The 142,230-nt window shown below is 42.1% G+C and overlaps 4 protein-coding genes across 5 annotated transcripts; 3 read left to right on the top strand and 1 right to left on the bottom strand.

Moving 5' to 3' along the window:
* The first annotated feature begins 6,543 nt into the window (after window positions 1-6,543).
* On the top strand, window positions 6,544-13,706 carry LOC115798902 (stonustoxin subunit beta-like). Of its 2 annotated transcripts, none has more exons than XM_030755910.1 (4): window positions 6,544-6,614; window positions 9,130-9,229; window positions 10,277-11,740; window positions 11,962-13,706. In XM_030755910.1, the coding sequence occupies exons 2-4, from the start codon at window positions 9,139-9,141 to the stop codon at window positions 12,504-12,506; spliced, it is 2,100 nt and encodes a 699-aa protein (XP_030611770.1). In that variant the 5' UTR covers window positions 6,544-6,614; window positions 9,130-9,138; the 3' UTR covers window positions 12,507-13,706. The 2 variants fall into 2 exon arrangements, with proteins under 2 accessions (XP_030611770.1, XP_030611771.1); XM_030755911.1 differs by having other exon boundaries at window positions 6,552-6,614; window positions 9,127-9,229.
* A 40,996-nt stretch (window positions 13,707-54,702) lies between these two features.
* On the top strand, window positions 54,703-90,861 carry LOC115798914 (uncharacterized). Its single transcript, XM_030755928.1, has 8 exons — window positions 54,703-54,828; window positions 54,923-55,049; window positions 57,593-57,810; window positions 61,788-61,874; window positions 61,953-62,097; window positions 75,106-75,255; window positions 90,404-90,458; window positions 90,722-90,861. Exons 3-7 carry the CDS (start codon window positions 57,607-57,609, stop codon window positions 90,442-90,444), a joined length of 627 nt encoding a protein of 208 aa, XP_030611788.1. The 5' UTR covers window positions 54,703-54,828; window positions 54,923-55,049; window positions 57,593-57,606; the 3' UTR covers window positions 90,445-90,458; window positions 90,722-90,861.
* Window positions 90,862-92,895: 2,034 nt separating this feature from the next.
* On the top strand, window positions 92,896-111,359 carry LOC115798466 (transcription elongation regulator 1-like protein). The gene is made up of 11 exons (XM_030755312.1): window positions 92,896-92,934; window positions 93,527-93,595; window positions 93,676-93,751; window positions 98,938-99,020; window positions 101,237-101,364; window positions 106,565-106,716; window positions 106,953-107,040; window positions 107,171-107,273; window positions 109,045-109,134; window positions 109,227-109,345; window positions 110,280-111,359. The coding sequence occupies exons 1-11, from the start codon at window positions 92,896-92,898 to the stop codon at window positions 110,434-110,436; spliced, it is 1,104 nt and encodes a 367-aa protein (XP_030611172.1). The 3' UTR covers window positions 110,437-111,359.
* Window positions 111,360-130,552: 19,193 nt separating this feature from the next.
* On the bottom strand, window positions 130,553-134,678 carry LOC115798467 (uncharacterized). The gene is made up of 10 exons (XM_030755313.1): window positions 134,546-134,678; window positions 133,078-133,180; window positions 132,827-132,967; window positions 132,541-132,716; window positions 132,269-132,405; window positions 131,925-132,018; window positions 131,497-131,832; window positions 131,235-131,391; window positions 131,025-131,152; window positions 130,553-130,873 (listed from the first exon to the last, which is right to left on the bottom strand). Exons 2-10 carry the CDS (start codon window positions 133,172-133,174, stop codon window positions 130,553-130,555), a joined length of 1,587 nt encoding a protein of 528 aa, XP_030611173.1. The 5' UTR covers window positions 133,175-133,180; window positions 134,546-134,678.
* Window positions 134,679-142,230: the final 7,552 nt, after the last annotated feature.

A 142,230-nucleotide genomic window follows, 5' to 3' on the forward strand; every position in this document is an offset into this window, starting at 1 on the left:
TGGTTGGCAAACACTGCAGCAACTGTGAAACAGGCCCAGAAGCGGCTGCATTTCATCAGACTGCTCAGGAGGACTGCAAGATCAGTTTATGAAAGGACTCAGACTCAAGTACAAACATGTACACAAGCACTGTGTACAACTGGCAGATTGTCAGAGGTTGAGGTTGCCACACATGGACAAAAAAAAAATTAAATAAAAAACTGAACCAAAATTCCACATAGCACAGCTGACAATGCATACATCACAAACATGAACTACTGAAGCATGTGGGAGAGGCAGACAGCAGTAGAGAGGTGGAGAGTGAGAAGAGCACAAGAGGGAGAAATAATAATGGCTGATTTCATTGTGGGGACACAGGATGGTGGTTTAAAAATGATCCTGGAAAGTGGAAACAGAGGCTGACTGACTTCGGGCGGAGGTTGAGAAGGAGAAGGGTCTTAAATAAGACACACACATACAAACAGAATGCATTTATCTGCCTAGTAACATACACACACACACGCACGTGCACACACACACACACACCCACTAGCACGCAACAGCTTACACTCATAAACATGGCCATATATAAGTGCGAGTGGGGGTGAACGCAGCTGCGTATTTTGGGGGGTGGATTGATGAGCAAGGTGCAGAGAAATAAGTGTGAATCTGTGGAGGTATGCATGTATTTATTTATTTATTTTAATTCTGTTTTTTAAAAACACTAGATAGAGACTGCTGACACAAATTCATTGTCTCATTGCTGCACAATGACAATAAAGGATACTCTGATTCTGATATCTGTGATTACTGTTAAAACTGAAAAACCTAAGAGACACACTTATTACCAAATGCTTAGTTTATCCACTGCTCTCAGACAGGCTGACTTTTTAGTCAACTCTGATTCGACTGAATCAGTAATCAGTCAATAAACTTAGTGCTTGATATATTAAAACAGTAAGATGCTTTCTGATGACTGAACAAAACAAGAGAGTTACAATCAAAAGAAACTGAATGGATCTTTTAAACATGTATTTCTGTTTATTGTTAAGTGCAGATTTTAAACTAGTTGATTATGTCAGGGAATAAATGAATAAATGATTAAATATAAGTCAGATTCACTGTTGTATGCATGTGAGTGGAGACTCCAACAGATCTTTGCATTTCCAGTTTGTGATGAACCGATGAAGCCCAACAACACACACATCTGATCACATGAAAGAAGACTTACTAAAAGTGCATGTTTTTGAGGGAGCTGATGAGCAGTTAGAGAAAGGTAGAAACTGGATAGATAGTGTATATTGGACAGGAGACAAATGTGCAGCTTTAAGGATTCTCATTAATGAACAAAAGTTGTTGGCTTTTTTTGTTTTGTTTTTTTAACAGTGTGCATAAGAGCATTCCACATGTTTTGCTTTCAAAAGCTGAACAACATGAGCAAGATGATGTTTAATAGTTCACTGAAAGAAAACCTGTCAATTGTCACAGATGATAGGTTCAGATCATTTTATAAAACATGGAACAAAGCACGCAACTCTTATTTTTGCAACATCACTCACTTCACATGATTAAATCACGTATGTGTGTGTGTGTGTGTGTCCATCAAGATAAAAGGGACAACAATATAACATAGAAAACAAATGATCAACTTATAGAAACAGAAGCTATGATAATTCATAGCAACCAAAATAAAGTTACATACAACAATTCCAACAACAGATGTGATGGTGATTTAATGATCTGTTCTCCTTCTAAGCTGGCCTGCAAGACCGACACAAAAGCGCTGTTGAAATATTTCGTTGACAGCGGTCACAAGGTGTGCATCTCCAAATTACAATAGGCTTTGGAGAAAGTAATCTTTCTGGGACATTTGATCATGTCAGGCGGTAAGTCCTTCTCTCCAAAAAGGGTTGCAGAGATTCAGTCCATTCAGAAATCACAAACAAAGAAACAAATGATAAAATTTCTTGGCATGATGTCATATTGCTGTCAGTGGATACCCAACTATGCTGTGCGAGTGACTCCACTGACAGCAGTGATTCGTGTGAGGGGACCGACTGCATATAACAGACTACAGTGAACTGATGACACCGACAAAGCTGTTTCTGACTTAAAACTGACACTGCAGAAAACTCCAACTCTAGGATTACAAAATTCTTTGAAACAGGTGAGCGACTACCTTGGGACAGACATCAGACATTACTGCACTTATCATCAAGCTAGTGCCGGGGCAGTAGAAGGAGAGAATGCTTCTATAAGGAGCACACTAAGCAAATGTGCAGAAACAGGATTCAGCCGGCTAATGTGTTAATGCACATGACAATCAGAGTTGAACATGGTCTTTGTCTTTTTGAAGTTTTGTTTGGACGTCTCTCAGATATGGGGTTCAGGCTCCCAGAACACTGTGAGGATGAAATGTTACACTACTATTTAAATCGCTCATCTGATCTGCCCTCTCTCCATAAGCAGGATGGTACACATTAGAGTTGAAGTCTGAAACAGCACTTTTGGTGAGCCTCATAAATCTGGAAAATAATCAGGTGACTCAGGAGGGGGAAGCAGCTTCCTGTCGACACTATATATGTGGAGATGGGACTCTGCTGACCTAAGGACATTGTTGGGCAGTGGAAGCAGAGGTGGCCAAAGTACTGACATTCTGTACTTAAGTAGAAATAGAAGTACTTGTGTTAAAAATGACTCTGGTAAAAGTTGAAGTACTGGTTCAACTTCTGTACTCAAAAAAGTACAGGCTCTGAAATCTATTCAAAGTAAGAAAGTAAAAATAGCTCTTTGGAGGACGTTTCCAACTCTTTCTTACATCTTTTTCCATCTGAGTGAAGATATCGCTCATTCTTTGCTCTCCCTGGAAATACTGCAGCTGTTCTTTTAGCTAGCAGACACACTGTGTGACAAACTGCAGACCCTTTTTGTCCTTTACGTTTTCTGTCACTCATTTTCCTCACCATTCCAGCATGTAGCCTCTATGTAAAGTGTAACTTCTTCTAGCTCTTTCCGGTCTCCGAGCGAGCTTTGCAGGAGCTTCTCCCTCTACCATGTGGGGTACTTCCCACCTCTGAGTGGAAGGAATAATTTGGACCACCTCAATCTTACTGACACACCTTCTGTAGTGTAAGCAGAGTCTAGAAGACGAAGGGGATGAGTCGCCCATCACTGGGGTCAATGATCTAGTCCAAAAACTCCTTGGTGGCAGGGCCCCTGGGGTGGATGAGATTCCTCCTGAGTTTCTCAAGGCCTTGGATGCTGTAGGGCTGTTGTGGCTGACACACCTTTGTAACATTGCATGGAAGGGACAGTGAAAGGACAGTGACTCTGGATTGGAAGACTCAGGTGGCAGTTCCCCTTTTCTAAAAGGAGGACTGAAGAATGTGTTCCAGCTTCACGGAGCAACAACTTCCATCTTGCACTGGGGTGGTTTGTGGCTGTGTGCTAAAGTCCAAGGCCTTGGTTCTCAGTCAGAAAAGGGTGGAGTGCTCACTATGGGTCAGAAGCACATTACTGCCCCAGGTGGATTAGTTCCTAAGTGGAGTAAGTACCTTCGGGTCATGTTCATGCTTGAAGGGAGAGTGGAGTAGGGAAATCCACAGGAGTGATGCAATGTCATCATTGATGAGGACTCTGTGCCATTGTGCTGTGATGAAGAGATTGACTTAGTAGTTGGTCTGTGTCCCCACCTTCACCTATGGTCATAAGCTCTAGGTAGTGACTCAAAGAATGAAATTGCAGACACAAGCAGCTGGAATGAGCAGCCTTACAGAGGAGCTTGGGCATTCAGGAGGGGCTTGTAGAGCCGCTACTCCTCCACATCAACAGCAGAGGTGGGAAGTAATGAAGTGCAAATACTTCGTTACTGTACTTAAGTAAAATTTTCAGGTATTTATTTTTCTGACAACTTTTTACTTTTACTCCCTATATTTTTACACAGATATTTGTATTTTCTACTCCTTTCATTTTCAAAACAAGTCGTTACTTTAGGTTTAACGTGTCTAACAGAAGTTTTTATTTCCGTTCACTGCGCCTTCAAGCATCTCACTGATCTGAGCCTAAGGAACAATAACACACAAGGGACAGTCATACTAGCATATCCATCTCCAGGACTTATCACATACAAAGACTTGAAAGAGTCAAATTTATTTAGTTTAATTTATGTATCTTGTACATCATCACGCTGTGTTCAGGGGTTAAAATGGGCCAGAACGATTGTAACGACATTTTGGTCCATTTGGTACTTCAGCATCTAGCTAGCGCAACAGAAGCGGAGCAAAAATAAAGGGAGCAATGTGTTGCAGGTAATTTCAAATGCAATGTTTCTAAATGCTCAACAAATATCAGCAAACACACAAAGTGTCTGCAGTTTGTCACACAGTGTGTCTGCTAGCTAAAGGAACAGCTGCTGTATTTCAGGGAGAGAAAAGAGAGAAGTTCAGTCAGAGATGAAGAAAGATGTAAGAAAGAGGACAGGAGAGGAAACAGAGAGGTTAGATTTAAATGTAAGGACTGCTCAGTGACATCTGATAAACTCAAGATGTAAAGCTTACGTTTTTAAATCCGATCTTGGATCTGTATATGATGTGAAGTTATGGCTTTTCATATTGTGAAACATCCTTCAAAACAAACTGAGGTATACTAACGTTGTGTTACTTAGAGGTTGCATGAAAATACTGCAGTTTAGTGCAGGATAAACAGGTTAGTTTGCTGTACCGTGGTGATTTTATAGTGAAGCTCTGTGTTTGAGTGGTGCACAGCAGCTGTGGTGTTCATAGTCAGAGTTACAGGTTACATCAAGTTTAGCACAGATGAGTTTGAATTTAAGTTGATGATGCTCAGATTTATTCACTGAACTCCACCTCTATACCAACTGCATACCGTCAGTATTTACTTTAAGAGAATTTCCGAGCCTGTACTCTTTCACTTTTATTTGAGTAAAGAAATTGAATCAGTACTTCAACTTTTACCGAGTATTTTTTCACCACATATCTGTACTTCTACTTAAGTACAGAATGTACTTTTGCCACGTCTGATGAACAGGAGCCAGTTGAAGTGGTTCTGGCATCTGCTCAGGGTGCCTCCTGGGTGCCTCCTAGGTGAGCTGGTTCAGGCATGTTTGATGAGGAGGAGGCCACGGGCAAACCTAGGACATGATTATATCTCTCAGCTGGCTTGGGAAATGCATCTTGGATGAGCTGGAGGAGGAATGTGGGAGAGGGAGGTCTAGGCTGCTGTCTACGCGACCCAGACCTGGATTAGCAGCAGAAACTAGATGGATGGGTCAAATATCAAACAGTTTTCATGCCAGAGTTTTTAAAATGGGACCATACCCAAAACATACAGCTTTAAACTTTTAATAACAGATGTCTCTCCTAATTGCAATGGATCAATATCCCAGAGGTTTGACTTGATGCTATACTCTGACTAAAAAGTGTTCTGTTAATCTTTTTGAGCAGTTTATATTGATGTGTATTTTGCAAAGTACTGTGAGTCTTCTATTAGCAGGGGAAATGAAAGCCTTAATACTAAATAACTTGGTTGTGGGCTGTCCTTTTACTGTGTAGCTAGATGATTGTGATCACTCACTGCAAACTACATTTTGTCTCTATAAAGATCACAGGATGACAGCGTCATAGTGTTATGTGGTGGAAGTAATTTTAATGTTCTGTGTGTTTTTATAGTTGCATGGTTTTATTTTGTATATTTCTTACTTCCTACCACATAATGAAGGGCGTGAACACTACCTGTTTCGTCACCTTGTGTCAGAGATGGGGGACACACAGTGGAGAGGAGACCCAGCAGAGCGGACACACAGAAAAAGCAACAATGGCCTTTGCAAATTGGTGTGAAGGGAACCTAGAATGAGCTATGGGGTTGTGGCTGTAGAACTGTGGTTGAATGTAGAGGAGTTGGACCCAGTATAAGGTGGCTCCCAGTGGGACACACTTAAAAAACCTAGTGCATTTGTGTAAGACTGAAAAAAAATGGCAAATTTAGCTTTGTTTTTGTCTTTTGCCCTGGGGTCTTTTTTATTTTGAATAAATGACATGTTCTTGACTGCTACACCAGGTCTGGCATACTCCTTGGTTGCTACCCTTGTTTTATTTGTTTGGTTTTTTAATGCTGCTCTCCACCTGATTTAAAAGGATCTCCTCCCCTCCATATAACAGTAATTATATGTAGTAGGAATGCTAGAATACAAATAATTTTACAAATATAACCTTTTAATTCAAACTGAGAAATGTTTCTAACCAGAGAAATTCATGCAGTTACAAATGCCTACATATAAGAGACAGAAATAAGGGGCTGAGTCCTAAATAAAAAAAAATTGGTGGCTTTCTTTTAACTTGCTAGTATTAGAAAATGATGACTGAGTAAACAAAGCAGTATTATTAAATGTCAAATGAACTCTCCAGAAACTGAGTTTTCCATCTCAGGGTTAAACTCAGAGTTTGAGTGTTCCTAGAACAAGCCCCAGGACAAGTGTCAAATTATTGCAGTATTTGTATTCTAGGAGGAGTCTGTGGACGAGGGTATCTGACACAGATATAAGTAACAGCAGGCATCAGCAGACTAACAGCTGCACCTGGAAGTCAAGAAGACACACAACTTAAGTTCAAGTTCCCAAGGTGAGAACAAACTTTTCTTCAACTGTTTAATCACAGTTAGACTACTGTATACATGGAAATTCTGAATTGTTTTCTCTTTAGGTATTTACACCTCAATTTGTTAACTATTATAAATGTTATTTTAACTGTAAAAATCAAACTGAAAACCAAATATTAAAAGAAAAAAATATTAAATATTTCACATTTTCATCACAATCTCAAAACTGGAAGTGCTACAGAAAGCTGAAATCTGAAAATATTGTATTAATTCAAAAAAGAGAGAAAAGACAAGAAGCAGCAACAGAACAGCCGGTGCAAACTTAGAACAGCAGCAGTAAACATTTCTAAGAGTAAATGAAGATAATTCAAGAAGTTGGAAATGTATTCAAACTTCTGAGTTTGGACGCCTTTAAAAATATAAAATGCAAAATGAGGCTGAGCTGGAGTCAGAAATGCAAAAACACTGAGACAAAAGGGAAAACCCAGAATGAGGGCAAACACAACAAAGGACAAAGGGAAACTGAGGCAATAAATATGCATGCAGGATAACGACAGGATGGGAAGCAGGTGGGAAAACACACACGGTCAGGTAGATAAGACCAGGGAAGCAAAACCAAACTCAATGAACATGAGAGTGGCTGTCAAAATAAAACAGGAAGTAACTAAAACACCAAAAACTGATAGATACTCAAAAGATATAGGGAAGGCAGGATATCCAGAACTCAAGGACCAAAATAACCTATAGAGAATATTTGTATATAATTATACATTAAAATGCAGACAATGCCTGAGGCAGTTTTTATGTACAACTACTTACAGAACAATCAGGTGCCACACAAATTATTTGTGCCACTCCTTGTCCACCACAGAGGGAGGAGGATTTTATTATTATTATTTTTTTTTTTTTTTTAACTCAGAAGCACTTCCTGTCAGTGAACATTCTGTTTGGGCAGTTTCTTCCTGCACGAAACTTGCATCAAATATGAGGACAAAATACAGGGAAAAGCATGGCATAAGTTACTGATCATAACTCAGAATTTACTATGAACACAATTTAAAAAGTGGTCCATAGCAGGGTTATAATAGTTTTGGAATTTACAATATAGTTTACTTTTAGTTTGTTTTTACTTTTTTCCCCCTCTAATTCAGTTAGTTAGTTTTCAGAGTGGTTTTGCTCATTTTTATTTTTGGTTTAATGTTTAGTTTTTGTTAGTTTTAGTATTTTCATACTTCAAGGCACAATAGTGACTATTGTGTAATAAAATCTCAACAAAAAAATACTGTTTAAAGAATTGTATTCGACTACCAACTCTACGCAAGACACCAGCACTACGCGCTCAATGTGTGTAATATTAAGGGCACACATGAACATCAACAGGGAGAAACAAAGAAAAATATGAACTCCAAAACTCAATAAATTTCACAATAAACTTTAGCGTCAGTAGATTAACAACACCTACATGTGGTGTGTGACAAAAACAAACTCTTTGAAGGAATCAAAGCTCAAATCCAGCTGCATCCTGATGTTGAAGCTGCTTCTGTTTTGGAGCTAGCTTGGTTAGATGCCTGATAATTAGACTTGCAGGGTCTTTGCGACCTCTGTACACAACATACGAAAGTGGCTGACCTCATGTCGCATTTATGCTTGTGTAGCTGGACTGTGTGTGTTAATTACCTTGTGGTTGTGTGTTGGTGTTTTATATGCGGTGCTGGCTGGGATTTTTTTTTTTTTTTTTTCGGTCCTCGCTCTTTGTGCTCAGTTTTTTGGCTGCAAACATATTTGTACCTGTTTTTTCACTTTCTTCATTCCCTCACATCCTTCTGATAGTTTCAGCAGTCTCCCTCCAGGAATTTGCTGACATTTGTGATGTTTTGATTATTATTCCTGATTGTTATTCTCTAACTGATAAAGTAGCTGGCAAAAAATAGCTGGAAAAACACAAGGACTGAACAGGTTAATCACAACGTTGTGGGCTACGTGACAAGTAGTCACATTTCTCTAGAGGTGCATGTCAGATTACGTCGTCAGATCATAGCGGTTTCTGTAGCCGCCTTGTGTGCTTGGTCTGGCCTGCTGTAACCCCTGATTATAGCTCTATAAATGATACATAAATTATATGGGTTTGCGTATTGGTCACGATAAGCCGCGGTGATGGAGGATATGCCAGTACAATTGTGTCTTATATGTTATTATTCCTCCGTTTAGGCTCAGATCATTTGATGTTTGATGGAAATGCAAACTTTTCTCATATGTGTTAAACCTAAAGTAACAAGTCTGTTTGGAAAATGTAAGAAGTAGAAAGTACAGATACTTGTGTAAAAATGTAAGGAGTAAAAGTAAAAAGTAGTTATAAAAAATAAATAAGTAAAGTACAGATACCTGAAAAATGTACTTAAGTAAAATGTACTTCCCACCTCTGCGAGAGGGTTAAAATGTCAATCGAAAATAAAGTTACATAGAGTGGTCAAAAGGTTAAAAACATCAAGCACTAAATTAAATTGAAATGAAATTAACTGATTGGTTGTTTCTCAGCAGGTTGGAAACATGTCCTCAAATGTAACGGCAGTGGCTGGTCTGGGTCGACCTTTCACTCTCGGGATGCTCTACAATGCTCGCAAAGACGAACTGATTCCAGGTAAGTCTTTATTTATTGTTGAGAAGAAATATCTCTCAAGAGTTATGGCAACTTTAGAAACACCAGTTAAACTAACATGCAGGTATTTGTACCCAGAGAGAACTTGCAAACTCAGAGATAATTGATTTTATTTAAAAAAAAAAAAAATTTTAGGCTTTCATTAGTAACTTAATTTCACCATTTTCCTCACTATGAGATATCTGAAAAAAAGATCTAAATATGTGTAATTTATAGCTTTGCTTACAGAAAAGCTATGGTTTCGCTCTAACCCTACCCTTTACCCCTAACCTTTTACCCCTAACCCGTTGAGATCATGTCAATGACCTTACACTGTTTAAAACTCAACTGCTTAAAACTTAACAAATGATGAACTACTACTTGTATAATAAAGTGCCAATTTATAAACATTTATAACCTCGCCCACCGATCGGTGGAGAGGTGACATTTTTGGTAGTGGTTATCTGTTTGTCAGTTAGCAGGATAACTTTTATGAACAGATCTCGATGCAAATTTCTCGAGTTACTTGGGGTGGTACAAGGAACAATTGATTAAATTTTGGTGGTGAGCCAGTCAAAGGTCAAAAGAGCATCAATAATTTTCAAAGATTTAAACAATCCCTGTTTCAAGAAGTTGGAAACCGAAGTTCAGGAAACTTTCTGGAAATATTCCTTAGGAGCCCAATTTTCAAGGTCAAAAGTCAAGTTCACCAAAAAATTTCTTACATGTTAAAAAATCTCTATCTCATCATTGCAGAAATTTTAAAATTCATATCTCATTGAATTTTGCAAAGCAACTTGGTACTCAGGTATAAACAGTTACTGTTGAGAATTAATTTTCATTTTCTATTTTAAATAAAAATACAGTAATGCAAATTCCAGTGTAGTACTGGCACATGGTAAACTTGGGGTGGGTGGGGTATATGCTCTACTGAGTGCCCTTCTAGTTAGAAATTTTGATCAATACATGATAAATTGCATAAATGAAATTTATGTATATATGATACACATCTTGCTGAAAGTCACAGCTGAAATTTTTCCATTTGTGTAGGTTTCGCCTTATGGGACGATAAAACTTTACAGGGGCACACAGTTGAGAACTCTCACAAGAGCAGTGCATTTGAAGTTTCTGCCTCTGACTCCACTGAAGCCAAGTGTTCTCTCCTGGATATTGAAGCTTCTCTGAAGGCCAGTTTTCTGGGTGGACTGGTAGAAGTTGGAGGATCTGCCAAATATCTGAATGATCAAAAGAAATTCAAGAATCAGAGCAGAGTGACCTTTCAGTACAAAGCTACCACCAGCTTCAAAGAGATGCCATTGACCAACCTTGGTACCTTAAATGAACAACAGAGAGTTGTTTTAGAGAAAAGCTTGGCTACACATGTAGTCACCGGCATCCTCTACGGGGCAAATGCCTTCTTTGTGTTTGACAGTGAGAAGTTAGATGCCAGCAGTGTTCAGGACATCCAGGGCAGCATGCAGGCTGTGATCAAGAAGATCCCAGCATTTGATGTTAAGGGTGAAGCTAAAATTAATCTGAGTGATAACGAAAAAGACCTGGTAAGTAAATTCTCCTGTAAGTTCTATGGAGACTTCATTCTTGAAAGAAATCCTGCGACATTTGAAGAGGCAGTGAAGACCTATGTAGAACTGCCGAAGATACTGAGAGAAATAGATAAAAATACTGTTCCTCTGAAGGTCTGGCTGATGCCACTGGTGAACTTTGATTCTAATAATGCTCAGCTGATGAGTGAGATCAGCATTGGCCTGGTGAGGGAGATTGAAGATGCTCTAGAAGATCTGAAGGACATGAAAGAGAGATGCAATGATTCTCAGGCTGATGTGGTAGGAAAGAATTTCCCCCAGATTCGAGAACAACTGAACCGTTTCCAGAAGTTGTGTAATTATTACACATCTAAACTCAAACAGACTGTAGCAGAGAAACTTCCCTCCATCCGTGGAGGTAAAGAGGATGAGAGCTCATTGAAGCAACTCTTTGTAGACAGAGACAAGTCACCATTCAGTCATGAGAAACTGAGCGAGTGGCTCGACTATAAAGAGAGAGAAATCAACATCATCAGGTCCTGTTTAGAGATAATGGGAGGTGTAAAGATCGTCCCAAATCAGTCTGAACTGGACAGAGAAGTTCTTGCCGCAGGTGTAGTTCAATCTCTCTGCTTTGTTTTCACCTCTTTGGGAAGTGCTGATCCGTGCCTTGATGCAATGTGTGGCTGGTTGGATTCACTTAAATTAGGAACTGCCGGTGAAGAGCCATGGTTCTTCTCAGATCAGGTGTTGGCCAAAATGAGAGAAGATGCAAAAACTTTCAACGAGCTTTACAAAACGTTGAAGAACAGCAGCCAATTCCGTTTCCTGGTAGCACCTTTACAGAATAAGAACTACAAAGGAGCCACCATCTACCATTACAAGGAGGGACAACCGACCAGTCAAAATTTTTCAAAACCGATTATTTCTAATGTCACGACTGCAAGTGATCGAAGGGATTTTCTTTGGTGTAAGTATTTGATTTTCTCTGTCAGCTAAAAATAACATCAGACCTGTTCAAACTGCTTCTTTTTAAAATCATCAAAAATACATTTAAAATTACAATAATTTTTATAATACAACCATATCCAAAGTATCCATCTTTACACTTTTAATAATTGAAGTTACTGATAACTGCAGTGGATAGTTATGTAGATGACTGCTGAAAGATTGTTTTGGCCTGTCCTTCAGATTACTGTGATCTCACACTGGACCCATACAATGCAAGCAGCTGGCTCATTCTGTCTCAGGGAAGCAAGAAGGCAACATGTGGAAGCTGGCAAGCGTATCCTGATAACCCAGACAGGTTTGATCCACGTCCTCAGGTTCTGTGCAAAGAGGGGCTGTCCGGCCGACATTACTGGGAGGTAGAGTGGAGTACTGGTTATCAGAATGAGGTTGGCGTAGGTGTTACGTACAGGAGAATTGGAAGGAAGAAAGACAAACAAGACTCAGGGCTTGGTTCTAATGAAATATCCTGGTATTTTGGTGAGAAAAGTGGGCTCGAGGCGTGGCATAATGGTAAAATTTGGAATGGCTCCACTCCTTCTACTGGATGCAGCAGAGTTGGGGTGTATCTGGATTGGATTGCAGGCACTTTGTCTTTCTATAATGTCTCCTCTAGTGGAAACACACTGAGTCACCTTTACACCTTCCATGACAGATTCACAGAACCTCTTTACCCAGGATTTTATGTCTATCACACAGACAACTATGCGGCCTTGTGTCCACCTTAGTCAGATGATAAAGCACCAGGTTGCACAGCAACAACATTACACTCAGTTTTAGGCACACTGTGAACAAATTTCCAGTTTAAAAAATTTTTTTTAAAGTGATGACATAGGAACATTTTAAAGTGATTTTGAAAAATTAATACAGCAGAATTGTGCATTTAGAGCTTTAGTATTATAAGTTAAAACAGACCATCTGGTAATTGCTTGATTAGCTACTCACTGAAACACCAAAACAGGTAGCAGAAAATTTGAGTTAGCTCTGCCAATCAGGAAACTTTGTGAAGGTAGATCAGTTCCTTGTTACTTGGAGTCAGAAAGTGGAAGGCAACAGCTGTCCAACAGTTCGACATGAACAAATTGATTCCAGTTACCTTTCAGTGGAAAGCATCCCAGGCTGAACAACCTGAAGCCAATTTGATCACATTTGCTGTACACTGGTAGCTCACTGATGCTGTCACTACCTGATTGTGAGTGTGCATGCATCTGTGCCATCTGCTTCTGGGTAATAAGTAAATAATGTCTGTTATAGAGCTTTATGATTGGCAGAGTTAATTTGAAATTTCAAATTATTAACCCAAAATCTTGACTTATTTACCTGATATTTCAAGCTATGGATGACTTTTTTTTTTCCAGTGGCAGAAACAAGCTTCTATACCTTTGTCTTAGCATCTGTTTATCTTCCCCAGTGTGTGCATTCCTGTTTTTGTTTATGCATTATAGACTTCATAATTATGGACAATTCAGCCTAACTAAAGGTTTGTCTTTTGATAATTTCATTGTTTTATGTTCTGCATTTGGGTCTACTTTTGAACTGGAACATGATATATAGCCTGTTTTTTGTTTGGTTTTTGTTGTTGATTTAATAATTTTTTATAATAAATCTGTGATGTTATGGTGAGATTTAAAGTTCCTTCCTTTAACTTGGTATCTATTGCTTTGTATCTTTTTTTAAATATTATTTTTCAAACATATTTTTTTTATTTTATTATGTCTTTTCTCAGAAACATACTGTATGTTGTCCCTAATAAAAACATTCAGGTTTTGGTGTCTTTAAAAACACATTAAGACATTATCTGTGTAAAATATGCAATTGGTCATCGTAGTGGTTGCCTCTTTAAGTTCACTTTTTGTATATAACCTAACTTTTCATATAACTGTGTCAAAAAAAAAAAAAAATCACAATAAACTGCAATGTTTCATCAACTTGTGCAATGGATTGATCTTTTTTTTTTTTTTTTACTGGTGAGGCATAATACACCAGAAGCACAAAGCTGTAAATATCTGTAGTCATCAAATGTTAAGCATTGTTTAAGACTGATAACAGTTCACCAATAAAATGGTAACTACTGAGGTCTCTCCTGTAGGAATGACATGTTTCCTGGGACATAAACTTAAATGACTGAAGGCAGTTTGTAGTGTAGTAAAAATCAGACAATTGTAGCATGATAGATGTTTACTTTAATTACACTAACATGTAGTAGGTAATGAATAATAAGTATTGATTTGTAACGTTGTTTTTGGCAACCATTTTTGGTTTAGTCTTAGACTTTTGGACGAAAATGCTTCTTAGGTTTAGTCAGTTTTAGTCAACAAAAAATTAAAGAGGTTTTAGTCAAGTTTTAGTCAGCTTTAGTGGGAAAAAAAAGAAGAAAGTATTAGTCTTTACAAATTAATTTGAATAATTAGTGGTAACAGTGAAATCAATTACTCCAAAAATGCAATAAACAAAGACATTCTCCCTTTGACAATTGGGGCTTTATTTCTCAGAATCTGCTAAAGTGCAATGAACATAAATAAAATGTTATGGCCACCTCCTGCGTTTGGTGGGCATACAGGAGGGCGGGCCCATGTCTCCTCTTCGGGCTGTGCCCTGCTGGGCACCACAGGCTAATGCCTGGCTGCCAGGCGCTCTCCCTCGAGCTCCCTACCCAGGCCTGGCTCCAGGGTGGGGCCCCGGTAACCCTATCCTGGGCAGGGGTAGGGTTCCCTTAAAAAGTAATAAAAAAGAAAACACAAAACCGTGAATTAGGTTGGGCCCTAAGGCTGAACTTGCTGCTTTGTTTCAGTTCATATCACAGATAAAAAGGATGCAAAGTGCATATTTGGAGCTTGAAAAAAGGCGATTCGACTTCTTTTTGTTTCTTGAAGACGTTTCACCTCTCATCCGAAAAGCTTCTTCAGTTCTCAAACCAGAAGGTGGAGAGACCCAGGTATTTAAACCCCAGTGGGCGTAGTCCTCTGGAGGTGGTTATGACCCTCTGTTGTTCATGTGCATAATCACATATGCCAAGGTGTGAAAGGGGGCGTGGTTCATTACAATCAGCGGTTTCAGATGAAACCAATTTAGGACTTCGCTCCATTGTTTCATGTGACCTATTGAGGTCACTGGAATAAAGTTGTGAATGGGGGTTTAGACATCTGGGAAGTGACAGCATTGTAAGCGGGGGAAAGTTGGTGACGTTATCCATCTCCTCTGTTTAATGATAGTTGTTCACAGTGGACAGAAAGTGACTACAGGAAGACGGCTCCTTACAAAACAGAACACTTTTTCTCAATAGTTTGTGATTAACTATCACTGTAAGACTGTAGTATACACTTGTTGTTGGCTCTCACTGTGGTATAGTATCACTTCCTGTTCCTCTTTCAGAACACATGTTTTTGTGTAGCTGATTAGTTATAAATCTGTAGGTAACGAGCGCTGAATTATCTATAAATTATATTCACACTGTTCACTTAGTGTGTTTTTTTTTTTTTTTGGGATTCACTAGCTCAGTGTAGCTATCAGCATTAGCATTAGCATTAGCTCTTAGCCAATTTGCTATCAGCACCCCCCCCCCCCCCCCCCCCCGCACTTTCCTGCTCTGTGTGCCAGATATTTAGTTACTCCTCAGCCTCAATTAGCAGTAACAATACTTGTAATAAATGTAGCATGTTTGTAGCCTTGGGGACCAGGCTCATTGAATTGGAGACTGTAACCTGCAAAATCCTATAGCTAGCCAGGCCCCTGTAGTCGGTGCGGACCAAGGTAAGTTAGCCACCATTAGCTCTCCCCCAGCAGATCCCCAGCAGCTGGGAAATGAAATTAGGCCGGCTCGGTAACAATTCAAGTCAGCAGTAATGACACCTGTCTACATCAATTGGATGACGCACACCAGTTAATTAAACTGCAGGAATGTTTTAAAGACATAAAAACCTTGATGACCTCTAATTTCCTACTTCTAAATTCAGATAAAACTAAAGTTCTTGTACTCAGCCCTCCAAACTCTTAGAAACATGGTATCTAACAGATACTTGCTCTGGATGGTATTACCTTGGCCTCGAATAACACTATGAGGACTCTTGGAGTCATTTATGACCAGGATATGCTCTTCAATGCACATATTAAACAAATTTGTAAGACGTTTTACATTTGCACAATATTTCTAAAATTAGAAACATCCTGTTTTCTAGGCTGGACTATTGTAATCCATTACTATCAGGCTCCCTGAAAAAGCTTCAGCTGATCTAATATGTTGCAGCTTGAGTACTGAGAGGGACTCAAGGCTTCTCTTCATTGGCTTCCTGTTAAATCCAGAATATAATATAAAATCCTTGTTCTTACATTCAAGGCCTTGAAAAACCAGGCCCCATCTTATTTGAAAAACCTCATAGTACCATATCACCCCAATAGTGTATTTCGCTTTCAGTCTGCTGGCTTACTTATGGTTCCTAGGGTGTTTAAAAGTAGAATGGGAGGCAGAGCCTTCAGCTTTCAGGCCCCTCTTCCGTGGAACCAGCTCCCAGTTTGGATTTAGGAGACAGACACCCTCTTTATTTTTAAGATTAGGCTTAAAACTTTTCTTTTTAATCAAGTTTATAGTTAGGGCTGGATCAGGTGACCCTGACTCATCCATTAGTTATGCTGCATTAGTTAGACCTTGGTTTCTGGGGGGGTTCCCATGATGCCCTTAGTGTTTTTTTTTTTTTTTTCATTCACCTCTTTTTATTCTGTTTATATTCCACTTTGTATTTAATCCTTAACTATTCTTAATGTGGCGCAACCATGATTGGAAGGTTGTCAGTGGTGTATGAGGTGGGAGAATGAGAAGAAATAATTATTAATAACAGATTACCAGACAATGCCACCCTGGGAATTTCACCCAGGGAATTTAAGTTTTACCAAAAGGAAAAACACACAAAAGCTAAAAACAAACAGAAAATCATAACCAGCAGCTGAGGCTCTATGGGGTACAGGGACCAGTGCGAGGGAGGACAGAATCCCCCAAAAAACCAACACGAAAAAACAAAGATAACTAAATCACCCAGGCATGTGACCACCACACCCTAGAGTGAAGACCACAATCCAAGGAAAGCACAGCAAACATAAAAGACAAGGGGCAGGGGACACCACCCACCAGCACTGCCACCACCATGGCCTCCGGCAACTGAAATTAAAACAATCAGTCAAAAAAAGCACAAAATACCACTCAGAAACAAACAAATTGACATGAAATTGAGATGAACGACCTGACATCGCTCTGTGGCAGTATTCAGTTTTCCTCTGCTTCTCATAGTGTGAGACAGCGGTTGGCAGTGGGAACATTTGGTGGAGTTGCTTTCTCTGGAATTGAGAAATGTCAAAATATCAATCTTGTCCAAACATGCAGGATTATCTGCTTCATCTAGTACTTCATACATACAGCCTCTTTGTTGGAGAGTTCAGGATTTCAACATCACATCAAAACATCAAACTAAAAGGAGTAACATTTTCCTTACAAACAGTTTTTCATCTGCGCTGCTCTTGCCCAAATTTATGAAGACTGGCCATCAGTAGTGCCATCATGTCATGTTGCTTTTTGTAAAGTTTAATGGAAATATGAATAATTGATAACTTTTAATACAAAACAGAATAGTCTTTCAGTAAAAAGACTCATTACAAAGAATCAACGGGTGCAAAAAGAAGGAATATTGGTGCTACATGTCTGGATAAAACCGATACTGGAATATTTCCAGGTTTCAAAGTTACACTTTTAAAGTCATTAACAGGTGTGAAATTTACTATCTTTATTTATGTAAAGTCAGAATTTTTATGTCAGTCACTAACAGTAACATCACAGAAGAACCAGTTTTACAACAATATAATTGTCATGACCCAGGGAAGGAGAGGACAAACAGGCGGTAGCTGATGTGAACAAAAGTGCAAGTTTATTTACAGTGCAATCGTGAGATATGCGAGGGCAGGAATGTCCAGGGAAACAGGGATGGAACGACAGGTGGGAGTGGGTGGAGAGGATCGCGGTGCTGGAGGGAATCCGGGGAGATGAGGGGAGGCAAAGCAGGTGAATGAGCGAACAGGTGAGTCCAAATGCCAGCTGCGGGCATGGTAAGCAGAAAACAGGATCAGCAAGATTTCCAGAGTGAGCAAGCAGGCACTGACACGAGGATCTGAGAGAGACAAAAACGGAGAGCAGGTAAGTCACGGAAATCACATGAGAGAGTTCACAGGGTAGGAACCGACACTAACTGATAAGTAGTCAATGATCCAGCGAAGACTGGTGGTCTGTTGGCAGCTTAAGAAGGCCTTCCTGATGAACCGATCTGCAACAGGTGTGGTGAAGCAATGCCCAGCATATCCGCCCTGGAGGGGCGGAGACACAGAAACCCATCACCGTGATCCAAAGGACAAACAAAGACGCACAAACACACAGACATACACAAACACCTCCCTGGGTTATGACAATAATGCAGTACGATTGAAAGAAACAAACATCATTGATTGTGTTTATTTGAAAAAAATGAAGAATGCTTTTGCTTTGTAATTTATTTGTTATTTTAGTTTGATGTGTAGATATATTTTGGTCCTGCTCCAAGAAGCTGGATATATCCATAAAGTGCTAACAGAAAAGGACTGCTAACAGTGAGAGGCCGCCCATCATTAGGTCATACTAAACCCAAAATTTTGTAAACCCAAAATGCTGCTGCAAGACTTTTATGCACTGGCTTCCTCTCAGGTAGAGATTTCAGGTTAAAATCTTTGTTCTTACTTTTATGGCCTTACGAGGTGAGGCCCCCCAACTATATTGTAGATCTACTCCACAAATTCTCCAAACCGGGTTCATAAGCCCACAGCACGTCTGAAAACTAAGGGACTCTGCATTCTTAACTTTGGCTTAACACCCTCTCTTCACACCCTTACTCTGTGGCATCCTTTAAAAAAATAATTTAAAAAAAGCTTAAAACTCAACTGTTCACACAGGCGTTTTGTGTTTTGTATTGTCTCGTTGGTTCATGTCTGTTCGAGTTCTGTTGCTGACTAAAATGCCCAGCAGGGAATAACCAGATCTGCAGAGAAGATAAACACACACCTGCCTGCCCTGAGCACTATCTTTACATCCCACTGCCTTCAGAAAGCAACAAACATCATTAAGGACCAGGGTTATTATAGTTAACGAAAACAAACGAAATAACGAAAACTGAAATTGAAAAAACATTGTCATTAACTGAAATAAATAAAAACTAAAATTAAGAAGAAAAAAGATAACTAAATAAAACTGTATTGTGAGTTTAAAAAACTAACTAAAACTAACTAAAATTATAGATAAAATGACCTTCCTTTTCTTGTTTGTCATTTTTTTTTCTTCTTTATTTTATAGCCTGTCATGTCTGGCAGTTTTCGCAATCAGAATATGATCCGAATACGCTGGTGTACCAAACATATTTGCTTTTCCAAGAATAGCTCTGTAAGTTTTACAATAGGCTACTCTTGTTAGTATGTATTTAGTTTGTATTTTAATTTTATTTAATTTATTTATACCAGGCGTGACAGGCAGAAAGGAAAGGGTAGGAAAAGGAGTGAGAAAAAAAAAGGAAAAAAAAGAAAAGAGAAAAAACAAAAAAACAAAACAAAGGTGAGAAAAGAATAATCAAAGAATGATATCCACACCAGGGTTATAATAGTTTTGGATTTTACATTATAGTTTAGTTTTAGTTAGTTTTTACTTTTTTTTCTCTAATTCAGTTAGTTTTAATTAGTTTTCAGAGTGGTTTTTCTCATTTTTATTAGTTTTTTTTTTTTTGGTTTCATGCATAGTTTTAGTTAGTTTCAGTTAGTTTCAGTATTAGTTTTAGTATTAGTTTTAGTATTTTCATACCTAATCAGGTGCAAGATTCAAGGCGCAAAAGTGACTATTGTGTAATGACAAAAGGATACCATTTAAAGAAATATATTCAACAACCAACTGTTCACAAGATCAGCAGGGAGAAACAAAGAAAAACATGAACTCCCAAACTCAATAAATTCTACAATAAACTCCACAATAAAGTTCAGCATCAGTGCAGCAGATTAATAACACCTACATGTGGTGTTTGACAAAAACAAACTCTTTGAAGGAGTCAAAGCTCAAATCCAGCTGCATCCTGATGTTCTCACCACCTGAAGCTGCTTCTGTTTTGGAGCTAGCTTGGTTAGATGCTGCTAATTAAACTTGCAGGGTCTTTGCGGCCTCTGTACACAACCTACGGAAGATGTCGACCTCATGTCCACATTTATGCTTGTGTAGCTGGATTGTGTGTGTTAATTACCTTATGGTCGTGTGCAGGTGTATCTACTCAAAGAACCTCCATACGGGACTCTGCCGCTTTCTCTGCAGACCGCAGCCATTACTTTGCGAATGCGGCCCCAGGGCCCCAGGCGCCCTAGAACCGCCCGACACCCAGCAGAGCCCCCCCCACGCCAAAGAGGCCCGAGCCACCCCCAGGCCACAACCGCCAAGGGCGCGGGCCAAGAGCCACGCCAAGACATCCGGCCATGAACCCCGGGACCCACGGGCACCCGACACTCCAGGGGCAGCAGTGGCAATCAGCAGGAAGCAGCAGGAAGCGATAGGGAGTGATAGGGAGGGGTGACTCCCACCCTCCGCAACCATGTCCCACAGGTGCCAAGGCTCAGCAAGCCACAGGCCCAAGCCCTGCTGTCCACGCACTCACACACACACACATGCACGCACACGCACACACACGCGCACGCACACACACACGCGTGCACACACACACATGCACACACATGCACACACATGCACCACACACACACACATGCACACACATGCACCACACACACACACACACACACACACATACACAAATCATATATTCATACTCACACATATGACTGTCACACATTCATGCGCACACACACAGAACTTACATGGACACCAAGTGTGGGTGAGAGGATACCAGCACAGAGCCAGTGACACCCCGGCGAAGCAGCCAACCCGGCCCCAAACCACTAGCCAGTCCCTACCCCAGGCAGGGTGCATGAAACTGGGTGTGGAAGACCCGCCCTCCCCCTCCTTCCACTCAACGTGTTTGGAGTGATATGTTGGGTGTATGTGAGTGTATGGAGTGGGAAGAATATGTATGTGTGTGTGAAAGCTACAGTGCTATTAAAATTGGAGGGACAGATGTAATGAGCACTGAGCAACAGCGCCCATCCACACCACCCCCAAAGGCCCTCAGTGTCTAAGATGTAAATAAAATTGAGGAGCAGGCAGCAGTGAAGAGAAGTGGGGCCACCTCAGCAGTTCCACACACTGACCACTGTGTGACACACCTGCCCCCCAAAGCCCTATGTGTACTGTGACGTGTTGTGAGCTGTATAATGTAATTAAAAAGGGAGAGTGGGACATCACGCAACATAGTGAGCAGAGCCAAAGAAGTGGCTCTACTCACCGCAGCACAAGCCCCCCTCACCCAAGACCCTACATGTGTGTGATGTAATGTTTGACTGAGTGGGAGGAGGAGGAGAAGGGCCAGGATATGTAAGACCGGGAGGTAGAGAACTACCCCCGGAAGAAGAGAGCCAGCAAACTGCTGGCTCACTAAGCACCCCAGTTCCCTACACCCAACCACAGTGCAGGGAAGGCAGGTCCAGGGCCTGAAGTGGCCACACCCCCAGGGCACCACCGTGCCCAAGGCCAGCACCCACAGTCCACACCACAGACAAGCACAACACAAAAACACCCCCCCCACACATACACATACAAAAGACAACATATCACACACACACACACCCACCACACATACAAATATCTCTCACACACACCCACACACACACACACACACACACAAATGTCTCTCACACAGACACCGATACACACAGACACACACACACACGCACTGGTCCTGTGTCTGGGACCAACGGCCCCCTGTGGGAAACTACTGCTCCCTCGCCTGCGTGCCCCACCACCCCAAAGGATGCGCGCCCAGATAGCATACGGAAGTGGCCCACTTCAGGCAATAATCTGGCACTGTAGGCATTCTTCCGGCCCGCACAAAATAGATGTGAGCCTGAAGTGGCCCACATATGAAAAAACGCACATGGCCCACCTTTGCCAAAACACATTTGGGCCACTTTTGGCCCAAATGTATTTACAACAGCCAAAGGTCAACTTGATACAATGGATATGAAATTAGTTGGGAAATTGAAACTTTTTTGGGGGCGATTTACAAAGTCCCAAACGCACTTTTTGGTGACATTGACCCAAGTAACGTGTTGCAGGTAATTTCAAATACCAGCAAACACAAAAACTGTTTGTGTGCAGTTTGTCACACAGTGTGTCTGCTAGCTTAAAGAACAGCTGCTGTGTTTCCAGGGAGAGAAAAGAGAGAGAGAAGTTCACTCAGAGATGGAGAAAGATGGAAGAAGGAGGAGGAGAGAGGATGAAGAGAGGTTAAAGGTTAAAACATTTGTTAACTGTACTCTCATACCCTGAAAGGGGTCATTTTAGACTTAATAAAACTGATTGATTGATTGATCTGGATGGCATTACTTTGGCCTCCAGTGACACTGTGAGAAATCTTGGAGTCATTTTTGTCCTTCAGTGCACATATTAAACAAATATGTAGGACCGCTTTTTTTGCATTTGCGCAATATTTTAAAAATTAGAAACATCCAAACAGAAGCTTACTCGGTGAGTCAAACACAGTTCTCAGTGGTTCCCGCACATTTACACTCTTTTTGTGTTTGGAGTTATGAGGATGTTTCATAACTCCAAACTTGAATTTAAGACAGTCTGACTGGTTTCCTTAGTTTGGTTCATGTAAATAATGAGTTTGAGCTTAATTGCCTAAAACTGATGTCTGAATGTCTTCAACTGTTGCTGAAGTTCAAATGCTTAAGGTGAAGCTTTTGCCACAGTTTATGACCATTTCCTTTATGAAGTCATTGTTCAGTGAACATCACACTGATGGGCTGCAACAAGCTCCTTTAAATGTTGTGTGTAGTCAGTGCTGCTGTCAGTAACTCAGCTGTCAGTGAGCCGGTGAGAAGATGTTACTCTGGAGGAGGCTGGAAAACTTTGGAAAAGGAGTTCAATACAAGTGAGTGAAGCTCTCCTGAGCAGTGCCAGTGATACTGAGGTGAGCTGCTGAGGACATCCTGACCTCTCTGTCAGTGAGCCCTGGTGTTTCTGCTGCTGTTAGCGGTGAAGAAGATCCATCATCACTGACCTGCGACACTTGGAGAATAAACTCATACGAACGAGGCAGTTGGTACTGAAGGAAAAAGGGGGGGTTGTGCCTTTAATTAGTGCTTCCAGGGGTAAATATACAATCAACTGCACGTAGAAAGAGTTTTACGAGTGGGATCAGGCCAGTGGTGTGAGGCGGGTGCACACCTCACTCCATGTGAGCGGCATAATCCTGGGCATGAATATTTGAAGGTTTCAAGTTTTATGTCTTACAGACGTTTTTGTCCCATATGGAGTTTCTTTGAGTCTGATAATACAGATAGAAGAGTGTTTGTTTTGAATGATGAAAAATGTATTGAACACGTCTCAGTGAGGAAAAAACACCAACATCAAAGTCCACCTGAGAAGCGCACACAAGGCAGCTACGGAAACCGCTCTGAACCGACGTAATCTGGCGTTCGCCTCCAGAGAAATGTGACTACTACTCGCTGCCACGCAGCTGCAATGTTGTGATGAACCTGTTCCGTCCTTGTGCGTTTCCGGCCACTTTATCAGTGAGAGAATAACAATCAGGAACAATCAATATAAGGACTCACAAATGTCAGCAAATTCCTGGAGGGAGGCTGCTAAAACTGTCGGGATGGATGCGAGGGAATGAAGAAAGTGAAAAAACAGGAACAAATATGTTTGCAGCCAAAAAACTGAGCACAAAGAGCGAGGACCAAAAGAAGTCCCTGTCAGCACTGCATATAAAACACTAGCACACGACCGTAAGGTAATGAACACACACAATCCAGCTACACAAGCAGAAATGCGACATGAGGTCAGCAGCATATCGAGCATCTAACCAAGCTAGCTCCAAAACAGAAGCTGTTGTTAATCTGCTGCACTGACGCTGAACTTTATTGGGAGTTTAGTATTGTAGAAGCTATTGAGTTTAGGAGTTCATGTTTTTCTTTTTTTCTCCCTTTTGATGTTTATGTGGCTGTCTTGTGAACAGTTGGTTGTTGAATAAACTCCTTTAAAGAGGATCTTTTGTTGAATTTTATTTACTCAAGAGTTACTCTTGTGCCTTGGATCTTGCACCTGATTAAGTATGAAAAACTAAAACTAATACTGAAACTAACGAAACTAAACTAAAACTAAGCAATAAACGAAAAATAAAAACGAGCAAAACCACTCTGAAAACTAATTAAAACTAACTGAATTAAAGAAAAAAAAAAGGAAAAACTAACTAAAACTAAATGATAATGCAAAATCCAAAACTACTATAACCCCGTTAAGGACTCGTCACACCTTCTCCACCATCTTTTTGATCTTCCACCTTTGGGTACAGGACATTAACAACATGTGCTCAGGAACCAAAACTAAAAGCGAAGTACAAGGAACACTAACTCTCAAAGTAAAAGAGGAAGTTTGATAACAAAATAGGAAAAACAACATAAGAATGGAATTAAAACAGGAGACTTGACACAAGAGGAAGGAACACGGAAGAAGGAATTAAACTCTAAAGCAACTGGGAACTAGGAACAAAACTAAATACATGAAAGGTAAAAGCAAGTAAACACAAAACAAACCAGGAACAGATAATTCAAATAACCAAAACTTCAATGTCCAAAAGTGGAGAGCACTTTAATTTAAATACACCCACGTTCCAGCAAATATCCAAAGCTTTCAAGCAATACAAATATTTTGGTGATGAATTATAGGCACATACACACCAAGCAAGCTACTTTTAAGTCTATATTTAAATATCTTAATCACTGTAAACTACATTTTGCCTCAATGAAGATAACAAGATGACAGTTTGTGATAGCATCAGGAAGACTAGAATATTGTTAATTTTACAAATCAGACCTAGACCCAGTTGAGGTCCTGTGGGACTTTCAGATACAGATAGACAAACTTGTAATGGCTTACCAATCAGACATAGTAGGGGTGGAAACAGTGTTTGGAGTATAATGTGCGGTGTTCGTAATTCATGATTCACGGTGCTGCACAGTTAAACAACTTTTAACACTAGAACTCCCAAGGTGGTCATTTTGACCTTTTTTAAATTTTACAGTGTAATATCTTTGTTGCTATAAACCCCATATAACTGCAGGACTCTGACTTTTCCTAAACATGTCTATATTGTATTCTAACTTTGTCATTTCATTAAAATTACAAGACACAAGAGAGCTGTGAGTGTTTCTACCTAGAACTCCCATAGGTGGTCATTCTGACCACAATACATTATTTACATAAATTTATAATAAATAAATATGATATGTATAAATATAATTTATAATCAATAAAAGATTAAAGAATACATGGATCTGTAATGTTACCAGTCAACTAAAGATGGTCATGGCCATGGCCATAGCCGTCATATTGACCACGTGCATATACATCGTAATTTGGTGAAACTGGATACTTTTTGTTCCCTGATGTGTCTCTGCTTCAACACACCTGAGTCAAATATAGAAGTCATTAGTAGGACTCTGGAGAGCTTGACTGCATACTGAGAAGGTCATTCAGCCATTTGATTCAGGTGTGTTGGATCAGAGACACATCTAAAACCTGCAGGCCACTGGCCTTCAAGGCCTGGATTTGAGGATCCCTGCTCTAAGACAAAAACTGGTCTCAAGTACAAAATAAGCTTAACAAAATAGTGTATGCTATGCAGTGCAGTGAGGAGTGCTTGGATCTCTACATTGGAGAAACTAAACAGCTACTCCACAAAGGCATTGCATAATATAGAAGATCCACTTCAGCGCAAGAAGACTCAGCTATACTTCTGCACCCAAAGGATGAAGGACACTCTTCGAGGATGCCAGTGTTGACATTTTGGACTGGAAAGGTGGGACAGTTTGAAGTAAAAGTAAAGTAAGTATAGAACTGTTATGAATACTTAACATTGAAATGCTGAAATTTTTTTGATTACAGTGTCATATATTTGTACCTGAAAATTGCAAGTGGAATAGAGACCGTTTGAAGAAAGAGCCTTCGACTGGGCGACCTCAAAGGGCTCAACTTATTCACCTACGACATCAGACATGGCACAGACGCAAGTCAGGACAGATCTCACGGTAAGTATGTGCCACATGTGTTGATATTAGGGTTTGCTAGAGAGCAACACAGCAAATGTATTTTCATATTTATTGCATTGCCAGATAGTTTCTTAACACTTAAACATCATTTCATCTAGTGCAACGTGTTTCTGGGCCCGCACATAATCGTGGACACATCCATGATCTTATTAATCCTCCTGGTCTATTTCTAAATTCCTTGAATGTGTCTGAATTGTGGCGCCATTGAAATCCACATTAGTCTGACTTGTGAATCCTTCCCTTTGTGTTGATGACTTGGAATTGGGTCTCAAAACCAAACCGATAACCGCACCAATAATGTAAAAATTGATTAACGTACTATTAAGGTACTATTAGCATTGGAAAAAATAATGCTGTTTAACCAAGAGTATGAGATGAGCAAATGCATGCCTTAAATTGTCAGTTCCTGATGTCTGTCGGCACCAGTTCTGTTCTAGATAGGGGCGGCATCAAACAGAGTCTTCTTGATTTGCAAAGTATGAACCTCTTAATTTCTGCATGGATGCTCACGTGTCTTCAAAATTCCTGGTTGTGAAAATTTTTTACTACAAACATTACAGCCAAATGCTTCTGTCCTGTGTGGACATGATTGTGTCTCTTTAGATCGCCTAGTTGCAAAAATCTTTTATTACAAAAATCACAGCCAAATGGTTTCTCTCCAGTGTGAATGTAAATTTGTGTCTTATGGTTATACTGATGTCAAAATTTTCTTTCACAGATGTTGCAATTAAATGGTTTCTGAACTTTCACGTGCCCCTTAAGATTCATGTTGAGTTTAAATCTTTGTCCACAAAAATGACAGACAAATGGCTTCACTTGTGTTTGAACTGCCACCTGAGCGTCTACATTTTGCTTCTGTCCAGAATATTTATTAGTGACCAAACAGCTTGAAGGTCATTTCCCTGACTGAAGTCTGATGTGTCTCTGAAGTGACCAGATATGGAGAAACTGTTTACCACATTCAGAGCAGATAATTTTTTTATTTTTTATTCTTTTTGCCATCACTCTTTATACCTGACTCTTCACTATCTTCAGTTTCAAGTTCAGGTTCTGACAAGGGTTCCTGCCATTCATCAGTTTCATGAGAGTCTGAAATTTTACATCAATATTTAGTTGCAAATTATTTTTTGGATTAGGGGTTGTGGCTAGTTTTTGTCCTCTGCAGTCCACTCTATCAGTTTCTGCTTGGATGAGCTGCTTGTTGGAGGCTCTGACTCTCTTTTGTCTTCAGTTGACCTTTGATGAAGATGTGAGAACTGAGGTTTCTCTTCATCGTCTTCACTCTTAACAGGAACAGCAGCGACTAGGAAAGTGGTGATATCAGCCTCTTCCAGAACATTATGCTGTTGTCCCTCCTGACTGGTCAAGAGTTCCTCCTGTTGTATAAGCGCTTTGAGTGCTCTGATTGAGTAGAAAAGCGCTATATAAGAACTAGTCCATTTACCATTTACCATCTCCACTATTCTACACTCCAGTGGCAGCATGCTTTACACCACTGCATCTGATGCTTTACATTGCACTTGGTGATGTAAGGCTTGGATGCAGCTGCTCGGCCATGAAAACTTATTCCATGAAGCTCTCTACGCCCTGTTCTTGAGCTAATCTGAAGGCCACATGAAGTTTGGAGGTTTGTAGAGATTGACTCTCCAGAAAATTGGTGACCTCTGCGCACTATGACCCTCAGCATCTGCTGACCCCACTCTGTCATTCTTACATGGCCTACCACCTCATGGCTGAGTTGCTGCACCAATCATGGTACCACACTGGAATTCACTGAGCTCCTGAGAGTGACCCATTCTTTCACTAATGTTTGTAGAAGCAGTCTGCATGCCTAGGTACTTGGTTTATATACCTGTGGCCCTGAAAGTGATTGGAACACCTGAATTCAATGATTTGAATGAATAGAATAGAATAGAATAGAATAGAATAGAATAGAATAGAATAGAATGGATGGGTGAGTGAATACTTTTGGCAAGACAGTGTACACTGTCACTGTCTTCAGTGTCAGGTCTAAGTCTGATAAAGGGTGCTTCGATTCCTCTTCATCATCATCACCATCAATGCTGACTTCAGTCTCATAAGAGTATGAAGGAATTCCACAAGCATGTGGCTTTGAATTACTAATTGGATGTGAATTCCCGGTTGATTTTGTGCTGCACAGTCTTCTCTTTCATTATCTCTTGGCAATGCTTTATAATACAACCCACTGGCTGGCCATAAGAATGCCATACAACTGTGACTAATACTGGTTGTACCGTGAATAAGGCCATACAACCATGAATAAGGCTGGTTGTACTGTGAATAAGGCCATACAACCATGAATAAGGCTGGTTGTACTGTGAATAAGGATGTAGAACCGTGACCAAGGCAGGGTGTACAGTGAATAAGGCCGTACAACAGTGAATAAGGCAGTACAATGGTGACCAAGGCTGGTTGTACTGTGAATAAAACCGTACAACAGTGAATAAGGCTGGTTGTACCATGAATAGGGCTGTACAACTGTGAATAAGACTGCTTGTACTGTGAATAAGGCCATACAACAGTGACCAAGGCTGGTGCTACCATGAATAAGGCTGATTCTATCTTGAATAAGGGTCTCTGGAGCTTGAAAAAGGCGACTGGACTTCTTTTTGTTTCTTGAAGACGTTTCACCTCTCATCCGAAAGGCTTCTTCAGTTCTCAACCAAATGGTGGAGAGACCCAGGTATTTAAACCCCTGTGGGCGTAGTCCCCTGGAGGTGGTTATGACCCTCTATTGATCATGTGCCTGAACACATGTGCCCAGGTGTGAAGGGGGCGTGGGTCATATTTAATCAGTGGTTTCAGTTGAAACCAATTTAGGACTCCGCTCCATTGTTTCCTGTGGCCTATTGAGGTCACTGGAACAAAGGTGTGAATGGGGGTTGAGACGTCTGGGAAGGGAGCTCAGGACAGCACTGTAAGCGGGGGAAAGTTGGTGACGTAATCCACCTCCTCTGTTCAATGATGGTTGTTCACAGTGGACATAGATGGCTTCTTTCACTCCTCTTTCAAACCATCTGTTTTCCCTGTCCAAAATGTGAACATTGGCATCCTCAAAAGAGTGCCCTTTTTCCTTCAGATGCAGATGTACTGCTGAATCTTGTCCTGTCGAGGTGGCTCTTCTATGTTGTGCCATTCGTTTGTGAAGAGGCTGTTTGGTTTCACCAATGTAGAGGTCCGAGCACTCTTCACTGCACTGAACAGCATACACTACATCGCTGATGTAGTGTTTGGCGGGTTTGTCCTTGGGATGAACCAAGGACAAACTGTACAACTGTACAACTGTGACCAAGGCTGGTTGTACCATGAATAAGGCTGTACAACAGTGACCAAGCCTGGTACTACCGTGAATAAGGCTGATTCTATCTTGAATAAGGCTGTACAACGGTGACCAAGGCTGGTTGTACTGTGAATACGGCTGTACAACCACGAATAAGGCTGTACTATTTTGACTGAGGCTGTACTACTTTGACTAGGGCTGTTAGTAGTACTAAGGCTGTATTACTTGACCAAGGCCATAAATATAGTTATATTTAAAACCCTAACCCTACCACCTAACAATTTAGGTTTTGGTTACGGTTTGGGTTTACAGAACCCTAATCCTAACTTATATATATATATATATATATATAGGTCAGGGTTAGGGTTCTCTGAACCCTAACCCTGAACCTTAAGCTATATAGAGGTTAGGGATACTGTCAACACAAGATAGGGTTAGGGTACTTTAGACCCGAACCCTATCTAGCGAAGCTAAAGGGACTGGGGCTGAAGCTGAGGGGACTGGGGGAATTGAAGAGACCAAAGCTGAAGCTGTGGCTGACGGCACTGAAGCACTAGCTGAAATTGAGGAGCCTGAGGGGACCACAGGGACCAAAACTACTGAGGGAAGCGAAGCTGAGGGAACTGGGGCGCTGAGGGGGTCAAAGCTGAGGGAACTGAAGCTGGGGGCGCTGAAGCTGAGGGAGCCAAAGGGCAGACTGAGGGAGCTGGAGGTGAGGGGACAGTAGCTGAGGCTAGGAAGGGAGCTGAGGAGACTGAAACTACTAACTCTGATGTGGATAAGGGGACTGAAGGGGCTAAAGGGACCAAAGCTACAGGGCGAGCTCCGGCACCCGTTTTGAAAACAAAACGGGTGCCGGAGAAAGCCTGTCCTTGGCTACTCTCACCCATGGTGCAGGAATGGGTGCACAGGTGGGCCTGTCCATGGCCACCTCCACCCGTGAAAACAAAACAGGGGCTGGGCGCTTCACAGGAGCATAGCTGTCAGTCTTTACAGAGTCCATATAAAATTTCAGTCCTAATGTTGGTAGATTTATTTTCAGTCTCTAAAACCACAGTCTTAGAACTAATGATATTTCCATGAGTCTCAGCAGAAGAAGGCCATGATCCAGCGAGGATTATTTTCATAACAAAATCCCAAATTAAGCCAGGTAAAAAATCCAAAAGTCCAGGGTGAGCTGACAACAATTTGTGTTCTACTGTTTCCCGGCTTCTCGATCCTTCTCATCAGGCATCTCAAGCCATTGTTCACAAAGCACAGTTATGGCATCAATGAACTCCTGTTTCACATCCTTTAGTGTACAAACAGTCTTACAAGATGGACTCATGGTCTTATGATCTCCCACTGGCTCAGAAAACACAATCTTTTCCAACTCAGTCTTATAATTATTACATGTCATAGGAGTCTCACAGAGAAAAAACATATTCACAGATTGTTCATAATCGTCACACTCAGGGGTGAAGGCTGTGATGATGTGTTATATTATGGAGCCATGTGACTACCAGGGGAACCCCAAGAGTGTGTGTGTGTGTGTGTGTGTGTGTGTGTGCATGCGGGAGAGAGAATGAGTGTGTGACTGTAAGCACACACTGATATTTTAGGGGTTAAAAAAGATGACCTTTGAAGGATGTGTTTCATGTGTCTTTGAGAAGAGGTGTTTGAGTAAAATTATGGCCTCCTGCCTTTGATGTAACCAAAAACAACAAAAGCAAATGTTAGTATGTTTATGCACCTGGCTGCGTTCACAGCCAAAGATAAACACGCAGCTTGGCAGAGGGGTCATTTCATTAGTAACCACAGAAGGAGAAAGATCTGGAGGGAAAATGAAGCGACATTTTAGTACAGAGGATGCATTAGAAATGGTCATGCAGCCTTTATGAACTGCAGGACTCATCTAAAGAAGATGAGGAAGAAGGTGGCTCTGGTAGGGACCATCAGATCAAATAAGCCTGAGCTTCCCCCAGAATTAAAGCAGACCTCCACAGCAGTGAGCTACATCCCACGGCGGAGAAGAAATGTACGGTATTTTTCACCTGACTGTAAGTCGCTCCGGAGTATAGGTCGCACCCCCGGCCAAACTATGAAAAAAAGTGTGACTTATAGTCCAGAAAATACGGTACTCCTTCTGAGTACCAGACATGGGGAGCCAGCTGTAGATCAGGATGAGAAGCAGAAACCACAGATTATCATTGACTACAATCGCTGCAAAGGTGGCGTGGACAACCTTGATAAGGTATGTGATTATATGCTTTTATTACTTCATGAATTGATTCTGTTTTCATCTGATTAGCTGCTCTGTTCCTCTGTTGTCTTCAGATGACCTTTGATGAAGCTGTGAGAGCTGTAGTTTCTTTTCATCACATTCAGTTTTCACAGGGACAGCAATGATCAGGACTTTGGTGATATTGGCCTTTTCCTGCCCATTAAATTGCACTCCCTTCTGACTGATCAAAAGTTCTCCTGTATGTAGAGCTACTTTGAGTCTTGCTGGTCCAGAGTGGGACTTGAGGAAACCTGTTCTTTAATCAACAGCATTTGCTGGACACCTATAGGGCAACAGAAGGACAGTATGGACAGCTGAGTTTGTGTATTCACACTGATTCTGGATAGTTTTTATCCTTCAAATATTACAAAAACAGTTACTGTCCATTTACTCCTCTCCATAATCATGAGTTCTTATTCACTTTTTTTTTCTAGTGGGACTATTCATCAGGCTCATAACTGAAGGTAGTGCTTTAAAGCATAATGTTCTTCTGTCTGTGTCAACATATGACAAGACTTTATGTCTGTGTTGATAACAAATAAATGCAAATTTCATAGACTGTAAGATGTTCACTGGGGAGTGAGGCACATTTTCCCTCTGGCATGAGGTCCTACTTTTCCATTTATAGTTTTTGGTGTATAGTTGTGGCGACAACAGCCGTTCAACTGTCTGCCATGTCTTAATTACAATAGTGCTAAATGGCGCGTGCCTTTTGGTTCTGAAAGTGCCAAAGAAAACATATTTAAAAAAAATCTGAAATAAGGTATTAAAGTAATTTCCATTAATCATGACTCAGTTTATCAAAGGAAAAAGCAACAAACTCCTTAGCTTTCAGGATTTGCTTTTGGCTTTTTTTTTTTAATTAAATAAATAAATTAGGGGTGGGACTTTAACGCGTTAATTTCGATTAATTAATTACGGGGAAATTAACGCGTTAAAAAATTTAACGCATTTTAATCGCACTTTGCACCGTGGAACGTTTCTCAGTGCGCGAGTTCCCGGCATACAGATTATATCGACGCACAATGTCCAAATTAGGGGCCGCATCCTGCGAAGGACCCGGCCCACGTCTTTCGCAGCCCACAAAGGCCGGAAGTGAGCGGCTAGCCTTCATATCAGCTGCCGTCACCTCTGCGTAGCTCATGTCGCCTAGCAACCGTGAGTGCGAATCACAGCTGTGTAAAAGCAGCTGTTAAACGGAGAACGAACTTTTTCTCCTTTTTGTGGTTTAATTTTAAGTCTTTGATTCAAAATAAGCTGTTAAAACAAGCATAACACATTTCAACATCAAGGAATACAGCTGAGCGAATGATTAATTTTCAACTATATTAAGTGAGACATTAATGTTGAATAAAACTATCCAGTTATGATGCTTAACTTTAATTTCAGGAGTTTGCTTATCACAGGAGCACTTCCACCCTTCGTTGGTCTGTGTAGTAGACTGGTGGGAAAATAAACAAAATTTTGAAGTTTAAGCTTGTGTATATTGATTCATTCATCAACTAAACTTAAATTAATATTTCTCATGTCAAATATTGAAATGCGATTAAAATGCGATTAATTTCGATTAATTAATTACAAAGCTTGTAATTAATTCGATTAATTTTTTTAATCGAGTCCCACCCCTAAAATAAATAATAAAATTGTGTTGTATTTGGGAATGTGCTTTATTTCACTCTTTTTTCACCCACTTTAGTGTTACTCCCCCTCATCCACTAGTCCCTTTAAGGCAATGTAACAGCTTCGGTGTATTATCTTTAAATTATTTTGCAGATTTCCTTTAACACTATACTAAATAAATGTGCTATCTAAACTATATAAAATTGTTATACCACCTTAATAGCTTCAACCTGAACGTGATAAACACATTCATTAATCAGTAATTATAATCATGTATGCAATAAACTGAAAAATGCCACACCTTTTAAAGCTCTCCTAGCCATAAATGAGAAACATTTACATCAGACTGACCAACACTGGGGAGGACATCAGGAACTTGAATTCAGGCAAACAAGTTGCAGCAACTCTTGGTATTTTGTTGAGTCCTCTCCTTCTTAACAATGCCCCCTTAGTCCTAAGAATAAACTTTGGTCTTACACTGCCATCTACTGACCCTTAAGTGTTTCAAGTAGTACACCTGTGTTAAATAACTAATTATTATTGACATCAGTAAGTTAATTATGTGTTTATCCCAGGAAACATTCTTACAGCAGGGATTCATTAATCATCACAGGATGATGAAACAGTGCAGTTTATTGTGATTATTTTTGATAGAAGACAGCCATTTTAAAAATAATTCAGAAATAATACAAAGCGTGGGCCGACATCCTATTAAACCCTTTGGATTAAGAATGGGATGTCATTCAAGTACATATGTGTGTAAAGATAGACGAGCAAATACTTTTGACAATATAGTGTACATGTTTTTGTTTGTTTTTAAGCCTGTCATGTCTGGCAGTTTTCACAATCAGAATAATGATCCGAATGCACTGTTGTGCCAAACACATTTGCTTTTACAAGAAGAGCTCTATAAATTTTTTATATGCTCCTCTCTCACAAACTGGTGACCAAACTGACAGACCTGGAACTGTGTCAGCACTGGTTCCCCACAGGGCTATGTGGTGAGCCACCTACTCATCACCCACTATACCCACACCTGCACCCCCACCCACTCCAGCAACAGCAGCATCAAATTTGCGGATGACACCACCGTAGTGGGGTTTATCTGAGGGAGTGATGAGTCTGCCTATCAGGATGAGACAGAGGCGCTGTTGTCACGGTCCTGGGCCTTTTGCCCAGTGTTTTAGGTTTTCAGGTTCTGAAGGCCTGTTATTATGCATTTCCTCATTTGTCTTTCTCAGTGTGAGTTTGACTTTGCTTCATTATGGCTTTGCAGTTTGCATTTTGAGGCCTTACTTTAGTTATTAGAAGTAATGTTCTTGAGTATGGTTTATTTATATTAGATACTCTGCTTTCCTGTGTTCCCTCTGCCTTGATCCAGCTCTGTGTCCCTTTGCGCTTTGTCTCTGTGTCCTGTTCCCATGTTTTACCCCCTATCCCCCCCATCTGTTAAGTCTGAGTTTGCATTCCTGTTTACTGTTTTCCTGCTTTATTTTCCCAGTCACCTGTTCCCGAAGTGTGTGTGTGTGTGTGTGTGTGTGTGTGTGTGTGTGTGTGTGTGTGTGTGTGTGTGTGTGTGTGTGTGTGTGTGTGTGTGTGTGTGTGTGTGTGTGTGAGAACACAGAGATGTGTTCTCTGGAGTGATGAAACACACTTCTCCGTCTTGCAATCTGATGGACAAGTCTGGGTTGGCAGTTGCCAGGAGAATGGTACAAAGTGCAAAGTTTGGTGTGTCTGTGTTTTTTGTTTTTGTTTTTTTTGTGTGTGTGTGTGTGTGTGTGTGTGGGGGGGGGGGGGGGGGGGGGGGGGGGGGGGGGGTCATGATGTGGGGTTGTTTTTCAGGAGTTGGGCTCTGAGACTGTGAGCCAGGACTTCTGATCTAACATCAGTGTCTGACCTCACAAATGCGCGTCTGGAAGAATTACCAAACATTTCCATAGACACTCCTAAACCTTGTGGAAAGCCTTCCCAGAAGAGCTGAAGCTGTTATAGCTGCAAAGGTTGGGCCTAAGAATGGGATGCCACTCAAGTTCATTTGTGTTCGTCAGTTAGATTCAGTTCACCTGTCCTCGCCATTCTCCCTGATTACCTCATGTGTATGCATTGCCTGTGTCTGTTATTTGTTGTATCCTTGTGTTTGGCTCCCCTCACGCTGTGTGGTTCCTAGCTCAGTGGTTTCCCCATATTGTTTCCTAGTTAGTTTATTTCTGAGTCTTGTCCAGCCCAACAAATATTTAAGTATATTTACCCTGTGTGATCTAGCAATAAAGCTGAACTTACGTTTATTCCTGTATTCAAAGTCCTGAATTGGGTTCCTATTCCTGCCTGCCACACAGCCGAACTTGACAGTTTGTGCAATGGCTCTGATTGATTTTCCATCTTTTCTCAACTTCACACTTACTTGTTTTTCACCCATAGACAGCTCTCTGGTTTTCATGTTGGTTACTCCTCTGACAATAAATGCACAGTCTTCACAAGCAACACCCAAATCTGAAACTAAGCATAGACATTCAGCAGTATTTATTGTTTGAATAATCAGTGTAACAAGACACACTGGGGCAACAAAACACACCTGTCTGTCACATGTTCCAATAATTTTGCTTTCAAGAAAAATGAGTGAAGTGACTTTAGACAAAGTTGCTATCTTCTGAACTATGTATCAGATCCATATGTATTCATTTTTCAATATCAAACTCTCAAACATCAAAAATAAATGGATTGGCTACACAGTTCTAATAGTTTTGGAAGGGAGAGTGTGTGTGCGTGTGTATATATGTACACTTTTTTTTCTTTCTTTGAGTGGGTCACAGGTATGTAGCGAAGCTACTATAAGCAAATGGGTTGATATCTCCCTCAGAAGCCTTGGACTACGCACTTTAACAAAAACAAACTAAGCCAAAAATTTAACCCTCTAACAGTAACTGCGGCTGCCCTTCCATCCATACCTCACTTTATGATTCTAAAGTGTTTGCGGTCACCAGCAGAATGTTAAGCAGGCCACCATTATGCTATTTCTACCTTTGTACACTAGAAGGTGCTCTGAGTATGTTACAAAAGCTTTGAAACTTTTACTGAAAATCTTTTTATGGATCACATTTCATTGTGACATTATAATTTTTTGCTTTGTTTTGTTTTGTTTGTTTTGACAGAAGCTAAGTTCTTAGACCACAGGGTCATGTCAGTTTTCAGAAGAAAAACTTGCAAGACTTGGTCTCAAAAGTCAAACCACTTTTTTATTCTGTTTTATTATTATTTAATTTTACCATCACACCTTTTCCAGTAATCAATATACAAACTGTCTTCAAATCACAAAAACAATGTTAAAACAGTAAATCAATTAAACAGGAACTCAGGCAAGCGTGATTTACAGTATGGATTCTTGATGTCACATTTACTTGAAATTCATTTTAAAGCTCTAGTCCTGTCAAAGTGCTTTACATGGTGGTATATTTGGTGAAATATGACTCAAACATTTTCAAAATGTAAACAAATACTGCACTGGTACAACATTTCTCACAGCATGGATCAGACTGTTCAGGTCACTGTGCCAAAGTATGAGGTGAATGTGTGTGCAGAAAAAAGCTGAGGAACTCTGGATATCAAAATTAGACATCCAGAGGTCTAAACAAGAAATGGGTGGATCATCACATAGATCACTGCTAAACTTTCATAAAATGAAGCAAATAAAATGAAATCACTACCAATGAGGAGAAAGAGAATTAGTCAATTGTGATTGCAATTGGATTTTGAAACATTACTTCAGCGTGTTAAAACCTGGAGCATGGAGGGGGTTACGTATGTGGAGCCTGGTATCCAGCGAGGAAAGGCTGGTAGTTGATTTGTGTTTCAAAGTTTGTCTGCAGCCGTGTTTGTGTTGTACTGTCGCTCTCTGACACACACAAAACATACTCTCCGTACAGACAGTTTGTGTGTTTTGATTTGAAGCTGCCAATGTGATGAAAATGTGTCTGCTTTAGGTTCTGTGTCTGTTTTCAGATGATAAGGCAGCTCTGAAGTCACTTCCTCCTCTGAGACAAAACAGCACTGATTGGCTGCACAGATCCAAATGACCCACACACACACACACACACACACACACACACACACACACACACAAAATGGGCAATCCTTTCTGCATTTATTTTTTCTACTGCTGGATGTGTGGTGTAACCATGGTGACAAGGAGTTGCCATGGGGATGCTGCATCCCTCATGTTTTTAGTCTATGACATCACTAACCTTAAGTCCCACCCACCAGCTACAATAATAAATCAGTGGCCACCTGTGTGTGTGTGTGTGTGTGTGTGTGTGTGTGTGTGTGTGTGTGTGTGTGTGTGTGTGTGTGTGTGTCACACTCTGTATGTCACCCGGTATGTGTGTTACAGTTTAATGTTACTGTGTGTGTGTGTGTGTGTGTGTGTGTGTGTGTGTGTGTGTGTGTGTGTGGGTGTGAGTGTGAGAGAGAGAGACATACTTTGTGTGTGTTGCCTGAGCTCTCACTGGGACACTCTGTTTTACCGTCTCTAATTATAACAGAGCCTTTGGTTACGTCCTGTCTGTTAAACTGTGATCATCACACAGCCGTGCAGCACTCCAAGTTTCAGGCAGTGAAAGTGAAGACGGGAAGTCTGGAAGTTTTAAAAATAAAATAGATTTCATATATTTCTGGCTGAATTAATTATAAACAAGTGTTTTGTTCAGGAGCTGTTTGTCACGGTGTGGCTGTGTGGTAGGCAGGATGGGAATCCAAACACAGGACTCAAGAGACAAGAAGTAAACTCGAAATCCAGCTTTAATGCTGATCATTCACAGGAGTAAGAAAAAGAGCAAAACTGCTGCTGGAGCGCAGGTATCTACACAGGATATACAGGAGACACACAGCTGTGAGGGAGGAGGGAGGATGCGTCAAAGAACTAAGACAGAGGGAATAAACACACAAGGTGATAAGGGCAAGCAGGAGAACAGCTGAACCCAACTGAGAAAACATGACAGGGGATGTCACAAGTCAAGTCACATTTATTTATATAGCACATTTAAAAACAACAAAGGTTGACCAAAGAGATAAACAGGGTAAAAAGGCAATAATAAATGAATAAATTAATTAAAACATCACAGTCAGAAGTCAGCAATCATCTAATAGGATGTTACATTGCAGCCAAATGCTAAGAAAAACAGATGTGTCTTTAATAAGGACATACTGTCTGGGCTGAGCGAATATGGAAAGGAAGATTATTCCAAAGGCTTGGTGCTGCTGCTGCAAACGCTCGACCACCTCTCAGTTTCAGCCTAGTTTTTGGTCTTTGTAAGAGTAGTTGATTAGATGACCTAAGAGCCCTTAGAGGCGTGTGTTCATGGAGTAGCTCGGACAGATACGAAGGTGCTCGTCCATTTAGAGCTTTGAAAGTGAGCAATAAAATCTTAAACCTAAGAACAAACTAAGTAGATGATACAAATGTGAAAATCTAAACTGCAAGCATACAAAAAAAACAAACTGAATGACCAAAAACACAGAAGACCCAGGAAGCAATTTTTTCTCCTCTCCTTCATCCATCGCTTTTGTGCTTCTACAGCAGATCTTTGACAGCACATCTGGAAACAGCAGCATGCTATAAAAAGTCTGCTGACCCTGCCGAGGGAGGATGACCTCTTGTCATTGCTGCATTTATTGATGAAAGCTTTTCAGATCACACAGTCACTCCTTCAGTCATCTCCACTTAGACTCCCTCTGATTTTTATTTACCTGCCCGCCTGCTGCGTTTCCACTTAATGACTTCACTTTAAGAGAAAAAGTGGTTCATAAGCACCGATTTGGTATGGTTTGTTCACATTTATTCCCTTTTTATCCTTAATTTGGAACATTTTTAAAATTGAATGTTTGGAACCTCATTACCATCTCACTCTCAGTGGGACAATTAACTGTTTCCATGATATAAGATGTTCACTGCAAAAAAAAGAAGAAGAAGAAAAAAAAGCTTAAAGTCAAACATAATGAGCCCATTTTTTGTGATGAAAGAGTTTCACACACACCTTAACCTTTCAGCTCTAATCTGAAGCTGCTCTGGGGACGATTATTTCACCTCACTGCCTGATTTCTTTCTGGCTTGATGGAAAATGATTCTTCAGGGCTGAATTACTCATTAAGATCTTTTTTTGTTTCAAAACAAAAGATATTTTACTGAAGTGCAGTTTCAAATGGAGGTTTTCTGCTCATTGTTGATTGGTTAATGAGGGTCTGAAAGCTTAACGAAGCATCATGCTCATTAATGACCGAGATTCGGAGCCGAAAAATAATCTTTGTTCCTCTCTCTGTGGCTGGGATCTGCTCATTCTTATTTCATAAGCTTAGCCACATCTCTGGAGACTAAAATCTCTTGTTCAGGAGAAAACTGCTCTAAAAGCACATTAAAAAATTATAAATTCAAACACAATAAACTAACATGCAGAGAAAAGTAAAGAACATTAAAATTCAATTACTAAAGACACAAAATAACAACATTTAAGTTTAAGAAAATGAATGGCACTTTTCAACCCCACATTTCTGTATTAGCTTTGGGATATTTTTACAGTTTTTTTTTTTTTACAATCTCGGACCCCTCTGAAGTGACTGAAACAGAGACCACCTCAAAGCTCAGTTTGTTTAAAATTAACCCATTTTCACTGTTACACACTTGATTCAGGAAAAAAAGGAATATAGGTCATGTCTTCATGATTTTAAACAAAGGACAGCTGATTAGTAATGAATATAAAAAAGAAGTGAAATGATTTAGACTTAAAAAAAGCACATTGAATCAAAAATGAAACCAAACTTTTTTACAAATGAGAACAAGTTACGCTGAGGGAGACCTTCAGGAGTTACTGGGATTTAAATGGCATCATTAAATAACCAAAGTTCAGTTAAACCTTGCTTTAACAAATATTACTGCATTGTTTTCTCTTTATCTGTTAGATATCTAATAATTGATAGTTCCCACAGTGCAATGCAGCCATGATTTGGGGAGTCAATCCACTGCAACTGTTTATGACTCAAATATTGATTCACAGAGTTCAGTGTGAACAGAAACACGCCTGTTTCACTGTAATGAGAAACATGCTGAGAACAATAATCAGATCAACTGCATCTGATGTGACACAAAGTGGCAACTTAAAGCAGGAATTAAAAATAAAATGACTTCATTAATAATGTAATAAAGGAAAACTATAGGTGCTGGTCATAAAATTAGAATATCATGAAAAAGTTGATTTATTTCAGTAATTCCATTAAAAAAGTGAAACTTGTATATTATATTCATTCATTACACACAGACTGATATATTTCAAATGTTTGTTTCTTTTAATTTTGATGATTATAACTTGACAATGAATGTAAACCCCAAATTTAGTATCTCAGAAAATTAGAATATTGTGAAAAGGTTCAATATTGAAGACACCTGGTGCCACACTCTAATCAGCTAATTAACTCAAAACACCTGCAAAGGCCTTTAAATGGTCTCTCAGTTCTGTAGGCTACACAATCATGGGGAATACTGCTGACTTGACAGTTGTCCAAAAGATGACCTTTGACACTTTGCACAAGGAGGGCAAGACACAAAAGGTCATTGCTAAAGAGACTGGCTGTTCACAGAGCTCTGTGTCCAAGCACATTAATAGAGGAAGGAAAAGATGTGGTAGAAAAAGTGTACAAGCAATAGTGATAACTGCACCCTGGAGAGGATTGTGAAACAAAAGCCATTCAAAAATGTGGGGAGATTCACAAAGAGTGGACTGCAGCTGGAGTCAGTGCTTCAAGAACCACCAGCACAGACGTATGCAGACATGGGTTTCAGCTGTCACAGTCCTTGTGTCGAGCCACTCTTGAACAAGAGACGGCGTCAGAAGTGTCTCGCCTGGGCTAAAGACAGAAAGGACTGGACTGCTGCTGAGTGCTCCAAAGTTATGTTCTCTGATCAAAGTCAATTTTTTCCTTTGGAAATCAAGGTCCCAGAGTCTGGAGGAAGAGAGGAGAGGCACAGAATCCATGTTCCTTGAGGTCCAGTGTAAAGTTTCCACAGTCAGTGATGGTTTGGGGTGCCATGTCATCTACTGGTGTTGGTCCACTGTGTTTCCTGAGGTCCAAGGTCAACGCAGCCGTCTACCAGGAAGTTTTAGAGCACTTCATGCTTCCTGCTGCTGACCAACTTTATGGAGATGCAGATTTCATTTTCCAACAGGACTTGGCAACTGCACACAGTGCCAAAGCTACCAGTACCTGGTTTAAGGACCATGGTATCCCTGTTCTTAATTGGCCAGCAAACTCACCTGACCTTAACCCCATAGAAAATCTATGAGGTATTATGAAGAGGAAGATGTGATACGCCAGACCCTACAATTCAGAAGAGCTAAAGGCCACTATCAGAGCAACCTGGGCTCTCATAACACCTGAGCAGTGCCACAGACTGATAGACTCCATGCCACGCCGCATTGCTGCAGTAATCCAGGCAAAAGGAGCCGCAACTAAGTACTGAGTGCTGTACATGTTCATACTTTTCATGTTCATACTTTTCAGTTAGCCAACATTTCTAAAAATCCTTTTTTTGTATTGGTCTTAAGTAATATTCTAATTTTCTGAGATAGTGAATTTGGGGTTTTCATTAGTTGTCAGTTATAATCATCGAAATGAACGTTTGAAATATATCAGTCTGTGTGTAATGAATGAATATAATATACAAGGTTCACTTTTTGAATGGAATTACTGAAATAATTCAACTTTTCATGATATTCTAATTTTATGACCAGCACCTGTATAACCTTCAGCATTTCACCCAGAGGTTTGTGGAATAATTTGGTCAACGTTTGCTTGGTGATCTGTACGTCACGCCACTCAGGAGCCATCTTGCTAAGGACAGCAGATGCCGATCTAAGTGAATGGAGGAGAGCCTTAACATTAACTTCAGAGGTCACTGGGACATAAAAACCTGAATCATCAAACAAATCTTATTTCTGACTTTTCTGACTTTTGAACATTTACTGAATTTTTCCCCAAACTAACATCTAGAAAAGTTTTTTTAACACACATTTTTCTTCTAAGCATTAAAAATACTTGATGTCTTCCATCAGGAAGCCGTTACCTTCACTTCTGTAAGTGGGGCATGGTTGGTTTGATGTTTCCTGGCTTGGATGGGCCCTTCCACTAAATTTCTGTTCAGGACAGTTTGAGGGGTTTGTGTCTCACCTCTGGTGTCTGTCTGTGGTCTCTGGCTTTAATTCTGAGCTCAAAGTTTATGTTTAACTGACCAAATCAGCAAGTGGCTTTCTGGCCTGAATAAATCCACCTGGACACAGCTCTCCACCCATAAACATCAGTCTTGTTCATATATTAGGAAGATGTATTGCTATGGTAACCACTGGTGATGCTACAGCATGGAGTTTCCATGGAGACAATAAAGGAGAGCAGGAAAAGGAGATAATTGTGTTTTAGGAAACACTTTAACCAATCAGCTCTAGCTGACAGTTGGGGGTAATGGGTGTGTTTTGCGTTGTCATGCCAACTGCAGCTATTTAAACAGCTTTCATCATCACAACACGACACCCGAGCGAGCAAAGGACAGACGGACAGATGAGAGACAGAGGATAATAGAGGAAAATAAGAGGTTTGAAAATGTTTCAGTGTAATAGCTGAGCCTCTCTCATCCCCCCCCCCCCCTCTATATTATTCTTTAGTCTCAGTCTCCAGACTGAAACAACTCAATTTCACCCCTCACTAACACTGCGTGTGCGGGTTATAGTGTGTGTTTCAGTGTGTACAACCAGCAGTCATTTAAAACAATGAAAAACTGCCAAACTCAGAGAGGAGAAGGAACAAAGAAAATGATTTTTGCACATTTCAGAGTTTCTGTTTCTGTGTAAAATATTATCATGAAACACCTTTGAAGGCTGCTCATTTTCATGGGCTGGAGGTTGAAGAACTCAGACTGTTGTCAGTGAAAAGGTAAACAAAGGTATCATTAACTATGAGCTCATTATCCACTGAGTTCTGAAACGACTTCCCTAAACAGCTGCAATGCAAAACACATCCGGAATGATTCTGACAACTCCTAGAGGATCCTGAAATTAGCTGGTCCAGCAGTTGAACGCAAGATGATCTGATTTCTCTCTAAAATAACAGTTTTTAAGGTCAAGCACTTATCATTCCCCTCTGAGAGCTCCTTTATTTCCTCGTGGCTGCCCAGGAGAGGAAAAAAATCTGCTTTCTCTTCTTTTGTAAAAATCCTAAAGGAGTTAAAGGAGGTTCCTAATGGTCTCCATAATGAATGGAGGAAAAGGGCCTCCTAAGGTTCCACAAGGCAAAATGTCTTATTGAGTATCAGAAAAGCAGAGAAATTATGTCACATCTCTTTTTATGACTCCAACAACAAACTCTTTGGATCTTCTAAGGAGGAGTAAACCATCTGTGACCAAACCAGGATGGGAGAGGAAAAGAGGAAGCTCTCAAACTCCATCCAACCACAGTTATTTGATCCAATAAGAGATCAAGCCTGTCAGATCCACAGACGCTCGACAAACCATAAGTCTGAGTCTGATTATTGATTCGCCGCAGATGGTGGAAATCACTGTGGATGGTCCAGTGTTCAGAGCCCATCTGGTGTTATCAGGAAACCATTTTATTTAATTTTTTTTACTCACTGAATTCTGCTTGTCTATCTGAAATTTGCCATTTTCATTAAAGTTCAATATAAATCTCCTCTGCCTTTAGGCCATATGACAGTGTGGTTGCTCTTTGCCACCAACTCACCTGAGGGCACTGTATAATTCTGTGCAGCACTATGACTGTAGATATCACATGTGTGAACACAAACTGCTCATGAATCAGCAAACATTATTATCTGCACTATTTGATGTCAGCTGATGTAGCTCTCACTTAGCCATCTGAAAACATGAATTGTTATTACCTCTCCTTCATGGGAATAAATGCAGCAGAGAAAGTGTTAGGCTAATTTTTACTTATCATCTCAGCTCTTGATGTTTGTTATTTTCAAGGCCAAACCAAACTCGGCCAAAAGTCAAACCTTGGAGCCATTTATTGGAGAATTCATGAGCAGGTTGGTGGTCACAACTTGATTATGTCATTTCTTACCTTCCACACAGGTAACAGGTAGGGGTTAGCTAACTCTTGTTAGCAGATGTCTGGCAAAGATTCTGCCACAATCCTGAAAGAGGTGAAGGAGAAGCCAAAGGTAACAGAAGAGCAGTTGGATAACAGCTGTTTTCATGTGTCTACTATAAGAAAATGAATAGTGTTAATGGAAAGATACCACAAAGAAAAGCACTGCTCTCCAATCAAGCAAACAAAACACTCTGGATACCAACACTTAATCCAGCTGTGAAGCATGGTGGAGGCAGCATCATTTGAGTAATTTGAGTTTGAGTTAGAATGTATAAAATCATATCTTCCATACTTACATCAGGGTGAACAAAAAAGGTGCAGGACAAAGAAAATCTCATGAACGTATCCTTTGTACAAGTGAATAGTTTACAATAAGGTAGCAGCATACCTCTGTGTGTACATGCAAATGTACCTATAAGCATCAACATGCAAGTACATAAACATACAGATAACTGAATATTTCATACATTCGTTTGCTGAAAAACAAAAACAGAATGAGAACTTTGAACTGGTCATTTTCTACAAATCACAAAAGATACAGCTCATCTCACACAAATTGTGCAAATATTTTCTTTGCATATGTGAATTTAAATTCATGTTCATGATGCAATGTAAAGCTTTCTCTTGATTATTCCATAGTTCCACTTCATAATTATAAATACACCTTTGTATTAAACTAATCTGACAAAGTTAACTTTAACATAAAGTTTTCTTCTGTGCTCAATAGAACTGTCTCTTATAGCAAATAACTTCTTTAGATGAGCAGGTAATCCTCCAGGTACCGCTTTGAACATGATTCATGAAATCTTCAAGTCAACCAGATTGTGAAGTTTTATTACCTGAGATTTCAGAAACATTGCTGCTGTGTTCTCTTGAACCTACCTTGTGTATTATCCTAACTGAAGTATGGCAGGATTAAAGAAAAATACAATAATTTAAGGCTGTTGTTGTCACGGTTCACGAGTGAGGACTTAAACACTGGACATAAAATCTTTACAGAGTTTATTCCAAAAAAATGTAATAAAAAAAAAAACCAAAGCTGCAGAGAGTCAATGGTCGCTCAAGGCTGCGGGGTCTCCGTGGGCGTCTCGCACACACATTAAAAGCGCCAGCTCCAAATGGGATTTCCCAGTGCAAAAGTCTAGATAGAAAGAATTAATCCAAGAACATTGAGGTAGCAAATCCAAAAAAGAGCCAACTTTGATACCTGGCTGATGCAATGATCTGGCGATGACTGAAAGTTTCCATCAGCTTTTAATTCAACTCCATCAGTGCACATGAAAAGCAGGTGAGTGATGGAAGATCAGCCACAGGTGAGCACTGGATCCACAGGTGGAGTCCCCGAGACATGAGACACCACCCACAGACAAATACACAGGCAGAACAAGATCACAAAACCAAAAAAGATACAACCAAAAGGCAGGCCAGCCAGAGCCCCCAGGGGACCATCAGTTTTTGTTAGTTTTAGCATTAGTTTAAGTTTTTCATACTTTATTTGTCAGGTGCAAGATTTAAGGTGCAAGAGTAACTACTGTGTAAGAAATTGAATTCAACAAACAACTGTTCACAAGATAGCAGCATTATGTGCTAAATGTGTCTAATATTAAGGACACACATGAACATCGTGAGACATCAACGGGGAGCAACATAAAGAAAAATCCAATAAACTTAAACTCCTAATAAACTTTTATCTAAAAAAAAATCTCAAAAATTGAAATATATGAATAAAAATATTTATCTAAAGAATAAATAATGAATAAATTGGACTGCCCAGCACTAGATGCAGGTACAGCTTCAGTGGAGTAGATTAACATTAGCTCACATGTGGGGTATAACATCAGAACACAGGAAAACATTATAAACACTCTCTGAGCATTTGAAGGAGTCAAAGCTCAAATACAGCTTTTTAAGACTGTGTGTTTGTATTTGTGTGTCACAGTGGTGTGGACATCCCATCCTCAATAAAAACATTTATCAGTGCATCCTCCCGCTGTGTGTTCCTGTGTATTAAGCAGCCAACAGTTATTTTTTCGCTGAAAATGGTACATTATGGTTGTCACCTTGCTGCATATCTCTGTCGGTGCTGCTCAGAGAGCTAGCTTGGTTAGATACTCACCAATTAGACTTCTGTGCTAGGTCTTTGCGTGGCCTAGGTACGTAACCAACCAACTCTTGTGTGAGCTGCATTATGTGTGTTAATTATCTTGTGGTTGTGTGCCTGTATTTTATTTGCTGACAGAAACAAAAAAATGCTGGGACTTTTTTCCCCTCCTGGGTCCTCGCTCTTTGTGGACCCGATGTATAGTTATATTACTCGAGACGTGCAGGTCAGGTTATGCCGTAGGTGCCATAATCCTGGGTCCATTGACCCAGCGTTTTTGTTTATACTTAGTTTTTGAATTGTGTTTACCTTTTCTGTGCTTCTTTTGTTGTGTTATTGGTTATGATTTGATTTCTGCTTTCCCAGTGTTTCCGGGTGTGTAGTGTCTAGTCAGAGTCTTTGTCTTTCTGTCTTCCTTCCTGCTTTATTTTGGCAGTCTTCTGCTCTGTGTTGTGTTGTGTGTTACTTCCTTTTTTCATTAGTATTATTGTGTTCACCTGTGTTCCCAGCTGTGTCCACTCCCCTCATCAGCCCTCTTGTATTTAAGCCCTGAGTTTTCTCTGCTTGTTTGTGTCTTCTGCTGTGTGTGCTTCATATTCATGGTTCAAGTTTGTGTTATGCTTTGTAAAGCCAAGTTTTGCTATTAAAGCTTAAATTTTAAATTAAGCTCCTCACCTTGTGTCCTGTATTGGGGTCTTCTGCCTTACTGGCCACAGCACCACCTCTAACAGTAGGTTACTGCGTAGGTTCAGAGGGGTTTTCATGGCTGCCTTGTGCGCTTCTCAGGTGGACTTTGAGGTTGGTGCGTTTTCTCCTTGAGCAAGACACTTGCTTCTATCTGTCTCACTATTGTACTCAGTGAAATCCTGTATGAGATTCTGCCACTTTACCCAACTCTGCCATTATTTTGCAGACCGCTGCAGTGAGCAGACACACACAGTGAGGTGCTGTATGGTGCTCCCAGCTAAAACTGCTAGAGCAGAAAAAAGTGATTTCATATCAATCCACAAGGCTTTTAAATGAACTGACAAACACAAAAACAAAGATCATTTTATCTATAATTTGTTCATTTTAGTTAGTTTTGTAAACCCACAATACAGTTTGTTTTTTCCTTTTAATTATTGTTTTTATTTATTTCAGTAAACAAAAATGTTTTTTCAAATTCATTATTTCATTTGTTTTTGTTAACAATAATAACCTTGGAGCCAATGAAGAGAAGTGTCCAGAAATTAGCAGATCATCTTTTTTTGAATATTGTTCTAATTCACCCACTCTCTGTTCAAACACTCCCCCTCACTGCAGCCACTGCTCCTCCTTCCTTCAAAACACCTCCCTCCAGATAACACAGCACACCTGCCCTCCCCTTCCTCCTCCCCCGCTACAACACAGACGACTCCGAGCATTACTGCAGTCCAGGTCAGGGTTCAACTGAGGAAGCTTCATCCCAGCAAAGCAGCTGGCCCAGACAATGTGTGCCCCTGACAGCTAAAGACCTGCACTACTGAACTGGGTGAACCACTCCAACACATCTTCAACCTCAGTCTGCAACTGGGGAGAGTACCCACCCTCTGGAAGACATCTTGCATCGTTCCAGTCCCGAAGAAGAACCGGCTTAGTGACCTGAATGACTTCCAACCAGTGGCACTCACTTCACATCTAATGAAGATGTCTTCTCAGACCCCAGGTGCAACACGCCCAGGACCATCTGCAGTTTGCATACAGGGCATGTGTCTGTGTGGAGGACGCCATCCTCTACCTACTACACCGAGCACAATCTCATGTAGAGAAAGGAAATGGTTTGGTGAGGATCCTCTTCCAGGATTTCTCAAGTGCCTTTAACACCATCCAGCCACTTATGCTTCAGGATAAACTTAATGTGATGAGAGTGGACCCCTGCCTGGTCACTTGAATCTCGAGCTCCCTCACTGACAGGCTGCAGTATGTCACGCTGAAGAACACCATGTCTGACACTGATCAGCAACACTGGAGCACCACAGGGGGCGGTGCTGGCCCCTCTTCTCTTCACCCTGTATACTGCAGACTTCTGCTACAACTCTAAGCTTTGTCCAGGGGCGGGCTGGGGTTGAAATTTGGAGAGGCCTTTTATCCAACCATACAACGGACAAACCATAATTTTAAAACATGAGAACTTTATTTGCAGTATAGAAACACTATGTTTTTTCAGCAGCATTAAAATTGCGTGTGTATGTAATGACAAAGCAAAACATAAAAATCAGTCAACAAAAGTGCCATTTTAAGCTGCAGCAGGATGCAGAGTGGAGCCACTGAGAGTGAAAGCTGAGCAGCAAAGGGAGGGAAACAAAAGACCCCCCCCCCCAAGATGTTGTCTCGCTCTTCACCTCTCCTATGGTGTGCTGGCTGTGTTGTTGTTTTTGTAGCCCCTCCTGATGAAAAACGGCTCTCAGTGAAGAGTTAGCTCCCGTCATTCACTTCAAAGAGCCAGCTCTTAGAGCCGAAACGTTCGCGACCAACCATCACTGTCTGCACCTGTGGCTGCGAGAGCTCTGATCACCGGCCGATTCAGCCTGGAAAACGACTGGCCTTTCGAGAAACTGCTCTGTGGTCGGCGTGAAACTGGACTCTTTGGTGATGGTGGGAGAAAACAGGACTGTGAACAAACTACTGGACATTATGGATGATGCCAGTCACCCTCTGCACACTGTCATCAGCAACCAGAGGAGCCTGTTCAGTGACAGACTGCTCCATCCCAAGTGTAGGACTAGTAAACTGAAAAACTCCTTTGTCCCTCATGCCATCAGACTGTACAACCCCTTTTTTTTGGGGGGGGGCAGCCTGAGGCTGACTACAAACACAAGGTAGCATAAAGCAGTACTGGACAATGGACAATATCAAGGTGCAATAATTCATCATCTGTCAGACATTTTAAATCTTCTTTGTCTTGGTTGGATCTTTGTTTATTATTTATCTATTTATTCTTTTGCTTGTATATTTCTTGTATATTTCTGACTGATTACATTTCTGACTATATTTCTACTTGTGTGCTACTGGAACTTTTATTTCCCTCACAGAACCAGAAATACTGATGAGGCGAAATCACTTTAAGGAGGAAGGCCACAAAATTCCTCCTCATTGATGCTCGTGACCAGCTATAAGAAATGTTGGTCCAAACTGACTGAAAGAGTTTACTCAGAGTGATTAATAAACACATGAAGTTTAAGTATGAAGTTCTTCTCTGCATGTCCTCCTTCACAATGAGACGTTTCCCAGGACAATATCTTTATTTATCCTCCTCTACACTGATCCGCCCTAGTTCCTATAAATATTTTTTCAGTGAATGTTTCACTGCCTTATGTGAAGTTTATTTTAATACTCATGCCTTCAGCTGGAGTGAGCTTTTTTATGAATGCAAAGCCTCAGTCTCATTTACACCTCCACTAGGGATTAGCAGTTTTACATGAAACGGGTTAAATGTTCTCTGATATCCTCGGCTAATTTGAATTAATTGAATCAGTGGTGAAGCTCCACTCTGCTGCCAGCCGGGGAAAATCATTTATTCATTTCTGAAGTCTGCCAGTCATTAAGCTTCAGGGTGAGTTTCAGTTTGTGGAGATTTGTCTCAGAAAATCAGATCATGTACTGAAAACAGGTCTCTGTAAATGCCCTCCTTTTTATCCACAGACAGAGATCAGTGTGTCTTTTAAAATAATCAAGAGTTCATATTTTTAATTTTGTTTTTATCAGAGAAAAAGGGAGCAAAACAAAAACAGGTGTCACTGCCACAATCCAGCGTCTGATTCCTGAGCAGAAGGTTTTCACCATAAAATCTTTATGTAGACACTCAAGGTTTTCAAAATGATCTTTTTCTCTTAAACGCACCTCATTCATACCTGTGATGGATCGATTAACCCTCTGTTTGAGATTTAATGTGTGGCATCACTATAAAATACTGCAGTGTTACTACATCAACAATGTGCATGTGTGTGTATGTGTGTGTGTGTTGATCACAGCCAAACATCCATTAGTAAGATAATGACAGCCATATATTCTGTGTGTGTGTGCTGAGTAATCAGCTCACACACACACACACACACACTTCAATCAGCCATATTCCAGCGATGGGTGTGTGTGTGTGTGTGTGTGTGTGCTCGCGTGCACGTGTGTGTGAGTGCGTGTATGTGTTTGTGTGTGTATATTTTACCTGATATCAGTAATTGTCTCTGAGCTGAGCGGCTCTGCTGTAATCTCTGCAAACACACACTAATATTGACAGACGGATTAACTGTCGACCTTTCAGAGGAGACGCTCGTCACTATGATCTGCTTTATCATACGACGCCCTTTCAGGCTCTCTGAGACACAGGAAGCAAAGAGCTTAGAATCCATGAATGTTGGCAGATTAGCTTTAAAAAGTGTGTTAGATCCTGTTTTCTGTGTCTTAAAGCCTTATTTTTTAAATATCTTCACACATGAAACACACCCATGAATCAGTGCAGGAAGAAGTCATTCATAGATACCTGAAAAATAACCCAGGTATATGCAGACATTTTTTTCCTTTAGTTTTGAAAGTTAGGAAAAGTTAGAAAAAATAACTATTAAAAAAAAACTAACCCAACCCTGAATGGGATAAGTGAAAGAAACTGGGTGCAAGTTCAGTCGCACTGGCCCTTCTCCTCTCAGGGCCCTGAACTATGAAGTGAGTTCAGCATACTCAGGGTATCACACAATTATATGAATTCACTTACTCAGCATCAGAAATCAGGATCAGCAGTCACACAAAGCTGGTTATCAGCGTGCTGTGTTAGGTAGGGTTTCCCTGCATGTTCACATGAAGCAGGTGCGGCTGGCCTCATCTGACCAATCACAGTTTAAGATAAGTGTACTGGCTGCTGATTGGCTGATTTCACAGAGAAAGATGAAACTATAGTATTAGAAAAATATGAGGAGGTTAAACACACAATACACACTGAAAGTAACAGCTGCTACAGACAGAGCCAGAGCATGAGCCTATGCAGAAACTCTTAATGAATGTGTGTGTGCTTCAAATGTTTTGGTCAGTAAGACTGGAAAAGAGCTGCTATATTAATAAACTTTAGCCTATTTGAAGGCAGGAAGAAAAGCCGCCAAAAATGCTGACAACAGACTGATCAATATCACAGCTCTATCATTCAGACACAGGAGAATCTGATGGGTTATAAATGAGTATTTCATTAAATTCATGTTTAATATTAAATTAATATCTAAAGTTTTATTTTAAATTCTTTCAGGTGCAGCTTCAGTGGAGTTTATCGCTCTGAGAGGAAATAATTAAAAACTGAATTCAAACGTAGACTACAGGTGTTCTGTTCTGGGATCCGATGTTAATGTTTATAGAACAATGAAACAGTTTGCAGCCAACAGGGAAAAAAAGTCAGGAATAAAGTTAAAACTAAGAACCTATATTTCATACTGACACTCATCAGGGAAACACAAAGACTTCACACAATACAGAAAAATACTAACAGCCTCCTGGCAGAAGAATCTTTAGATGGTGTGAATCCCCTGAAAGCGCACGTTCTACAACACATGATTACCTGGTCTCAGTAGATCTTAATAGGGTGCATATGAGCCTTAGTCACTTGCAAATAGCCACGTAAGAAGCAGTAATAAGAAATGCTAAAATCATAATGAATGTAAACCACTGAGAATGCTGTCACTGTATGTGACTGGCATTATTATGGTAAGAACTAAGTCGTCTGAGATGTTTAGTAGATGCATCTAAAGTATGAATTTGAGGATCCTAGGTGACATCATTCTCAAGTTACTCTGTTCACAAGATTTTCAGTAAACCTGACCTCCGACCTTTACTTTGAGGTCAAGGTCGCTGAGATTCAAACTTGTCTGAAATTGAATTTGAATATCCTAGGTCAAACCGCCGGCACACCCGCCCGACACGGTAATTACAATACCCCATCAGCCTTTCTAGGTGGAGGCAAAAAACTTTAGACCCTCCTTCTTTCCACACCCTGAGCTCTGAGGGATCTTCCAGGAATGGTGACGCTGTTTTCCAGTGAACTGATAGTGATTTCATACAGCTGACCTCTCGTTAAACTCCACCAAGGCTGCAGCTGAAAGAATTAAAACTAAAACTTTAATCATTAATTTAATAAAATACCTCAATTATGATCCCTCAGACTATCGTGCCTGAATAATAGAGCTGTGATAGTTGCTTCAAACAGGCGAATCTTTATTCTCTTTTCCAGTCTTACAGAATAAAGTGTTTAAAGTGCTCACACATTCATTCAGAGCTTTTATTTGGAAGCCGAGCTTTTCCACTCACTCACTCACTCACTCTGTGTACTGTTAAACCTCTTCATATTTTTTCCTGGTTTTATCTTTGTGGCTTCATAGTGTAGTGGTTCACACATTTGCTTACCAACCAAAAAGTTACTGGTTCAGTTCCAGCCACAAATTCCTTCAGGGTTGCATCAAGAAGGGCATCCAGTGTAAAAACTCAGCCAATTCAAACATGCTGAGCTGCCTGCTGTACTGGGAGCAGCTGAAAGTAGTTTATTACAGTTTTATCTGTCTCTGTGAAATCAGCCACTCTGCTGCCAGTACACTTATCTGAAACTGTGATTAGTCAGAGGCTGCCAGCCCCGCCGCTTTTGTTTGAACATGCAGGGGAAACCCTGAGTTAACTTAGCCAGCTGATAACCAGCATCGTGTGATGGTTTATCCTACTCGCCAGTGTTAGGGTAAGAGACTCCCCGATAATGGAAAGATACCCTGGGTATGTTGAACTCACTTCGTAGCATAGGGCCTTCTTAGTATAATTTTATAACAAAGTGTCAAAATATGAAACCTACACTGTGCTTGCAGACTTCATATCAAGTTTGTACATAGACTAAGCTTATGTTTAAATTCTACTTTTATATTCAGTCTTTACTCTGAAACCCTTAAACAGCAGCGAGTCTGCAGCTGAGAGAATAAAAACTCTCAGGAGCAGGTTGTGTTCACAGTTTCAGTTTCAAATCCGCTCTAATCGCTGCTTTTTCACCGAGTCTTTTATTTACAGCATGTTTTAAGTATATTAGAGATTCTCTGCTTGGAGAATACATTTTTTATATTCAGCTTGTTAAGCCGTACTTTACTCAAACCACTGCATGAAGCGAAACTGTGTATGAGATTGTCATGGGAATGTGTGCATTAATTTGGTGATTTTAGAAAATGTATAAAACATTGTACGTGACTCTAATCTGCTGCTGAGACTATTTCACTCTGCTGGGAAGACAGAACACACACCAAGAACACCTGTTCAGTCAGTCACATTAATTTCACTTTGATCTGCGACAAACTGAAGCGATTTCCACGTCTCCTTCATCAGGCTGTGGGACAGGAAGCTTTAATGTTTCAGTGGATCCAGTTTAAAGTTTCAGAGCTCTGATGTGCAGCCGTCACCTTAGAAATGAACAGCAGCACTGAGAGGAACTCAGACACAAAATCATTCACTGCAATTCAAATCTTTATTTTAATGCTCTGTGTGCTAAACCACCACATTAACCATTTGCTGCAGCATCAATTGCATGTCCTTTTTACAACAGAGTTGCATTCTACTGGTATATTTTTTGTGTTCTTTTTAGATTTTAATCATCATTTGATAACATCTCAGTAACAGGTGGCACTCATCATTTTCTGTGGAAGAAAAGTCATATGACCCGTGACACGCCACTGTTAGGATGTTCAGACGCTGCCAGCCCCGCTCCTTTGGTGTGAACGCGCAGGGGAAACCCTGGGTTAAGTTAGCCAGCTGATAACCAGCGTCCTGTGATCGACAGTGTTAGGGTAAGAGAATAAAGATACCGTGGGTATGTTGAACTTGTTTAGTAGTCCAGGGCCCGGGAGGCGAATATTACAAATACTAGACAGAAGAAAAGAAATAAAATGAAACCAGAGACTCAGAGAGATTACAAACAATAATAAGGAATTAATTCAGGAGAACAGAAAGCATAAAGTCAAACTCAAAATAACTAAATTCAAAACAGCAAACAACTACATTCCTGCTTATTTCTGATATTATTGATTATTGATTACTACCACTCTGTACTTCAGTTTAACACACACACACGCACGCACACACACACACACACACACACACACACACACACACACACACACACACACACACGCGCGCGCGCGCGCGCGCGCGCTGAAGGGGAGCGGCTCTTTGATCTGAGAGGAGCTCCGTTTAAATCCGTTTGTACCGGACAGAGGAGGGAGGAGGGAGGCGGAGGGGGGAGACTCCGTGACGACTCTGAGCTGCACGCGGGCTCCGGTGTTTTTCTACCGACAGGCGTCGCATCGCCGTGACACGCGCGGTGTGTCCGTTAGGACCGGGAGTCTGTCGGTAGGTCTGTCTTCGCCTGTCTGCTGTCTGTCTCTAAGTCTGTCGCTATTTCACGTCATGCCGCGCTTGTGCTTTCACCTTTGCCGGATGGGAGGCTGATCTGCGGACCTCCGTCAGGACCTCCGAGAGCGGCAGCCTGAGGAACGTGACCGGACCGGAGAGGCTTGGTCCCCCCGGTTGGAGGAGCAGTTTAACGGACAGACCCTGGAGGAGCTCCGCAGGTCGGTAGGTGACTCTTACCGAATTTAACCCTTTTAGCCCTGATGTTCCGGTCAGCTGCAGGTCTGCATCATCAGCAGCAGCAGCAGCTGTTCGCATCCGAGACTCCAGGTGTTTGATTCCGAACAGTTTCAGTTTTTTTACTTCAAACATTTTCATCACGTTTATTTTTAGGTAACTGATCACTTTATTTATGCAGGGATCCACTGACACAAACAAACTCTTTCATTAATCTGTAAAATCACAGCTCTCTCTCTCTCTCTCTGTGTGTGTGTGTGTGTGTGTGTGTGTGTGTGTGTGTGTGTGTGTGTGTGTGTGTGTGTGTGTGCGTGCGCGTGGGAGGGGGTGGCAGTTATCCTAAATTAAAAACATGCTCACTTTAGGACACCATGTTGAATAAATTTAATAAAGCTATCTTCCTCCATCTGACTGCCACATTAATATCTTTGGGTCAGGCCTGAGAAAGTTATGTTTACAGTCTTAAACATCTAAGAATTCAATACTGACTCCACTGTTTCTAGTTCTCATATACCCAAACTGAGTACTGAGCAATACCTGAGCCAAATCAATAATCTGTAATCCTGGCTTTGAGGAAGAGACTGGGAATTATTGTTCATGGATAAGCAACATCAGGCTTACTTTAACATCTTTACAAGCTAAAATGTAACACCAAAAAGATCCAAGAATAAAACGCATTAGTAAAATAATAAATGATTACAGGACTGAGATGAATAAAATAAAAATGTATTCATCACTGGTCTGATTGGACCTCAGTGTGAGAGTCTTTCCTGCGCTCAGTCTGAGTCACACACAGAGTGGAGCAGAAGGAGAAGCTGAACAGAATATCATCATCATCATCATCATCATCATCAGTTTTTGATGTTAAAAACTTTCAAACATACAAATAAAATCTGTTGTTGAAAAGACTCCAACATACCGACCATTTGCTGTTAGCTTCCTCCAGCTGAAATGTGGTGAAGAGTCTGAGAAGAACTCAGAAGTGGACTGAACTGATCAGACACAAAGATAACACATATCAGATCAGTGCATCTCGATTAAATACAACCTCAGCTAAAGACTTCAGTGTGCTGAAGTGGGGGCTGTAGCCCATGAAAAATGATAGCTCATAAAAATCCCTCTGATACTTGTTTATAACAACAACTGCTTATTGAAATGAATCGACTTCAGCAGTTGGTTACAGCCTGTCAAAGACCTCCAGTCTACATGGTTCTACTAGAAGATTCTGTTTATTTTACACACTATGCATGCAATTTACTTCAAAATATTGATTCATACAGTGTGTGTGTGTGCGTGTGTGTGTGTGTGTGTGTGTGTGTGTACCGCTTCTACAGTACTTGGTGGACCTGTCGGTAGAAAGTTCATCAGATTGGGTTTAGGCTGTCTCAAGTTCATCACGTGACACAAACTGGCTCCGTGAAGTGAGATGTTTGGGCTGCTGATGGTGTTCATGGTGGAGAAGCTGTAGGAGGACAAGAGGAAGCTTTGAGGAACATCAGAGTCAGAAACATGTTTCTCTGAACAAATGTGGGTCTGAAGAAAAATCAGAGATAATTTATTCTCACAGTTTGTGATTGGACAGCAGATATTTGTTTAAGAGGCTGCTCAGATTCATTTGAGATCAATAAACTGATGGAAGGTTATCAGTGTGTGAAAATGATAATGTTTCTGATTCTGTGAAGAGACCGATCTGTTTCATGCTAATCTAATTTTTTAAGCTAATTTTTGTGTTTTTTGTTGCCAAATATTCTGAAACATGTTTTATGTTCTGAGCAGATTCATTTCAAACTGACCAAACTTTAACACATCGAAGTGAAATAAAGCTCACGATTGAAAGATGTGATGATGATTTTGAGGTGATCAGTATGATCAGATCGAAAACCCTGATCAGGAGTGGTTTCCATCAACAGATCAGGCTAAATGTAACAGCAGAAACAGTAGAGTCACACTCTATCATCAAACATCAGCCTGAGACAGTTTAACATCTTGTTCTTCTTCAGAAAGCATTAAATATTTATTGATGCTGAATCCAGAGGTGTTCACAGTGATACATGATTTATGCTCTATTGATTTTAGATTAATGAGCCTTTGATGCAGTGTTTATGTGGAAGTGGTGTTTTGATCCAGTATTAATGGAGCAGATATCACACATTGATGAGGTATGGCAGGTGAATGGATGTGATGCCGCTGTGGGTGAGACGTTTGCCCTTCAAATGGAAAAAACAAAGACTTTAGTGTTTTCATTCTGAACTCGGGTTTTACTCATTTTTCCAGATTTTCTTGGAATTTTTTTTTTTTATGTTATGATTTCTTTTTGTTCTGGGCCAAGCTGATCAGTGAGCTGTGATGTATTAAAACTGTATTTTTTTTTTATTAATTTTTTATTTGCAGATTGTTGGACTTTGACCTCAGTATTGAGATGATTTTGTTTTCTCCCTTCACATCTTTTAGTGCCCAGTTTAATCAATATAATCAATCTGCCTGTGATCGTAAGTGCTCAGCCACAATTGGTCTGTTTGTCACTCAGATGGTGATGTCATCATGATGCTGCCAGTCACCAGGTTTAAAGGTCAGCCGGTTGGCATGGTAACCACCACCACCACACCCTGGTTGTCCATAAGCGTAGACCCTACCCCCCAGTGTCTGTGGTTGGCCAGCTGGTCAGCTGCAACATACCAGGCCACGCCTCCTTTGGTGTTCTACCCCCCAGCAGTGTGGATACCTGAGCATGCACACCTGATGCAGGTAACGTGAAACACCTGAACTTATTATGTGTGTTCAGTGTTTATGTGTTCAGTGCCCTGATAAAACCAAAAAAAAATGTAATATTTAATGTTTGTGCTGCATCAGCTGATTTGCAAAATGGGAAAGGTTCAGGTTCCTACAGTTAACAGAGCAGAGAACCATTCTAACAGACATCAAACACAGACACCGGACAAGATTCACATAGAAAAACAAAAGGGGGAAAAAGAGAGAGATCTCCAGGCTTCACTAAAATCACAGCTTGGAACCCTCAGATTAAGAATACTACAAACAAGCTGTTTCTGTGATGCTGTGTCCTGCATTTAGGGACTGCAAACCTCTGTCTGGAGGGAAGAAGCTGAAAATCCACATAAGAGGTGGGGGTCATGGTTTAAGGTGAAGCTGGTCATCCTCTGCAGCTGTCAGGTGTACAGAAAGTCTAGGTTAAGCTGCGATTTACCAATCATCTTCCCTGACCAGCTCACAATTTATTCCTGTCCTTCAAAGACGGGTTGCCGTACCATGACACCAAGGAAACAGATGTGCTGGAATTTTTCCTGATATCCACAATCATATTCTCGGTTTTTGATACGTTGATCTGGAGATGAGACTCTCTCGCACCACCTGGCAAAGTGTTCAACAACAGATCCATGGCTGGTTTACTTGACACACAGAAGACTAACGACTGTGCCATCTGCATGCTTTAAAATGGTTTTACCGTCAAACATGCTCGGACACGTTTGCGTGTAGAATAAACAGCAATGGGGGACAGGACGCACCCTGTGGTGAACCAGTGGGTGATAGGGCTTGGTCAGACAGAGCTCCATTTACTCTGACTCTCTGTGTCCTGTTAGTTAGGAAACCCAGAATCCAGCCAGCAAGATTATTACTTAACTTAAACTGATCTAAAAGCCTGCTGATTGAAACATGTGGTTGAACAGTATTAGATGCAAACGAGAAATCAATAAAGAGTCTGGCATGATGCCTCTCTCCTTCCAAGTGTTTAATAAAGAGGAGGTTAAGAAGAGCGAGTGTGGCATCAATCTATTTTTAGAGCAAACGTGACCCCCATGCAGGTAGCATAAGTGATGCAGGTAACACCACACCTTCTTTTGGTGTTAGTAAATCCCAATGTTTTTTCTCTTCAAGGAGCAAAATCAGTGAGTTTGTTGTTATTTTTACTGCTGACCTCACTGCACATGTATTTATAGTGAGGGGGAGCGCAGTCACCTGATGCTAGGACACATATAGGCTGTGGATGTATTACAGGCAGCAAAGATACTTTGTTTGTTTGGTTTGTAGTGTTTCACATTTTTGCACAGAGAACCTGCAGAGATCACTGGAGCCTCTGTTTTAATCACCACCCACAGAGTTCTGTGGTATCACATCATTTTTATCAGTCTCCCATGTATTGTATGTATCTGATATATATCATATTTAATGAATGTCAAAACATAGAAACTAATATGAGTATTTGGGATTTCATAGAAGATCTGCCAATGTTCTGATTGTTGCCCACTGGTAGCTGTGAGTCAGATTCTTTCCTTTGACTTTAATAAATACCTGCAGCCTCACACAGGAGCAGTAACAAGAAGTGTTTCTTTCAGTCGAGAGTCATCCACATTTACACATGTTGAAATTTTATTAACATGCAGCATGAGCAGGGTGTGGCTGTAAATATTGTTTTGTGTTTGTCTGCACAGCCTACATGTTGCTGTTACTCACAGATTTCAGTTTCTTATGACAAGCTGAATGAATATGAATATGCTGCTGTCTCGTTTATCAGAGATCCTCATAGTTCAAGAAAATCTCTTGAAAATGATAAATATAAAAGAAAAGGGTTCGTCTCCAGTCACAAACAGGTCACAGACTGCATTTCCCACAATGCACAGGTGCTCCCACAGTTTTCTGGTACAGCAGGGAGTCATTTGAGATAAAGTCCAGATCACAGAAGGCATCAGCAGGAAGTGACAAAAAGCTTTTCACAGCTGGAAACCAGTTTTACTCTGCAGAGTCATGTTGGAGCCTTTTCTGAATTAACAGCATTACTGCTGATTTAATGGCACTGAAAGTGCCCCCTGCTCTGGCATGGAAGTTTCAGGTGGCTGAAGGTGAGACATTCCCAGACGTACAGACAGCTGTCTCTCAGCTATCCGAACCTTCTTTATGTTACATGCAAATCAGTCCAACAGCTTTTCATACATGCTGGAGTTAGCTAATGTTATATCCAACATATAAGGTTTGCACTGAAACAAATATATCTGAATGTAACCCCTCTGGTATCAACATTTTGATGTAATTCAATCAGCTATAACCGATTACATTTCTATTGTAAAATAATTACATTGACACAGTGAATGAGCTCAATCAGTCATGACCTCATTCAGTGAGCAGCTCTGACTGATTACAGGACTTTCATTTATTTTAATGAATCTGAATTTGCATGTTTCATGTTTCATCTTGTCCTTTAAGTTGATTGATTTATACTTGAAGTGAAAGAGTTAAAGCGGTTATTTTCAGTGTCTCTGTCCTCACGTCGCTTCTTCAGTTTGATCTAAAGTGTCTTTAAGTGAGTTCGGCCTCCTCTGCAGTCTGGAGATAAGATGAAACTTTAATGATCCCTGAGGGCAAAGTGAATAATTGTCTGTTAATTATTGGTGTCGTGTTAATTATCTTGTGCTGCTCTTCTTTAATTCTTTCTGCATAAACTCCAGTGACAGAGTTTAACATCTTATCAGCAGACCTTCTGAAGTGATTTTTCTCTTTAAAGGCTGTTTGTGTTGAACAAAGAAAAGTGTCTGAAATCCTAAACTGTGACATTAAATGGTGGAGAGACATGAACGCGCTGCAGATGGTTCTGAAATTGTGTGTTTGGCTTAAAAAGCATAAGCCTGCTGACAGATCTGGACCTGTTCTCTGACTTGTCTCTTTTCGCATGTGGATAATGGATGAAGGAGTTTTAGTTTTTGTAGTGATAATGGATCTCTGAGAGCTCCTTCACCTTGATGAAAAATCCTTTTTCAATAAGAAGATGATGAGTTCAGGTCCTCGTTTTATTCTGTCAGCAGCTTCACCTGAAAGTCCTCCAGTTCTTTCTTCACACAGTACAAAGATCAGGAAGAGCCACGAGGATTCTAATTGGACAGATTCTCTGACAGGAGGCTGCATCTACACCTGTCTACCTGTCAGCCTCTCTGTGTCTGTCTCTGTCTGTGTCTCTGCATCTGTCTGTCTGTCTCTCTCCATCTGTCTCTCTGCGTCTGTCTCTCTCCATCTGTCTCTCTGCGTCTGTCTCTCTGCGTCTGTCTCTCTGCGTCTGTCTCTCTGTGTTTGTCTCTCTGCATCTGTCTGTCTGTCTCTCTCCATCTGTCTCTCTCCATCTGTCTCTCTGCATCTGTCTCTCTCCGTCTGTCTCTCTCCGTCTGTCTCTCTGCGTCTGTCTCTCTGTGTTTGTCTCTCTGCATCTGTCTCTCTGCGTCTGTCTGTCTGTCTCTCTCTGTCTGTCTCTCTGCGTCTGTCTCTCTCCGTCTGTCTCTCTGCATCTGTCTCTCTGCGTCTGTCTCTCTGCATCTGTCTCTCTGCGTCTGTCTCTCTCCGTCTGTCTCTCTCCGTCTGTCTCTCTGTCTGTCTCTCTGCATCTGTCTCTCTCCGTCTGTCTCTCTGCGTCTGTCTCTCTGTGTTTGTCTCTCTGCATCTGTCTCTCTGCGTCTGTCTGTCTGTCTCTGTCTGTCTGTCTCTCTGCGTCTGTCTCTCTCTGTCTGTCTCTCTGCGTCTGTCTCTCTGCGTCTGTCTCTCTGCATCTGTCTCTCTGTGTCTGTCTCTCTGCGTCTGTCTCTCTCTGTCTGTCTCTCTGTCTGTCTCTCTGCGTCTGTCTCTCTGCGTCTGTCTCTCTGCGTCTGTCTCTCTGTGTCTGTCTCTCTGCGTCTGTCTGTCTGAGCAGGTGAAACAGGAAGTTAAAACAAAATTTTACGTGTTTTCAGTGGGAACGTCCAGTGGTTGAAGTTGTTCCTTTCCTCCAGCCGTTCTATCGATCTTCACCTCTTCATCATCATCATCGTCTCCCAAAGGTAATGCACGCACGCACGCACACACACACACACACACACACACACTCATAAATGGTAATGCTGGTAATATGTTTGCAGCTCACTGACACCTGGATCTCACCAGAGGAAGTGGGCATGTTCCCAAGAAGAGAAAAACGCCTCCTCTTAACTAATCAGATTATCCAGAGGCCAAGTGGACACACCTCCAGGGCCCGCCTGCTGTTGTTCCCTCCTCCCCTCTCAGGTAAGACCTCACCTGATGCAGGTGTTGTGTTCGTGCCGCCCATGTTTCACAGTGTCACTTGGCGAGGACGCAGAAACGTGAAAAAGCAGGTGTCACATCATCTGTTTGATAAGTCATGTGACCTGTCAGTTCTTTACCTGTGATCAGTACCGTTGCAGTCAGGTGCGTTCCCTCCATGAATCCGTCTGATTCTTCCATCCATCCATCCATTTTCTTCCGCTTATCCGGGGCCGGGTCGCGGGGGCAGAAGCCTAAGCAGAGAAGCCCAAGCTTCCCTCTCCCCAGCCACCTCCTCCAGCTCATCCGGAGGGACCCCAAGGCGTTCCCAGGCCAGCCGAGATACATAATCTCTCCAGCGTGTCCTGGGTCTACCACGGGGCCTCTTCCCGGTGGGACATGCCCGGAACACCTCACCCAGGAGGCGGCCAGGAGGCATCCTAATCAGATGCCCGAGCCACCTCAACTGGCTCCTTTCGATGTGGAGGAGCAGCGGCTCTACTCTGAGCCCCTCCCGGATGGCCGCACTCCTCACCTTATCTCTAAGGGAGAGGCCAGCCACCCTTCGAAGGAAACTCATTTCTGCCGCTTGTATTCGCGATCTTATTCTTTCGGTCACTACCCAAAGCTCGTGACCATAGGTGAGGGTAGGAACGTAGATCGACCGGTAAATCGAGAGCTCCGCTTTTACGCTAAGCTCCCTCTTCACCACGACGGACCGGTGCAGCGTCCGCATCACTGCAGAAGCAGCCCCGATCCGCCTGTCGATCTCCCGTTCCCTTCGCCCATCACTCGTGAACAAGACCCCGAGATACTTAAACTCCTCCACTTGGAGCAAGAACTCGTTCCTGAGCCGGAGATGGCACTCCACCCTTTTCCGGCTGAGGACCATGGCCTCAGACTTAGAGGTGCTGATTCTCATGCCAGCCGCTTCACACTCGGCTGCGAACCATTCCACTGCGAGCTGGAGGCCCCCCCCTGATGAAGCCAACAGAACCGCATCATCTGCAAAAAGCAGAGATGAGACTCTGAGGCCACCAAGGAAGAAGCCTTCCGCCACCTGGCTACGCCTAGAAATTCTGTCCATAAAAATTATGAACAGAATCGGTGACAAAGGGCAGCCCTGACGGAGTCCAACACCCACAGGAAACAAATCCGACTTATTACCGGCTATACGGACCAAGCTCTCACTGTGGTTGTACAAGGACTGAATGGCCCGCAACAATGGGCCAGACACCCCATACTCCCGCAGAACCTCCCAAAGAACACCCCGAGGAACACGGTTGAATGCCTTCTCCAAGTCCACAAAGCACATGTAGACTGGTTGGGCAAACTCCCACGCACACTCGAATATCCTTGAGAGGATAAAGAGCTGGTCCAGCGTTCCACGACCAGGACGAAAACCGCATTGTTCCTCCTGAATCCGAGGTTCGACTAACGGACGCACCCTCCTTTCCAGCCCCCTGGCATAGACCTTACCGGGGAGGCTGAGGAGTGTGATCCCCCGAAAGTTGGAGCACACCCTCCGGTCTCCCTTCTTAAAGATGGGGACCACCCCCCCGGTCTGCCAATCCAATGGCACTGCCCCGGATCTCCACGCGATGTTGCAGAGGCGTGTCAACCACGACAGCCCTACAACATCCAGAGCCTTCAGGAACTCAGGGCGAATCTCGTCCACCGCAGGGGCTCTGCCACCAAGGAGTTGTTTAACTACCTCAGTGACCTCACCCCCAGTGATGGTCAAGTCATCCCCCTCATCCCCAGACTCTGCTTCCACTACAGAAGGCGTGTCAGTGGGATTCAGAAGGTCCTCGAAGTATTCCTTCCACCGTCCGACTATAGCCTCAGTTGAAGTCAGCAGCACCCCCCCCCGCACTATAAACAGTGTGAGTGAAGCACTGCTTTCCCCTCCTGAGTCGCCTGACGGTTTGCCAGAATCGCTTCGATGCCGTCCGAAAGTCTTTTTCAATAGCCTCACCGAACTCCTCCCACACCCGAGTTTTTGCTTTGGCCACTACCCGAGCTGCATTCCGCTTGGCCTGTCGATACCTGTCAGCTGCCTCCGGAGTCCCACAGGCTAACCAAGCCCGATAGGACTCTTTCTTCAGCTTGATGGCTCCCTTCACCTCCGGTGACCACCATCTGGTTCGGGGGTTACCACCACGACAGGCACCAACCACCTTGCAGCCACAGCTCTGAGCAGCAGCCTCAACAATGGAGGTGCGGAACATGGTCCATTCGGACTCAATGTCCTCAGCCTCCCTCGTAATGCTGTCGAAGTTCTGCCGGAGGTGGGAGTTGAAGATCTCCCGGACTGGGGCTTCTGCCAGGCGTTCCCAGCGCACCCTCACAATACGTTTAGGTGTGCCAGGTCTGTCCAGCATCTTCCCCCGCCACCTGATCCAACTCACCACCAGGTGGTGATCAGTTGACAGCTCAGCTCCTCTCTTCACCCGAGTGTCCAGAACATACGGCCGCAGATCTGATGATACGATTACAAAATCGATCATCGACCTGCGACCTAGGGTGTCCTGGTGCCATGTGCACTTATGGACATCCTTGTGTTCGAACACGGTGTTTGTTATGGACAAACTGTGGTTTGCACAGAAGTCCAATAACAAAACACCATTCGGGTTCAGATCGGGCAGGCCGTTCCTCCCAATCACGCCCCTCCAGGTCTCACAGTCATTGCCCACATGAGCGTTGAAGTCTCCCAGCAAGACTATGGAGTCACCAGATGGAGCACTCTCCAGCACCCCACCCAGCAACTCCAAAAAGGGTGGGTACCCTGAACTGTCATTCGGCGCATAAGCGCAAACAACAGTCAGGACCCGTTCCCCAGCCCGAAGGCGCAGGGAAACTACCCTCTCGTCCACCGGTGAAAACTCCGACGTACAGGCAGCAAGCCGGGGGGATACAAGAATACCCACCCCAGCTCGCCGCCTCTCACCGAGGGCAACTCCAGACTGGAACAGAGTCCAGCCCTTCTCCAGGAGACTGGTTCCAGAGCCCAGGCCATGCGTTGAGGTGAGCCCAACTATGTCTAGCTGGTATCTCTCAACCTCACGCACTAGCTCAGGCTCCTTCCCCACCAGAGAGGTGACATTCCATGTCCCAACAGCCAGTTTCGATAGCCGGGGAGCGGTCCGCCAGGGCCTCCGCCCTCGGCCACCGCCCGACACACATTGCACCCGACCCCTACGACACCTCCTGCGGGTGGTGGGCCTGCAGGAGGGCGGGCCCATGTAACCTCTTCGGGCTGCGCCCGGCCAAGCACCACGGGCTAATGCCTGGCCACCAGACGCTCTCCCTCGAGCTCCCTCCCCAGGCCTGGCTCCAGGGTGGGGCCCCGGTAACCCTATCCCGGGCAGGGTAAACTGTTCCCTTGTTTTTTCACTCATAAGGGTCTTCTGAACGTCTGATTCTTCTGATCTGAAATGTTTGGCTTAACCCAGCTGAGCCCAAAAGGTTTCAGATCACACCCAATTCTTCCAGTCAGATCAGGGATCTTTACATCGAGGCGGAGCTTCTCATCTGGTTCTGTATATTAAATCTGAAAGATCCCTGTAAATCCTCCAGCTCATCTGGAATTGAACCAACAACCACTGGAGGTTGGGCGTGTTTCAAGGATGCTGAATTCACATCTGCCATGTTGCCATGACAACAGGGCTCATTTCTGAGAGCTGAGTGGCTATAGCTTGCCGCTCCGAGGTGAACGTGTGTGTTTTCTCACACACACACGCGCAGATGCTGCACGCGCACACACACACACACTGCTGTCAGTGTAATGCGAAGATGATTGGTCCATTTGAAATCACCCAGTGAAGCATGATGGAAAATATGTGATATTCAACCCTGAAACCACAGGCACATGAATCAATGAGCAGAAAAACTGTGACCTAATATGAACAAATGGGTTGGTGGTCTTATTTTAAGGTGGGGTTATTAGCAAATGGCGGTGGGCCTTTGTGGAGCTCCCAAATGTGAATTGGTTCCTGTCCAGCTTAGGTGTTATCTGTGCTTTAGAAGGAGCCTCACATGCTGCTCACAGGGTGTGGTGGCTGTATTAAATCAGCTGTAAATGTTAAAATGTTTAAATGTCAGTGAGACATCAGCCTGCTGATTTTCTTGTATTTTCAGTACACACAGGAGGGTCAGCAGCTCATATTCACTTCATACTGACACTGACAGAGTTACAGCTTCTGATGATAGAGTCGACTCTTTAGGAGATAAAAGTGAGTGTAGAAATGAAATTCATGGGGCAGCGTAGCCTCACCTAGGTCAGTTTGCTCCTGAATAGCCTTGCACATTCTTGTTGGTCATCAAATCTCTTCAGTCTCTGTTCTATTGCGAGTGGTTAAGGAAACATATTCTTTTACTTGTACTTTTCACTCTGCTGCAGTATTTGACAGATTTAGCAGCACTCTGCGATGGTGAGAAGGAAAAAACTCCCTTTTAACAGGTAGAAACCTCCAGGATAAGAACCAGGATAAGAGCAGAACCTAAAAGTCTTCAGCTGATCCAAAATGCTGCATTTAGAGTGCTGACAGGGACTAGAAAGAGAGAGCATATTTCTCCCATATTGGCTTCTCTTCATTGGCTCCCTGTTAAATCCAGAATTTAATTTATAATCCTTCACCTCACATACAAGTTCTCGAATAATCAGGCTCCATCTTATCTTAAAGACCTCATAGTACCGAATCACCCCAACAGAGCACTTCACTGTCAGACTGCTGGCTTACTTGTGGTTCCTCGGATAACTAAGAGTAGAATGGGAGGCAGAGCCTTCAGCTTTCAGGCCCCTCTTCTGTGGAACCAGCTCCCAGTGTGGATTCAGGAGACAGACACCCTCTCTGTTTTTAAGATTAGGCTTAAAACTTTCCTTTTTAATCAACCTTTTTGATCCCATAGTGCATCATGGAAACACCCAGCAGCATATTGCAGCATAACTGAGTATTTCTTTTTCATTCACCTCTTTTCACTCTGTTAATTCCTCACTCTGCATTTAGTCATTAGTTATTATTAATCTCTGGCTCTCTTCCACACTATGTCTTTTGTCCTGTCTCCTTCCCCTCACCCCAACCGGTCGCAGCAGATAACTGCCCCTCCCTGACCCTGGTTCTGCTGGAGGTTTCTTCCTGTTAAAAGGGAGTTTTTCCTTCCCTGCTCATAGGGGGTCATTTTTGTTGTTGGGTTTTCGCTGTAATTACTGTACGGTCTTTACCTTACAATATAAAGGCAACTTCAGACGACTGTTTTTTTGTGATTTGGCGCTATATAAATAAAAATTTAATTCTGAAAAACAACAGAGTTAAATGATTATCCTAGCTGCCAGGGCAAAAACACAAGAGCTAAGGTAGCTGAGACAGTCGGTTATAGGAATACATGATTCTGTCCACATCTGGACGTTTTAACCACTCATTAGATTTAACCACATCAGGAGTTAAATCTAATTGCTTGGCTTTGACAGGTTAATAAGGAATACAAGAATTTAAAACAAATGTTATATGAACTGGATAGAACTGGATAAAATGTTAGTAAAACTAACTTTTAATAAATACAGGACCAGAAGGGTATACTACAAATGAAGCTCAACATATCCAAGCTTTCTTTGTGTTAGCTGGCTTGACAAAACATAAAATCTCAGTCAGATATAATGGGTGTCTCTGTTAAACTACACTTTCTGCTTCAGCCTTTGACTGTGCTCAATTAAAGGGCATTTCACAGGTCATGTTGCTCTTTTTCCACAGAAAATTATCCCTGTGAGCGCCGCCTGCTCCAGTCACTGATGTTATCAGAGCATGATGATAAAATGGTGATAAAAATCTATCAGTAAAATAATCTGCGAGATGAATGCTGCAGAAACTGGTTAATCTGCTGCTTTATGGCACAGAGCGGTAAAATAAAAATTTGAATTCCCATGAATGATTTTGTGGCTGAGTCGCTCTCAGTGCTGCTGCTTACTTCTAAAGTGACTGAAACTTTATCCTGGAAACATTTAAATTTAAAGCTTCCTGTCCCACAGCCTGATAAAGGAGATGTGGAAATTGCTTCAGTTTGTCGCAGATCAAAGTTAAATTAATATGATTGATCAAACAGGTGTTCTTGGTGTGTGTTCTGTGTTTCCAGCAGTGTCAAAGAGACTCAGCAGCAGATTAGAATCAAGTAGAACAACATTTATATATATTCTGCATCACCAAATTAATCCGTGCACATTCAGTGACAATGAGACGCACAGTTTGAGCTGCTGTAACCTTACAGCTGGGCTTCATTCAGAGGTTTTAGTAACAAGCTGCTCATATCAAACATATCCCCCAGTGGAGAATCTGTATCACTCTGAGAACATGCTGGAATTAGAAGAATCAGTGAAAACACGGCGCTTCCAGTTCATTTTAAATCTCTGAGCATAACCTGCTCCTAACCTGGTTACATGTTCAGCGCAACCACAGTGATTTAGCCAGATAAAAAGAGAGCCACTTTCGTGACACTGAAAACTCTTTAAGGTCGACACAGCCCACTGACACGTTAATCTCGCTTTGGGGTTACACCTCTCTGCTGTCAGACAAACTGAACACTGACACGTGTGCAGTCCAGCAGCCTGATTAGGAAGTTTTCTGAATGAAAAAAAAAATTGTACAAATTTAATGTGTAGCACAGGTTTTTGAATTATTATGTTGTACCTTCTTTTCAAATTAATACTCAGCTATTAATGCCCCTGCTGTGCTATGTTTCTACATCGCCTCCTGCAGAAATGTCTTCCTACAGCTTTCAGCATCACCAACTGCAGATGGTTTGCTGCTTTGATATTTCCAAAGGTTTCTGTTGTGTTTCTTTATATTTTTATCTACACAGGCTTTAAGCCACAATGGAAGGCTTTTCTTTTCTCTGCTTTTCTGCGTTTTGCGAGGATTTGCCTGAGAACAGCTGCTGCCTTAAAGAATAATTTCAGGGAATGAAAGTCAGGCTGCAGGAACAGTTTAATGACACACTGTAACATGACTGACTGCAGCCTGTGTCTCCATCACTGAAATAGACACATTTGTTTTCTCTCACAGATGTTTTTCTCTTGTCTGAAGCCTCCATGTTAATTTGTTTGAGACGATGTTCAGATGCAGTCGGAGGCTTTTGGAAGCCAACAAATGCAGATTAAATTTGCTTTTATTTAGTCAAACGTGGGTGCGTGTTCATGTTGTCGATGTTTTCTGGCAAAAGCTCGCTTTCTATTCAGTTTATAGGTTGTCAAGATTGATTTGTCTCAGATTGACACAACATGCTCACAGATGTAGACCTTCTCCACAAGAAATTCTGCTCTGCTTAATGTGGAGTGAAAACAAACAGAAAAACAGCTCAGCTGAAAATTAAAACTGGTAAGACTGGGGAGAGACCTGGAGAGAGCGTCCGAGGTTGGAGGCAAGGCAAATCTGGGGGCCAGCTTGATGACCAAGGTGGAGGCGAAGACACTCAGAAGGCGGCACTCCTCTGGAGGCTGGTGACAAAGGAAGCCCTTTGACAGCCAACATCAGCGGAGGCGACGTGACACCTCAGGTGCTTGGCGGCAGCGCAGACCAACAGGTGGCATGGACAGAGGCCAACGTTGGAGATAACCTCTCTGGTGCTAAAGAAAGACGACAGGACACCTATGGTGGCTTAGCTGGAAGCCAACATCAGCAACAGAGACCCTCAGGTGGCATGGCTGGGGACCAACATTGGAAGAGACCTTCTGGGAGCTGGTGACAAAGGAGACCCTCTAGAGACCAACGTTTGTGGAGGTGATGGGACATTTCCAGTGGCTGGAGATAAAGAAGATGAGACCCCTCCGGGGGTCAACATCGATGGAGATGACGAGGACACTTCTGGCACAACTGCTGGATTTAGGCACAGACTCTAGACACTCAGGCAGAGCTGTCATGGCTCAGACTCTGGCAACTCATGATCCACGAGCTCTCAGGTTCAGGCAGCTTGGCACCCACGGCCTCCGGACCTTCTGGCTGCTGTGGCTCTTGCTCAGGGTTCTCAGGACCAACGGGATTCTCAGGATACTTTTGAAGCTGGGGGTGCATGAAGGTCTGCCATGCAGCCCCTGTTGTACTGGCTGAAGCTGCAGCAGCAGAGCCACAGGCTGTGGAGGACTCGCACAGAGGACTCCTCTGATGACTGGGGCTAAGCAGGAGGTCTCTCAGATGACTCCTCAGATGACTGGGGCAGCTTCAGCTCTGGCTCAGGATGCAGAGGCTGCTCAGGAGAACTTAAGATTAAGATTAAGATTAAGATAGTGTTAAGATTAAGATAGTGTTTTATTTGTCACATGCACAGTTATACACAGTACAATGCACAGTGAAATGTATTTTGTACCTGCAACCATATATACACACACATATAAATAATAAGAAGAATAAAAATAAAAAAAAAGTAATTCACACTATACACTATACTCTATATACTATACACTATACACACTTTTATAAATTATAATATTTACACTGTGCAATAATGGTCCAGTTAGGGCTCAGAGTTGAGCAGACGGATGGCTTGTGGGTAAAAACTCTTCTTCAACCTTTCAGTCTTAGTCCTCAGGCAGCGGTAACGCCGGCCTGATGGGAGCAGGGAGAAGAGAGAGTGTCCGGGGTGGCTGGGCTGTTTTAGGATCTTCATGGCCCTCAGCCTGCACTGCTTGGTGTAAATGTCCTGCAGGTTGGGGAGGGTGGTTCTGATGGTCCGTTCAGCTGAACGAACCACCCTTTTTAGGGCCATGAAGTCCTGCTTGGTGCAGTTTCCCATCCAGGTGGTGATGCTCCCACGCATGATGCTCTCGATGGTGCAGGTGTAAAAGTTCCTGAGCACCTTGAGTGGGAGCTTGAAGTCTCTCAGCCGCCTGAGGAGGTAGAGACGCTGTCTGGCCTTCTTCACAGTGATGTTTATGTGATGAGTCCAGGACAGGTCCTGTGAGATGGTCACTCCCAGGTATTTGAAAGTGTCCACTCTTTCCACCTCAGCACCACTGATGACAAGTGGATGGTAGTCCCTCTGCTGCTTCCTGCTGAAGTCCACAATCAGTTCCTTCGTTTTGCTGACGTTGAGCAGGAGGTGGTTCTCCTGGCACCAGTTCTCCAGGCGGGAGACCTCTCTCCTGTAGGCTGTCTCCTCATTGTGGGAGATTAGTCCCACAACAGCAGTGTCGTCAGCAAACTTGATGATGACGTTGGACTCTGACGTGGCCTCGCAGTCATGGGTGTACAGTGAGTACAGCAGAGGGCTGAGCACCCAGCCTTGGGGGGATCCAGTGTTGAGGGTGAGGGAGGATGAGGTGAGGTGACCCACTCGTACCACCTGTGGTCTGCTGGTCAGGAAGCTGTGAACCCACCTGCACAGGGATGGGCCCAGGCCCAGGTCCAGCAGCTTAGAGACCAGCCTGGAGGGAACTATGGTGTTGAATGCTGAGCTGTAATCTACAAACAGCACTCTCACATAGTTCCCCTTACCAGTGTCTATGTGTGAAAGGGTCTTGTGGAAGAGGAAGGATATGGCGTCATCTGTGGATCTGTCTGGCCGGTATGCAAACTGTAGTGGGTCGAGGGTGGTGGGCAGTGAGGAGGTGATGAATGTCTTGATGAGTCTCTCAAAACACTTCATCACCACAGAGGTGAGTGCTATGGGCCTGAAGTCATTGGGGCTGCTGGGGTGTGGTTTCTTTGGGACAGGGACTATGATGGACTTTTTAAAGCAGGTGGGAATCACACACAGTTTCAGTGAGAGGTTGAATATCAGTGTAAACACAGGTGCCAGCTGGTCAGCGCAGGTCTTAAGGACACGTCCACTAATACCGTCTGGTCCAGCCGCTTTCCTGGTGTTTACACGTCTAAACGCCCTCCTCACGTCGCGCTCCATCACAGTGAGTCTTGCACTTGCAGTCCTCCCAAGAGGCTGGAGCTGTGCAGTCCCACTGACGAATCCGGAGACTGCAGCTAAGGTTGGCGCCTGACCGTCCTCACCCTGGAAACAGAATTTGGTGCAGGTATTGCCCGGGCCCTGGTCATCCCTAACCTGGGAGCAAGGACGGGTGGAGGGTGCTGAGTCTCAGTTGAAGCCCTGGATGGAGCAATAGTCTCTGGAAATATTGGTAAGGTAATATTAGCAGTCTCTAGCGAGTGGAGCAGCAGACGCTATAGATGTTGGTTTATTTACAGAACACACAGGCCCAGAATTAGCTGGCCGGGACATATTTATAGTCTTTAACTGGCTAGGCTGAATCACACAAATCTGAGTTTTCTTTCAAAATTGGCAGATTGAGGAACACAAAATTCCACTTCTGATTCAGAAAACAAAACACAGTCAATATTGGAACCAGGTACTCCACACAAAGTCAAGTGAGCTGGCTTAGATGCAATAAATTCATCTAGAATATTGGTTGACACAGAAGGAAGACACTCTACCCTGAACCCTGTCTTAAAATTATCCGGCTCATGAATAGAACATACAGTTTTCCTTTGATCAGGCTCAAAAACAGTGCATTCAGTGTAAACAGTGTCTGGCTCATCTGCACACTCATTTTTATTATTCACTGGCAAAGAGACACAGCACACATTTGCGCTGTATGTGGACACAGAAACACCAAACATTTCAGTGTTTACCGGCTCAGAAACAAAATTCTCAGTCTTAGAACACTGAGGACCAGGAACGCGTCTCTCTCTGTAGTTGCTCTGCCCCAGAGGAAGCACAAAGAAAAGAGGCAGTTTCACTCACTTCAGAGATGGGGTCTGCAGAGCCAGTAGGTGCAGGCTGGAGAATAGCCTCTAACTGTGGTGAGGAACACTGATGGTGACAGCCCCACTTCCTCCAGGAAGAGGGGGAGTTGTGGAGCAGGGGCAGAGGCAGAGGATGCCTCCAACGGCCTGCATGGTGCTGTTGAGGCGGAGGAGCTGAGCGGCGCTGTTGAGGAGAGGATGTGAGTGGGATGGGATTCGTATACCCCAGACAAATGACTCCAGTGGAGTGAGGCCACAGGTGTCAGGTGTCTGATTCCATTCCTCTGTGGCCAAAAGTGAGGCTTTCCTCCCTGAGGGGATGGCGAAGCTGGCGAAGAGCCGACTGGCTATGGTGGCGAGGAACTGGCAGGCTGTCGAACTAGTGAGTGGGTGGCTGGTGGCAGTGGTAATGTGGAGGAGTGAAGGAGGGAATGAGCCAATTCTTGCACCTGTAATGCTTCCCTCATAGTGGTCAAAAGAGTGTACAGCCTGGAAGCATTTGGAATCTGGAATGATTGTGGGTTCCTTTGTATAATGTCATCCATGGCAGCTAGTCCGAGAGTCTTTAAATCAGAGGACTCATAGATGCAGTTGGCAATCATGTAGAGCCTTTCAGTCTCTTCACTGAATTCCCCCGTAAAAAGGGTCTGCTGGGTCCATGCTGGTCAGTTCAGTCCATTACAGTTACAGTTCAGTCTGTTACAGTCAGCGGTAGAGGATAAAGAATTAAAGTGGCACTGAAGACAAAAAGGTCCAACCTGGTACTAGCAAAGCGTAACTAATGAAGTGCCCAGTTAGTGTTTGATACTGTATGTAATATACTGCAGTGATGTAGTATATAATACTGCAAGTAGCAAAGTGCAGTGATGCAGTAATACTGAGATGTAGTATTCCACACTGCAGCATATGTCTTGCAGGCTGATTGCACGCTATAAATATGAACTGCACACTATTAAAATGTGCTTTGATCTCAACTAAATTCATAATTTCAGGAGCGTTTGTGAGCATCGTGCTGCATCAAATATCCTTACACAGATGTTTTATTGTCACTGCGATGCTGCTGTCAACAGATTTAGGTCAGTGTTTCCTGAAAGGAGCACAAACTTGTGGAGGCGTACTGATCTGCTGAAGTATAACCATGCCACACATACACAGATCTGCATCAAAAGTGTAAATACATTAAACTTAAGTTAAGCCACACTAGCGTCAGGCGGTTATAATGATCGATTGTGGAAGGCTCCATTCCTTTTAAGAGTTTTCAGTGATGACAGACTGAGGGTTTGTTGAAAGAAACATCTTTCTTTGCCTTCCATGGCAATTCTTTCCATTTTTTTTCTCTATATCGTTGAAGCCTGCACAAATCTGAAAATGTATTTATTTACTTCTCAGCCAATTGCTTCTTTTGATTTATCAAGTTAGATTCAGACTCTTCTTATGCTGAATGTACAGCTCTGGTAATTTTCTCATTTCAGTGTTAGTGAAATTTTTTTCTGTTGCTTTGATCTTTCGTAGTGGTTGCAAATAAAATAACAAATTAGTACGATGGGCCATGCTTCTGGACAACAGCCAAACACACATTTGTGTTTACATAAATGTGCATCACTATGACAAGGCAGAGTTAAGATGAGGCCGGAATATGATTGGTACAAACAACAAAAAAATTTATTCTAAAAATCGCTCTTCAAATGTCAGATTTAAGAGTTAGAACCAGGTTTGGTAAAGATCATCTGGTAAAAATGGCCCATGATGCTTCATGTATTCTGAGGCTAAATATCAGTGAAACTTTAGGTGTGACGTTTGTCCTAAGAGTGACGTTTTCTGAAGGTTGGGACAGTGAAACAGTGGATGTTTCCTGAAAGAGATGAATGGAGTCTCAGAGAGTGAATCTTATTTTTATCTGGTGCTTGTTGAAGTTTGATTTTCACAGACAGAACTGTGCCATCTGAAATTATTGCTCACACTCTGTCAGCTTTCTGGTTTATTGATTGGAAAGTTCAGTTTTGTCACTGAACTCTCACATAAAAGCTCTTCTTAGCTCTTCTTCCTCCTGAATTCAGTTCAATTCAATTTTATTTATGTAGTGCCAAATCACAACATCGGTCAGCACAAGGTGTTTTATACAATAATGAGCTACAATAATAAGATTTTATTCAAGGTGAGCTTCAATAAAATCTATTTTTTGCTAACCAGACAAAGCAAAAAAACACCTGAGTGGTCAGTTTTAAGGCTCAGAGTCTCCTCTGAAGCATCTTTGTTATTCTGTGTCCAGGTCACATTAGAAAAGACCACACAAAGACCAGAGACGCTGAGCCTGAAGACTCCTCTTCCTCATCCTCCCACTCTCCCTCGCTCCCACAGCACCTCATCTCTTTGCCTCCACTCCCTCTGCCTCTCCTCACAGCTCCTCCTCCTCCATCAGGTGAGTCTGATTTTTCTCCTCATTAAGTCATGTATGTATTGGTTCTCTATCAGTAACAGATTAAGGAATGATACAAGTTTGTTGCTTTCATTTAAGTAACAGAAAACAAATCAATCATTTCACAAGTTGCACATTGATCACATGGTAAAGTCACTTCCTGATCAGAATGCTGTTTGTTTCCTGTTGTGTTTTCTGTCCTTGATCAGAGTAAATTCAAACAAATAATTGATCTTATGTTTGTGGACCAATAAGATTCTGATTCATAGCAGCTACTTTTGGTTCCGAAACGTTGATGGGATATAGATCCTATTTTGGTGCTTGGTTTAGCTGCAGTTGTGCTGGTTCTGGTTCCATGTTGTAGTTCTGATTGGGTAGACATCTGTAGGTATGATGATGCTGAACAGCTTGATATGTGTCTCCTCCTCAGGCTGCATCCATCTGTTTTTCAGCTCCGTGTCACTTCTATTCTGTATTTTTCATTTTGCTCATTAAAATACAGCCTTACTCGATTTGACGCTGAGGATCTGTTCTGGTTTCCTGCAGCAGCGAGACAAATCTGCAGCTCAGCGTGTCATTATTGAAAATAAAGTAACTAACAGCAGCACAGACTCAAAACAGATAATAAACAGCAGCAGGGAGTCCGACGTCCAGTGAGGAGTATGAAAACAATATATTTTTCCACAGTTTTTATTCTCACATCAGGTAGATTCAGATGTGCTCCTGAGTGCAGCATTTCTTTTTTTACCTTTACTGCTTTAGTCCATTAAAAAAAATGGTAATAATTCAAAAGAGTTAAGCCCTTACCCTTTAAAGACAATTTAATTTTCAGACTTGTTCAAATGTTTGTATTCTTATACATTTCACTGTGTGTGTTACTGTGCTCTGCTGCTTCGTGGAAAATAAAAGATTCATCAGCTTTTATAAAATGTAAAGGAGCTCATTACAGAGCCGTGTCTTTCAGCCTGAAACTGTGTGTGTGTGTGTGTGTGTGTGTGTGTGTGTGTGTGTGTGTGTGTGTGTGTGTGTGTGTGTGTGTGTGTGTGTGTGTGCGATTTCTCAAAGGCATTGTTTAATCTGCTTCCCACAATCCCTTTCTCCTGTGAGCCAGTCGTGTGCGCATCCATCTCCATATTTACTATTATGTGCAGTGTTATGTCAGCTGGTTCATTATAGGATTCTCTAAACTTCATCAGGTTCTTCATCAGGCCCGTCTTCTGTGGAACCAGTTCCTAGTTTGGATTTGGGACCCTCACTGCTTTTAAAATTAGTCTTAAAACTTTCCTTTTTGATAAAGTTTATACACTATATTGCCAAATGTATTCACTCACCTATCCAAATCATTGAATTCAGGTGTTCCAGTCACTTCCATGGCCACATGTGTATAAACCAAGCACCTAGGCATGCAGACTGCTTCTACCAACATTAGTGAAAGAATGGGTCACTCTCAGGAGCTCAGTGAATTCCAGTGGGGAGCTGTGATAGGATGATACCTGTGCAGCAAGTCCAGTCATGAAATTTCCTCACTACTAAATATTCCACAGTCAGTTGTTAGTGGGATATAACAAAGTGGAAACAATTGGGCAGCACCAGCCACAAAGTGGTAGGCTACATAAAATGACAGAGTGGGGTCAGCAGATGCTGAGGCTCACAGTGTGCAGAGGTCACCAACTTTCTGCAGAGTCAATCACAGAACTCAGCTCAAGAACAGTGCGCAGAGAGCTTCATGGAATGGGTTTCCATGGCCAAGCATCCAAGCCTTACATCATCAAGCACAACGCAAAGCATTGGATGCAGTGGTGTAAAGCACGCCTCTACTGGACTCTGGAGCAGTGTAGACGTGTTCTCTGGAGTGGCAAATCAAGTTTGGTGGAGGGGGGATGTGGTGTTGTTTTTCTGGTGCTGGGCCCGGCCCCTTAGTGCCAGTGAAAGGAACTCTTAATGCTTCAGCATACCAAGACATTTTGGATAACTTCAGGCTCCTGGCTTTGTGGGAACAGTTTGGGGATGGCTCCTTCCTGTTCCAACATGACTGCACACCAGTGCACAACGCAGGTCCATAAAGACATGGATGAACCAATGTGGTGTGGAAGCACTTGACTGGCCTGCACAGAGTCCTGACCTCCACCCAATAGAACACCTTTGGGATGAAATAGAGCGGAGACTGTGAGCCAGGCCTTCTCATTAAACATCAGTGTTTGACCTCACAAATGTTATTCTGGAGGAATTGCCAAAAATTCCCATTAACACACCCCTAAACCTTGTGGAAAGCTTTCCCAAAAGAGTTGAACCTGTTATAGCTGCAAAGAGTGGGCCAACATCATATTAAACGCTATGGATTAAAAATGGGATGTCACTCAAGTTCATTTGTGTTTGATAATATTATCAGACTGTATCTAGCAGGACACATTCGAAGCTTTTTTAAGAGAACAAGCTCTAAATCTAACAAAGTATAACAAAAGATGTTGTCTGAGTAGGATAAATTAATGGCCTCCAGAGCCACCATCTGGGGTCATGGGACGCCACAAGTCACCTTCAGAGGTTCCATGTCCATGCCCACGCAGGTCACGGGTGTTTGGTGGAGTGACGTAATCAATATTAGGCAGGTGTGTTTAATGTTGTGGCTTATCGGTTGTAAATACCAGTGTTCCGGTAACTGTTGGTGTTTCAGAGCTAAAGCTTTTTCTAGACATGAACTGATGAACGAGTTTCCTGCTTCTCTCTGCAGGTGACCCCGCTAAAGCCCCGCCCACTACCTGGTAGTATACAGTGGAAAACAGAAACACTGAAATCCCCAGTAAACACACAAACACACACGCACGCACAGATGCACACACACACACACACACACACACACACACACACACACACACACACACACACACGCAGAATGTTTGTCAGTAAACCTACTGATCTCTGCTGTGTTCAGAAGCAGTTTGATAAAGGGACTCTATAAACTGAGAACAGAGGTTTACTGAGCACACGCGCGCACACACACATACAAACACACACACACACACACACACATACACAGTTCTCCAGAGTGTAATTGGGTATTTTCAGGAGGACAGCTCATAGCTCATCTTTACAGCATTCTGCTTTATATTGCAGACACACACACAAACACACACACACAGATTGTGTGTAATTGGCTGAGCTCGGTCTGTATTGATAACCAGCTGATTGATTGAAGAACCTAAAATTTAGGTAATTGGCCACAGGAGCCATTAAAAAGCTGTGTGTGTGTGTGTGTGTGTGTGTGTGTGTGTGTGTGTGTGTGTGTGTGTGTGTGTGTGTGTTACAGTTATTGAACTGTTTGTATCTGGATATTGAACATTGGGTTTCTGTGAATAAACTGAAACACATTTTGTTGAAATCAAACTGATTTGAGATCAGTAGGAAGGATTATTGATCATTTTGAATCAAGCTGCAGAGCACTGATTGGTTCCTCCTTTGAAGGTCATGTTCAGACATGAATGTCATGGCGCCATGGCGAGCACAGTGTGACCTTCAGCTGTTCTTTGGCTGGATCGCAGACAGGATGAAACCTCAGCTTCACAACGGGACACACTATCAGGACTTGCTTCAGCCTGTTACAGACATGTTAAACAGTACCTGAAGCCACAGACAGACACAGTGAAATCAGTTTGGCTGTGGTTGGCTGTGATGTACTGTTATATTTCAAAGACATGTTACAGATGTGTGACACATGTGTTACAGGCACATCTGATATAGTCACAGGCATGTAAAACAGGACTGAGTGCTGATGTTTGGTTGCGTCCCATCTTATCGTCTCTTCCAGCTGATTAATAAATGAAAGACATGCATGAATAAAACATGAGAGAAAAGGTGAAACTGCTGCACTTTTAAATTTTTAATACAAATTCATCGACTTCCTGTTTAGTTCTGACTGAAATAAATATCAAACTGGAACTCCAGGCTGCTGGCTCCAATCATGATTTTGGGTTGTTGATCAATCAGGTGTGGTCTGAGTGTTCAGTCAGGTGACTGCTGTGATCATGTGACATTCTAACTTTCCTGCTCCGCAGAGGATTAACCCCTCAGACTCCATCACTGCTCTTTAATGAGATTATCAGGACCACAGCATTGTCCTCTCCCCTCCTCCTCTTCTTCTCCTCTCTGGTCCTCTACCCCTGCTCCTTGTCACCTCCTTTTTCTCTCTCCCTGCTGCCTAATTCTCCTTCTCTTCATTTTATTTTCCTCTCATAGTTCACTTCGGGACGTCATAAATTATCCTGACCGACTTTCTGTTTTTCAGAATAAAATTAGCAATCACCCTCTGCATTTATAACTGCAACACACACATACACAAATGCACACACCTACATACAGAAGCACGCACACACACACACACACAAAGAAACACACTCAATTTAGTGAATAATTTCACAGCAGGTTTGCTCATTACACAAGACCAGACTGGATATCACTGATTAGACACACACACACACACACACACACACACACACACACACACACACACGCGCGCGCACACACACACACACACACACACACACACACACACATGTAAACAGTGCCCCGTGGGGACCTCATTTTGCACCTGGAAAAAAGGCATCTTGTCGGGACTCCAATTTTATAGTGAAATACAGGCATGGCTATGCCTCAGGAATTTTTTGGATGTCCGAAATCTCACTGAAATGTATCAAATTTAGACTTGAGGTTTTCAGTCAGATTATATCAGGGTTTTCTATCCCAGTAGGGACACTTAACCATGTGCCTATTGATATGCAGCCATGTTGCATATCAATAGGCATATAGGGATGGTTTTCGGTGCTGTCACTTGGTGTTGGCTCTCACTGCGGCATTGTATCACTTCCTGTTCAGACAGCAAAACACCACAGTGGTGTTACTTAGCGCAGCTAGTAGCTTAGCTCTTAGCCGACTCACTAGCAGCATGGCTTCTTCTCCTGTCCCTCCTGCACTTTCCTGCTCTGGGTGTCACATGTTTAGTTACTCCTCGGCCTCCTTTAGCAGTAATGGTACTTGTAATAAATGTAGTCTGTTTGTTTTCTCCACTCGGCGAAACACCTGCTGAGGAACAAACTCTGGTTATTGGCGACTTTGTGTTGAGAAACGTGAAGCTAGAGACACCAGCGACCATAGTCAAATGTCTTCTAGGGGTCAGAGCAGGCAACATTCATAGAAATTTGAAACTGCTGGCTAAGGCAAGGTTGGTAAGATCGTTAGTCACGTTGGCGGTAATGACACCCGGTTACGCCAATCGGAGGTCACTAAAATTAATATTGACTCGGTGTGTAACTTTGCAAAAACAATGTCGGACTCTGTAGTTTTCTCTGGGCCCCTCCCCAATCAGACCAGGAGCGACATGTTTAGCTGCATGTTCTCCTTGAATGGCTGGCTGTCTGAGTGGTGTCCAAAAAACAAAGTGGGCTTCATAGATAATTGTTTCTGGGGAAAACCTGGTCTTGTTAGAAGAGACAGCATCCATCCCACTTTGGATGGAACAGCTCTCATTTCTAGAAATCGGGCCAAATTTATTAACCCTCCGAAAACCTGACTACCCAGGGTTGAGACCAGGAAACAGAGTTGCAGTCTTACACTCCTCTCTGCAGCTTCTCTCCTCCTGCCATCCCCCCAAAACCCCATCCCCATAGAGTCGGTGCCTGCAAAAAACTATTTAAGCATAAAAATTCAAAAACAATAAATCATATAGCTTCATCAACTGCACCAAAGGATAAAACAATTAAATGTGGATTATTAAACATTAGGTCTCTCTCTTCCAAGTCCCTGTTAGTAAATGATTTAATAATTGATCAACATATTGATTTATTCTGCCTTACAGAAACCTGGTTACAGCAGGATGAGTATGTTAGTTTAAACGAATCAGCACCCCCGACTCACAGTAACTGTCAGAATGCTTGAAGCACAGGTCGAGGAGGAGTATTCAATTCCAGCTTATTAATTAATCAAAGACCCAGACAAAGTTTTAATTCTTTTGAAAGCTTGCCTCTTAGTCTTGTCCACCCTAATTGGGAAAATCAAAAACCTGTTTTATTTGTTATTATCTATCACCCACCTGGTCCTTACTCAGAGTTTCTGTCTGATTTCTCTGACTTTTTATCTGATTTAGTGTTCAGTTCAGATCAAATATTTATAGCGGGTGATTTTAACATCCATGTAGATGCTGAAAATGACAGCCTCAACACTGCATTTATAATCTATTATTAGATTCAACTGGCTTCTCTCAAAATGTAAAAGAGCCCACCCACCACTTTAATCATACTGTGGATCTTATCCTGACATATGGCATAGAAACTGAAGACTTAACAGTATTTCCTGAAAGCCCCCGCCTGTCTGATCATTTCTTAGTAACATTTACATTTACTTTAATGGATTACACAGCTGGGGGAAATACAGTTTTATTACAGTAGAAGTCTTTCTGAAAGTGCTGTAACTAAGTTTAAGGATCTAATTCCTTCATTATTATGCTCTTCAGTGCCATGTGCCAATACAGTGCAGAGCAGCTACCTAAACTCTGCTCCCAGTGAGGTCGATTATGTCGTCAATAGTTTTATATCCTCACTGCGTACGACTTTGGATACTGTGGCTCATCTGAAAAGGAAAGCTTCAAATCAGAAGTGCCTGACTCTATGGTATAATTCACAAACGCAAAGTTAAAGCAGATAACCCGTAAACTGGAGAGGGAATGGTGTCTCACTAAATTAGAAGATGCTCATTTAGCCTGGAAAAAGAGTTTGTTGCTCTATTAAAAAAGCCCTCCGTGAAGCTAGGACATCTTACTACTCATCATTAATTGAAGAAAATAAGAACAACGCCAGGTTTTTATTTCAGCACTGTAGCCAGGCTGACAGAGTCAGAGCTCTGTAGAGCCGAGTATTCCTTTCACTTTAAGTAGTAGTGACTTCATGGATTTCTTTACAAATAAAATTTTAGATATTAGAGAAAAAATTATTCATAACCATCTCAAAGATTTATCTTCATGTTCGGCTGCTCTCAGCACGACTGGTATTTGTTTAGACTCTTTCGCTCCAGTTGATTTTTCAGTTAATTTCAATAGTTACTTCCTCCAAACCAGCAACATGTTTATTAGATCCCATTCCTCCTAGACTGTTCAAAGACATCTTTCACATTATTGATGCTTCTATCTTAAAAATGATCAATCTGTCTTTATTAGTTGGCTATGTACCACAGGCCTTCAAGGTGGCTGTAATTAAATCACTACTTAAAAAGCCATCACTTGACCCAGTTGTCTTAGCTAATTATAGGCCAATCTCCAACCTTCCTTTTCTCTTAAAGATTCTTGAAAGAATAGTTGTAAAACAGCTAACTGGTCATCTTCAGAGGAATGGTTTATTTGAAGAGTTTCAGTCAGGTTTCAGAATTCATCACAGTACAGAAACAGCATTAGTGAAGGTTACAAATGATCTTCTTACAGCCTCTGACAAGGGACTCATCTCTGTTCTTGTCCTGTTGGATCTCAGTGCAGCTTTTGTTACTGTGGACCATAACATTTTATTACAGAGATTAGAGCATGCCATAGGTATTAAAGGTACTGCACTGCAGTGGTTTGAATCATATTTATCTAATGACTCCAATTTGTTCATGTAAATGGGGAGTCTTCTTTACACACTAAGGTTAATTATGGAGTTCCACAGGGTTCTGTGCTAGGACCAATTCTATTTACATTATACATGCTTCCCTTAGGCAGTATTATTAGAACGCATTGCATCAATTTTCATTGTTATGCAGATGATACTCAGCGTTACCTATCAATGAAGCCAGATCACATCAATTAGTTAAACTGCAGGAATGTCTTAAAGACATAAAGGCCTGGATGACCTCTAATTTCCTGCTTCTAAATTCAGATAAAACTGAAATTCTTCTACTCGGCCCCACAAATCTTAGAAACATGTTGTCAAACCAGATACTTACTCTGGATGGCATTACTTTGGCCTCCAGTACCACTGTGAGAAATCTTGGAGTCATTTTTGACCAGGATATGTCCTTCAATGCACATATTTAAAAAATATGTAGGACTGATTTTTTTGCATTTGCGCAATATTTCTAAAATTAGAAACATCCTTTTCATGCATTTATTACTTCTAGGGTGGACTATTGTAATTCATTATTATCGGGCTGTCCTAAAAGCTCCCTAAAAAGCATTCAGCTGATCCAAAATGCTGCGGCTAGAGTACTGACAGGGACTAGAAAGAGAGAGCAGGTTTCTCCCATATTTGCTTCTCTTCATTGGCTGATAAACCTAGAATAGAATTTAAAATCCTTCTCCTCACCTACAAAGTCTTGAATAATCAGGCCCCATCTTATCTCAAAAACCTTATAGTCCCATATCACCCAAATAGAGCACTTCGCTCTCAGACTACTGGCTTACTTGTGGTTCCTAGGATACGTAAGAGTAGAATGGGAGGCAGAGAGTTCATACTAACCCACTTGGAAGAACTCATGAAAACAGCTAAAAAACTGCATGACGCTGGAAGCGATGGGTGTCATCCGACCATAGAAAGGATCTCTAGGACAGGCTAAAAGTATTCAAACTCACAATTCCCAAACTTGTCTCAAGGAAAGCTGACTTTGTACAATAGAAGATGAAAGAAGACAGAAGATTAACAGGCCTTGCCTGAGAAATATTCCTGTAGCACCCATTAGATGGAAGCCAACAACCCTCCCCAGAAATAAACATGAGTTCCATATATGGCAGAAGGACTAGGAAGCTCTGTAGAGTCAAGGTGAGCCAATGGGTTCCAGTATGGATGAAAAGATCACCCGAGACCTCAGACTCACTAAGTATGCTACAGCAGAAGACATTTACCATGTGCTTGAGAACTAGTATGGAAACAAAACTACTATTGAAATTGTGGAACCACAGGTCTGTGTTTATACACCACTCTGCATTTAATCATTTGTTATTATTAATCTCTGGCTCTCTTCCACATTCACTCAGACTCAATGTCCTCAGCCTTCCTCAGAATGTTGTTGAAGTTCTGCTGGAGGTAGGAGTTGAAGATCTCATGGACTGGGGTCTCTGCCAGGTGTTCCCAGCTCAACCTCACTATATGTTTAGGTGCGCCAGGTCTGTCCAGCATCCTCCCCCGCCACCTGATACAACTCACCACCAGGTGGTGATCAGCAGACAGCTCCTCTCTTCAACCAAGTGTCCATAACATATGACGGCAGATCTGATGATAACATTTTGGAATCATATCATCAGTGACCTAGGGTGACCTTGGTCACGCATAAAAATCCTTACTTCAAACACGGTGTTCGTTATGGACAAACATTCATTTGCACTAAGTCTAATAACAGAACATCACTCGGGTTCAGATTAGGCAGGCTGTTCCTCCCAATCACACCCCTCCAGGTCTCATTATGATTGTCTTTTATTTATTTATTTGTTTACATGAGATCAAAACAAACATGCCAGTTTTGTTTAATTTAATGAAATTATGCTGAGTAATAAACAGAAATTCTACAAAGGCAGACCTGGGGTCACATCCGGCCTCTTGGGCATCCCTGTCCAGCCCGCATGAGGCCAATCATAAATTACAATATAAATTAAAAAAAAAAAAAATCAATATCATGCGTGAAATACAACTGTGCTGCTTTTATTTTGAAAAGCATTACGTTCACGTTCTTTCCAGATGTGAGCTGTCAGTGAAGGTGAACAGCGACATGTGATGCTAGCCAGGTCACCCTAAAGATGTCAGCTCAAGCTAAGAAAAGAAAAGTTGATAACAAATGCCGTGTTTTCAACAAGACGTGGAGTGCAAAGTATTTCTTTACAGAAATTAAAGGTAAAGCCGTGTGGTACAGAAGTCGCTGTGTTTAAAGATTATAATTTGAATCACCACTACATGACCAAGCATGAGGATGAATACAGAAATCTGTCTGATGAAGAGCGCGTGAGGGAGTCTGCTGCATTGCTAGCAAAACTGCTGGAAACTCTGAGCTTCAGCTGAAGAACAGAGTGGCCGACTTTCACTTTTTTTCTGGCTTTGGATGAGAGCTGCGATGTACATGACAATGCCCAGCTACTCATCTTCTTACGTGGGATAACTGCGGACTTTCAAATCACGGAGGAGCTGGCAGCCATGCAGTCAATGAAAGAGACAACCACTGGTAATGACTTGTTCACAGATGTAAATGCATGTTTGGACAAATTAGGACTGAAATGGGAAAAGCTGGCAGATGTGACAATAGACGGTTGTCCAAATCTGACAGGGAAAAATGTTGGACTTTTAAAGAGAATGCAGGATAAAATGACAGAAATTAACCATGTGTAGAAGTTGACATTTTTGCATTGTATTATACATCAGCAAGTGTTGTGTAAGACAGTGTTAAAAATGAACCACGTTGTTAATGCTGTAACTAAAATAGTTACCTTCATCAGAGCAAGAGCATGAAATCCCAGACAATTTGTTGCACTTCTGGAGGAAAATGAGATTGAACATGGTGTCATACGCTATCACAGCGCCATCAGGTGGCTCAGCTTGGGCAAAATACTGAAAAGTGTCTGGGACCTGAGAGACCAGATTCAGGATTTCTGTGTGAAGAAAGGGTATGACATCCCAGAGCTTTCAGATGAAGACTGGGTGGCAGCCTTCGTATTCGCCATGGATGTGACTGCACTAATGAACGACCTACATGTCAAACTGCAGTGCAGTGGTGCTTTTGTGCATGAGATCCTCTATCACTGTTGACCACCTCTCAGCGATCCTTTGCATAGCCACCTCAGACATTCAGCCAGATTTTAAGATGTTTCAGATGACGTGTCCTCTGTTTTTCACTCCTCCTATAACCTGCAGCTGTGTTTCAGTGATTAAATATTAAGTTTTGAACATACAACAGTTCTCCTCATTATTAAGAAGCTCCACATATTCATGAAGTGAATGATATACATTATGTAATTAAGTGCATTTTACAATGGAAGACAGTTGAGCAGAATTAAGTTCAATTTACCATTTGTGTGGCCCTGTGACACAATTCAGGTTTCTAATGTGGCCCCTTGTCAAAATTAATTGCCCACCCCTGTACTAAGGAATAGCTAAATGGCTAAAATGGGGACCAAAAAACAATAAATTCATATACATTTTAATTTAAACCAATGTAAAATATGGTATTGTAATTTTAATCTCTTATTTAAATAAATTTATTTAGTAATTGTGCCTGTTTTTGTTCCAAAGATATACTACATTTAAAATAAAGTTAAAACAGTAATACAGCACTTGATTACAAGGGGCTGATAGTGAGTGAGCAAAGTGCAACACACTTGACCAGAAAATTAGCCCTCATGAGGGGGATGCAGTACCCCGGTTTGTCCACTAGAGGCGCAGGAGTTACACACAGTTTTGTCCACATGGAGACATTTTACAAGAACTAAATGGGGCATGTTTAAATACTCTTTTAGAGCATGTGGTGGGGTTTTGTCCATAGAGACCTGATTTCAGGGTCCCCACTGTAAAGCAGGTCCTCTCAGGGTTGTGTGTTTTCAGGTCGAGGTCCCCATTCTGTACTATTTACAAGTTCACACACACACACAGAGTTCACTGTGTTCTACTTTATTAATAATTGACGAGGTGCAGTTTGGGGGGGGGGATGCTGATTTATGACAAACTTTTCACTTCTCACACTCCTCGGTAACGAGAAACATCTCTCCCCTTCACCCAACTCTTCCTCCTCTCTTCGTATATCTCACTGTGGCCCCTACTTTCTTTCTGTTCTTCTTCCCTTACTATTGTTGCTTCATCAGCTGTTTCCTATCTGTTGTCTGGGGAAATGTCAGAGTGTGTGAGTGTGTCTGCGTGCACGCTCATGTATTGCTTTTCATTAGTTAATAAAGGACTATGGTCACAGCTGCAGGTTCAGTGTCTCTTCTTGCTTCAGACATACATGACAGGCAGAACTGGGCTCTTTCCCACATTGATGATGGCTGTCATATATGTCCTTTTGGTTTGTGTCTGAGAACATGCTTGAAACACCTCACCAAGGAGGAAACTAGGAGACATTCAAGTCAGATACCAGACAACCTCAACTGGCTCCTTTCGATATGGAGAAATGGCTCCACTGTGAGCTCCTCCTGAATGATGGAACTTCTCACTTCATCTCTAAGGCTGAGCCCAGACACCCGCCATAGGAATCATTCCTGCTGCTCATTCTTTTTTCACTGCCCACAGCTTGTGGTCAGAGGTTAATGTAAGGAACTGACCAGTAAAATCGGCAGCTTTGCATTCATGCTCATCTCTCTCTTCACCACATCAGGCCAGTACAGCATCCACATTACTGCAGGCACTGCACTAATCTGCCTGTCAATCTCCCACTCCACTCTTCCCTCACTCAGGAAAAAGACCCCAAGATACTTGAAGCACTCAACCCTCATCATTTGATGAAGCCTAGAAGTTCTGTCTATTAAATTTACTAACAGAATTAGTGACAAAGGGCATCACATTACTTCCAGCAATGCGAGCCATTGGACCAAATTCCCTGTAACAAGGGGTCAGTACCCTACAGTCTTTGAGCCCTACTTTTGCATTACTCCATAATGTGACCTGAAATTCACTGTCACATAATTATCAGTTAACTCCATAAATCTGAGGGTACATCCTACACACTGACACAAATCCCTATCAGGACACACATGGGCTCTTACTTTTAGTGTTTAGTATATATGAACATAAAACAAACAACAACAACAACAACAACAAAAACAGCATAAAGAAACTCTAAAGGGATAGCCACAGTGATTCTATTGTAAAAACATGAATAGGTAGAAGGTTGCAATGCTGCAAGCCTGGCTGCTCATCATGGCCTTTGTTACTTGTTGAAGTCCAGGCTCTGACTGCTGGGCTGAGGTCTGCATGCTCAGCTTTAACGTCATTCTGGGTTCTTGGCTATCTTTGTGTTAGCATGTTGTCTGTGCAGATGTGTTAGCAGGATAATGCAGTTGTTTCTGGCCTGGATGCAGTTCACAAATTACCACCATGCTTTTGTTCTTTTGTACAATAAAAATTTTAAAAATAACCATTTATCCACTCCTCAATAGAGACAGCGCCACTGCTTTCCTCCTCCCTGCACACAAAGTGAAATCACCTTCTTAAAAAGGGGAACCATCATCCCAGATTCCCAATTGAGATCCGCTGTCCCTGACTTCCAAACACTGTTGCAGAGATGTATCAACCAGGAAAGCCCCACAAATCCAGAGCTTTGAAAAACCTCATCTTTCTGGATGGAGAATTTTTTTAACTACCTCAGCTACCTTAGCTGCAGTGATGGGTGAGTTTTCACCCTTTTCTACCAAATACTTCTTCAGTTGAGGTCAGCAGCTCTTCATCCCCACTGTATACAGTTTGAGCAAAGCACCTCTTTATGCTTCTGAGCCACCTGATGATTTACCAGATTTGCTTCATGGCTGCCTCCAGAGTCCCACAAGCCAACTAAGCTCAAAAGGACTCCTTCAGCTTGATGCTTCCTTCACCTCTAGTGTCCACCACCTAGTTTATGGGTTATTGCCATGGCAGGTGCCAACCACCTCACAGCCCTGACAGAGCATCAGCACTGAAGTCCTCTCCCACTCAATGTCCATATTTTTCGCTCATCCAGTTAACCTGTCCTGCACTGAGTCCCCTTTCAGTTGTCACACACGGTCTGTGTCCTGTGAGAGAGACATCGCTCTTTCCATGGGAACCTGGGACTTCTTCTTCTGGGCTACAATCGGTCCTTCTGGAACATTTATCCTGAATTTAATTTTAATGGAAAACTGAGAGAGTAGATGGAGGGACAATAAAGGAAGGGTGGAAAATAAAGAAATAAATGGGATTAGAGGAGGAAGAGGAGGAGGAGAAAAGATGAAGAGAGGAAGTCAGAAAATTAGACCTAGACACTTCAAACAGTACTGAGCTACCTACTGCTGAGTGTGTGAACATCAATGTGATTTTAGACAAAGCTGCTTCTCTCTCTCTCACTCACTCACTCACTCTCTCTCTCTCTCTCACACACACACACACACACACACAGAGTTAATCTCCATTCAGATGCAGATGAATCGTCCTTTTATGTGCTGACTGAAAATGGGCGCATGAACCAGCAGAAAAAGGGGGAGATGATGAAAGATGTTTTTTTTTTTTTTCCCATGATGCACTTCAGTCAACTCAGGGAGAATTTTGCTAGTTGTCACAGTAACGGCATACCTGTCAGTCACCTGTTACCAGTGTGTGTGTGTGTGTGTGTGTGTGTGTGTGTGTGTGTGTGTGTGCGTGCATGTTCAGAGAAAGCTTCATTCACACTGAGTTGTGGTTTCAGTCCATGTTGTTCTGAAAGTGCGTAGCATCTTTTTAATACAGCGGTGTTTTTATACATGATTGGTCACTCTGCTGAATGCCCACCAAACATTCCTCTTTAACAACATTTTAATGGATTAAAAATGTAAGAAGCATTAGAAATTAGTGACTGTGGCAAAAGCAAACTTACAAACATTCAGAGGGTGTTTGCCATTGATAATTTTAGGTTATTGTGTGATCTCCTGGTCACAAACAGTTTTCACAAGCTCAAAACTCAAACTGCAGGTAACCTGAGCGCTGCCTTTAGCCTTCAGGCTGCCATTTGACCAGCCTGGACTTAAACCTGCCTTGATATGGCTCAAATGTGATGAGTGTGAATTCACACAAGTACACAGTAAATGTCTAGAGTTTGGAGCTGTAATTTGTTTGCAGATAAACATGAGTCAGAGTGCTGATTGGCTGCACCTTGTCAAATTAAAGAAAAATTATTTGGTAAAAGGTCGTATGACTTCCAGCTGCTGCTAGCCTCTTTGCTGCTTTATACACAACACAGCAGTAAGAGCTTCAGTTTCTAAAACAGCCAGAAACACACAAGCAGAGGGCCATTCTTTTTAAAACACGAGGTACTGAAGGGTTAAAGTGTTTCAGCCATAACTGCAGATGCTGCAGATCCACACACACTCTGCCTGCACTGTGTGTTGCATTTAAATGTGACGCTGATTTAATTTGTCAGCAGAGAAGAAGAGCAGCAGAAAGGAGGAGAAGATGATGTATCATTCATTGCTGAAGGAAGAAAAACACAAACATGCTCTGTTTTTCATTTTTGTCCTTCCTGTCAGATGCCCTCTGCTGGTTAGAGCTCCTAACAACACTGACCTGAGACCACCTGAGCAGGTCAGCTGTTCTTTAAACGAACACCAACTACACACAGATACACAAGGGGTTCTAAAACCAGCGGCATGCTTAACTGAACCACATTAATTCAAACTTGAGGCTGAGGAATAGCTGCAGGTTTAATCCTGGGTTTTTTTTATTTTTTTTTTAAGAATGATTCAGCATCATAAAGGTGTTTCACTTACCTGAAGCCTGTACTATGAAACAGGATTTTGTCTTATCCGGGTAACTTTAGGGTTAACCCTGGTTTTTCTCTTCTACAGAGGGAGATATATCACGATGTTAATACTGCAAACCTAACCTGCTCAGGAGCAGGTATGAAATCACCAATTCCTGACCAATCAGTTTTTTGGAAAATAGCATCCTGGCCGATCTCGTGGATCTCTTTGTGCTTACAGTAGGAAGGAGGGTCTAAAGTTTTTCAGTAGCTTTTAATGTCTATTTGCTTGATTAGCATCAGTAATAAACATAGATTCTTAGATACAACTTTGTTCCTTGATTTCTTTTCCTGTTTGCTGTAAATTATTTTTCAACAGTTTTATTGTTATATAAGCATCACAATATGATCCTAAAATAGAGCAGCTCTTTGTACTTTACATCAAATGTGCACATAGACTAATCCTATGTCTGAATTCAGAGCGTTAAACTCCACCGGTGCTGCAGCTGAAAGAATAAAAACTAAAACTGTTTTAAAATATTAATTTAATGAAATACTCAATTATAATCCATCAGATTTCCCCTGTCTGAATGAGAGAGCTGTGATATTGATCAGTCTGTTAGCTCACACAGTCAGCATTTTGCTGGCTTTCCTTCCTGGATTCAAACAGCCTAATCTTTATTAATACAGCAGCTCGTTTTCAGTCTGACCAAAACATTTAAAGTGCACACACATCCATTCAGAGTTTTTATGTCTCGCAGGTGAATTTCTAATTAAATAATCAAATCAATTAAAGTGTTTCCAGCTGTTTTTAAATGTTTAACTCTTTGTGTGCCCAGCATTTCCATGTAGGCCTGCTGCAAGTTAGAAAAAAAATAAAAGAAGCTGAAATATGGGCCTTTTGCTATTTTTTTTTATTTCACTTTCTCAATATTGTTGATATAAAGCATCATGTGATGATGGTCATAGTTGTTAGATTCAGTGAAGCCAGATAAATAAAACATATCCTGAACATGCTGAACCCATGTTAGGACCCACCCCTGAGCTGCCACTAAAATGTTTCTGGATCACCATGTTTGATTAAGAGGAGCTGTTTGTTTCTTTTATTCATGTTAAAAAAATTAATTTATAATGTTAAAATGCAGGCAGCATGGTGGCACAGTTAGAATACCACTTAGAAGGCCTGGGTTCGATTCCACCTTGTCCCAGGCCCCTCCCTCTCTCCCTGTGTGAAGTTTGCATGTTTTCCCCGTGTCTGCGTGGGTTTTCTGCGGGTACTCCGGTTTCCTCCCACAGTCCAAAGACATGCACTTACTGGGGTTAGGTTAATTGGAAACTCTAAATTGCCCATAGATGTGAATGTGAGTGTGGATGGTGTCTGTTTCTGTGTTGGTCTTGCAACAGGCTGGCGACTTGTCCAGGGTGTACCCTGCCTCTCGCCCTATGTCAGCTGGGATAGGCTCCAGCCCCCCGCGACCCTGAACAGGACAAGTGGAAGTGAATGGATGGATGTTAAAATGTACAGGCGTGTCAGACAACAATACACTAGGGAATGTTGACGTTAATCATGCTGTCTGTGTGGCTGGTGTTACTGGTCTAACTTCCCCTGGTGTTCCAATTTTTACATTTTTGAAATAACATGACTGATTTCTCTGCAGGTGACATGTCAGCTTGTGGTTCCCTTCCTGTTAAGTTTATCTTCTTTCTGAAAACTGACAACACCTGCTTGTTACTTTGTTTTCTGTGGTGAAGGAGCTCATCCTGAAATGGAAGCTCGTAATTTACCTGTCATCATCATCATTTTTATCCTTATCTCATCTCTGGTAGTGACATAAAAAGATGATAAAGATAAAAACACCTGACAGGGTGAGGAGCTCAAACATTAGATGGGAGCTCACAGGAGAAACTACTAGAGTGCTTTGGAAAATGCGGGCTCAGGCAGTTATGTAAGCTCTCTATCCTGTAGACACCTTTGAAGAGATGACAGGTAATGAAATGTAAATATTTCAATCACCTCACATTGTTCAGCTTAAACCTCAGTTAAACCTTTTGCTTTGTGTCTTAAACAGAAGAAGTGTCACTGTGGATGTATTCCTAAAACAGCATAATTGTCATCTAAAACCTTAGCAATAATATCAAACAAAGAACATCTCACTGAAATTATGTTGTGTTGTAGACATAATTTACTGTGAGTGGGCGGGGCTTCACAAGCAGCGACACAAAGAGGCATGGCATCTCATTCTGCCCGATCAGCATCGAAGAGTGACGTGGCTTCGACCAATGATCAGCTGTGAGAGAATATCGACTCCACCCATACAGGTAAATATTTATCACATCAATGTAACGACCACAAACATGTTCAGTGAGAACATTTTTTAATCACAGAAGAAGAAGTCTAACCCTCCAGGAAGTGCCAGAGGAACATCTGAGGAGCAACCACTGGTTGTTATGAGGGAAAAAGAGAAAAGAGGGTAGGTTGAAGTGCAGGTGGGAACCAGCTTCCTGCATTAGCTGCAGAGTTTGTATTTTTCTAATATTATAGTTTTATTATAGCTGCCAGTATACCTGTCCATGTTTCTGATTGGTAACATGCTTAAAACTCTTTAATGCACACATGCTCATAGCTACATTGATAAACCCTGGATTGACTTATCAACTTGATGACCACTTTCATGTGACCTGGTTTATGATGTTATGCTCAGAGGAGCCACATCATGGAAAGCTATCCTGGGTAAAGATATCCTGGATATGTTGAACTGTATTAAGAGTGGGATGATGGGAGGTGAGCAGCAGGGCCTGCTATCTAGAGTAGAGAGGAGTTACTCTTCCTGATGCTGAGTGGACATAAGCTGATGTAAGACAGGTGAACATGTTGTTCGTGTTAGAACCTGTTCCTCTCACTGTCTTTCAGCAGTGTGTTTTTGGACCTGTCCATCCCTCTCAGCTCTGCATTGACAGGTGTCCTGTGTTACCTCTCCAGGTGAGTCTCAAGGTGATCTATCCATTAGTTTGTCTATCTGTGCATTCAAGCTATACTAATCAAAGTGTCCTCTCTTCCAGGTGATCAAAGAAGTTCAACCTTTTTTTTCTTCACGGTTTTCTTCCAAATTCGCATTTCTGACAAACTACAGACACAGTAAGACCAGTCTGTCTGTCTGTCTGTGTCACTGTCTGTGTGTCATAAATAGAAACACACTAACTGTGTAAAATGCCTTTGAGCTACAAGAGTAGATTGAAACCTTGAAATCTTTGTTTACTAGGACAAAATCAACCATGTGGAAAATTAACATTCTCTTCTGATTATGATGTGCTATATACAGTAAATGATGGTCATAAATATCCCATCACTTGTGATAATGCACATGGATCATTCACTCCCATTCCTGTCAGTGTTTCTGACAAATATACACAGATAGGTATGACCATCCAAAGCTGGTTGCGAAGTTCAATCTTAAAATCAATTCAAAGTAATGGGCAGCAGGCGTAGAGCCATTAAAACTGGAGTAATATGTTCACTTTTCTTAGTTCTTCTAAGAAGTCTGACTGGTGCATTTTGCACAATCTGAAGTCTATTTAATAATTTCTGACTAAGAAAATGGATGGATGGCATGGCATGGAGGAGATGTTTAGAAAGTAATTTAGAGAAAAGTAATGGAAATAACCTCTAAAGTTCCACCACCACAGGCACAATCAAATGCCAACTATGCACATCTTCTGCTGCTATATTCTGAGTGAACCGAAGTCCTTGTGTGTAATAATAGTAACAAGAAGCACTCGGAGAGCACAGACCTCCACCAAGGTAGCTCCCCATCTGTGCAGTATTTCCTTTGAACTGAATAGTATTGTATTTTGTATGTATTCATTTTCTTTGTTCTTTTTAAACGTACTTTAGGAAGTTTTAAGTGCAGTGAAAATCAGATGTTTACTCTGGTTACACACACATTATATAAGAGTAGGTAATGGATATATATATATATATATATATATATATATATATATATATATATATATATATATATATATATATATATATATATATATATATATATATATATATATATATATATATATATATATATATATATATATATAAATCCCAGCTCGCCCTGTGGTCAGGCTTTGTCCTCCAAGCTTGGATCCTCTACCAGAGGCCTGGGAGCCCGAGGGTCCTGTGCAGCATCTTAGCTGTTCCCAGGACTGCACTCTTCTGGACAGAGATCTCGGATGTCGTTCTTGGAGCCATTCTCCCAGTTTAGGGGTCACTGCCCTGAGTGTTCCTATTACCATGGGGACCACTGTTACCTTCACCTCCCACATCCTTTCTAGCTTTTCTCTGAGCCCTTGGTATTTTTTGAGCTTCTCGTGTTCTTTCTTCTTGATATTGCCATCATTTGGTATTGCAACATCTATCACTACTGCTTTCTTCCTTTGTTTGTCCACCATTACTATGTCCAGTTGGTTAGCCATCACAAATTTGTCTGTCTGAATTTGGATCTTAGCTCTGTTGTTCTCAACCACCCTTGGGGGCGTATCCCATTCTGACCTTGGAACTTCCAGATCACACTCAGCACAGATGTTCCTGTATACTTTGCCAGCCACTTGGTTATGGCATTCCATGTATGCCCTGCGTGGTAGCCTCTTGCACCCTTCTGTTATGCACTGGATTGTCTCAGGGGCATCTCTGCACAGCCTGTACCTGGGGTCTGGCCTCATGTGGTAGACCCCTACCTCTATCAAGCTTGTTCCTGTGTTGCCATGATTAGTGCCTCTGTGCTGTCTGTCAGTCCAGCTTTGTCCAGACATTGGTAGGATTTTTCTGTATCAGCCACTTCTATATGCCGGTGGTACATGCCGTGCAGAGGCCTGTCCTTCCATGATGGTTCCTGTTCTTTCTCCTCTCCTTTCTTGGGTTTCTACTGCCTGAGGTATTCACTAAGCACATGATCCTTTGTGGTCATCTTCCTGATGTATTCATGGATCTTTGTTGTTTCATCTAGGATCATGGTTCTGACACTCGCTAGTCCTCGGCCTCCTTCCTTCCGCTTAGCGTACAGTCTCAGGGTGCTGGATTTGGGGTAAAACCTTCTATGCATGGTAAGGAGCTTTCTTGTCTTGACATCAGTAGCTAATTTCATCCTTTGACCAGCTTATTATCCCAACAGGGTATCTGACAACTGGCAGGGCATAGGTATTGATTGCCCAGATCTTGTTCTTCCCATTCATTTGACTCTTTAGGACTTGCCTTACTCTCTGCAGGTACTTGGAGGTTACAGCATTCTTAGTGGCCTCTTCATGGTTCCCATTTGCCTGTGGGATTCCAAGGTACTTGTAGCTGTCTTCAGTGTCTACATTGTTGCCTTCTGGTAGTGCAATTCCCTCAGTTCTGACTACCTTCCCTCTCTTTGTTACCATCAGACTCCAGTCCGAATGACATTCCCATGTCATTGCTGTTGATCCTAGTGCTGTGGTTCAGTGAATCGATATCTTGTTTACTCTTGGCATATAGCTTGATGTCATCCGTGTGCAGGAGGTGGCTGATGGTTTCTCCATTTTGTAGTTGGTATCTGTAGCCAGTCTTGTTGATGACCTGGCTGAGGGGGATTCAGGCCCATGCAGAACAGTAGTGGAGACAGAGCATCTCCTTGGTAAATCCCGCACTTGATGGTGACTTACGCACTTGGCTTCAAGTTGGCCTCTAGTATTGTTCTCCACATTGCCACTGAGTTCTTGATGAAGGCTGTTGATCATGTTTAGTTGTAGGCATTCCGGGATCCATGTGTGCAGCATAAGCTTTTTTGTAATCAATCCAGGCAGTGCACAGGTTGGTCAGTCTAGTCCTTCAGTCTCAAGTGACTGCTCTATCTACCAGTAGCTGGTGTTTTGTTCCCTTGGTATCTCTGCCAATTCCTTTCTGAGTCCCGCTCAGTGTGCCATGTGCCTGCTCATCTTAGCTGCTATGATGCCTGACAGGAGTCTCCATGTTGTACTGAGGCAGATCACTGGCAGATAATTGGATGGGACCAGTCCCTTCTAGGGGTCCTTGGGGATCAGGACTGTCCAGCCTTTAGTCAGCCATTGTGTCTTAGCCTCTAGTTGCTGGTTCATTTGTGCTGCCAGGCACTCGTGAGCTGTATCAAAATTCAGGGGCTGCATCCTTCAAAGGCCATATTTGTAGGCTGATTAAGTCACAGCAAGGTGACGAAGGCTGTCCAAATTCGAAGGCTTCTCCAAATGTGGTTGACGAATGTGTCCTTCTTTTCCCCGGATTTGAAGGATTTGTCCGGTGTAGAATGTGTATGTGTAAACCTTAAATATTTGCTTGATTTATTAAGATATCGCTTAATTGCAAAAAATACTCTGACATTTTCGGAGATCTCTGTTCCTGCTGCTTTACCAGCTCGTCTCGCCAGCTGTCAGCTGTCTGGGCGATCGAGGCTCACTATAACCGGAGAGAACGCCAGACTCCTGGATCACCCTTTTCAAACCCTCACTGGCTTTCACCACTGAGTGGAAGTTAAACACAGATATAATTCCCTCAGATCATCTCTAACGGGTGATGTTTGGTTTATTTCAGTGTTTCATTTGTTCCTGAGCAAATTGGTTTGGCTGAAATTAAAGTTAAGCTTCATAACTAGATATTTTTTTTACATAACATCTTACTAGAGAGCTGTCAATATATTTGGAAATGAATCATTTGCTCATCTATATTCCTTAATGTAGATTAGATATTGTTGTTTTAACAGTTTATTTTCAGTTAAGAGCTGACATTAAATACTGCAAACCAAAAAAAAAAAAAAAAAGCAGCAAAAGTTTGATCTCCATTTTAACCGCTTCTTTTCCACAGCTGTGCTTCATACTGTCATGGTTGCTAGGTGACATGAGTTACGCTGAGGTAAGGGCAGGTGATGCAGATATGAAGGCTAGACCGTCCAGTTTCACAGCCACTCACTTGCGTTCTTCATGGGCTTCGAAGGACCCGGCCTACGTAGACCGGTCCTTCGAAGGATGCAGCCCCTGAATTTGGACACAGCTATGGAGTGCAGCTTCTTTAGCCCATAGGTGTGTATCATATCAGGTGCTGGTGCTGTCCAGCTCTTCTAGTGTGAGACCCTTTCTTAAATATCTGTCGCTGTGATGGTTACTGGAGCCTATTCAGGGAGGTTGCAGTGGTCTGCTCTTAGATCCACTAGCCACTGAGCATTGGTGCTGTGTGTTGCATCTTCTCCCATATGCTCTTCCAGTATTGCGCCATCTCCAGCCTTGGGGGGGAGGCTTGTTCTCATATTGTTCCTAGCAAACAGTTCTGAACTGGTAAAAATTTCAGCCCAGTGAACACATACAATTAAAGAAACCTCTTAAAGCATGTGGTTATACCAACTGGGCCTTCATCCAATGACCATCCCTGAACAGAGATGGTGGCTTATGACACCAACTGTCAGCCGCCTATAACACGGTCAAACTCTTGAGGAAATCACATAAACCACGTAATATAAACCTGGCCTACTTGTTTCCTAAGGGTTAAGGCAGATCCTCTTGGAGTATAGATGGAGCTGTGTAGAGTCTAAATGTGCTTCACTGATATCTATGTGAGTCAGCAGCAGTTAAAGCCAAAGACTGTTAAAAATAAATAATGAAGCAGTTAGAAAGAAGTCATCAAGCATATTTTATTGTGTTTAAACTGTCCACCTGCTGTCTAAGGAGAATGAAGTGATCAATCTGTGAGAAATTAATTTAAAATGTGTAAATCAATTATTTCTGTATAGAGCCCAAGAGAGCTCATCCTGCAGTAGAAGCAGAAGTTGATTCTTCAATTCACCTCAGTTCAACTCTTCAGTATGCAGTAAAGGTTAGGGCAGGGCTAGTTTGGGTTATAGTTAGGTTAGTCTGCAGAGTGAAACACATCTGACTTTATGATCCTGTCACTGATTGTTTCTGACATCACAGTCACATGACCATGTTCCTGCTGTCACAATATCTCATCTTCTCACAGAGGATCAAACATTGAGCCTCAGGAACTCTGTTCATCTGTCACATGTTATTAGTTTATTTTTCCTTTTTACTCTCACAGTCAAACTAGGCAGAGAGAATCACTACTGAGCAGATAAATCAGTATTCAGGTAGTAGAAGGATAGTCACGTGGCTTGCCTGCTTTCCTCTTAGTACTTCAGTGGGTTCACCTGTTGGATGAAGACCATTTATCCAGTTATCATATATGACCAGTGAAGTTAAAACAATCATAAATGTAATTTTTAAAAAAGCATAACTGAGTGCAGACTGCATGGTTCATCCCTTTGAATGAAGTTTTCTTGTTTTGTCTGTCAGGGAAACGAGGGCTGGATGGAAGAAAGCTTTCTTATCAAGGAGCGTTACTGCTGAGGACAAAGAGGCCATCTCAAGACAAACAGGTGAGGGTATAAATAAATGACCTGCAAACCTTTGTGATTTAGCATCATTTTCCTCTCCTATTATTTATTGTTTGAGGAGTTATGGGAAAGGAAAGAAGAAAAATGTTCTACAGAACCCTTTTTGGAATTTTGACTTTTTCTCTGATTAAAACTATCTAAAGTATGAAAGATGTATGACTCTTATCCAAAGATTGGAAACAGCTGGTTTGATCTTCTATGCACTGAATCTTCTAAAAAAAAAAAAAAAAAAAAAAAAAGAAAATTTTATTGAACGATTTTAATGTAAATGAAACTCCAGATAATACTAGTAAAATTATAACATCTCCCTCTGCAGCAGTAAAGGCTCAAAGCAGCTTAATGTGAAATTACTAAAGTACCTGAAACAGGACTGAGTGAAATGTACCATCAGAACAAATAAGGCTCCAAATCAAAAGCTGAACCCTGTACTACGAAGTGGGTTCAGCATACCCAGGGTATATTTCTGTTATCTGGATTCACTTAACCTAAGATTAGCAGTCAGGGTGAGTGGTTACAAGAAGCTTGTTATTATCAACCAGTGTGCCAACCCCTGGCAACCACATGTCGCAAAAGAAATTCCCTCTCAGGTTGGTGAGTGGTTGCTGGAGGTTGCTGGCTGTCACCATGTGAAGTCTGTTATAAAGAAGGTGCTGCACCAAAACCTTGTGAGTGCTTTGGTCACTACAGCATTCGACAACTCTAGGAGCTGTGATGAAACATAAAAAAAGTGCAATGCAAAATAGAAATAGAGAACATTCACCTTCAAAAGTGAAAGTTGTGTAACCAGCACATTTCCAAAGGTGCAAGTCTTACTTTTAAGGTAAATGTTCTCTGTTTCCACATTGTTTTACACTTTTCACAGTTTAATTACCATTTGAGGAGTCATTGTTGAGTGTTTGCAGATAATATTTCATGCAAACTACTGGCAACCACATCAACTTACTAACAACCAAAGCACTATATATATATCTCTGAGACCTCCTGGCACCTCAGAGTCACAGAATACATGTCAAATGAATGTTTAAAAAACAAATTTTTTTTCTTTCATCTGCAGTTTTGGTGATTTTAATGGCCTGTGAGCACAAAAGTACAAATAAGATAAAGTACAAATAAGTGCCCCATTTTTAAGATCATATATTGATGCTTATAGAATGATAAAATTGCTGTAAAATTGTTAGCAGCCAAAAGGATTAGTAATCGCAAATAGCCAGGCTTAACCCTGTAAAGTAAAAACCACTTCAGACTGAAGCTTTGGACCCAGAGACACTACCCCCTAAACCCAGACTGTCACATAACCAAGGTTTAACCAGGATTTATTCTCATGACACAAAGGCTCAGAGTTAACAGATTTATTTACAAAGCTCAGGATAAACACAGAGAAACAGAGAGTCTGAGTTGAACAGAGCAGGTGGGCAGAATGGAACAGAGGCTGAGTCGACAGGAAAGTCCGCGGGCACACATTCAAACAAACCAATTCACAGGCTCGGAAGGCATCCTAAGCAGTCTGCACAGAGAAACAGGGAATTAATTCAGGAACAGATTTTAACATGAAGCAAGGTACAGGATACAGAGCCAACACATTATCACTGCTGATGCAACAATCCAGCAGCAACTGAGGAGAAATTTCAGCCTGGAGATGACAGCATGAGCCACAGGTGAGTTAATCAACCAACAGCTCCCAGGTGTGCCTCATCAGGGGGGGTGGGGAAGGCTCCACATCTGAAACAAACACACACACACACACACTGACAAGAGATGAAGAGAGAGCACAAGAGAGAGAGAAAAAGAGAATAGGCAGGCCAGCATGGGAGGACCAGAGGACCATGGAATAGATTCTCACCCACACCCACATATTCACCTAAAGCCAGACTCATCCAAACACTTCCCATCCAAGAGGCTTCTCCAGCCTCTTGGATGGGAAGTGAAACATCTTCAAAAACTTAAAGAAGTCCAGTCCCCTTTTTAAAGCTCCAGAGACCACCATGACCCGGATAACTGAGAACCTACACAGACACAAAGCCAGTCATCCAAACCCCGATCATTGTGGGTGATAAGCCTTTTCAGCAATCAATTTACCAGACCATCAGGAGTTTATTGATTACTGATCATCATACTATGATGCTGACTTTTTGACTATCATATCAGGTTTAGTTCTGGTTTCAGCTCTCTGTGTGTGTGTGTGTGTGTGTGGGCTGCAGTGTGTCAGTGTGTCTGTACACAAAGGAGAAGAGGATGGTGATGAAGAGGAGGAGGAGGAGGGAAAAGAAGGAGGAAGAAAAGAAGACAAGCGCCCCGTCGCCTCGACGCCTGTCCCTGGGTCTCCATGGTAACTGCTGTTCTGTAACATTATTTTTGTTATTGATGATCATTGATTTTCAGACATGTTTTGGCCTAAAATCATTAAAAATTCATCAGTGGCTGCTTTGAACATTTCCACTGTTTGCACGGACTCCTCAGTGTCAGTGGTGTTACCATGGCAACCACGAACAGATGCAGACGTCTGGTTGTTTTTGTGTTTAAACAGGTGAGACTGCAAACAAACAACACGACGCTGAGGAAACTGCTTGTACAGACTGTGTGTGTTTATCTGTGTGTCTGTCTGAGCAGAGAAAAATAAAAACACCTTAAATCTGTTTATTAGTCACAGTCAGCACGCCTCCCTCATCAGACCAGCCATAACCTTCTTATTTCAAGTCCTCAGGTTTGTCGTGTTTCTTTGGTTTAGTGTATCAACCCCAAAAGTTAAATAATTATTTATTTTGTTTGTTAAGGTATGACAGAGTAGTCTTCCATGTTTGCTGTTATACCCCACATCCACTGAGTTCTTAGATTTAGTTGAGATATTTAAGCTCCTACAGTCATTAACCCAGAGTTACTGGGCATCTTTATAGCTGTTTTTTTTTTTTTTTTTTTATGTCCCCTTTTTCCTCTCCAGTTTTAAAACACCTCATGTGACCCGGCTGTCAAGCTGTCACATTTTAGTGTTACAGTTCAACAGAAGTGATAATAAATTGCTAGCCATGCCATCTCACCTTATCCCAGCAATGTCCTCTGTCACACCAACCTTCTGCGTGTCCTCCTTCACTACATCCTTGAATCTTCTCTGAGGTCTTCCTCTTTGCGTCCTGCCTGGCAGCTCTATCTTCACCATCCTTTATCCTAGCTCTCCTCTGCTCATGCCAGATCTCAGCCTTGCATCTCTGATTTTGTCTCCAAACCACTCATCATGAGCTGTCCCTTTGATGTACTTATTTCTAACTCTGTCCTTCCTGGTCACTCCCAATGAAGATCTTAACATCTTCAGCTCTGCCACCTCCAGCTCGGCCTCCTGTCTTTTTGTCAGTGTCACCATCTCCAAACCATACATCACAGCAGGTCTCACTACCATCTTGCAAACCAGGGATCCTCAACTCCAGGCCTCGAGGTCTAGTGTCCTGCAGGTTTTAGATGTGTCCTTGAGCCAACACACCTGAGTCAAATACAGAAGTCATTAGCAGGACTCTGGAGAACTTGACTGCATACTGAGGAGGTAATTCAGCCATTTGATTCAGGTGTGTTGGATCAGAGACACATCTAAAACCTGCAGGACACTAGACCTCGAGGCCTGGATTTGAGGAGCCCTGCTGTAAACCTTCCCTTTCACTCCTGCTGCTCTCCTTCTGTCACAGATCACCCCTGACACTTGTCTCCACCCACTCCACCCTGACTGCACTCTCTTCTTCACCTCTTTTGTGCACTGTGTTGCTTTGGATGCTTGACCCCAGGTGTTTAACTCTATCTTCACTCCCTCTGCTCCTTGTATGTTGACCTTTCCATCTGTCTCCCTCCCATTCACACATGTCCTGCTTCTACTGACTTTCATTCCTCTTCTCTCCAGAGCATGCCTCCACTTTTCCAGGCTCTTCTCCACCTGCTCCCTACTCTCACTACAGATCACAGTGTCGTCTGCAAACATCATAGTCCACATAGACTCCTGCCTGACCTCATATTTCAGCTTGTCCATCACCACTGCAAACAAGAAGGAGCTCAGAGCTAAGCCCTGATATAATCTCACCCCCACCTTGAACCCATCTGTCACTCCTACTGCACACCTCACCACTGTCTCCCTGTCCTCATAAATATTCTGCTCCACCCTCACATACTTCTCTGCCACTCCTGACTTCCTCATGCAGTTACACAGTTCCTCTCTTGCCACCCTATCATCTGTTTATGCTGGATCCACAAAGACAGTAAAAATCCTTCTGATCTTCGCTATAGTTCTTCATCAGCACTCTCAAAGCAAACATTGCATCTGTAGTGCTCTTTATCTGCATGAAGCCATCATGCTGCTCACTGATCATGACCTCTCTTCTTAACCTATCTTCAACAACTCTTTCCCATATATTCAAGTTATGCCTCATCAGCTTTATCCTTCTGTAGTTACTACATCTCTGCACATCAGCCTTGTTCTTGAAAATCAGTACGAGTACACTTCTTCTCCATTCCTCGGGCATCCTCTCACTCTCCAAGATTGTCTTCAATAATCTGGTTAAAAGTCCACTGCCCTCTCTCCTAGACATGTCAAGGTTTGGCTGCGTGGGATGCAGGAAGTGGACCTAAATGCAGAACTCGAGGACCAAGAAGTGAACTCAGAATCACAACCTTATTGCTGGAAATCCACAGGAAACAAACCATAAAAAACATCGAGCAGGGCAGATGGAAATAAACTGGAAACATGGAACAAGGAAGCACAAGTGTTGAGGGAGGACACAGGACAAAAGATAAACAGGGAGCACCAGAGTCTAAACAAAAGGGAAAACAGTCCAGGGGTTTGGCCTGGCCAAGCGGCTAGGCAGAGGAGGAATGGTAGTTCAGGACGGTAAGATTTAGGGGCAGGGGGCAGAGGCCAGTGGAGGAGATGGAGCAAATATGTGGGTGAGCCAGTGGCAAAGACAAAGCACTTCAGGGGGCTGGTTATGGAGGCGAGGTCCCTTCAGTGACTTGACCGGGGGCTGCCTACAGTGGAGACTCACTGGAGGCTGGTGAAGATGAAGACAGAGTCAACAGGACACTTCCGGTGGCTTAGCCAGAGGCTGGCAATAAAGGATACCCTCAGGAGGTCAAAGAGGTGGCCAGTGATAACAGAGAATCCTAGGAGGCTTCACTGGAAGCTAATAGTTCAGGTGGTTCAAGTGGAGTGGGACCTTCAGACTCATGGTTCTCTGGCTTAGGGACAGACAAAGACAAATCCACTGGCTCTGTACTCTCTGGCTCAGGCCCTCAGGATTGTTGGGACCTTCAGGAATTTTGGCCGTCTCCTCTGGTGACCGGGGCTGTGCAAAGCACACAGCCATCTCCTTTGATGATTGGAGCTAATGCCAAGGGTTAGGCGCTTCACCCTAGGAACAGGAACTGAATGAGGACTGAACAGCAAGAAAAATAACCATATAAACAAATCTATAACCAGGAAGAAAAGTAAAACATGTCACGGTCCTGGGCCTTTTGATGTGTTTCTAGATTGGGTCTTAGTTTGGATTATATGTTTATTACTGGTTGTAGATTATTTGTGTTTAAGGTTGAGCAGGTGTTTTGTTTTTCGGTGTTATTGTTTTTCCCTCTGTCCTTTAGTCAAGCTCGTGGGTTTTAGTCCTGGTCTCTGTCTAGTTACTTCCTGTTTTATTTTGGTGTACCTGAGATCCTTGTGTGCTGTGTTTAGTTTTGATTCCTGTGTTGTCCCTCCCAGTTGTTTCCTGTTATCTCATTACCCCTTGTGTATTTATTGCCTTTGCTCTTTGTCGTGTCCTCGTGGTAGTTTCTCTCCTGCTGTGTGTGCCGTCTGCCTGAGTTCTTGTTCCCTCATAAGTTTTGGATTTTGTTTTGCTGGCTCCTGTCCAGTTCTGTTTTGACCTGAGTTTTCCAGCAATAAAGCTGAACTTTTAAGTTCAGTCCTGTTTTTGAGGCCTGTATTTGGGTCCTCAAACTTGCCTGCCACAGTGTTACATGACAAAACAATAGGCAAACATGGGGTGGTTGTGGCTCAGGAGGTAGAGCAGGTCATCTACTAATCGGAAGATTAGTGGTTTGATTCCTGGCTGCTCCAGCCTCCTGTATCCTGGGGCAACATACTGAACCTCAAGTTTCTCTCTGATCAACTGCCAGAGTATGAATGTGTGTGAACATTAGAAAGCATTTTGAACTTGAAAACAGTGCTTATATGAAGGTGGGTGTGAATGATGTGCAAACGTGTTGTATAAAGTGCTTTGGGTGCTCAGCTAGAGTAGAAAAGTGCTATATAAGAACCAGTCCATTTACCATTTACCAAATAAAAAGGCAAACTAAGAATCACCAGAAAATATCCCAAATAAAACAAAAAACTATAGAAGTCCATAGACTCAGAACACTGGGTCAGTGACTGAGGACCATTACAAGTTGTAAATAACTTAAATTTTATGCTCAAAAAAGGAAAAGAGTAGGTGGCCAGGCCTTAGCCCATGGGGCACAGCCAGAAGACATGGAAAGCATGATTGGGAGGAGCAACCTGCCTGATCTGAACCCGAATGGTATTCTGCCATTGGACTTCTGTTCAAACCACAGTTTGTCCATAGCAAGCACCATGTTTGAACATGAGGATGTCCATGAGTGCACGTGGCACCAGGACTCCCTAAGTTGTAGGTCGATGATCGATTTTGTAATTGTACAATCCAAGCTGCAGCCGTATGCTCTGGACACTGTGAAGAGAGGAATTGAGCTGTCAACTGATCACCACCTGGTGGAGAGTTGCAACAGGTGGCAGGGGAGGATGCTGGACAGACCTGGTGGACCTAAATGTATAGTGAGGGTGTGCTGGGAATGCCTGGCAATGGCCCCAGTCAGCAGGATCTTCAGGGCCATGAGATGAGGCCATGGCTTTAGCCGGAAAAGGGAGGAGTATCCACACTGAGTCCAGGACAAGCTGCTGCCCCAGGTGGAGCAGTTTAAGTATCTTGGAATCTTGTTCATGAGTGAGGGGAGAGGAGAATGGCAGATTACCAGGTGCATTGGGGCTGCGGCTGCAGTGATGTGGATGTGGCCCCACTAGACCCAGGACACGCTGGAGAGATTATATCTCTCAGCTGGCCTGGGAATGCCTCAGCGTTCCCTGGATAAGCTGAAGGAGGTGGCTGTGGAGGGGTAAGTCTGGGATTCTCTCCTTAGGCTACTGTCCCCGTGACCCAGCCCCAGATAAGCAGAAGAGGATGGATGGATGGATGATGTTTTATCTTTTATTCATGATCTGTGCTTTCACAATTTCTGTTTTCACTTTTTCTTATTGTATGTTTTTGGATCTTAATTTACAAAATGTTTTATAAATTAAGTTTTTCTCTATAATTATAGAAGCTGTTTTTGTTTTACTCTTACCCCTATTCCGTCTCTCTTCCTATCTACACAATAGCAGAACAACTTGATAGACATCCACCCTCTCTAAGATCTTTATGGATGGAAATAAACTCAGACAGGACTTTTCTCTGCCACAGAGTTCAAACTCTGGCTTGTTTGTGTGTGTTCAGGTGTGTAGTGTGGACTGGAGATGATCGAGTGTTTTTCTTCAATCCCACAATCCACCTTTCTGTGTGGGAGAGACCGGGAGAGCTGATTGATCGAGACATAAGTCACATCATTGAGGACCCGCCCCACAAGAGAAAGAAGACCTCACCTTCAGGTCTGTCTCTCACCTGTTTGTCCCTCAGCTGTCTGTCTGTTCACGTGTCTGTGCCCACACCTGTCTGTTTGCTCACCTGTCTGTCCCCCGTCTTTTACCTGTCTGTCTCTCTGCTTGTCTACTCAAGTGTCTTTGCCAAACATCTGTCTGTTCTTCCTCTGACTGTCTGTTCACCCATCTGTGCCTCACCTGTCTCACTTCACTGTTTAATTGTGGATTTTGCCTCTTTGTGACAGACAGCAACTCTAGCTGCCAGTCATCTGGTCTCCATGACAATGATGATAATCGGGATGATGACCTTAAACACAATGCTAAAAGGAACAGGTGAGTCTAAAAGACACAGGAGGTCAACAGTCTAAAGGTTTTTGTTAACTTTATTTTGTTAATAAAAGTAAAGATGTTGATTTACTGATGTCATCACCAATGTGGAATCTCATTGGGTGTTTGTCTTTAGAACAGAGGAGACGATGTCTCTCGTCCCTCATCCAGGAGAGGTTAAGCTCCTCCCACTGGAACTCCGGATTGCTCACTTCAAGGAAATGATGCTGGAGAGAGGGGTAACATTAAAGTTTATATACATATATAGTGTGTTTATATTGTACACAGTCACTCCAACAAAAGTACAAATTTTCAAGGATATAAAAACACTTTACAAATAAGTACAATGTAATTGCTTCAGTAGTGCAATCTTTTTGATGATGAACATGTTTGAAAGAGTTTTGGGGACCACTTTTACCAAAACAACCCAAGTTCTCACTGCATAGTTTCCACCCACAGTCCAAAGACATGCATGTTTGGTTAATGAAAGATTTTAAACTGGCTGTAGGTGTGAATGTGAGGCAGATAAAGCACTTGAGTGCTTAGCACAAAGCGCATATGTATGTTTTCATCTTATAGCAGAACTTGTTAACATGTTTGAAACAGTTAAAGCTCCGAACGTTCCTCTGTTTATCAAGTTATTTTCCTGTGTGAAGATTGTTGTGATGGTTTAGAAAGTGTGTGATAAACAAAACAGAATGAGCTCCGTTCTGATGGCATTTTAGGACATTGTAGTTATACCACTGCAGACTTATCTGCAAAGCACCATATTTAGCAAAGTCGTTATTCTCCACGTCTCTCCTTCACTTCATTGCATTTTACATCAGGGTAAAAAAAAACGATAAAACACAGAGCACAGCATTTTCCAATTGCTTGCACAAAACATCTGTTTCAAGTCAGACTGAAGCAGATAAATGATTGTGTTTTGGTCATCTTTGTACAAAGATTTGTCTCATTCCTTTCAAGCAGCCTTCAGGTGACTCAGGTGGATTTGATTGGCTCATTAGATTTTTGTTCAAATATTCACCAGCAGTCACTGTTCACCAGTTTCAGCAGACCAATGCTGACTAAGGCTTCAGTCCTGCAGGCCTAGTTGCTGAAGGTTGCTGGCTGTCGCTGGGTAAAATTAGTGTCAAAAAGGAAGCTACACCAAAAAGATCCTCCTTGTGATTGCTTTGGTCACTATCAGATTGCCACAGTCAACATGGAAGACACTGATTTTCTCAGCAAAAACTCAGTAAAGCTGGATCCACACTGGAAGTGATTTGCTCATTGAGCATCACTTTGAAATTGGCAGCTGGTCACTTGTGGATATCCCAGGTTATGGGTTGCCTAGTTGACTGTTTTTAATGTGCTTACTGCCAGGTCATGTGTCAATCAGCGGGGCCCACTTTACATTGCCAGCAGTCACTTCATCTGTCATCAGTTGAAGTTCCTGAATGCCATTCACTTTCTATTGTCTCTGGTCACCATGTTGCTATGATTTACCTCCAGTGTGGATGCAGCTTAACTAACCCCCGAGTGAAACACTGCAAATGCATAAATGGAAACATAATGTCCTGTTATCATGACTAATAATACTAAAAGGTTGCACAGGAGGAACTGACCATGCTAAACAGGCCAATCAGAATCTTTGCGGGCTGCATCGCCCCAACCTGTAGTTATATTTCTCGGGAGGTGCACGTCAGGTTATGACATATGCACCTCCAACATTGCTGGCCACTTACATAGGTTATATTGTAGGCCGTGCAAAGACTCAATGCTGCAGCATAAATCAGGGCTAAGATTTTACTTGCAGAGCGTAATATGACAAAATTTTTTTAATAATAATATTTTCTTGTCAATATACTGTTTTTGTGATCGTTCGAGCTGAAATCAAAATTGAAATTTGATTAATGGCACAGCCCTAAATGAACCCCCATGTAAAGGTAATGTTTTTGAAAGATATCCTGTCAATTTAAATACATATTGATCCATGAAATATAAATATTGACCTGTGGCTCTTCTCAGGTGTCCGCGTTCTCCAACTGGGAGAAGGAGCTTCATAAGATGGTATTTGATCCTCGATACCTACTGCTGACATCAGAGCAAAGGAAACAGGTTCAGCACTGTTCAACATGACTTTCATTTCTCTGATGTTCATGCACCTTCATGATGTCACTATGACATCAGTGTTACCTGTATGTGTCCAGGTGTTTGATCAGTTTGTGAAGAGCAGGGTGAAGGATGAGTACAAAGAGAAGAGGAGTAAACTGCAGAAAGCCAGAGAAGAGTTCAAACAGCTGCTGGAGGAGGCAAAGATCACCAGCAGGTATTCCTCATTCATTATTCAGTGGTGCACTCAATTATTCAGCTATGTTCCTGTAAAATCTGACCTCACCTGGATTGACAGCTGTTTATTGACTGGTCACCGAAACAAACTGGAGCTGCAGATGAGGTGTTTCCACCAGAATGAAATTCATCTGAGGATGATTCAAAGCCACCAAGGATTGGAGAACTGTGCTAATTCACCTGTTTGTAAATAAAATAATGAACCCCAATCCTCCAAGTTAAAGTCATTCACATTACTATTTCACTGAATCAAGGTTCACCACTAAAACTTGAGCTGTCCGAGCAAGTTAACACTTTAGTCAAATCTAAATCTTTTCCCTGGAAATGTGGAGCGGTCAGATATATACAGCCACAGAAGAAGACATCAGTTACAGACATTACTTGTATTAACAACAAAGAAGTGCTTCATAAAAACAGCATCATCTTCACCAAAAATCAGGGCACTTGGATTTGTTCAACAGAGTTTTACTGAAAGGTAGAGTACCAGTCAAAAGTTTGGATATACTGGGTGAGTGTGTCCAGACTTTTGACTGGTACTGTATAAAAGATCTCTGGGCACAAAGGTAGTGCCCTGTGCCTCCGTCTTGATGGTAGCGAAATGTGTTCACCATAAAGAGAGTGTGATATATCACTAAGTTACTTACCCTTTTTTCCCCAGACTCCCTGTTTCATGTTTTATATTTTTACTCTTGTAGCAGGTTGTTGATAATTATGAGCTACAGAGCCATTACATAAGTCATTCTGGTCAGTTTAATGCTTTTGGTTCCTGATTGAGCTTCTCTTTGTTTTTAGTTAAAATAAAACCATGTTTCACTTAATTTTGTTTATCCATCAAGAAAAAACTTGACATCAGTTTCTGTGTTTCCACCACTGAGAGTTTGAAATAGTAATTTTCATGTTTTTTTTCCCCCCAGAACAACTTTTAAGGAGTTCTGTGCTCGTTACCGTGATGACCAGCGATTCAACACCCTCAGCAGAAAGAAGGAACAGGAAGTACTCTTCAGCCATTACATCACAGCCTTAAAGAAACGAGAGAAAGAGAACAGAACCAGACTGAGGAAGATGAGATGAGAACAATTCTGAAAACAGAACCTTACGAACCATCTACAACCTTTACAGAACCCATCCAAATCCTTCCAAACCTTCATAAAACCTTCCAGGGCCTCCTGTTTCACCACACTCATGAATCCTGGTTTCAGACTCTCCTGTTTTGTTTGAGAAAGTGAACCGGGACCAGAACCATCACACTCTCAGTGGTTCTGTTGGACAACTAGAATGGGACCAGATCCATCATTCTGAGTAGATTCTGCTGGTTCTAGACTTTGTTTTGTAGATTGTCAGGTCAGTCTGGACCTGAACCAACATCAGACTGGTGTCTGTGATGAACTTCAATCATCTGGACTCGTAATCTCAATTGGTCCTAATTGGACAGAAACAGAAACTAGAGCACAAAAAACCCTGTTCATCTATCTGTTCCTTTGCCACTCAAACAAGACCATTGAATCAATCAAACTTTATTAGCACTGCAGCTTCCTAGACTTAAAAACAGTAAAGTAGATCAAAGACCACGAATAAAGAGATGAGTGAAAACACATTTTAAACCAACCAACCAAACTCTGATTAACACCAAAACAAGGCAGTTCCACACCAGAACTTCATAGGTTCTGCACCTCCATTGAGCTTGGTCAGCATTGGTCTGGTAGCTTTTGTGTCATCTGATAAACACTATGAGAACATTAGTTCATTGGAGGCTCTGCCTCCTCTGTGAAGATAAGCAAGAATATTAAAAATATGGGATTATGGTGAGCAGAAACCTTCTGACCTCTCACATCTAAAATTAAAAATTATATAATACAATAACAGCAGGTCTTAGACAGTGACTTTACAGTAACTTCTTTAGTCCAGGTCTAGATGTTTCCATCCAGATAAATGAAGTGCTCCCAATCACCAGTGGCAAACTTACCAACAAGAGGAGGGGCAGACCAGGAACAAGATGCAGGAAGTCTGAAGACCTTGTGTCAGGTACCACTAGGACCCTTAGAGGTCTGCAAAGTCCTGGTCTGTGAGGCCCTGCTCTGTACAGTCCTTGTCTAAGGAGTCCTGATCTATGGAGTTCTGGTCTGTGGAGTTCTGGAGTCCTGGTGTGTATAGTTTTGGTCTGTGAAGTCCTGCCCTGTTGAGTCCTGATATAGGAAACCCTGATGTAGAGTCCTCATATGTATTCAGTTCAGTGTGAAGTCCTGGCGTGTGGAACCATAGTATGTGGAGTCCAGGTCTGTAGAGTCCTGGCCTGTGAAACCCTGGTATATGGGGTCCAGATCTGCAGAGCCCTGCCTGTGGAATCATGGTCTATGGAGTTCTGGTCTGTGGAGTCCTGGTTTGTGGAGCCATGGTCTGTTGAGAGCTGACCTCTTGCAGATTTTGTTAATATTGTTTTCTCTTCAGTGTGTGTTTATAATGTGATCTGTAATTCCAAATTTCCTTTAACTTCAGTTTGTGATTGACTCTTGGAAAGAAACCCATACACTCTGGTGCAATAATATTAGGTTTATGGTTACAAATACAGAGAAACAACTAAATTAAATTTCGTCCACATGTTCGGTTCAAGTTTGGTTCACACGACAAGGTTCAGATGTTACAGCATTATAGAAACAGTTCCTCCCTGAGCAGCACTGAATGTGAAGCAGCAGAATCAGAGCTCAGTTTGAGTCTGCTCTGTTAATGCTGCATTTAATGGAACGGCTCACAAAAATTCAAGTAAGAAATCTGACTTTTCCTGGTGTTCCAGAAGTTCCCAGTGTCCGTCTGATCATTGATACATTGTGACCTTACATTCTGCAATACCCATCAGTCTCAGCTGATCTTGCCATGGAGGCAAAGACAGAGGTATGAAGGTTCAAGTGGAACCAATGATAAGCTCTGTGATTGGCCAATTGTTTGCTATTGACCAAACGCCACCTGATCAATAACCAAGAGTGAGAGGATCAAGGGCTCTAAATGTGATAAACAGGAAGTGACAACACTTCTTGACAGATTGCATGATGTTAAACTGTGCTTTGGGACTTTTTTTGGTCACTGATTTGAAGTCTTCCAGGCTGTCTCCTCACACAGTAGATGAAAGAGAATTTTACTGATTTATCCTTTTTTTTTTTCCTTTACGTAGTATCACTAAGAAAAAAGTAAAATTGTTTATTAATAAATGAACTCTCTAAAATGAAAAAACATGCTGCATTCCTCTAATGTCTTTTTTCTGGTAAGGTCAGTTCATTATTCCAAACATTTGTATACTCTTATACATTTTTTCAGGCTTCCCATTGTAACGTAATGTTTTAATGTCACAGCACTATGAACTGTATGTAATTTCCCGTATGTAGAAATGCTGAATTACAGAAAGCTCAAAATGTCCATCAGAGTCACTCATGGCGATCTGATGTCACTGTCTTAGCAAAAATGCACTTCAACATCTGTGAGTGCTGAGACCGCAGAAACTGGATCAGAAAGTAGCATCTCACACTGTTGGCCCTAAGGATACTCTGATTGGCCAGCAGAGAGACACCCCCCTCTACCCCCCACATGTGCACCTGTTAGTGAGCAGATCAGCTGACTCACCTGTTCTGTCTGAATAGACTCACCTGGCTCACCTTCATCTATGAAGTGTGCTTTTGTTTGTAGTCAACGAACAAACAAAACATATTTGATGTATGCCCCCGCCTCACTCGTGAGCACGGTGAGCTGTGATTGGGCAGACTTTGTGTCCTGATGTCCTGATTGTTGTTTTTGTGTCTTCTCATAGGATGATGTCTTTGTTGAAATGATCTGTGTGTTCTGATGTTTCATTGGCTGTTGGTCCTGCCGTGTTTTAAATTAAACTGTTAAAATTAAACTGTTGTGTTGTTTATGATGACATCACATTTTTCTCTCAGGTAAGCATTTGAGGTCAAATCTCAGCTCAAGCCCACACTCATTCAGTTTATAGTTCAGCTGAACTGAGAGTTGACCTGAAGATTGGAGAACATGAGCTAAATTTGAAGAATAACTTCCTTCCACATTTGGTTTCCTGCTGTTCCTTCCTCCACAATCTGTCATGAGCCATCCATAACTTGAAATTTCAAGTTAATAATTTGAAATTTCATGTTAGCTCTGCCAATAAAGACGCTCTATGAATGACATAATTTCCTTGTTCCCCAGAAGCAGATGGTGCAGACACACACACACCAATGTAGAGCAAATGTGAACAATTAGTGCCGGGTTCTTCAGCTTTGAATGCCTTCTAGTGAATGAAAACTTCATAAAAGGAACCAATGTCCATCCATCCATCCATTCACTTCCGCTTATTCTGTTTAGGGCTGCAGGGGGGCTGGAGCCTATCCCAGCTGACATAGGGCGAGAGGCAGGGTACACCCTGTACAGGTCGCCAGCCTGTCACAGGGCCAGCACAGAGAGACAGACAACAGCCACACTCACACCTATGGGCAATGTAGAGTTTCCAATTAACCTAACCAGTAAGTGCATGTCTTTGGACTGTGGGAGGAAACTGGAGTACCCGGAGAAAACCCACACAGAGAACATGCAAACTCCACACAGAGAAAGAGGGAGGGGCCTGGGCCAAAGTGGTATTGAACCCAGGCCTTCCAGATGGTATTCTAACTATTAGGCAGCAGTGTTACCACGCCACCGTGCCGCCCGAACCAAACCAATCTGCTCATGTCAAACTGTTGGACAGCTGACATCTGGACAGTAACATGAAACAAGAAAATGACGTACCTTCATTGAGCTTCCTGATTGGCAGAGCTAGCTCAAAATTCTGACTTACTAACTTGAAATTTTGAGATACCTAACTGGAAACTTGGAGTTATGGAAGTCAATATCTTTTATAAGTGATAATGTGCATAAATAAAAGCTAAAAAAAATAATAAATAATACAAAAAAAATAATAAAGATTTGTGAACTTTTTAAAAGCCGTAATAGCAGTACAAAGAAAAGACACTTTTTTATTAAAAAAAAAAAAAAAAAGTAAAAGTAGAGTAAATTACTATAACTGATAGACTGGATATTTATATAATACCTTTGTGACAGTTCAGTCATTTGGGTCTTGTAGAGCCTGGAGAGAGTTTGTAACTCATGATGGTCTGCAGGCTTTGTTTTCAGAGCTCTGAGACTCTGATGAGAGACTCAAGAAGACTCAAGAGACTCAAGGTAGATGAAAATGATCTGCTGAAACAATATGATGGGGTCAGAGATGGAGGATTCAGAAAAGGAGTTAGAGATAGAGGAGTCAGAAGCAGAGGAGAGAGTCAGAGATGGTGGAGTCAGAGATAGTGGGGTCTCAAATGAAGGAGTCATAGACAGTCGGATATGGTGAGTCAGAGACAGAGAAGACGAGAAATTAGACATGAAGGAGTCATAGAGATAGTAAGAATTAGTCAGAGATGGAGGAGTCACTTATAGAGGCATCAGAATCCGAGGTGTCAGTGAAGAAAGTCAGAGACGGAGGAGGATGCTTATGTTCTCCCTGGGTTCTTCAGTTTCCTTCCACAGTCCAAACACATGCTCGTTAGCTTAATTGGTGATTCAAAGTGGCCATATGTGTTAATAGTTGTCTTTCTGTGTGCTAATCCTCAGATGGCATCAGACCTGTCCAGGTGACCCCTGTGACAGCTAGGAAAAGCTCCACCCCATATTACCCTAAGTCGGTTAAGCTGTTAAGAAAATGGATAACAAACACAGATAGGCAGGATGAGACAGCCGTCTTCCTCTCTATGTAATCACTATAATTCGGCTGTGTTCTGCTCTTTGTCTGTTACCATGACAACCTGAGATCATGGCAGAAGAAACAATTATGGGCTGTTAGACACATGCAGAGCTGCAGTGTGTGTCTATAAGGACACAGTTAAGGGTTAGTCACGCACATGTGGTCAGTCAGATCTCGTTTCACAGTGAGTTACTCAAAGAAAACAGGAAGTAAAACCCCAGGACAGGCCTGCCAGCTGACATCATCATTTTTGTCCTAGTTTGTTCACATGTGATGCGGTGCTTACCATCATCACACCACGTCCATTCTGACCCAGCAGTTGAAGTCCTGGAGGTAATCAACCCTCAGAGAGAACATCGTCATCACAAACATGATGGCCGAGCAGTGGCTCCACCCACACCAGCGTCAGTACTGACAGAAAGAAACGAGTCAGAGTCTGAGATCCTGGATGCTGATGTACAGTCACTGACCAGAATTCAGTTTATAAGCACAGCTGGCTTCACCTCCATCTCTTCCTCCTCCTCACATTAAACCTGTCAAATCATTTTGACAGCAAATTTTTTTTCCCAGCTTTTCACAACAAATTACCTGTCAGACTGTGTGTGTGTGTGTGTGTGTGTGTGTGTGTGTGTAAAAGAGTGTGAATACCAAGAAGGAGCTGAAAATTGAATTTGTACTCAGGACAAGAAACACCACAGAAAAATCAGATTGTTCTGAACATGAAACTGTTTTTTGGACCATTTTAACATCTATGGCGTCTTAGTGAAAGTTACCTACCTACATACCTGCTGCCTCCAGCTGTTGCCTTACTGTCTCAGGAGTAATCCATCATTATCACAATTCAAAAATTGAAAGAGTTTGGGGAAAAAATGGAATAAATTTGTAAATTTGCAAAAGTTCATTTTATTTTTTCCTCAGACTTTTTATTGGAACAGCTTGTTTTGTTCTTCCTGATGTGTCCAGGTGAGACAGGTGAGACTGTAATGGTCCTCCAGTCCTCCTGCACTGGCTTACCTATTCTCTCTTTCTCTCTGTTTAAGTTAACCACACCTTGTGTTTCAGGGGTGGGTCCTACCTGTGCTCCTGCCCTGCAGTCCTGCATATCTGGGATTAATGAACTCACCTGTTAGTAATCATCTGGTTTGCCGCGTGCTGTTTAAAAGGAAGACCTTCAGTCAATGATGCAACTCAGCCAAGCTCGTCTCTCTCCAGGAGACAGACACAGAAGAATTGCCGTGGGTAAATGTGTTTATTGAAACCTGCTCTCTGTGGCTAAAAAGGCAATGTCTGGCAGTAAATGTGCGGATACTGGCAGGCAAAATAAATAATTCCCTACCAAGATTCTTGCTTTCAGCAAACATCACGTCCCAAACTGTTTCTCATTCTCTCCACACTCTCATTGACTTTGGTGCTGAACAAAGTTTCCTAGATCATGGCCTGGCAACTGGCAACTGAACCTGACATTCATCTGGAGGAGCTGCCTGAACCTACAGGTGTCAGCTGTGGATAGAACTTGCCTATGGACACCACCCACCAACCTGAGCCTGTTACTCTCTCCCTCTCTGGTAACTACTCTGAACTGATTCAGTTACAAGTGTTTGTAGCTCCAAACACCTCTTTGGGCCTAGGTCACCCCTGGCTCAGCCAGCACAATCCACACATAAACTGGTCTTGTAATACAATCTTAGATCGGAGAAGCCATTGCCATTAGAACTGTTTAAAATCAGCGTCATCTCCTGGGGAGTCTGTTTCATCTTCTGTGTCATCCGAACCACCTGACTTGTCATCTGTTCTCCAGGTTTATAATGATTTTGTAGAAAGGACTTAGGCCTCTCACTCCCTCCTCACTGTCCCTATGACTGACCATTGATCTGCTTCCTGGTGCTCCTCTCCCTACTAGCAGATTATTTAGCCTAATCAAGCCTGAATGATATAATCTACAGAAAAATACATCACTGACTCAATTGCAGCAGGAATATTCATCATCCATCATCCTCCCCTCTCAGAGCAGGATTTTTCTTTATAGAAAAGAAAGACAAGACCCTTTGTCCATACATCAACTAACCCTAACCACACAATTTAACCTCACTATCACTTACAGACCTGGCTTTTGTAATGTCAAACAGGGTGCTCTGTCACGTCAATTCACCATCTTCAAGAACACCACCATCCTTCCACCTTGTTGAGCGTTTTTCCAAGCCTGCACACTTTGTTTCTCTCCCAAATCTCTCTTTTGCCCTAGAGACAGCCCTGTTGCTCACTGACCATGTCTTCCACCTTTATGGGATTGCTCAAGACATCATTTCTGACTGGGGTACTCAATTCACATCTCGTGTTTGGAGAGAGTTCTATTCTATCTTTGGTCCACAGGTTAGTTTGTCTTCTGATTTTAATGGGCAAGCTGAGTAGACCAATGAAGAGTTGGAGGTAACTCTCTAGTGCGTAGCTTCTGCCAACCAATTCACCTGGAACACATAACTTACCACGTCTTAAATACGATTCACCTCTCATCTGAAAGGCTTCTTCAGTTCTAAAAAAACCAACTAGGAAGAAAAAAAAATGACAAACGGAACCATGTTTTCATGCCCTATGTGCATGCTTGTCAGAGAAACTCAGGAAAATTTTCTCCAAGCATGACATCCCAGTGTACTTCAGATGTAGTCACACTCAAAGATGAAAACTGGTTCATCCCAAGGACAAAACCACCCAAACACATGATAAGCAACATAGTGTATGCTGTACAGTGCAGTGAGGAGTGCTCAGACTTCTACATTGGAAGAACCAAACAGCCTCTTCACAAATGCATGGCACAACATAGAAGAGCCACCTCCACTGTACATCTGCACCTAAAGGATAAAGGGCAGTCTTTTGAGAATGCTAACATTCACATTTTGGACCGGGAAGATGGATGGTTTGAAAGAGGTGAAAGAGTGTTGTTGGGGACACAGCGTATTTCAAATACCCCGCTATTCATTGGGCATCTGGCAACAATTACCACAATAAACCTATGTTGGCTATGAAGGGCAATTTCTCAGCATCCAGAAACCGTTTGAATTTTTCCAATAGCACAAACGGTTGCATAATTATGGTAATTCAAAGTGCAGTTGATCAGATGTCTCAGCGGCGATGTGCTCGGTGTTAACCAGCTGTTCACAGCAGATAAGGGCAAGTCACATGTGCATCAGCTGCGATTGCCTGGTGTTACAGGGTTAAATACCTGGGACTCGCCACCATTTGGTTTTTTACAATTAAAGAAGCCTTTCAGATGAGAGGCAAAATGTCTTCAAGAAACTTAAAGAAATCCAGCTGCTTTTTTCAAGCTCCAGAGACTACAATGATCTGGATGACTGAGAACCTATATATACCTGGATATATATAGATATACCTGGATTGAGTACGCCCATAACACTATGATCTCTTCCACCACTAGTTTCTCTCCATTTGACAGAGCCCTGTGGTTCTGTCTCTGCAGCACTATCTGTCGCCAGCTGTGGAAAGCTGCTCGAGCCTCCCTTTTAAGGACCAAGGACCAAAATAAATGTCTGGCACACTATCGTTGAATCCCAGCTCTGAGCTACATGCCAGGACAAAAGGTTTGGTTGTTTACAAAGCACATACCGTCTGAGCTGAATCTAGAAAACTCTCCAAACCTCATTGGTCAGTTTGAAATACAGGCTTTGATTAATCCTGTTTCTGTCCAATTAAAATTGCTCCAGAACATGAGGGTTTATAACATCTTTCACATGTCGCAGTTAAAACCAACTCTTTCCAATCCTTTTATTTGCTAACTGGAAATCCTTCAGATGTCGGAACCTTGCCTTTGCATTATTGTAAATAAACCTGTTAACTTTTATTCTGCGTTTGTATCTGAGTTCCCTCTGCACCATCTCTATGACAGAGATGGTCTTTGTGCTGAATTGTTTTTAATGATAATATAACTGCTAAATGAGAGAATTCCTGGTTAATACCTATTCTTAATATAGAATTCTCTGAGATGTATCGTTTTAGTTGGTTCAGTTTTTCACTATAAAAGATAATGAATCAATCACTCTTTTGCTAGGGTTTTGGTGGATTTCTGAGCTGACATCCTCATCCTCTGTCCTCTTCCTCACTTCTCTCCTCCTGACAGGAAGGAGACACTCAACGAGAAGCATCTCCCTTGAAAACAGTCTGTTGGGTTGGATTAAACCAAAAGTCCTTCTAGAGACAAATTTCATCACTCAACAGCCATCAGAGAAATAACTACCCAGTCATTTTTAAATGACTGGGTAGTTATTTGGGGAGTTATCAGATTTATCAGATTTGTCTAGAATCACCAGACAAATCTGATAAAAAGTAAATAAAAATAAAGCTTATACCTTTTTCCCCCCAGGAATTTAAACTTTTACTTCCATCTTTGGGTTAGTGAATTCTCCCACAGATTTCAGTCTATGTTTCTGATCAGCTCTGGTTTGAACTGAAAAGTACAGCAGTGACATCTGGTGGCGTTTTGAGGTATCCACAGCAGAACATTTCATTCTTTTCCAGTAGATCAAACATGGAAATCTTTTATTTATTTATTTATTTTTAAAATAAAATCTTCAGAAGCCACAAATCAAAGATGAAATAAAAGAAAACCTCTATGGGTGTTTCCAATGTTTGCCTTAATCATAGGATTTTTCTTTTATCTGCCAGAGAGAGTAACAAGGTTTTATTTTTCCAATGCAGAGTAGCTGCCTAAATTCTACTCCCACAGAGGACAATTGTCATAATACTGTTACATCCTCATTGTGTACAACTCTGGATACTGTGGCTCCTCTGAAGAAGACAGCAATCAATCACAGAAGTTTGACTCTTTGATATAATTTAGAAATCGATGCTTTAAAGTAGAGGAAATGACATTGCACTAATATAGAAAACCTTTGATTTTGAAACCCTTGAGAAAACCTTTGATTTTGAAACCTTTGAGTTTGAGCTTGAAAAATAGTTTGTTACTCTACTCTTTGTAAAGTTAGAACATCTATTTATCACTGATAGAGGAAAACGGGAACAGCCCCAGGCTTCTTTTCAGCACTGTAGCCAGGCTAACAAGGAGCCAGACCTCAGTTGAGCTGAGTATTCCTTTAACCTTAACTAACAATGCCTTCATGAATTTCTTCACAAATAAAATTATAACCATTAGAGAAAAAATTATTCACAGCCATCCCACAGATATATCATTATGTAGAGCAACTTTAATAACTCTATCCATCCATTATCTTCCACTTATCCAAAGTCGGGTCACAGTGACAGCAAGCTAGGGACGGTATTCTAGTCATCCTTCTCCCCATCCACACTTTCCAGTTCCTCCCGAGGATCACAAGGTGTTCCAAGGCAAGACGAGAAATATAAGCTCTTCAGCGGGTTCTGGGTCTACCCTGGGTTCTCCTCCAATTAGGCATTCCCCCGAACACCTTCAGAGGTGGTGCAGGAGGCTTCCTCACCAGATGGCCAAACTACCTCAATTGGCTCCTTTCAACATGCAGAAGCAAGAGTTCTACTCAAAGATCATTCTGACTGCCTGAGCACCTTACCCAATCTCTAAGGCTGAGCCCAGCCACACTGTAGAGTAAGCGCATTTTGGCCCCTTTTATTTGTGACCTTTCAGTCAATACCCAGATTTCATGACAATAGGTGAAGGTTGGGACATAGATGGACTGGTCAATTTAAAGCTTTGCCTTTCAACTCAGCGCTCTCATCACCATGACAGTCTGGTACAATGCCTGCTCTCACTTTGGTTATACAAGGACTTGATGGTCCATAATAATGGACCTAGAGGTGCCCAAAGGGAACCCAGTCATAGACCTTCTCCAAGTTTAAAAAATACATGCAGAGCTCCCATCATCCTTCCAGAAGTTTGGCAAGGGTGAAAATCTGGTCTATTTTTCCACGGCCAGGACAGAATCCACATTGCTCATCCTGAATCCAGGGTTCAACAATTGACCAGAGCCTCCTTTCCAGCACCCTGGAATAAACTTTCCACAGGAGGCTGAGCAGTGTAACACCCTGATAATTGGAGCACACCTTCCAGTCCCCCTCTTTTGAAAAAGAGAACCACCACTCTGTCTGCCACTCTACAGGCACTGTCTCAGTCTGCCATGCAACATTAAAGAGGCATGTCAACCAAGATAGCCCCACAATGCTCAAAGCCTTTAGCATCTTAGGGTGACTCTCATCCAAACCTGGCACCTTGTCACCAGGGAGCTTCTCAGCTACCCCAGCAACCTCTACTAGTGTTATTGTTGAGACTTCCCTAGAGTTTTCAGGCTATACCTCCTTCACATATGATGTTTGGGCTCAATTTCCTCAGTGTTCCTCAATGTGCTTTTTCCATTGCCTGACAATATTCCCAGTCCGGGTCAGCAGTTCTCTTCCATGACTGAACATGGCCTGAGCCAAGCCCAGCTTTCCTGAGTCACCAAAGAGCTTTGAAACCTGACAAAAATCTTTCTTCATGGCCTCCCCTAACTCCTCCCACAGCCATGGTCTTGCTTCTGCTGGAGCCGCAGCCCTTTTTGCCTTCCGATATTCATCTACTACTTGTTCAGCTTCTTCAACTTGACAGCCTCCCTCACCACCAAAGTCCATCAGCAGGTTCTCAGGTTGCCACAACAGGCATGATGACCTTATAACCACAGCTTCTGCCAGCCGCCTCAGCAATAGAGGTCTTGAACATGGCCCAATGAACTCTATGTTCCCAACCTCCCCAGGGATTCAACAGAAATCCTTTCAAATGTGGAAGTTAAAGACCATACAGAATGGGGGAGATTGATGTATGTATGATAGATTGATGTGTGTGACAAACCAAAAAAAGAAAAAGAAAAGGAGCCTATGAGGAAGAGATGCCATGCTTTTTGGAGACCTTATTTTCTTGTTTTGGTTTATAAATTCTTATCTCACATTATCATACTAGAAGTGAGGAAAAGTGAAGCCCAAATGTAAGTGAAGGACATGCGCATGGATGTCAAGATTCCCAAGCATGCTTCAGTAAGAAACTTAGTTATGTTTGTGGTGTAATGCACGTGTTGTTATAAACTGGTTGGATGTGCTTAGGGAAAAGACTATTTTATTTATTTTTTTATCTTTGCCAGCTGATTGCATTGCTCAGTACACCAACGTGACGAGGAAAAATCAGAGTGTCTGGCTGGATCTTGCCGGTAAAGGGAACCACTGGTGCTCCTGACTTAAATGGGCTCTCCTCCACATGGCCCGTGTTTATAAAGTGCTCTACAAACCTGAAAATTACGGCTAACAGCTGCATTTTCTCACCTAAGTACAGCTAGCCAAGGAAAACCATTTACTGTTTAAGACACAGAGTGAACGGGGACAGTGTGTCCTTGTTTTTTAACATAAACTCATTGCTGCAGCCAGGGGCAGTACAAACGGTACCTCCTTAAGCTGCTTTTTAGTTTTAGCTTGTTTTCCACTGAGTTATCAGTTCTGTCATTAGTTAGCTCACATAAGCTAATGTAAGTCTGTTACCGACAACCAACCAACCCAGTGTGATCACGTTTTATACTGGTACAAGGTGGCACTACACATGCTCTAAAGCAGGGGTCTCAAAATCCCGGCCCGTGGGCCACTTCCGGCCCGCACCCCGCTGCTTCCGGCCCGCACCCCGCTGCTTCCAGCCCGCGAATTGATATCAAAAGTATAATACAGTTTGGCCCTTATGTTACTTTTTAAAAATTAAGTTAAGTACAAGTACACGAATCACCTGATATGCATGGACAAAATGACAGTTACACACAAATCAGGTTTCAAGTAGTAGCTCCCAGGCTGTGGAATGCCCTGCCGTTGTCTCTCCGTATGGCCGAATCTGTTGATTCTTTTAAAAAGCAGCTCAAGACACTTTTATTCAGACAAGCTTTTAGTTAAATGTCTTACTTTGTCTTATCGGCTATTGTTATTTATTTTACTTGCACATTGTAAAGCACTTTGTGATTTTATCTGTGAAAGGTGCTATATAAATAAAGTTTTACTTACTTACTTACTTACTTACTTACTTACTTACGAGTGCACAAATCTTTTTGACACATTTCACGCTTCCGGAAAGCTTCCAGATTTGTGTGTACATGGTGGAAAGCTGGGTGATCACACAGAAAAGATCCTGAGCATAGTCCGGCAGATGTTGAAGGACCTCAGGCGTCTCAGAAAATAGAGACGACTTTGGCCCTTCCTGTATTGGGCATCGGTGTTCTTAGCCCGGTCCAGATTGTTGTCAGTGTGTACTCCCAGATATTTGTAGTCCTCTACGGTGTCCACACTGACCCCCCTGATGGACACAGGGGTCGACGGTGCCTTGTCTTTCCTCAAGTCCACCACCAGTTCCTTTGTCTTTGTCTTGTTGAGCTCTAGATGGTTCTGCTCACACCATGTGACAAAGTCCTTCACCGTCATCCTGTACTCATCCTCATCACCCCTGCTGATACATCCAACTATTGCAGAGTCATCAGAAAACGTCTGAAGATGGCAGGTCTCTGAGCAGTAGCTGAAGTCTGTGGTGTAGAGGGTGAAGAGGAAGGGAGAGAGGACAGTTCCCTGTGGCGTTTGAGTGTTACTAACTACTCTGTCAGACACACAGTGCTGCAGGCATACATACTGTGGTCTGCCAGTGAGGTAGTGAGGGGGGCATCTACCTGCATCGCTGTCAACTTATCACCCAGAAGAGCAGGCTGAATGGTGTTGAATGCACTTAAGAAGTCAAAGAACATGACCCTCACAGTGCTGGGCGGCTTATCCAGGTGTGCGTAGACTCGGTTTAGCAGGTAGATGATGGCATCCTCAACTCCCAGGCGGTGCTGGTAGGCGAACTGGAGGGGGTCCAGAAATGACTGGACCATGGGCCGGAGCTGATCCAGGATGAGCCTCTCCATGGTCTTCATTACGTGAGAAGTCAGTGCCACTGGCCTGTAATCCTTGACGTCACTGGGTAGCGGCGTCTTCGGGACAGGAACAATGCAAGATGTCTTCCACATCACAGGGACCCTCTGAAGATTCAGGCTCATGCTGAAGACATGGTGCAGTACTCCACATAGCTGAGTGGCACAGGCTTTAAGCACCCTGGGGGAGACCAGGTCAGGGCCTGCAGCCTTGTTTGTGTGGAGTCTCTTTAGTTGTCTTCTCACCTGGTCAGCAGTGACACTAACTGTAGAGGTGGCGGGTGGGGGAGGGGTGGAGGCGTCAAGAGGGCCATCACAGGAAGAAGGCAGGCTATTATGTCTGTGTAGATTCTCAGTCATCCAGGTCATAGTAGTCTCTGGAGCTTGAAAAAGGCGACTGGACTTCTTTTACCTCACACCATCGCAGATGAAGTTTTTACATTTGTGGACAAAGCCCAGCTCGCACAACACATCAAAGGCAAGGAAAGACAACTACGTAAATTTCAAACTCTGCAAACCAAGGCATACCATTCATCTGTTAACAAACAGGACGACACGATAAGCAATGGAAACCAAGGAAAGTGGGTGAAGAACCTATCAGACAGGGTCCTCACCAAATCAGAAGAAAATGTACTAGCCAAAGGACTCAACTTTGCCATAGCCCCACAACAGCTTCCTATAGTAGACCTCATCACAGCAACAGAAACCGCTATAAGAAATAACAAACTTTCTCATCCTGAAGCAGAACAGATCAGGATGAAAGTTTCAGCCACTCTCTCCAGTGCAAGACTTCCTCCATCCAACCTCACCATTCAGGAGAAGAAGGCCATCACAGCCCTAAGCAAGGATCAAAACATCACCATACTGCCAGCCGACAAGGGGAGGTGCACGGTTGTGCTGAATTCATCGGATTACCACAACAAAATTACTACACTCCTCAGTGACAACAATACTTATGAGGTCTTGAGACGTGATCCCACAAGCAACTACAAGAAAAAAGTTGTTTGCTGCCTGCAACAACTTGAAAAGGAAAAAGCCATTGACCGCCCCACTTACTACCGCCTGTACCCTGGAGAAGCCACTCCATGCATTTATGGACTCCCAAAGATCCACAAAGAAGGAGTCCCACTTCGACCCATTATCAGCAGTATAAACTCGGTCACCTACAACATTTCCAAACACCTCGCCACCATCTTATCACCGCTTGTTGGCATCACACCCCACCACATTGAAAACTCTACAGATTTTACTAACAAGGTCCAGAATCTTGTACTGGATCCAGATGAAACCATGGTGTCCTTTGATGTGGTTTCACTTTTCACTTGCATACCCACAACTGAGGCAGTGGAGACCGTCAGAAGACGACTACAGGAAGACGATTCCTTACTGAACAGAACCAGCTTCACCCCAGATCAGATTTGTGCACTTTTAGATCTCTGCCTTACCACAACATATTTTAAATACAATGATGGATTCTACAGACAGAAGCATGGATGTGCCATGGGCTCCCCAGTGTCTCCCATTGTAGCCAACCTTTACATGGAGGAAGTGGAAAGTAAAGCTCTTGGTTCTTTCAAAGGGATGGCACCTAGCCACTGGTACAGATATGTAGATGACACCTGGGTCAAAATCAAAACCCAAGAAGTAGAAGCCTTCACTCGTCACATTAACTCAGTGGATAAATACATACGTTTTACCAGGGAGGACACCAGAGATAACAAGTTACCATTCCTGGACTGTGCGGTGCTTATCGAGGAAGATGGAAGCCTCAACATTGAAGTTTACCGGAAGCCCACACACACACAGACCAGTATCTCCTCTTTGACTCCCACCACCCTCTGGAACACAAACTTGGGGTGATCAGGACCCTACAACACCGTGCGGAAAGTGTTCCCTCTAAGGCAGAAGGGAAGCATAAGGAACACACACACATTGAGAAAGCCCTCAAAACATGCGGTTACCCCAACTGGGCCTTCATCAAATCAGCTAAGATGCACAGGAATGAAGGCCAAACACAAACTACAGAGAATAGGAAGGACAAGAGGAACAACATTGTCATCCCATATGTGTCAGGCTTGTCAGAGAAACTCAGAAGAATTTTCTCCAAGCATGACATCTCAGTATACTTCAAACCAAGTCACACCCTAAGACAAAAACTGGTTCATCCCAAGGACAAACCCGCCAAACACAAGATCAGCGATGTAGTGTATGCTGTTCAGTGCAGTGAAGAGTGCTCGGACCTCTACATTGGTGAAACCAAACAGCCTCTTCACAAACGAATGGCACAACATAGAAGAGCCACCTCAACAGGACAAGATTCAGCAGTACATCTGCATCTGAAGGAAAAAGGGCACTCTTTTGAGGATGCCAATGTTCACATTTTGGACAAGGAAAACAGATGGTTTGAAAGAGGAGTGAAAGAAGCCATCTATGTCCACTGTGAACAACCATCATTGAACAGAGGAGGTGGATTACGTCACCAACTTTCCCCCGCTTACAGTGCTGTCCTGAGCTCCCTTCCCAGACGTCTCAACCCCCATTCACACCTTTGTTCCAGTGACCTCAATAGGCCACAGGAAACAATGGAGCGGAGTCCTAAATTGGTTTCAACTGAAACCACTGATTAAATATGACCCACGCCCCCTTCACACCTGGGCACATGTGTTCACACACATGATCAATAGAGGGTCATAACCACCTCCAGGGGACTACGCCCACAGGGGTTTAAATACCTGGGTCTCTCCACCATTTGGTTGAGAACTGAAGAAGCCTTTCGGATGAGAGGTGAAACGTCTTCAAGAAACAAAAAGAAGTCCAGTCGCCTTTTTCAAGCTCCAGAGAAGGCAGGCTATTGTGAGGTGGAGGGGGGTGGAGTGGACTTCTGGAGACCGGTGGCAGAGCTGTCTGGATGGGGGAGGACAGAGCCTGTAGTGTCAAACCTGTTAAAGAACAGATTTAGCTTCTTGGCCCTGTCCACACTGCCCTCCATTCCCCCGTTGTTGCTAGTCCTAGAGCCAGTGATGGTTCTTATTCCACTCTATACCTCCCTCATGTTGTTCTGCTGGAGTTTCAGCTCCAGCTTCCTCCTATAATTGTTCTTAGCCTCCCTCTGGATCGTTCTCACCTCCTCCCTGTCTGAAGACCTTCTTCTTATTGTTGAGAAGTGCTTTAATGTCCTTTGTTACCCACAGCTTGTTGTTTGGGTAACATTTTACAATCCTGGTAAACATTTTACAATCCTGGTAGCATGCATGCAAAACTGTAGAAGTACAATTAATGACACGACAAGGAACTAGAGGACATGCAAACAATGAATACACACTAGGTAACAAGGGTAGCATAGCTGAACACAATGACGCTGACGAGACAAGGGGAAGCAAAACTAAACACACTGCACAAGAAACAAGACACTACCAAAATAAGATAGGAAGTGGAAACAAAGACCAAGACATAGGCCCCGTTTACACAATGCCGTTTCCACTGGAAACGCTGTCGTTTTGATGCGTTTCAGCCTTCTGTTTACACGATAGCGTTTCAGAAACGATCTGCGTGTTGTTAGGGATTATTTTTTTACTCAGTGAATAAAAGACAAATGTTTAAAGGTACACAGCAAATTTAGAAGTGTTAATTCAACTCCTAGGGAGTTGAATTCAACACTTTCAAAGTGTCTATATTGGTCCACTCTAGATCGAGTTAAAATAACACTTTTGAAAGTGTTAAACAGTTAACACCGTGATAGAGTTAAAACAACACTCTCAATAGTTGAAATCTAACACACATCAGTGTTGAATTTACCTAACACCAGTGTGTAGTGTCAAAAGTTAACACCATATATCTGTTAATTTAACACTGAATAAGGTTTAAAATATATCAACTCAATGGAAAGTGTTAAATCAAAATCTGGATTTTCAAAATACTACTGGTAGTCAATTAATAATCCCAAATTCACTTCCAAAAACAAAAGATGCCACTTGAATTTACAAAGAAAACCACACAAGTTGCAGTTTGAATCCACCTGTATTTTAAACAAGCACACCACATAAAACACTGGCTTTGAAATAGCTACAACAGAACTCATAGAATATGGCAGTGTGGCACAATGTATGTTTTTTCACACATTTCATTAGAAAACTGCTTGTCATAGGGTCTGTAATAAACCAAGTCCTTAACTGGAAACACAGAAAATGAATCTGCTTTCTCACTGATACAGTATGCATTGAAATGATCATCAAAATAAAGAGTGTCCACTCTGCAAGACAAAATGAAAGCTTGCTCATCATGTACAATGATGTTGGTCACTTTTCTGAAAATAGGAATTTCTGTTTTTGTTCCAGTACAAACAAACATACCAATCTGATATTCGGTTCCAAAGTTTTTCACCCAATTAGTGGTTGACACTTCACAGTATGTGCTTACATTAAAAGCAGAACTTAAAACCTCACCTCCGTCCAAGCTATTAATATTTTTGTCTTCACTGGACCACACTCGAATCTCTGAAAATCAAAATTCTCCCAGTGGTAAGCTAGCTGTCTCTGGTGTTGCTTAACCAATGCTTTTGTGATATTTTTGAAATTTTTCACTGATCTTTTAAAAAAATTATGTTTGGCCTCAAATCTCATGCACCATACATGAAGGAGTGGACCTATTTTTCTAATACAACGTGGATAATGTAGCATAAAATGATGCTTTGGAAGCAATCTTTTCTGTGGAAACAAAGATCTAAATAGCTTGTGGTGGTCCTTAATTAAGTGCTTCAAATAGTAAGTCATACCATTAGTTACAATGGGTGAAAACACAATATTCACAATCTGTATCAAGAGGAGCAGCAGATTCCAGTAACAGTTATTTCTTTCCAATACATCACCAAAAATAAGAGGAGCATTTCTCACAAGACACCAAGACTGAATTGCATTTAGTCCAAGATCCTTGCTAACCTCATCCATTTTCAACCCACTTGGCCTATTTTTTCTCTCAATATAACCATAGTTGAAACTTTGAATCCTCTGTGACAACGATTCCAAAGAAAGATACTTCTGGTTGACAAGGTACTGAAAGACAAGTTTGAGTTCGTACTGTACTACACCTTCAAGTAAATCGTGCATTATGTCAACTGCATAGTTGTCAGAGGTGTGGAAAAAATGCAATGTATTGAGTAAGCATGTCTTTTTGACACCAAATGTTGAATCCAACATAGGATTTTCTTGTAGAGCTGCACAATGTTCTACATGGATTTGTTTTGTACGAAAAATCATACCAGGGTCATCTTCAGTAAAGACAGACTGTGACTCATCCTTACTTGTCAAACAAAATCTACAGAAATACGTAGCACTGAAGGACTCAACAAAACCAAACAGTCCGTGTAAACCAAGGTTGTCACCTGTTACTTGTATAACAGAACCAAGCAATGGTGAGTCTGAGAAAGGCACCTCAATTCCTTGAGTTTCAAGAATTTTAAGATCATCAACAAGAGGCTTTAGGATGTCATCAAAGCCATAAGTTTTCAGGTCTTGTGAGTGAAAAAGAGTCACAACATGTATATTCATCAACACAGAATTATATTTTGGGGGAAGGTTTCTCAAAATAAAGTAAATACAACCAAGTTTGTGAATTCCTTTCTTTGAACCTAAAGGGTTTGCTGTCTCAAACTCATCAAAATAGAGTTGAATCTGTAGAACATGTTTTTTCTGGGAAAACAAAATGTTACTTTTGAAGTATGAACCATCACATATGTCTTTATAAATGCCTTCTTCGTGAAGATTGGCTTTCAAAAAACTTTCACATAATTCAGCATTCCTGAACATAGACTTAAGAGTTCCTAGAATGGGCGTATACACAAATTTATCTGTTACAGGGACCTGACTGTAAAGTCCTGTTGTTTGATCTCTGCGAACATCAAACCGCACCCCAAGAACATACTCAACAGGTTCAACAATTTCCCACTTTTCCTCAAAGAACTTCTGTCTTTTGACTCGAGTATTTAAGGTTGAAAAGGGATTTTTTAGTCGATCAAAACATTTTTCAATTTTCTTTTCCAAATCTGTGCCTTGAATTTCTGAAGTGCAGCCAAGAACTGCCTCTCTTACATCCCTATGAATGTCATTAACAAGTTCCTCCATAGAACCCACCATTGCTTGGACTGTGCTCTCAGCAACACCACATGCTTGCAACTGTGCAACAACAGAGGAACACATATTTAACATATGATTGTTGTCAGTAGAGGGCTGAGTAGTTACAGGAGAGTTTGTACTGACTGCCTGTGAAGTTGAGGGCTCACCAACTTCATTCAGAGTGTCCACATTGTCAGCAGTATAAGTCAAAGCAGCATCTCTATGGAAATGAACAAGATGCTTTTTAAAACCTGAATATGTGCAAAACGATAAACAACATCCCAACTGTCCACATTTTAAACGTAACGTCTTTCCAGGATATAGACCATGGTGGAGTCTTAAATGCTGACAAAGCAATGCAGAACTTTTGTGGTGTGCTTTACAGACATAACAAAGAAACATATTTGCATCCAAGGATATTTATCACCTCAAGTGTCATGCAAAAATCTTGCTCTTAGTTCCCTGACTCTGGGACTTTCCTTGGCATGTCCCACATCAATGTTAAAAACTGTGGTTTGGATGAACGTATAGAAGTTATAGAGGGATTCATGGTAGTTGACGCTGAAGATGAAGTGTGCCTTGAAGACCTCATCGAAAGCTGCCAAGGAGGTCTGTGCCTTGCAAGGGACGGCCTTGTGATCAATGATGATGTAGTATCTTTGGATGCTGCTCTTGTTTTCACCAACACACAGGAGGAAGGGCTGTCCCGGTTCCACACCAGCAAAGAAGGTTTCGACACTGGCTCCCATCTTTGACAAAATGTATAGAAGAGGAATGATAGAAATCCATGAAATATAGCACAGCTACATTCAAATAGCTAACAAAGCCAATAAGAAAGTGCTTCAACACAAGAAGTAGGATCATCAGAATAACCACATAAATACAGTATGATTTGCATACCTGCAGATATCTCACAACATGGTCCACAGCTTGACATGAGCTGATTTTGGCACTCTTCTTGTGGCCTTTGGAGGTAGGTGGAAGCAAGTGAAGCAACAGTAGAATGCTTGACAGGTCACTGTCCCAGCCTAGGGGAAACACAGGTAAAAGACACATTCAAATGATACATAACTGATATTTTAAAGAGTGAGCCAAACTAACCAGACCCACCTGTGTCGTGCTGCGAATACAAGAGCTCTTCAATGTGCTCATTAGAAGTCAGTTTTCTGCACTCTGTCAGGATCCTAGGTTTGAAAAAAGTAGGCCATTTTGCCAAAAATCTGCCCGACACCTCCTCTCCAAACATCATGGTGAAGTCCTGGTCAATCTACAGAAGAATGTGCATCTTTATACTATTTCATGTTGAAAGTGTATACTTTGAGTGATGATTCACTTAATAATAATAATATTAATAATAAGTTGTTTGTCTTACCAAGCCAGTGATGTTAAGGAATCGTGGGAAGACATCCAAGACTGTTGAAGAGCACTGTTGATCTTGAACCAGTGTTTGACGATACTGAAATGTGGCCCTCATCTTCTCTTTGACTGCCGATTCATCAGTTGAATGTTTCAAAAAGGATATCGCTTCACGACACTCCTCACCAAGCAGCTGCTTATCGGTGCAGGAAACCTCTCTCTTTCTCTTTGGACTATCTTGATAGGCTGTGCTGGTGGAGGATCTCCGGGACTGAGCTGCCGAGTTGCGCTGAACAGTTTTTATTCTCCAAGCCAAGTAGCCAGATCCACTCTGTTGGTCATAGAAGTGTTCCTGTGATAGTAAAAATACAAAATTGTAGAGCAAATTCAGAATATATTACTACTGCATAAACTGACATAAAAGACTTTCATTTAAAAACTTACATATCCATTGTCTGAATATGGATCTTTGAGGCTGGGAAATAGAGAGATGATGCCCAAAGCATATTTAGTTCTCACAGAGACTGGTGGGATCATCCTGAAAGATAAACATGACATAACTACAACAATTCTATCAGGGTTTAAAGGGGACAAATTCTACTGTTATTTGCTTCAATGAGTTTTAGTCTCTCTCAAATTGTCAGTTTTTATGTCATGCTTTAGCCATTTGATGTTTATTTCCATTATAGGATATATTAAAGAAATTGCTTTACTGATATGCAATGTCCTAAACTGAATGTGCTCTTTTAAACATTTTTAAAGTATAAATATGAATATTGATGTCTTACCCATGAATTTCAACCATGTTGGCCACAAGGAGGTTTACCAAACGTCTTCTTGTGCCATCCGTCAGTGATCGCAGTTTATCGTATTCATCCAAAATAACCTGTCCACCTGGTTTAACCTGGAGAGCATTTCTCACCATCTACAAGATTAAGCATCACATAGTCAGAAATTTCATCAATCTTTATCAACATCAAATTCAACAAACAACCCACAGTTTAACAGCAAAATTCTTTGTGCCTGATGTTTTACATCATTTGTTACAAAAGCTGCACACCTCTTTTGCTGCTTCCCGTTCAGCATGTGTTCTCGTCCCTCCGTTTGTGTGAACAATCACTGTGGCATCAGATGAGTCAGAAGATGCTAGCAAGGAGTCTCCAGAAACTGACACAGATGAATTGTCTGACATGGTTGACTCCAGCGAAGTAGATGATAAATCATGTTGAAGCACAACTGGAAACAGTGGAAAAAAAATGTATACAGCAAATGGATAAAATTTGTTCTAAATACTTTATTTTTCTAAATTCATGATCTACTCCTTCCTCAACAAGGCTGAGCCTCACCTGTTGACTTCTCAGTTGTCACCCTAACAGTAAGGTTCCCTGCTTGCAAAAGATCCTCAAACACATCTGCATCAACTTCTGTCCCTGATTCATCTGTCAAGTGTAGCTCAGTCTCAAGAGGAAGACCTAGCTTCACAATGACTGATAAAAATATTATATTTAGAGCAATGGAAAAACTTTTTATAGCACGGTTTTATAGCAAATAGTCCATTTACACAAACATTCTGTACTACATGAAAACTGATGCCAACCTTTCTGAAGAAATGTGCTGAAGTCATCATAACCATCTTCAGTCTCAGCTACTTTGACATACTTCTGCGTTTCTCCAAATCTCACCTTCACCAACATGATGTACTAATGAAGAAAAAAAGAAAAGGCAACCAAATGTGCCATTATTTACAGTATATTCACCGTGAATGTGTAGAGACAGAAACATTTTTGCTTTGCTTTACTCGCATGAAATCGACTGCGGAAATGCTTCTTTGATTCTCATATGCACAAGTCATGCCAACCAGTCCCCACCTAAATAATGGGAGCCAGCACCAAGGTTATAATAGTTTTGGATTTTACATTATAGTTAGGTTTTAGTTAGTTTTTACTTTTTGTTCTCCAATTCAGTTAGTTGTAATTAGTTTTCAGAGTGGTTTTGATCATTTTTATTAGTTTTTATTTTTGGTTTAATGCTTAGTTTTAATTAGTTTTAGTATTTTCATACTTAAACAGGTGCAAGATTCAAGGCGTACAAGTGAGGCACTGTTACTGAATTGTCCTCGCTGCTTTTTAAAAACATCCTTGCAATGCCATTACGCCATGTAAAAGAAACTGCATTGTAAAAATGTTTAAATGAACAGCAAGTGTGTAACCCTGCAATGTAAACAACAGTGCAAGCGGAAGTAAACTACTGGATTCCGCTACGAATTATGGGTAATGGCGCGAGGTCAGGAATGTCGTCATGACGACTAACAGCACCAACACCCATAAATAAAGAGTTTGACAATATAACATCACTTGAAGGTATAAACATGACAGTGACGTTATTTTTTTATATGCATGGAGAGCTGCAGCATTGAGTAAAGTTATAAAAACTCACCAGCATTTCAGACCTTTATTACCCATGGCAGCAGGTGATGGCGGGAGGGTATGCGACCCTGTTGCCAGCTCCGCTAACAAGCTAAAGTTAAAACTTTTTTTTAAAATTTAGTCCAAAACTTAGAAAATGATAAATAAATAAACTACTCCTGCCGATTAAAAGCTCCGGGTTTAGCGCAGGACTTGGTGTGGCGGCCCGGTGTGTTTTTTCTCTAGGAACCCTCCAGCTATTCTTCCAGCAGCAACATACCACCGGCCTCTTATAGCTTTTCTGATTTTAGCACCTGTCCATCGACAAGCAGGAGCTCAAGCCCCGGGTCCAGCACAGGCACTCTACCCCCTCGATACATTATGCCATATTAAAGCCAAGACCGTCAAGAAAACGACACCACAGCTAAATATGTTAACTCAGATGGCCTTCAGATTTTCTAAGTTTTAATGTTCAGCTAACCCGACACCTCATGCTACACCAGTTTGGCTAGCTTTAACCTCTCACAAAAATTGCAGTTGTACATATATACCGTGATATCCAAACGCATATACTTACGTTAAGCAAACTATGTATTAATCAATAAACTTGCGCAAAGGGAAAATGAATGCAGCCATAAAAAATATCATGCAAAAACTTACCTTTTCACGATGTAAGCTCCAGACTGCATGAGACTGCTGCTGTCCCCGCTCTTGAACAAACACGTCACAGATACGTTGAAATTCTGGGAGCAACTCTGTCAGGTGTTGATTTTAAACTTAACACCAGATAGAGTCACTTAAATTTAACTCCCTGGAATGACACCAACTCTTTTGGGAAACTAACACTTATATCGTTGACTAGACTAAACAAGTGTTGAATTAACACTGTATTTTTAACAGACAACAACAACACTTGAAATCTAACACTTCTAATTTTGCTGTGTAAACTCCAGTAAATTAATTAATAAACTGTGGACCAACCAAATAATAAACAATTAAATAATACGGACCAGGGTTATTACGAACGAAATAACGAAAACTGAAATTGAAAAAACATTGTCGTTAACTGAAATAAATAAAAACTAAAATTAAAAGGAAAAAACGATAACTAACTAAAACTGTATTCTGAGTTTAAAAACTAACTAAAACTAACTAAAATCATAAATAAAATGACCTTCCTTTTCTTGTTTGTCATTTTATTTAAAAGCCTTGTGGATTGATCATTTTTCCGCTCTCCGAGTTTAAGCTGGGAGCGCCGTCGGGCAGCTGTGTGCGTGCGCGTGCTCACCGCGCCGGCCCACAAAGTAATGGTAGCGGTCTGCCCAGAAAGCGGCAGAGTCCCATATGGAGTTTCTTTGAGTCCGATAATACAGATAGAAGAGTGTCTTGTTGTGAATTCCGTATTTTACGGGAGGGGTGGCAACCTTATTAAACAAAGCGAACAGTGCGCGGCTCTTATGAATGAAACAATGCTCTGGGTTATGTTTTGCCTGTTCGCTTTGTTTAATAGTGTTGCTACCCCTCCCTTAAAATACGGAATCACTCCTAACTGCCAAATAATGGACGATTCAGTAATTTCCGTATTTTCGGATGGCAACCCTACTCACAAATGTCATCAAATTCCTGGAGGGAGCTGCTAAAACTGGACGCGAGAGAATGAAGAAAGTGTAAAAACAGGGACAAATATGTTTGCAGCCAAAAAACTGAGCACAAAGAGAGAGGACCAGCCGGCACCGCATATAAAACACCAGTACACGACCATAAGGTAATTAACACACACACCCAGCTACAAGCATAAATGCGGCATGAGGTCGGACACATATCGAGCATCTAACCAAGCTAGCTCCAAAACAGAAGCTGTTGTTAATCTGCTGCACTGATGCTGAACTTTATTGGGAGTTTATTGTAGAATTTATTGAGTTTGGGAGTTCATGTTTTTCTTTGTTTCTCCCTGTTGATGTTCATGTGTGTTCTTAATATTACACAAATTTAGCACACAATGCTGCTGTCTGTGAACAGTTGGTTGTTGAATGTATTTCTTTAAATGGGATCTTTGTTGAGTTTTTATTACACAAGAGTCACTCTTGTAACCTTGAATCTTAAACCTGACAAAGTATGAAAAACTAAACTAATACTGAAACTAACGAAACTAAACTAAAACTAAGCAATAACCAAAAATAAAAACTAATAAAAACGAGCAAAACTGCTCTGAAAACTAATTAAAACTAACTGAATTAAAGAAAAAAGTAAAAACTAACTAAAACTAAACTATAATGTAAAATCCAAAACTATTATAACCCTGATACGGACAGAGAGCAACAGATCAGAAAGTACTAACTTCTCTGTTTCAGGGCACCTTATCTCGAGGACCGGCTACAGAACGTACAATTAGAACATCGCCAACGTCACCATGTTCTGTCATTAATCTGGACAAGATTTTTCTGTATTGATTAAATTAGAACATCAGAAAGAAGATGTGCCTATGACTCAGAGGAATCTGGGTCATGAAAAACCAGCTCAAACGAGACTGAATGACGAAGGTCAACTCATAGCACCCAGAGATTGTTTATGCCTAGATAACCATCTGTATAAAAATGTTTTGGTTAGACAGGAACACGGGCTCAGAGAGAGAGAGAGAGAGTGCACACTCTTACTCTGAGTCCCCACATGCATGTGTGTATTTTTTCTGATTCTTTGATACATTAAATGAATTACTTTTTGATTAAAATGTTTCAGGTGTCTTCCTTCACAAAAAACCTGTTTACCTGTCAGTTTACATGATGACACTTGAAACGATGAAAATGATGTAGTTCCCATGCCAGGCCACAAGTTGGCGGTGGTTTTCTCTTTGCAAAGCTTGTTTACGCAAAACGCGCATGCGTGGAGGGACACAGTAGGAAGTGTGGCAAATTGTTCATTACTTACAAAACGGCCAATGTGAGAAGTTTTGTGCGGCCTGACGATGAGGTTGGATCGCTGCTGCACACAACGCTGTATTACAAAACAGTAAAAACACAAGAAGCACTCGTAAATCGTGAGTACTGTTTATCAATTTGCGCATGCGTGGAAAACTGTGGCTGTTGCAACCATAGTGTGCATGCGCGAGTCACCCATTTTCAAATCAACCCGGTTTCAAGTGTTTACATGAGAACGCAAGCCGGTGAGTTTCTGAAACGCTCCACTCTGGACCCCGTTTCTGAAACACATCATTTTCACTCCATTGTCGTGTAAACGGAAGGCCGAAACGCATCAAAACGACACCGTTTTCATTTTGAAACGGCATCGTGTAAACGGGGCCTAAGACACAAGAACTTGACATGAGAACACAGGGAAACCCAGAAACACAAAACCAGACACCAGCACACCCTAAACCTAAACAAGGAGCACAACAAAAGAAACAGTGCATAAACAACAAACACAAAACGCTGGGCACAGCCCAGGACCAAGACACCTTGTTTACACCTGTTCTGACGTGAGTCTTAAACCACGTTTTCCATTAGTATCTACTCAGCGTGGTTCGACTCGGCACAGTTTGAAGGTACCAGGTACTTTTTTAGTACTCACTCAGCCGGGGTTCCAAGTGATCCAAGGTTATCCGAAAATGTGATGTGGAAAAACAGCATGCCACTGATTGGCCAGGGAGTGTTGTCACTAGTGGAGTCATGAGAGCGACCCTTCACCAGAATCAACCGTGCACCAATTTTTAAACTCGACAGCAAGAAAATGGAGGCACGCAAATCATGGGTTGAATGCACAGACTCACAGTTTGCAAGGGTAGTTTTGCAACATGAGAGCCATCTGAAACATGCACACAGCATCCATATTTTAATACTTAACAATGATAACCTTCATCCGTTAAAACATTGTACAAACATTGTACATTGTATGCTGTTCTTATGCTATTATGGGGGCTTATGCTATTCAGGGAATTATGATGATGATATTAAATTGGCATTAGCTATGTTAGCTTGCCTCTATCTCATCCATTGTTGTGTTGTGTTTTGAACCGCATATAAATTATGTCAAGAGACTTCTGGCTACGCTGCTATATCAACTCCATCCACATTGAGGTGGTACTCAATTGCAATGGAAACAAAACAAGACTGTGGCGAGTCGTGCTGAGTGGTGTCGACCCTCGCTGAGTAGGTACTAATGGAAACCCGGCATTACAGCAGGCTGCATCTCGTTTTGGTGCGGTCTTTTTAAATGTGAATGAGACCTTTCACGCCCCGCCCCCTTCAGGTCACAGAGTGTTCCACTCCACCCCGTTCGGCCATTTTTGTAGTTTGATAGCAGCGATAAGATTATCTAACTGCAGAGAAACGGGCACTTCGAAGAGGCTCTGATACCAGGGGGCGATGTAAGTAATCGTGTGGGTTAATACACCCAACAACAAACATTTTGACTTGTCTACTTGCAACTTCGGCATAACTAAACTTGGACTACAAAATCTCTGCAAGAAAAATATGGTTACCCGGAAGTCCATGACCTTGTTTAGCAGTTGTCTATTGTGAAGTAATAGACAAGAAAACTAATAGGGAATAGAGAAAACTGAACAGACTGAAAAATATGACCCAAAAAGAAAAGAATATAAAGATATCTACGCAGCATTGGGAGAGAATAAATTAAAAATTTGTGCACTCCTAGACACTCAAAGTACATCACTAAATAGATTTAAGGGCTAAAAAAGTGTATTTTGCTTCACATTTCCCCTGTAATAACCACTCAGATTTACTGAGACTCTTTCTCTGTTATCAATCTCTTTAAACTAACTTTACTAATTACTTCCTTCAAACCGTCAGCATGTTGTGGTGGTATCACTCCCTTCTACTAGAGGGCTCCACACTTTGTTTACGTTTTGTGTTTTCTTACTGGCAAGGAAGAAAACTGCAAGCTAGCCTTTTCAGCTACAGAGAGCTAAACGAACTAAACAAACCCAACAAAGTTTAAACCTGTCACTTAAATATATAAATAACATTGCCCCAATGTGGTAAGTTGTTCTGATTAATATTAAACATCTATTTAATTGTGTAAACGAACTTTGTGTTGTTTGAAGATGTAAACTAATTAAACTAAACCAATCGTTAATTTTGCATAAAAGTGAAATACATTTTCCCGCATGGGTTTTCAAATGAGAAACGTCACTGTATTCAATCAGAATGTCTGTGAAATGCAAATTCAGTTTAATTTTGTGTTTAGATCTGTAAGATCCTCATAATGTGTAATCTGATGTATTTTACATTTGTTTTGAACATAAGCTAAAGACTTGTGAGCAGAGTGATTGATAGAGTATAAAGCTAAGTTAATTGATGTTTTTTCAATCTGGGAAGCTTAATATTGAATAGTTATAAAATGTTTAAATGCTGAATTTGAATCTCAGAGTTATATGTGATCAATCTTGTGCAACCTTAAATGAGACTTATTCAAAAGGTTTATAGTGAAATTTTCTAAATTTGTGTTGATTCGTATTATGATCCTATATATTGTAATTTAATTTTATTTACAGTTTAACTGGCTGTCACTAGGCTGTGTATAGCCAGAGGACAATAGAAACAACAACAACAAAACAACAAGTCTGTTATTCGTAACATATACTAATGATTAATTATGCTTTAATCAACTCCATACTGTTCAACGATGATGGCAAGAAAAACCAAATATTTAATGTAAGGTCAAACTTTTTTTTAAATTGGGGACCCCCCCCCGTCTCTCTTTTTAAATAAATAAAAAAAAAAATTCTTATCTTATGTTATTTGAAGATGGGGCAGCACTGCCCCCTATTGGTGAGGCACGGTACTTTCTGCCTCCCCCTGTGTATTTTCACAGTGCGTTTATGACCGATCACAAAGAATAAACATTTCACACACATTCATTCAATATATTAGACAGACTGTGGAACATCAGCATGTGTAGCACGTGTAATCAAACATGTATATTGGCAAGATAAGAGAGACAGCAATGGGCATGCACCAAACTGTCATGGCCGGGGAGGAAACGGGCAAGGAAGGGCAAAAACGCAGGACTCCAGAGGTAACTTAAAAGGGCGTTTATTCCACCGGGGAAACACAAAAATACAAAAACCTTGGAAGGGAGGCACAGGGAGACGAAGGGCAGGCGCAGGGAACACAGGAACACAGGAACACACGGACACACAACGTCAACGACGCGACAAGGAGCATGGGAAACACAAGACTTAAATACACAGAGGGGCTGATGAGGGAAGAGGAAACAGGTGGGCACACAGGTGATTATGATTACCCTAACGGGGGGAAAGCAAAAACTGAAGACAAGGAACAGACGACCATCAAAGTAAAACAGGAAGCCAGAAAGGGGGAGACAAAGACGCAGACGCAGACTAGACACCAGGAAAACGTGGAACAAGATGACAACATAGAAACCGAGAAAATAACAAACACCAAGAAAACATAACACTGGGCCACCGGCCAGGACATGACAGTACCCCCCCCTCAAAGGCCGGCTCCCGACGGCCAAAACAAGAAACAAAACCAGACCAGGGCGGGAGGCGGGGGACCAGGAAGGAGGGCCCGAAACAAAAACAGACAGGGAGCAAACAAAACCAGGAACAAACCCAAAAACACAAGGAAGCACTGGAGCAAGGGTAGAGCACGAGGGCAAAAAACAATAAGCAAAAGGAACCGAACAAAGAAAAGCAACGGCACAAGCTGAATACAGTCCAAAAACCAGAGCAAAAACACGGGGATGAGAAAACAAAAAAAACAACCGGATTGTGGTGGCCACATATATGCACATTTCACACCAGAATGCCCCAAGCTCTTATTGCGAAGAGAGAGACCGGAATGGATAGGGAAAAGGCGGGAGAGAGAGGCCTAGGATAAAAGGGCTTGACTCCTCCTTTTGAGGAGTTATATTTGGAGTTGTAGTTTGTTGTGAGTTTTCCTAATAAAGCTGAGACTACATACCGGCTCGTGTCTCCTTCCACCGACTCCTACATTGGTGACCCCGACTAAAGAACATGTCTGCTGACGACAGCTCAGCGGCCCGCTGTTTCCTCACCAGCCGCCGCCGTTTTCCTCACCAGCCGCCGCCGTTTTCTCCCGCTATTTTTGCGGCCACGGTCAAGCTCCCGGAGTTCTGGCAGCACGATCCAGAGCCTTGGTTCCAGCATGTGGAGGCCCAGTTTCACCTCCGCGGGATCACCTCAGACGACACCAAGTATTACCATGTCGTCGCGGCGCTGGACTCTGCTTCTACCCGCCGGCTGATGGGACTGCTCCGGAACCCGCCGCCTGCTAACAAGTATGGAGCGCTGAAGGAGAACCTGCTGCGGATTTATCAGCTTTCAGACGAAGAGCGGGCTGATCGCCTGTTGTCCCTGAATGGCTTGGGAGATGGTAAACCCTCCGAGCTGATGGAGCACATGCTGGCTCTGCTCGGCCCGGGCGACGCTTCGTTTCTCTTTACGCATCTGTTCCTGCGCCAGCTCCCCCCTCCCGTGCGCACCGCGCTAGCCAGCTCCGCTCTGATACGGGCCAAGGATTACCGCGGGCTAGCTGAAGAGGCGGACAAGATTTTGCTGGCATCCAGGCATTCCGGTGTGCATGCACTTTTACCGAGTGCGGCTCTACAAGGGACGGAGGCTAGAGAAGCTGGTGCTGTGGCCGCCGTCGCAGAGCGCCGGAGGAAGGAGAGCGTGCTCTGCTTCTATCATCGCCGGTCGGAGTGAAGGCGAAGCGCTGCATTCCGCCGTGTACCTTCCAGCACCAGGGAAACGAGAGGGCCGGTGCTCACTAGCAGCTGTGTGCGCTGGCAGCTCGGACAAGCTGCTCTTCATTGAGGACACTGCTTCGGGACGCCGTCTGCTTGTGGACTCGGGTGCTCAGCGTAGCATCATGCCGGCTTCAGCTGCGGACGCCTTGGGACAATGTCACGGACCCCTGCTGGACGCGGCGCACGGTACCCCCCATTCGCACATATGGAATGAGGTTGGTGACTGTGTGTTTCAAGGGACGTCAGTTTAACTGGGACTTTGTGATAGCGTCTGTGTCAGTACCTATACTCGGCGCTGATTTCTTGTGTGCTTTCAGGTTGTTGGTCGATGTAGCTAATAGGTGCTTGATAGATGCTGTGTCTTTTGATACCTACCCCTGTACACTTGGTAGTCCTGGCCCCCTGCCCCTCGCTAACATGCTTGCCACAGGTGATGAGTACCAGCGTTTGCTTGCCGAGTTTCCCACCCTCACGGTTCCCACCTTCTCTGCAGCCGTAGCTAAACATGGTGTGGAGCATTACATTACCACTGTGGGTCCGCCGGTTTTTGCGCGTGCACGCCGTCTCGATGCCGCGAAGTTAGCGATAGCCAGGGA

This window comes from Archocentrus centrarchus, chromosome 19 (genome assembly GCF_007364275.1).
Source record: "Archocentrus centrarchus isolate MPI-CPG fArcCen1 chromosome 19, fArcCen1, whole genome shotgun sequence".
Lineage (NCBI taxonomy): Eukaryota > Metazoa > Chordata > Actinopteri > Cichliformes > Cichlidae > Archocentrus > Archocentrus centrarchus.

Bases quoted from the DNA above. Each gene is read 5' to 3' on its own strand.
- LOC115798902 (XM_030755910.1), top strand. From the start codon at position 9,139: ATGTCCTCAAATGTAACGGCAGTGGCTGGTCTGGGTCGACCTTTCACT. The intron at 9,230-10,276 runs GTAAGTCTTTAT...CCATTTGTGTAG, and splicing joins CAAAGACGAACTGATTCCAG to GTTTCGCCTTATGGGACGAT. The intron at 11,741-11,961 runs GTAAGTATTTGA...CCTGTCCTTCAG, and splicing joins TCGAAGGGATTTTCTTTGGT to ATTACTGTGATCTCACACTG.
- LOC115798914 (XM_030755928.1), top strand. From the start codon at position 57,607: ATGATGCTGCCAGTCACCAGGTTTAAAGGTCAGCCGGTTGGCATGGTA. The intron at 62,098-75,105 runs GTAAGACCTCAC...TTCTGTGTCCAG, and splicing joins GTTCCCTCCTCCCCTCTCAG to GTCACATTAGAAAAGACCAC. The intron at 75,256-90,403 runs GTGAGTCTGATT...CCTTCCTGTCAG, and splicing joins AGCTCCTCCTCCTCCATCAG to ATGCCCTCTGCTGGTTAGAG.
- LOC115798466 (XM_030755312.1), top strand. From the start codon at position 92,896: ATGATCAGCTGTGAGAGAATATCGACTCCACCCATACAG. The intron at 93,596-93,675 runs GTGAGTCTCAAG...CCTCTCTTCCAG, and splicing joins GTCCTGTGTTACCTCTCCAG to GTGATCAAAGAAGTTCAACC. The intron at 99,021-101,236 runs GTGAGGGTATAA...TGTGGGCTGCAG, and splicing joins GGCCATCTCAAGACAAACAG to TGTGTCAGTGTGTCTGTACA.
- LOC115798467 (XM_030755313.1), bottom strand. From the start codon at position 133,174: ATGTTGGTGAAGGTGAGATTTGGAGAAACGCAGAAGTATGTCAAAGTA. The intron at 132,019-132,268 runs GTAAGACATCAA...TTTATCTTTCAG, and splicing joins AACATGGTTGAAATTCATGG to GATGATCCCACCAGTCTCTG. The intron at 131,392-131,496 runs GTAAGACAAACA...ATTCTTCTGTAG, and splicing joins TCCTTAACATCACTGGCTTG to ATTGACCAGGACTTCACCAT.